Source organism: Capricornis sumatraensis, chromosome 5, assembly GCF_032405125.1.
Source record: "Capricornis sumatraensis isolate serow.1 chromosome 5, serow.2, whole genome shotgun sequence".
Classification (NCBI taxonomy): Eukaryota; Metazoa; Chordata; class Mammalia; order Artiodactyla; family Bovidae; genus Capricornis; species Capricornis sumatraensis.
In genome coordinates, this window is record NC_091073.1 from 57705268 (window position 1) to 57849446 (window position 144179).

A 144179-nucleotide genomic window follows, 5' to 3' on the forward strand; every position below is an offset into this window, starting at 1 on the left:
ATATGTATAGTAAACACAAAATGAGCAACAAACTGCCTCATTTTTTAAATGATGTAAAAATAATTTCAGTTTGAATGGTTCTTATGTATCAAGTCTCATATAAAGGCATACTATAAAAAGAAAGTGAAATTAAAACACCCATAAGAACCTTGGAAGTGTTATAATGATATTGTTTCCTGAAAAGGGGAGAAATAAGAACAAACCTAGTTTTTATGGTTGTGCATTTTCAAGTCAAGAAATGTATCATGAAATTTTTGATTAAAATATATATGTACTAGACTTAATTTTTAAAATGATATACAAACATGCTTATAATGTTATCATGTATCTCCTGTGATATAGTTATAACATTATGCTCCATTATGAGATGACTACAGAAGAAAGATACAGAAAGGAGAAAAAGAATATAGTGGTATCTAAAAGGCCAAGAATGCTGCTGTCAGAGATAAAACTAAAAAGCAGTTCTTTAAAGGGTTTTTTCCCCTCAGGTCTAGTCGGATACAATTTGTGTAAAAGGATGCAATCATATCTAGTGAGCTGAAGAGCAAAGACCAGAGTGAATTTGATTTTGGTGCCCTGAACACCTGCTATTTAATTTCCTTCCTAAATCACATTAATCTATGTACTTACCTATGTAATTAAAAGAATCACAGTGTGCCAAATGAAATGCAGTTTTAAGTGATTAAATAAATAAAATAATTTATAATGTTAAATTTTGTAAACAAAATGATTTTTAAAAATGAGACATCTTGTATTATTGGTATTCAAATAACTGGAATTTTTTAGTAGCAAATAACTTAGTTTTTCTGAGTGTTTTTTGAAATAAATAAAAGTACAAAAGACCCTGATGCTGGGAAAGATTGAGGGCATGAGGAGAAAGGGGCGACAGAGGATGAGGATGATTGGATGGCATCACTGGCTCAGTGCAATGGGAGCAAATTCTGGGAGAAGTGAAGGACAGGGAAGCTTGGTGTGCTGCAGCTCATGGGGTCAGACATAACTTAACGACTGAACAACAGCTTGTCTGTTTGTTTTTTTTTTTTTAATCAGCTATGTCTAAATAAAAGCAGTGACTCATGTTGTTTTGGTCAAAATTATTTTGGGAACATACCATCATAATCATAAAAAAGTTCACAGATTTGAAGAATATTCTGCTCTGAAGAAAAGCCACAGAGAATACTTCTAAGTATTTAATGGGAAGAACATACTTACGTTTCAAAATATAATGATAAATATATGTTGACTTCATTATGAGTACAGTAGAATGTGCATAATACTCATATCTCTTCATCAGTTTTAGACACCAGCTAGTGGGGAAGCCAATGGAAAATACAGGGCCACAGCAGGGGAATAAAAAGTCCTGGCCTGAGCCGATTAATACTCACAGGAGTGGGTAAAAAACAGCCACGTTGTAAACCACAGGTAAAACTTCCTAGTATTACATTTCTTTCACTATTAAAACATATTCTTTTGCTGTCTATTGGTTTGTTTTAAGATTAAGACTTTTGGCCATTTTAATTTATACAAGGGACTTAACTTAAAGAAGGGACTTCCCAGCTGGCACTAGTGGCGAAGAACCCGCTTGCCAATACAAGAGACTTAAGAGACATGGTTCAATCCTTGGGTCGGGAAGATCCCTGGAGGAGGAAATGGCAACCCACTCCAGCATTCTTGACTGGAGAATCCCATTGTCAGAGGAGCCTGGCAGGCTACAGTCCATAGGGTTGCAAAGAGTTGGACACAACTGAAGTGACAGCAGTAGCTAACTCGAAAACTTAAAAAAAATCTATTGAGATACAGGTTACATATAACAAAGCATACCTATTTTAAGTATATCGTGATTTCATAGATTTTGATAAATGTATACACTCATATATACTCCACTACGATCAAAATATGGAATATTTCTCTCACCCCAGCAAAAGTTTCTTTGTGTTCTTTGGCAGTCAATCACCTTCCTCTAAATCTTAACTCTAAGCAACCACTGTTCTGCTTTAAGTCACTATGGTTCATTTTGTTTGTTCTAGAATATCTTGCAGTGAAATCACGTAACCATTATTTTATATCTGGCTTCCTTTGCTCAGTGTGATGGTTTTTGGATTCCGCCAGCTTGATGAGTTAATCAATAGTTATTAAAAAAAAAAAACCACTAAGTAGCAGTCCATTGCATGAATTGTATGAATATACCAAAATTTACTCGTTTATCTATTCAGCTTATGATGGATGTTTGGGTTGTTTTCCAGTGTGGTACAATTTTGAACAAATGTGCTATGAATACTTCAGTTCAGTTCAGTTCAGTTGCTTAGTCATGTCTAACTCTGCAACCCCACGAATCGCAGCACACCAGGACTCCCTGTCCATCACCAACTCCCAGAGTTCACCCAAACTCATGTCCATTGAGTCAGTGATACCATCCAGCCATCTCATCCTCGGTCGTCCCCTTCTCCTCCTGCCCCCAATCCCTCCCAGCATCAGGGTCTTGTCCAATGAGTCAACTCTTCACATGAGGTGGCCAAAGTACTGGAGTTTCAGCTTTTGCATCATTCCTTCCAAAGAAATCCTAGGGTTGATCTCCTTCAGAATAGACTGGTTGGATCTCCTTGCAGTCCAAGGGACTCTCAAGAGTCTTCTCCAACACCACACTTCAAACGCATCAATTCTTCGGCGCTCAGCCTTCTTCACAGTCCAACTCTCACATCCATACATGATCACAGGAAAAACCATAGCCTTGACTAGATGGACCTTAGTTGGTAAAGTGATGTCTTTGCTTTTGAATATACTATCTAGGTTGCTCATAACTTTTCTTCCAAGGAGTAAGCATCTTTTAATTTCATGGCCGCAGTCACCATCTGCAGTGATTTTGGAGCCCAAAAAAATCAAGTCTGACACTGTTTCAACTGTTTCCCCATCTATTTCCATGAAGTGATGGGACCAGATGCCATGATCTTTGTTTTCTGAATGTTGAGCTTTAAGCCAACTTTATCTCTCTCTTTCACTTTCATCAAGAGGCTTTTTAGTTCCTCTTCACTTTCTGCCATAAGGGGGGTGTCATCTGCATATTTGAGGTTATTGATATTTCTCCTGGCAATCTTGATTCCAGCTTGTGTTTCTTCCAGTCCAGCGTTTCTCATGATGTACTCTGCATAGAAGTTAAATAAGCAGGGTGACAATATACAGCCTTGACGTACTCCTTTTCCTATTTGGAACCAGCCTGTTGTTCCATGTCCAGTTCTAACTGTTTCTTCCTGACCTGCATACAGATTTCTCAAGAGGCAGGTTAGGTGGTCTGGTATTCCCATCTCTTTCAGAATTTTCCAGAGTTTATTGTGATCCACACAGTCAAAGGCTTTGGCATAGTCAATAAAGCAGAAATAGATGTTTTTCTGGAACTCTCTTGCTTTTTCCATGATCCAGCGGATGTTGTCAATTTGATCTCTGGTTCCTCTGCCTTTTTTAAAACCAGCTTGAACATCAGGAAATTCACGGTTCACGTATTGCTGAAGCCTGGCTTGGAGAATTTTGAGCATTACTTTACTAGCCTGTGAGATGAGTGCAACTGTGCGGTAGTTTGAGCATTCTTTGGCATTGCCTTTCTTTGGAATTGGAATGAAAACTGACCTTTTCCAGTCCTGTGGCCACTGCTGAGTTTTCCAAACTTACTGGCATATTGAGTGCAGCACTTTCACAGCATAATCTTTCATGATTTGAAACAGCTCAACTGGAATTCCATCACCTACACTAGCTTTGTTTGTAGTGATGCTTTCTAAGGCCCACTTGACTTCACATTCCAAGATGTCTGGCTCTAGATGAGTGATCACATCATCATGATTATCTGGGTCGTGAAGATCTTTTTTGTACATTTCTGAGTATTCTTGCCACCTCTTCTTAATATCTTCTACTTCTGTTAGGTCCAGACCATTTCTGTCCTTTATCGAGCCCATCTTTGCATGAAATGTTCCCTTGGTATCTCTAATTTTCTTGAAGAGATCTCTAGTCTTTCCCATTTTGTTGTTTTCCTCTATTTCTTTGCATTGATCGCTGAAGAAGGCTTTCTTATCTCTTCTTGGTATTCTTTGGAACTCTGCATTCAGATGCTTATATCTTTCCTTTTCTCCTTTGCTTTTCGCCTCTCTTCTTTTCACAGCTATTTGTAAGGCCTCCCCAGACAGCCATTTTGCTTTTTTGCATTTCTTTTCCATGGGGATGGTCTTGATCCCTGTCTCCTGTACAATGTCACGAACCTCCATCCATAGTTCATCAGGCACTCTATCTATCAGATCTAGGCCCTTAAATCTATTTCTCACCTCCACTGCATAATCATAAGGGATTTGATTTAGGTCATACCTGAATGGTCTAGCGGTTTTCCCTACTTTCTTCAATTTATTTCTGAATTTGGCAATAAGGAGTTCATGATCTGAGCCACAGTCATCTCCTGGTCTTGTTTTTGTTGACTGTATAGAGCTTCTCCATCTTTGGCTGCAAAGAATATAATCAATCTGATTTCGGTGTTGACCATCTGATGATGCCCATGTGTAGAGTCTTCTCTCGTGTTGTTGGAAGAGGGTGTTTGCTATGACCAGTGCATTTTCTTGACAAAACTCTATTAGTCTTTGCCCTGCTTCATTCTGCATTCCAAGGCCAAATTTGCCTGTTACTCCAGGTGTTTCTTGAATTTCTACTTTTGCATTGTAGTCCCCTATAATGAAAAGTACCACGTTGACGGTCAGGAATGGTGGTGGTAAGGAGATAACCCTCGTCCAAGGTAAGGAGCAGCAGCTGTGCTTTGCTGGAACAGCCGTGAAGAGATTCCACACGCCAATGTGAGAGAAACCCAAGTAAGATGGTAAGTGGTGCAAGAGGGCATCAGAGGGCAGACACACTGAAACCATACTCACAGAAAATTAGTCAGTCTAATCACACTAGGACCACAGCCTTGTCTAACTCAATGAAACCAAGCCATGCCTGCGGGGCAACCCAAGACAGGCGGGTCATGGTGGAGAGGCCTGACAGAATGTGGTCCACTGGAGAAGGGAATGGCAAGCCACTTCAGCATTCTTGCCTTGAGAACCCCATGAACAGTATGAAAAGGCAAAATGATAGGATACCAAAAGAGGAACTCCCCAGGTCAGTAGGTGCCCAGTATGCTACTGGAGAACAGTGGAGAAATAACTCCAGAAAGAATGAAGGGATGGAGCCAAAGCAAAAACAATACCTAGTTGTGCATGTGACTGGTGATAGAAGCAAGATATGATGCTGTAAAGAGCAATATTTCATAGGAACCTGGAATGTTAGGTCCATGAATCAAGGCAAATTGGAAGTGGTCAAACAAGAGATGGCAAGGGTGAACGTCGACATTCTAGGAATCAGCGAACTAAAATGGACTGGAATGGGTGAATTTAACTCAGATGACCATTACATCTACTACTGCAGGCAAGAATCCCTCAGAAGAAATGGAGTAGCCATCATGGTCAATGAAAGAGTCCAAACTGCAGTACTTGGATGCAATCTCAAAAATGACAGAATGATCTCTGTTCATCTCCAAGGCAAACCTTTCAATATCACAGTTTAGATCTATATTTTATATCAAATGAATGTTTTATTTAGTATAAGGATTGAGATATGTATAGTTCTATATAGATATTCATTTGCTTTATGAAGTTTTGTAGAAAATACCCTTTGAATAAATTTGACAACTTTTTCAACCATCAGTTTCCCAGATTGGAGAGCCACTGGCTCTAAACTATTCTTTTGAATTGAACAACAAGTTTATTCTTACTGTTAACACATTGTTTCAATTACAGTAGCTCCACTTTAAAAACAACTCTTACTATTTAAGAGTTTTTTGTTTCTTTTTTACTTTTCCTAATAAATTTGAAATGAGCTTGCCAAATACTATGAAGAATCCTACCAAGATTATGGTTAAAATTATACTGAATTCATATTATAGTTTAGGGAGAATTTTGCCATTCTAATTTTATTGAGTCTTCCAGTTCATATACATAATATAGCTATTAAGATCTTTATCTCAATAATCTTTTGTAACAGTTCATACATATTTTGAAAAATTTATGACTAGTATTTTATGTTTTAGTGTTATTGAAAATGGTATTTTTGAGACTCATTTTTCAGGTGTTTACTCTTAGTATATAGAATACAATTGACTTTTACATACAGATTTTGTATTCCAACAAATAACTAAAAAGCCTTTATAAATTTTTTCTTTTAATTATTATTATTTTTCTCCCTAGATTATTTGATTTTAGAAAGCAAATTACAATGAAATCTGTGAATAAAGACAGCTTGCTTCTTTTTTCAGGCAATCAGTCCTGGATGTTCATTGGAAGGACTGATGCTGAAGCTGAAACTCCAATACTTTAGTCACCTGATGCGAAGAACTGACTCATTTGAAAAGATCCTGATGCTGGGAAAGATTGAGGGCAGGAGGAGAAGGGAACGACAAGATAAGATAGTTGGATGGCATCACCGACTCGATAGGCATGGCTTTGGGTAGACTCTGGGAGTTGGTGATGGACAGGGAGGTCTGGCGTGCTGCAGTTCATGGGGTCACAAAAAGTTGGACACAACTGAGTGACTGAACTGAACTGAACTGAGTCCTTGTGTCTTTTTCACACCTTAATTCACTGGAAGACATCCCTCCCACCAAGTTGAGGTAAGAACAGATATTTTTACTTTGTTCTTAATCTTAAGAACATATTATGTGTTTTATAATTAATTGTGACAGTAATTTGTAGGTTTTTAGTAGATATTTTATCAATTTTGAAGAGTTACTTTCTATTCCTAGTAATTTTTTAGTCAATGATATTCCATATTATCAAATGAAGTTTTCTGCAACAATTTTGATTATGACTTTTCTCCTTCATTCTGTTAATTTCCTTCAAATACCTGGAATAAACTCCAGTTGGTCATGATGCATATTTCTTTCACCATAATGCTGGATTCAATTGGCTAATATTTTGTTAAGGATTTTGGCATGAATGTTTAGGAGCTGCAGGTCTCTAATTTTTCCTTTTTTGCTTTATTTTTGGTCTGATACTACTATCAGAGTCATAGGGTAAAATGTCTAATACAATGTACCAACAAACCCTTGTGTGCATGCTGTCTTTTGAGTGACATTTTAAATCTTGAATTCAGTTTATTTTGTAAATATAAAACTATTCTGTTTTTCTTAATGCTTTTTGTCTCCATTTGTGTCTTGGGAAGAATTTGCTCTTTTGGTTATAATTTGCCAAAGTTTTGGTATAAATTTGCTCATAATATTACTCATTATCCTTATAAATTATATAGTATTGGTAGTGATATCTTCTATCACATTTCTAATGTGAACCATTGTGTTATCCAGCTTTTGTCCTTTATGGGTCCATCTATATGTACATAAATATTGTAGACTGTGAATAACCTAGCTTTAGTTTAATTGATAAAGCTATACTGTTTCTCTGTTTTATGCTTCCTTAGTTTCTTCTCATTTTTATTTTTACTTCTTTGTATTTACCTTCTGTTTAATTTACTCTTTATTCCTCCTAACTTCTTAATATGGACACTTAACATCTTTTGATTCTTAAGCATCCACATTTCCTCTGGAATATTTAGAGATGTGTTATTTAATTTTGTAGAATTTGGGAATTTTTCAGAAGTATTTTTAACCTAATATCAGAATCAACATCATGTCTATCCTGGTTTTGGTTACACATTCCATCTCTAGTACAGTATTGGGGTGGACTATGAAAAAACATGAATTTCAGGAAGTAAAGTTCGTTGGGGACTGTCTTTGAGGCTAGCTACTGCAGGAGCGTTCATACTCCACACTATGTTTAAAAATGAATTGACCCTTTGTCCTTATATAAGATCTCTATGTCTGAAAATATTTCTTGTTCTGAATCGCACTTTGTCTTATATTAACACAGACACTCTAGCTTTCTTATGATTGGTGTTTTCATATTATATGTTTTTTACATACTTTCCATTGGGAAAATATGTATATCTTCATATTTTAATTAAGTTTTGTATGGGCATTATATAGTTGGATTGATTCTCAATTCAGTTGTTGACCACTTACAATTAATGTAGTTATTAGTATGATTGAATTTAATTTTACAACATGGTTATTTGTTTTCTTTAGTTCCTACTGCAATTTTCTTATTTTTATCCTTTCTTGCCTTCTAATGATTGACTGTTTTTAGTGTTCAGTTTTATCTCTATTATTGTCTTTCACTTAAAAGTTATCTTCCAATATATTAAACCACTTAACATAAAATATAGAATTTTTTTCTGTTTCCTCCTCTTCCCTTTTATCGCTGTCATGTTTTCTCTGTATGTTATTAATTTCAGATACAATGATCCTCTTTTTTTGTCTTTTGCTATAAACAGGCAATTATCTTTTAAAGTAATTTTAAATGAGAGAAAGCTGCATTTTTATTTTCCAAGTATATTTACCATTTCCGGTACTCTTTGTTTCCTTAATGTGGATCCAGATTTCTATTTAGGTCATTTATAGATTCAAGTGTCCAATTGGATAAATTCCTTTAATTTAAAGAATATCATTTTTCTTTCTTTGTAGTGCATATCCTTGTCTACTGATCTCATCATCTATGTGGATTCTAGGTCTGTTTTTAAAAAATATATCTTTCATCCTTAATATTGTTCATATTTTCTTACTTCACATATCTAGTAATTTTTTATTGGATGCTAGACATTATAATTATTATATTGTTGAGTTCTTAATCTTTTTTTGCTGTCTTTAAAGAGTATTTAATATTAGTTTGAAAAATAGTTAAGTTTTCCTGTTGCTTAGCTTGGTTATTTGGTTTATTTTTAAGTTTTCTTGTGACAGCTACACCACTGTTTTACCTCTATTCCAGGGCTGCTTTGGCCTTGCTCATGTGAGGTATCTGTCAAAGTCCTGAACGTTAACTGAAGTCTTTCCACTATGACTGGTTAAAATTTAAACATTTCTCAGCCTTGTGTGAGCTCTTAGAATTTTTAGTTCACAATTCCCCATATTAGTTCTTTTTCTAATACTTCTATGCCCAGCTGCAAGTCATTTCACAGTAGCACATGTGCATGTGAGAATGCAGGGGTGGGGAAAAATTCTAGGGAACTTTATAGAACCATTTATTTGCATATTTCCCTCCTCCCTAATATTGTGCCCCAGAAATTCTGGCCAATTTAGCTTTGCTGAATTCTGAACTTCATCTTTTTAACTTTGCAAAGCCACTATGTTTGCTTGGGTTCCCCTTTCAGGTTGTGCCTTTAAACAGAAAGTCAGGAAAATTCTAGAATGTATCCCATTTTTCTTGTTTCAGTGATCACAGCCCTGGGCTACCAATAGTCTTGTGTCTGAGAACAGCTATTTCATGTTTTTGTTCTGTTTTTTAGTTGTTTACAGCATAAGTCATATCTGCTCTATGTACTTCGACATGGCCAGACTAGAAGTTCACTTTTAAATGTTTACAAAGTTTTAAGTTCAGTGAACCTAAATTTATGCAGACTATTAACTGATAATTGTATTTTTCAATATTCACTTTTGGGAAAACCTAAACAATTATAGTTGAAAGGGACTATAGCAAATGGTGAATGAGATAAAATTTATTAGCTAGTCTGTATCATTAAGCTGCAGTGTTGTCCCCTGCTAAGAGGTAATACTCTAGGTAAATATAATTCATTGAATTTTAAAATAGTCTCTTGAGATTTCCATATTATCAACCAACCAAGAAATGGAGATGGAATATTCCACTGGAGTTTAAATTAAAAAAAAAAAAATGTAAGGAAAACCATTAATAGATTATTTATAATATGGCAACTCAAGTCCTTTACATTATGACAAATTTATTAAAGAAAATAACCAAAAGGAAGAGTGAAGAAAATAGAAAGGACATCACAGTTTCTGATTAAGATTACAGAAATAATAAAATATATGATGAATATGAGACAATGAAAGGAGGAGCAGAATTTTTTAAAGCAAAAGAAAAAATTAGGGGACACTTTAACCAAGATATTCAGAAGTGAATTACTTAACTACAAAATTCTATCCATTCCATTTGTGAAACATTCACATGGTGTGACTTGAAGCTCCCTGTAGAGAGAGGTGAGAGAAGACAGCAGGTTCATAGGAAGGAAGGCAGGTCAGACTTAGCAGAAAGAACATGAGTGAAGCATGAAAGTAAGAAAGTGCAAGGTAAGTTCTGGGAATGATAATAAAACCAGTTGGGCTACAATGACGGGGAGTACTATAACATAGGACTGGAAAAGATGAGATAAATTGGGGCCAGATTATATAGGCCTTTGAATACCAGGCTGAGAATTTGCTGTTCTTTTTGGTTGAAATGGGGAGTCACTGAAGGTTTTTGAGTAGGGGAGTGAACTGACCTTTGGGTCAATTACTCTGGCTGAAACGTGTAAAGTAGATTGGAAGAGAGAGCGAATAAAAGTGGAGAGACACCCTGGGAGGCTATTGAAATAGATCAGGTGACAAGTAATGAGAACCTGAACTATGGGAGTAGCAGTAGGACTGGAAAGAAAAGGATGAATTCAAGATATCTTTCATGGGTCAAATCTATGGGGCATAGGAACTAATGAGATCTGAGGGAACTGTTACAAAAGATTCTGAGATTTTTTAAGCCTGAGTTACTGAGTAAGTAGGGAAATAAGGAGAGAAAGCATATTTGAGTGGTTTTAGATATATGTGTCGGGGATATTGGTGGTGGTGATTTTTATGATGGGTGGTTTGTGCAGAGGAGATGATGAGTTGGATTTTGATATGCTGTCCTTATGAGTGGTGGTGGGTAGCAACTTTCAGAGAAATAAATAGAAAAAACTAATTCTAATGTTAAAAGGATGACACCTAGCCTATAGTTGACGCTCAATAAATATTGACTGAACCAATCTTTATTAATCTCAATGGACATTTTTTACTCATTCACTCAACAGATATTTATTGAACAACTACTATATTCTAAGCACTGGTCTAGATAATGAGAGATATCATGGTTTTCAATAGAAATGATATTTCCCCTTTATGGAATACATAGTCTTCTGGAAAAGAGACAATTAAATGAGCATTTAAAATAAACAACTTGTGTATTGCTTTAGCTAAAGTATCACTTTATAGGCAAGAACCTTTCCAAGTATATGATGTACAAGCAATGTTTCTCAAATGAATATTTGAATCAACTGAAAGATTGAGCAGGGATTACCCAGGAGTAAAGGGGCAGGATGGAGTCCAGGCAGAGGAAATCTCAGTTGCACAAGGCCAGAGTAATAAAGTTCAGGTTTTCTGAGGAACTGAAAAAGATTCATTATGGTTGAGTAATAGAGTAGGAATAAAGAAAGAGAATTAGGTATGGGCCAGTTCATGAAGGGTCTTAACTACCTTTTAAAGACTTTGTATTAAGAAAATTAAGGATTCACTGAAGGGTTTTGGGAGAGAAACAGCATGACCACATTTTCATGTTCTAAAGATTGATTAACTGTACACTCAGAGGGAAACTATTTACTGTGCCCTCAGGAGTTCACATATAAACAGATAGAAACAATGGAATAAGATAAGGCCTACTAAGTTAAAAATGCTATTTACACTAGCCTATATTCATTAGACAAGTATAAAATTCTATAGGAACGCAGCTAAGAGGGCAATTTATATTATCTATAGAAAAGCAAAAGCAAAAGTCACTCAGTCATGTCTGACTCTTTGCAACCCCACAGACTGTAGCCTGCCAGGCTCCTGTTCATATAATTCTCCAGGCCAGAATACTGTAGTGGATAATCATTCCCTTCTCCAGGGGATCTTCCCAACACAGAGATCCAACCCAGGTCTCCCACATTGCAGGTGGATTCTTTACTGTCTGAGCCACCAGGGAAGCCCTTAACTGTAGAAAGGGAAGTGTTAAAAAAAGACTTAAGAAAAGGCTATTTTGAGCCAGTACATGGAAACAACCTAGATGTCCATCAGCAGATGAATGGATAAGAAAGCTGTGGTACATATACACAATGGAGTATTACTCAGCCATTAAAAAGAATACATTTGAATCAGTTCTAATGAGGTGGATGAAACTGGAACCTATTATACAGAGTGAAGTAAGCCAGAAAGAAAAACACCAATACAGTATACTAGTACATATATATGCAATTTAGAAAGATGGTAATGATAACCCTGTATGCGAGACAGCAAAAGAGACACAGATGTATAGAACGGACTTTTAGACTCTGTGGGAGAGGGAGAGGGTGGGATAATTTGGGAGAATGGCATTGAAATATGTATACTATCAGGTAAGAAACGAATCGCCAGTCTATGTTCGATACAGGATACAGGATGTTTGGGGCTGGTGCACGGGGATGATCCGGAGAGATGATATGGGGTGGGAGGTGGGAGGGGAGTTCAGGATTGGAAACTCATGTACACCCGTGGCTGATTCATGTCAATGTATGGCAAAACCAATACAGTATTGTAAAGCAAAATAAAGTAAAAATAAAAATTAAAAAAGAAAAGAAAAGGCTATTTTGAACTGGGCCTGGAAAGTTAAATAGTTGAAATAAATAAATACCCAAGTACATTTTCATTTATAACGTTTAAGATCTCTCATTTGTGTCTAAATACTCCTTTTTATGTCACCAATTTTCTGTCATAGTGTTCATTTTTTAACTTGTATTTCATGTTGTAAGTTTGAAATATAAAGGTATTTGAATATGTGTAAGAGAAGCTACCTATCCAATTACCAGCATAGTCAAGTCACAACTATTTACCAAGTAGTAAAAAAAGTATTTCAATATGTTAACAATTGGTCCACCGTTTTCAAGAAGTATGTATTTTCCTATTGTTAGTGCCAGAGGTAAACTCAGTTCCCTGTCTTGTCTTGTACCCAGGGATTTGGCTCACTCCTCTGCCTTTCCCAGATCCCTTGCAATTAAGCTATGTTTCTTGAGTTCAGTAGATTTCCTCAATGGAATATCCTTTACTTCCAGACTTGACCTGGTAAAGGTCCCACAAGAACGGTCACCTTTTTCTATCTCCACTCATTGGTTTAGTAAATGCAGATGGTCCAACAGAGGACTCCATAGAGGTCCCAGGATATGATGGGCCTGTAAAATGGAAGGAGCTTGGGTGATTGAGTCACAGCTTGGATGACTGAGTTACAGCTTGGATGACAGTTGTCTGGCTGTGAGCATCACTCAGCCATTAATAGTCTATGAATTTAGAGAGAAATTATTGTATTAGATTCAAGCCCCTTAAAATTGGGCATGGTTTGGGAGTTGAAAATTGGGTTCAAGTCACTGAAATTTGGGAGTTACCACAGTTAGTGTTAATTTCCTTGATTAATACAGTCCAATATCACTTCTTTAGTGCTTGTAAGACTTTGAGCGCTGCTCCAGGTATTAAGTCACTGATACGAGACTTTACTACTAGAACTCCTTGAAATTTTCTCCCCTTATCTCCAAGGATATAATATACATTCTTTACAGTCGGCGAGTATCGCATCAGTGCTGATTCTTGGAAACTTTGGCTACGTCTTTGTAACATCATTTACTAACTAGCCTCTGTCGTGTGCTTTGTAATACCATTTACTAACTAGCCTCTGTCGTGTGCTCAGTCCCTCAGTCACGTCCAGCTCTTTGTGAGCCCGTGGACTGTACTCTGCCAGGCTCCACTGTCCATGGAATTTTCCAGGCCAGCATACTGGAGTGTGTTGCTATTCCTTACTCCTGGGAATCTTCCCGATCCAGGGATTAAACCCATGCCTCTTGCTTTTCTTCCTTTGGCAGGCAGGTGCTTTACCACTGGGAAGCCCCTAGTTGGCACCTAGTCCTCATGCTTTAAAGATTCATCTTCGCTCAAAGTCCAATAACTTGACAGTTATTCTTGTTCTTGAATTTACTTCAGTTATAAATTCCTTTACATTTTCCAAAGGAAACTACACTACTGTATTTAAGGCCTTTCACATTTTTAACTCTTCCAAATATATTCTTAGATTTTAAGTTACTTCAGTTCTTTAGGTAGCTTTTTGCTGAGATTTTTAACTGACTTCCTTCTAGCTTCTGGATTTTCTTCTAAGTTGGTCTTGGTCTACAGTAGTTTAAAAATGCCCATCTTCTCAGATCTAAGTTCTGCACCACCAGAGTTAAGTTGATATGCTTTTACAATAAATTATTACTAGCTATGAATTAATTTCCTTAGTTTTGTTCTTGTACTGTATCAAATTGTTTGAACTTTTCTATTTCTGTTTTGGAGGTCTGTCTTGTACACTTGCATCCAAAAGCTTGTTTTTCATTTTCTATCTGAAATACTTGACCATGTTGTCAGCTTTGTTTGTCTCATAATTTTATCTACTTTTTCTTCTGCCTCCTACCTCCTAGGCTTAGATTTTCTGTCTTCTAAAGCATGTATTTTTATCTTCTAGTTTTTGTATCTTCTCTAGTCTTTTCTTCACTTTCCTTTACTTCTGTCTTCACAGTTTTCTTCTTCAGATTTCTAATCTTTTTTCTCCAAATCCTGATCCTACTATTCCTAATTAATAAATTCCATCAACTTTAGCAAATAAAGTCTTAAAATCAAGTAGTCTTCAAATGATGCAATTTTTACTGTGCTATGAATTTGAAGACATATTTCTTAAATTAATTAATCTAGTTAATATTTATTGAGCAGACATTAAATCAAATGATGCATATTTTCTGCCTTGGTGTGCCAGACATTAGGTTGTGTGGTAGATAATTTTGACCTTGGTTTTTCTTAGAAGATAATAATACTGCTGCTGCTGCTGCTGCTAAGTTGCTTCAGTCGTGTCCAACTCTGTGCGACCCCATAGATGGCAGCCCATCAGGCTCCACTGTCCCTGGGATTCTCCAGGCAAGAACACTGGAGTGGGCTGCCATTTCCTTCTCCAATGCATGAAAGTGAAAAGTGAAAGTGAAGTTGTTCGATCGTGTCCCACTCTTAGCGACCCCATGGACTACAGCCTACCAGGCTCCTCCGTCCCTGGGATTTTCCAGGCAAGAGTACTAATAATACTAGGGAATCACAAAAGGATTATCTCTCACAACAAAAATAGGCTTAAATTGACATAAAACACAGCAAACATAAGCTTTTTGTAGTTACAAACATTATCTGGTGAACAATGCTTATTAAAGAGAGAGGTTCAGTATGACTTTGTTACACATAGATGTGGGATCAGAATTAGTATTAGCTTTCATAGATCTTTCTCAAATAACCAGGCACATTGTTAAGAAAACTAAAACTTGAAGTGTACAAGGAAAAAACCACTTTTTTCTAGCCAAAACTTTTCAGCAAATATCACACTTTGCATTTAGATGGGATAGGAAGACCTAAAAGCCTACCCAGGGTCTTCATCATTCTCCCATTCAGTGTCGTGTATGGTTAACTCATGCAGGCCTGAATTGGAAACCCTGTTTGATGCCTACTGACTCTTTGACAGACACTGCACAATTTACATAACCTCTCTTAACCTCATGAAATAATAGTACCGTATGCGTCTGCCCTTGCTCCCCTGCAGTTCTTTTTCAATACAGCAGCCAAACTGATCCTATTAAGACACTTAAGTCAAATCACTTTATGACTTTGCTCAAAACTCACTAATGGCCTTTCATCTCACTAAGAACAAATGTTGGTCTTTATAAAGATCTGCAAGGCTGTATGTGATTGGCTAAATGCTTGACCTCATTTTCTATCCCTCTCCGTGTTCACTCTGTTCCAGTTCACCAGCCTATTTGCTAATTTTAAAAACTGCCCAGTGGAAAACAGGGTATAAAAACATGCTTGGTTTCTGTCTCCTCAGCACCGTTATTATTTGTAATAATATTCTGAGAGCTTCCATAATCTTCAGAATAAACTTTCCCCAGATGGCGCTAGTGGTAAAGAATCTGCCTGCTAATGCAGGAGATGCAAGAGATGTGGGTTCAGTCCCTGGGTTGGGAAAATCCCCTGCAGAAGGAAATGGCAATGCTCTCCAGTATTCTTGCCTGAAAAATTCTGTAGGCAGAGAAGCCTGGCAGGCTGCAGTCCTTGGGTCGCAAAGAGTCGAACATGACTGAGCACACACACACACAAATGCTTTTCATGTACCAACATGATGTCATTCAATCTTCATGACACCCTAAGGGGTGGTAATAATACCTAGTAGTTTTGAAGTGCAAAAATCACTGGAATCACACTGAGTGATTCATACTTTCCTTCCACCAGCTATTAACTGTGACTTTGGACAAGGTACTTAATCTGTTTTATCTCAGTGTCCTAATCTGGAAATGAGATTAAAATAGCAGTTTTGATTAAATTGAGAGATAGTTATTAATTAATACTTGTAAAGTAGCTAGAAGAAAGTTGAGCACATAGCATAAGTTTTTGCTAAACATTGAAATAAAAATGAATTCTTATTTTTTTCTTATTTTTTGTGCGTTAGTTTTATTGCCTGTATAATAGGGATAGCAATGTGGAATTTACTTCATAGGATTTTTGTGAGAATTAAATAAGATAGCCTGTACTGATTATAAAACAGTGTCTGGTACATGGTAAACTTTCAATAAATGTTAGCTATTAATATTTTATCATCAAAAAAACATGGAGTTTTAGACAGATTAACTGCAATATGCAAGGTTACATGACCTATAAACTGATGAATTGTGTCTTTGTCCAAGACCACTTCATTGAGAGTAGCATTTTAACCACAACCTTAAAGGCTTATCAGCATATTTTGGGGGGTAAATATCCATTATTCAGTGAAGATTAAAAGCTTTCAATTTCTTTACACATGATGATAGATGTTTTTTGTTTTATAGAAAGTTTTAAAAATTCATCTATGTTGTTCTTGTTTCCTGTTCTCAATTTGCTGATATAGCCTGATTTTCATTCTTGATTGTCACTATATAGAAAAAAGGCAAGGCAAGAACTCACTGGAAGTTGGTGCAGATTGGAGAGTACAAAACCAAATTTCTCCTTGCATGGAATGTTTTCCTCTCCCTTACCATGACTTCATTCTCAGTTGCCAAACTGTATCACACAGTATGAGTTCTTGCTGAAATGGACAAGGTGGGGGTCATGAGACAGTCTTACAGACATCTGTGAATACGGATCCAAGAGGATGTAGCTAACGTAGTCACACTGATTTCAAAACTACAGAGACCTCCCACCCCTCCTTTGTGTGTATTTATTTCTTTTGAATTTGTGATGTTCATTTGTGACAGACATGTAATATCAGTAAGCTAGGGTATTTCCAGATCATAAATTCGGTGCTTCTCATCCTTCGTTTGCTCAACCACAAAACTCAGTAATAAGCTACATCCCAAAAGAAATAGTTATTGCCAAACAACTCTAGGTAACCAAAGACAGCCAAGTGTATGCTGTAGAATGTTTTCATAGCGAAGCATCTGTAAAATGTTTGTGCACTGGGAATAACACAAGGGTTTACATAATAATTGTGCTGCTTATTTTCTTTTTTGGCAGTGAGGAAACACCCAAGCAGCATATTTAAAAACATTTGTGTATTTCAGCTACATTTTTGTTGGCAGGAGACACACAATCACAGTAACCGGGGTCAATCAACATTCTATTTTCCATCTGTTTCGTAAAATGTGTAATCAAGTCACAGAAGTATATCTGGATCCATGTATATGCATTCTTAACTTTTCCCTTTGTCTCATGAAACATTCTACTGGAAAAACAGGACACATTTTAGATATCCAAATTAGGAACAATTTAAATGAAATGGCATCTCTATTTTATAAAATAAGTCTCATAAAAAGGAAAAGCACTATTTAATTCAGAAAAAGGAGGCTGTCCTAAGGAATACAAATTTAAAGAAAGCATATGATTGATATGCCTTTTATTTATACAGTAGTATAATGCAGTAAAGAATAATGTGTAATTCTGGAAGTTTTTAAATTCATAAAGTCCTTGTTAGAGAAAGAAAATGAATCAGTCTTTAGTTCAACTCTAAATTGAGGCTAATTTAAGGTCCTTAACAAGTAGGAACTCTGTGCATATAATGGTTAATCATGAGAAAAGAAGATGGAAACTTGGCTAATTCACATTATTTTTTAAACATATATAAAAATAAGCATACATATATAGGGGGGCATGGAGTTTAAAGGTAAATGATAAGCAGTCACAACTACTGAGAAGCTTATCTAACCACATTTTCACAGGTAAAGTCTCTGTGGTCACATGAATGCTGTGATGAGTGAGATTTGGGGGATAGTCCAGCAGAAAACACTGTTCAGGGTTCCAGTCTCAAATATTACTCGAGCAAATTGATGTGTTCACCATTTAATTCAGATTTTTTATATCTCATTTATTGTATGGATATCAAAATATAACTTGGTCCTTCTGCCACCAAGCAGACAGGACCTGTGAGTAGAAATATGAAGCCCCTGTTCATCAGCCTTTGCTTATCTCTATGGTGATAAATACATGCTTGTTGGCAGACAATGGCCGGGCTACCAAACCAGACATTGGGCAGCTAGAACTCACCTAACAGTCACCATAGCACAGAGAAATATTGAAGCCCAAAGATGAATAGTCGAGTGGTATTCACCAACAAAGACTGATTACTTAAATGATCTACTTGATTAATTAATTAATTGAATCTTTATCCCCAAAAGTTGTAGGCAATCTCAGAAAAATAAAGAAAATCAAAGAGAAGGTATGAGTTACTGAAAAGTAGAAATCATTTTAGGAGAAGGCAATGGCACCCCACTCCAGTACTCTTGCCTGGAAAATCCTATGGACGGAGGAGCCTGCTAGGCTGCCGTCTATGGGGTCACACAGAGTCGGACACGACTGAAGTGACTTAGCAACAGCAGCAGCAGAAATCATTTTGCAAATATACAACTAGGGAAAATGCAGATTTAAACACATTTTGAATGAGATTTTGTTATTAGATCATTGAACGTTCCCTCTATTCTAAGTGATTTGGTGCAACTGATGTTCCCTACCAATTTCAAATCAGTTAAGTTTTGTTATATTCTGTGTATGTAATGAATTGTTTTCAACAGGATAATATTATTAATATAAATTAAATTCCCCACTCCCCTCTTTTTTCTACTTACCCTTCTTCTTCAGTAATTTGTTGAACAGATTTAAAGAGATTGCAACCTTGAGTGCCTATGGGGACCAGTCAGGTGATGTAAGGAGTTAACCATGCTTGACAGAGGCTTTGTTCTTCTGGACACCACATATGTAGTCAGAGTGGGCTAGGCTGATTTAGCCTAATCACTTGTTGCTTTGCAGATATTTGGGCACCTAATAAAACTTCTGAGTTTATTTTTATTAAAAGCTAGAAATTTGGATATTTTTTATTTGAACATGCATTTTAAATGTTATCAACTTACAAAAACACTTTATAAACTACTATATAGGTAGAATAGTACATGTTTTCTGGCTGATTTAGCAACTTGTAACAGTATATTTTGATCATGATCAACTCATAAGGTCTTCTGTATTTATCCTATGAAACCACACACACACACACATACACACACATCCCTAATCTAACCTGGTGGTTGTTGGTAGGTATATCAATTATGATAAGCAGAGTTATAGGCTGTGGTAGCAAAGAGCCACAAACTTAGCAGGCTTGCAGAAACAAAGGTTTATTTCTCCCTTGTGCTCTCTGTTCATAATAGGTGAATAAGGAGGTTTTGGTTGTCTTAGAGCCTGAGGCTGATGAAACAGGCCCTGTCTGAAACACTGTGCTGTGCTTAGTCCCTCAGTCTTGTCAACTCTTTGCAGCCCCATGGACTGTAGCCTGCCAGGCTCCTCTGTCCACGGGGATTCTCCAGATAAGAATACCAGAGTTGGTTGCCGTGCCCTCCTCCAGGGATCTGTAACATTGGGTAGAGAGAAAAAAGACAAGGAAAACCCCACAGTGACTTTTCAAATGACACGCATCTTTTCAGCATGTATGTCATTGGCCAGAGCTAGTCACATAGAATTTGGTGAAGAGTTTGGCCTTGCTCAAAGAGAGGTTTGGCCTTTCCTTCAGCTTCTGACAGGAAAGTCTTTGTTTAGGGTGAGCCCTGGCTATTTCTGACAATTTTAGCTGGGGTATGGCCATGTCAGAAATATCAACCATGTGATTTGTGTGAACATTGGGCCATGCAGTTATTAGTTGTCCTGGGGACTGAATTCAACCATTTGGCCATTCAACCTATCATGCCTGTGTAATGAAATTCTAATAAAAACTTTGTGTGTTGTGTGTTGCCACACATTGATACTGAAAGGATCATGGATCCAAGGACAATGGAAGCCTTGCATTGGAACCCTCTCAGCCTTTGCTCTATAACTTTCTTCTTTCAATTTATTTTCATCTGTATCCTTTCTCTGTAATAACCCCTAAATGTGAGTACAGTAATATTCAGTGAATTCTGTCAAACTTTAGGGAAGTATCAGATCTCACAGTGGCTTTGGAAATTCCCTGAATTTGTTTTTGATATCAGAAGTAAGGGAGCCTGTGCCCTAAAATGTCACAGTTCAATTAAATCTGGGTTTCTGATCTAGCCTCAGTTCTGTGGGTGGAATGTATAAAGTCTCCTCAAGGGAGAGAAGCACAGGTAGGAAAACTGGGATATTTGTAAGCTTTAATACAATATACCACAGTGGACTTAAGGAGGGAAAAGTTACTTGTATTCAGCCATAAAGGATATATATGCATCAGCCTAGTATAGAAAGTTGCGAAGTTTATGCCAGGCATAGGGGCAGAGTACACATAACCACGAAGTGCTGGCACAGCATGACATGAGCAGAGAACTTACATATAGTCTTTAGTTCCATAACCATTGGGGAGTGACAGGTCTGGGACAGGTAATGAGGGATTTTACATCATTAGCAAGATAAAGGTGCTTAAGACAATAGTCAGCACTGACTGGGAAGACAAATCGTGGACGAGGTCAGCACTGTGAGGTCAACAGTGAAAGTGGGCATTATGGGAGCCTCATCAAGGGGTCAGTGTGCAAAAGAATACTCAGAGCAGAGTCTTGCACAGAGAACCTCCAGGGAGGTTCTCTCTGTCCTGAGTGCTCACTGTTAATCAGTCAGATGGAACCTTATAGACTTAAGAATTTGAAAGTGCTGAGCAAAATTAGTCATTCTTTTCTCACCAAGATCTTTAAAATGTGAACAGGTTTGGTCCCATTCCTCTGGGTAATTTAGACCTGTTTTGGGATGCCTGGTTCTCTGGGTATATGGGTTTTGAAGATGCGCCTTGAAGTCCAAGTGGTAATAACCTTTTTCTTTATGACCCAATAGCCCTGGAAAATAGAACCAGAAATGAACTGACATGCTACTGTTTGAGATGAATAAAGTGAAGTCTTCATAAAGCTATACTTTGGAAAGTGTATTCCAATAACAGAGTGACCCTTGTCTCTGTCCATCTGGGCCGCTGTAACAAACATTGTACAGCAGATATTTATTTATTACAGTCCTAAAGACTGAGAGACAGATTCTATGTCTCGTAAGAGCTCATTTCTGGTTTATACTTGGCTGTCTTCTCATTATGTCTTCACATGATGGAAGGTGCAAAGTTGTTCTCTGGGGTCTCTTTTAAAGGGCATTAATCCCAGTCATAACTGTCTTTGTGTCCTCATCACTTTCCAAAGGCCCCACCTTCAAATCCCATTACATTGCAGGCAGACACCTTACCATCTGAGCCACCAGGGAAGCCCACATTGGGGATTAGATTTCACCATAGGATTTGGGAGAGACACAGACATGCAGGTTATGGCTGTGCTGTTCTTAAGAAGAGGGCTTGAATAACAATTTGAGATAGTAGCCAGTTAATTTTTTCTTCTTCAATTACTATCTCCATTTGAGCTTCCCAGGGGGATTTATTAGGGAAAAGGAAGAAAAAAAGATAAAAATGACAAATTCTTAGTTTCAAAGTTCAAAAAACACGTTCTAGCTATAAGAGAGAAACAGTTAATAGGTAACAAGTGGAAAATTCCACGGAAGGAGGAGCCTGGCAGGCTATAGTTCATGGGGTCACAGAGTCGGATGTGACTGAACACAGCACATACAGCACAAGTAATCTGGCAGAGTTTTTTTTTTTTTTTTAAATCCAGACCATAAACTGCAAAAGGTCATAGAAACTCAAAGCTTAATCAGGAGAGTAGATTTGACAGTGTGAGTTTGGGGGATAGTAGATGAAGTGCTTAATTTTTCAGCCCCATCCTTTGTGGCTAGAAATTTATAGTAACAAGAAGGAACCCTTCCTTACACTGAAGAGCACAGAGTAGACAAGACTAGTGCTTGGCGCTTACTACCAAGATCTCTAGCTGAAGTTTTTTATACCAGAGTTGGTTAAGGCCAATAGTGATATTGCTGCTGCTGCTGCTGCTGCTGCTGCTAAGTCGCTTCAGTCGTGTCCAACTCTGTGTGACCCTATAGACGGCAGCCCACCAGGCTCCACAGTCCCTGGGATTCTCCAGGCAAGAACACTGGAGTGGGTTGCCATTTCCTTCTCCAATGCATGAAAGTGAAAAGTGAAAGTAAAGTCGCTCAGGAGTGTCGGACTCTTAGCGACCCCATGGACTGCAGCCCACCAGGCTCCTCCGTCCATGGGATTTTCCAGGCAAGAGTACTCGAGTGGGGTGCCATTGCCTTCTCTGAATAGTGATCTTAAGTCAGAGTGATTCCCTGCTCCTGGCTTTCAACCTTCCTCAGGCTCATATAGGCTTGAAAGATCAGCCAAATCTTCTAGGAGAGCCCAGAAGAGCCCAGTTAGGGTGAGTGTATCCAGAGGGATCCTGATTTGCTTATGTTAATGATCTTTTATGCAGCAGTAAATTCAGAGTGGACAGGTTCTGTTAGCAAAGTCTCTGTTGAGAAATTTGTTAACTCCAGTATGTTCTGGAATGAAAAGGAGTTTCACTTAAAAGATCAGTTTTCATACTTCATGGTATGACAGATCAATGCCCCCAAATAGAGCTCTGCCTCACAGGTGCTAATGCCTTGTGGAATTTAGCCTCTCTTCAATGGGCAGGTGGATAAGCAGAGCTTGTGAAAGACTTAAAATACCAGCTATACCCGGATGACTTCCTCATTCTTGATTCCATCTTTGACTTTCTCCTGATCTCCAGACTTGTGTATCCAGCTGCCTGCTCAACATCTTTAAGTAGGTGCCTAATTGGAACCTCAAACTTGACATTTCCAAAACAGGAATATTTTTCATCTCTAGAACTGACTACATAATTTGCAGGGCCCAGTGCAAAATGAAAATACAAAGCGTCTTGTGCAAAAAGTAGGAAAAGTGCCATTAAAATATTAAAACAGAAAGCTTTTTCCTTTTTTCCTAGGCCCTCTCTCAACTTGTCATAGTGTTTTTTCATTTGTTATTAATGTCATAGTTCCTCAAACATGAGGAATAATCATCCACGAGTACAGACCATCACAGGTCCACGAGAGATGACAGCAACAGGAGTTACAGACAGTCCATGGGTCAGGACAGGATGGTCAAGCCAGGCATCTCTTATTCTTGTGGGTCACTACCTTTTCAAAGGGTACTGAAGCCTCCATACAGGGTGATGCTAGGTATCCAGAAGTAGGATGGCCTGGGGAAGTGTGGGATCAACATACATCGTGGAGTAGAAGGTCTCAGAGGTCACGGGCGATGAAGGCAAGACTGAGCAGGACTCAGGGCATCTGCTAAGATCCCATCCTAGGGAAGAAAGGTGTCAGCAGAAGTCATAATCACATGTGATTTGCGGCCCCATTGTTCCATTGGACTTCATTTATAAAACACAAAATCAAAGATCCCTAAAATGTTCTCCTCCACAATTTTCTTCTCAAATGCTACCTCCTTGAAGAGAGGTTCTGACTATCCTATTTGAGGTGTTTTTTTCTCTGACAAAAACTGGTGTGTCTTTTCTCACACCAATAGGCAATTCTCCAGTTCTCTGAAACCAGCTGGTATGAGTCCAACAATTCATTTTAATTATGACACAAACTATCCAGAGTCAGCACAGAACCCACAGGTAGAAAGCTTGATTCCACAAGACAGCCTTTCACTCCAGATCCTGGTTGCAATCCCAGGCCACCTGCAAGTCTGACTGATCAGCTATAAATTGGGGATTCTCATGACACAAAGCTAGTGGAGGTGATGGAATTTCAGTTGAGCTGTTTCAATTCCTAAAAGATGATGCTGTGACAGTGCTGCACTCAATATGCCAGCAAATTTGGAAAACTCAGCAGTGGCCACAGGACTGGAAAAGGTCAGTTTTCATTCCATCCTAAACAAAGGCAATGCCAAAGATTGTTCAAACTAATGCACAATTGCATTCATCTCACAAGCTAGCAAAGCAATGCTCAAAATTCTCCAAGCCAGGCTTCAACAGTACATGAACCATGAACTTCCAGTTGTTCAAGCTGGATTTAGACAAGGAAGAGGAACCAGAAATCAAATTGCCAACATCTGTTGGATCATCAAAATAGCAAGCGAGTTCCAGAAAAACATCTATTTCTGCTTTATTGACTATACCAAAGCCTTTGTGTGGATCACAACAAACTGTGGAAAATTCTTAAAGAGATAGGAATACCAGACCTGTCTCCTGAGAAATCTGTATGCAGATCAAGATACAACAGTTAGAACTGGACATGGTACAACAGATTGGTTCCAAATTGGGAAAGTAGTACATTGATGCTGTATGTTGTCACCTGCTTATTTTTCTTATATGCAGAGCACATCATGAGAAATGCTGAGCTGGATGAAGTACAAGCTGGAAACAAGATTGCTGGGAGAAATATCAATAACCCCAGATATGCAGATGATACCACCCTTATGGCAGAAAGCAAAGAAGAAATAGAGCCTTTTGAAAGTGAAAGAGGAGAGTGAAAAAGTTGACTTAAAACTCAACATTCAGAAAACTAAGATCATGTATCAGGTCCCATCAACAATGGAAACAGTGAGAGAGTTTATTTTTTTTAAGCTCCAACATCACTGAAGATGGTGACTGCAGCCATGAAATTAAAAGATGCTCGCTCCTTGAAAGAAAAGCTATGACCAACCTAGAGAACATATTAAAAAGCAGAGACATTACTTTGCTGACAAAGGTCTGTCTAGTCAAATCTATAGTTTTTCCAGTGGTTATGTTTGATTGTGAGAGTTGGACTATAAAGAAAGCTGAGCACCAAAGAATTGATGCTTTTGAACTGTGGTGTTAGAGAAGACTCTTGAGAGTCCCTTGGACTGCAAGGAGATCAAACAAGTCAATCCTAAAGGAAATCAGTCCTGAATATTCATTGGAATGATTGATGCTGAAGCTGAAGCTCCAATACTTTGGCCACCTGATGCAAAGAACTGACTCATTGGAAAAGACCCTGTTGCTGGGAAAGATTGAAGACAAGGAGAAGGGAATAACCGAGGACATGGTTGCATGGCATCACTGACTTGATGGACATGAGTTTGAGCGAGCTCTGGGAATTGGTGAAGGATAGGGAAGCCTGGCATGCTGCAGTTCATGGGGTCGCAAAGAGTTGGACATGACTGAACAACTGAACTGAACTAATGACTCTCCTCCTTCAATTCATAACTGCTAGAAGAGTTCACAGAACTCAGGAAGACACTTATGTTTACTACTTTGTTATAAAGCTGCAAATGAATAGCCAGTTGAAGATGTAAACAGAACAAGATCCAGAAGGATCCCAAGCACAGGAGCTTCTTTTCCCATGGAGTTGGGGTGTGTTATCCTCCTGGTATGTGTATTTGTTCCCCAGCCTGGAAGCTCTCTGCACTTCTTTATTCAAGAGTTTTTATAGAGCCCAGTCTCCAGCTCCTCTTCCCCTTCCCGAAGGTAGGAAGTGGGTGGTTTCCAGTCACTTGGTCTTTCCAGTGACCAACCCAACCTGAGGCTACCTAAGGGTCCCATCCTCAGTTTTCTCATTGATATGAGCTCAAGTGTGTCTGAAAGTTGCTCATGGTATATAATAAAATATACTCCTATCACTTAGGAAATTCCAAGGGTTTTATGAGCTCTGTGCCAGAAACCAGAGGTAAAGACTAAAGCTATTTTTAATTATACATAGGAACACATTATTCTCTTACCCATTCTCAGCTTTTTCTTCCTCATATTTAGCACAACTTTTAAATTAATAATTTGTCTGTTTATTTATCAACCAGTTTCTTTTTTGTGTGTTATGACATTATTTGTAGTTAATTCATACCCAGTTACATGGAAAGAATATGTATTGCTGAACAGATATTTTATTAAAACAATTTTGTCTTTATTTACTCACTGAAGAATATTTAATAGATAACTGTTGAACAAGTCCATAGTTATGTGAGGGATTATGGGGAAATATGAAGGTAAATCAGACAGAGTCCCCATCTTCACAGTACCCGTCATTAAAGGGTCACAAGTTAAAATTTTAACAAAAATTATTGAACTTCAGTGGGGAAAAAAAGTTGCTTCTTTTGAGGAGATTGAGTCAAAAACAAAGTATACCTAAGTTGAGCTTCAAAGAATGGATACTAAATATTCCAGTCTTTTTCTCTTATGATTTTTTTTTTCTGTATATAAATTGAAAGTTGTCTTAAGGTGCTAGGCTTATATGGACCACATAATTATGTCTAGATAACTTAGAATGAATGCAATTTTAAAAGGGTGTACTAACAATGAAATATGAATAACTGATCAGAAAAATTAATCTTAACCCATATTTTTCTTATGAAGCTTTAGGAATGCCTAGATGGATGGAAAATATAGTGTATTGTCTTAGTATTTGAACCAAAAGTAAAAGAATAAGTGCTGGTGTAATGAGAAATGTTAAATGTGATGGACAAACCAGCTGAACAAACAGGCTAGGAATTTGTTTTATGAAACTCACCTTACAGAATTTCACCCAATAAAATACATGGGCATGCAGTATTAATTTTTTCTGTGTCTATGTATCATCACAAAAGGACCTTTCTAAATCATATTCTGGGTGCACACTTGGTCCCATTTGAACACAGTTTATGAACACTTACTTCCTTATTTGAATTCTCCCTTTTGACAAACGGGCAAGAGTCCAAGCATGGTTAACTGTTAGTCTAATACAAGTAGACCTGAATCTTAATGCAAAACAACTCAAATTCACCAGAACTCAACATACTATGAAATTGTAACTTTTTATTTTATTTGGTTGTCCTCAGTTTAAGTCCATATCCTTTTCAAACTTAAAAATAAATACCTTTGAATACAACTGGATGGAAATACAAGTTATGCCAGCAACTACAATAAAAATCTCACTTCATTTTAATAAAAAAACAAAACAATAAAACAGAAGTTAGAAAAGCCATGTTTCTCTTAACCCGTTGATTCCTCATTATGTAAGATTATCCCCAGAAGCCTGCACTCTACCACTTTTCCCAGTTCTGACAGACTTGGCCAGAAATGAAGGAATTCAGGGCAAAATGAATTAACTCTTTGCTGCTTTGCCAAATAAACATTTAAACTTTTTTTTTTTGTCCTCCTTCCTTCCTATACCTTCCAAGACATCTGTGAATGGAGTTAGACACAAATCCTTTGTAGTCATAGTCTATAAATTTTGTCTATTGAGAGCAACACAACTAAGTTAAAATGCCCTTTGTGCAATTTAGTGTGTATCACTACCATTAATTTTTCCAAGGGATAGTTTTCCTCTAAAATGTTTTTGGATATCCTGCATCAAGTCCTGAGTGGACAGTGTTCGCTCTATTTCCTACTTCCAGTTTAGTTTGCATTTTGTTACAGTTATTCCTGAACTTTCTGTCCTTTAAATGTGTTGTTCTGGTAATCTTGTTAGAACTGTCTGTATTTTTAAGCTGTTAAGAATTCAAATAAAAACATTCTTATCTTGCCTTTAATAATAAGTCATACTTTCGAAGTAAATGAATACTCATGTGTGACTTGTTCCTGCATTTACTGTTTTCAAAAAATAATGACAGCTGTTTGATTGGTGTTCATCAGCCTCATCTGCTTCGTTAAAGCTAATGAGAGCTATCTGCAGATCACAGTCCTTGAGTAGATACTGCAGAGGCAGGATTTAGCCAATTTACCAAACCGGAGTTTGCAGATTCTGCTGTTGCTTGCTAGTGTGGACAATCTCTTTGAAGTTGGAATCCCTAAGGACAAGTTTGAGAGGGTGCTGAGTTGCTTCAAATGGTATCATATTTAACACCAGAAAAAATCCATTGTGAAGGAGCTGGCAGCACTGTACTGCTGTGCTGAGATGCTTTTTCTGAGAGAGTAGAATTTCGATAAAAGGACAGAATAACAATGTACTGTATTGATTTAATGTGGAAGACAACAGTGATTCTTGCTTTTTTTTTCTTTCTTTCTTTTTTTGGTATTGTTTTCTTGTCGATCCTTTTCACTTGAGCACTGTTTCCACATTTTTCCACTGTGAGCCCAGACTTGGATTAAATCACATGGGAAGCGAAGGTCCTGTATTAATTTCAGCTTGCTTTTGAAAGCATCAACTCACATGATAGAAGCTCATCAAACTTCAGCTTGTAAATGCTCTGGCAGGCTTGGCTAGTAAACTTTCAACATTTCAGAGCTGCATACCTCACTGCTTGTTGGTAGACACAGGAGACACAGTTCATGGATATCAGGTTTCAATGGGGAAAAAAAAGTATTAAGAAATGTTCTAATGCAGCAACACAAACACACAGATTTTTGTAAAGTGTAAGTATATCATAAGTTGAGGCCTCAGAGAACTCAGTAATCTATTTAATATAAAATGACATACAATTTATTTCTATCAATTTGCCTTGTTTGCTTTTTTTTTTAAATTTCTTTCCATCTTTTGTTTTAAAGAGCTTTTCGAGGAGGTGCTTGTTAAAGGAGTCTTTTGGCAGGCTGTTCCCCCAAACTATGGGAAGAAGTGGAAAGTAAAATGGAGATGGCAGAAGCTGAATGATGCCTTTAAATTGACTGACAACATCATTCCCTATTATTACTACCTTGTAGACTGCCAAAGAACTAATGTACTTCAGATAGCTAATGTAATTAATTCAGGACCACAAGTCTGAATCACAAATCTACATGTGGATTCAGTAGGAAAAAGAAAAATATGGTCCGGAGGAGAAAAAATATCTTTTTGCACAGCTACCTCTAATTTTAAACAGGGTATAAATTAAACATTCTTTGATAATAATATGCAATGACAGCATAATCATATGCTAACATTTAATCACCTTTTATATACAATATTACCCTGATTCTTCTTTAAAATTTTATGTTGTATATTGCTGTACATTTTTCTTGCTGATTGATTCTCTTTATTACTACTGATTTTATTTATGCTGCTAATTTTTTTTCCTAAGCATATATTTTAATGAGTAGTTTTGTTCCGCTAACGTCTACAGAATAAGAGAATTCAGCACACCTGCCTAAATAAGATGCTTGAGATCACTGAGGAAAGAAATTGACATTTTACTTTACCCTCAGCATGGAGCCGGGGGCAAAGTTTGATCTGAAAACTTGCAAATTAACCAAAACTGTCACTCAGGAGTTATGGGCCTGAATGCTGCAAAATATGTTCTTTGAAGTCCTCATTTCAGCAAAATTATTAAAAACTTTATATCTAATTAAAATTGTAACTGCATTCCCATTTTTCAAAATCTCTATATCCTCAGGGCCAATTGGGATGAGTGAATCTGCACCCTCCTCTCTGCGCAGGCTGAACTGCTCCTACAGCAATATCAGATCATTACCATCTCCCCAGCTGAGAGGGAGCAGCCATTATCATGCAGCATTATTAATCTTCTTGTCTTATCAACTTGCAAATCACAAGCCATTGAGCCTTATGGCATGGTTCTGGGTCCATAGTTATTCATTTTGTAGGTCTACCTAGCCTTTGAGTCTCCTTAATCACCTGAAGATTGTCAGTCTCTTACCTTGGCCTGCCCCTGTGGCCCTTCTCAGCTCCTGTGAAATGTCCATGATGTTCTTTCTCTCTCTCTCTTTCTCAAGAGAAAAAAAAGAAAAGACTTTTATTTAAAAGAGGGAGACAGAGAGTGCACAAGAGAGAAAGAGAGACAGTAAGGAGGATAAATTTCATTAATGGATGTGAATTAACATCCTACTGCCAAGAGCTGACCCTTTCTCCTGACATGTACGTCTAAGTCATTCTTGTCACTCTCTCCCCCATTAATATTCTGAAAAAGACAGTACATTGAAGAGAATAGAATGAGATAGTTCCCTTAAACAGGCACTGTTGACCTTAGGTTGGGGATTTTTCTTTAATTTGCTTTTCTTAAAAATAAAATATTAATCATATTGGAAAAGGCGAGCGGAGTTCCTCTACATTTTTTCAATATATTCCTTTTTAATATTGCACTCATTAAATTAAGTCATTGAACATTTGAACATTTTTAAGTGCCAAAAGAAGATAGAAATGTAATTTCCAAGAGAAAGTAGATGAGACAGGCTGAGGTACCCCTGTGACAACTCTTATTTCTGCCAACCTCAATGTACATGCCATAAACACTGGTCTTTGGGGATCTTAAATGCCTCCTGATCATTTTAATATTGTAAGTTTTTAATTTCATGAAAGTACAATATTCCAACATGATTTTCAGCTCTTAGCAAAATTTCAATCACAGGGTTTCTAGAACCAGTCAGATGTTATGACTGCTGTTATTAAAGATTTTAGTTTCTAATATTGGTTGATGACTGCATTTGGGTGAGACACAAAATAAATGAAAATGAATATTTGACCTAGATTTTTAGAATAATGCAGATATATTTAAGTTCACATTATGTGTAGGTATTCTATTAACTATCACTATCATATGTAATGAAAACTTTATGACTTTGTAATTAAAATCATTTTGCCCTGCAAAAATAATATTATATGCCTATAATCACCTGGAAAGAACCTTTGCCCTTTTATCATTTCTAAAAGAAGGTCATTTAGATGAGAAACTGTGATATGAATTTGCAAAGGACTGGAGTGTACAGTGGATTAATGTACTGGCTTTTTCATCTCTGGAGGCCCGTGTTGAAAATGTGACTTAGGACACTTGTGAAATGAATCTGATGGTAGTGATGAAACCCTTAACTGTGCCTTAGTATACATAATTCTCTTAAAACTTTAAGATGCAACTAATTAACAAACTGGCCTCAAAACAGCAAAAGTCTCTACTTTAGAATTAAGATGTATTTATAGCTCTTTCTGAGGATTCTGATATTTTCAGGAAGCATAAAGCCCTTACACATTATTTATGATTTGAGCTACATTTGAAATGGGTAAATTTGCAAGAAGGTAAATTTAGGTCCTTAAATAAGAGTTCTTTGGTTTCTTATTTTAATTGTCTTAGATTGCACAGAAACTATCAATATTAGCTTAGGTTTCAGTTAGATAAGTATAAAGTAGAATAACTTGCCAATACAGCCAATCAGGCAGATTCTTCTCTAATTCTATAATTTTCCTATGGATTAGGTAGTTTTATATATGCTGGAAAATAAACACTCATATTTCATTTTATCAGGTTAAACATGATCAGGGAAAATAGGGTAATCAGAATTTAGTGAAATACTTAACCCTATGGGTATTGGGTTGGAGCTAGCTACTTTCAGTCTATTATTTGTAAATTCCAGGACAAGTATTTCCTCATAACTGTAACTGGTTTTCTCACTCATACAACACTTAACATAAGCTTCTGGTATAATGAATGATATAACTTGCATTCTCAGTTGCTACTATTTGAGCTTAATTTCTTATGTAGAGGGCTTCCCTGGTAGCTCAGCCGGTAAAGAATCCACCTGCAATGCAGGAGACCCCAATTCAATCCCTGGGTTGGGAAGATCCCCTAGAGGAGAATATGTTCAAATCCTCAATGATACAGATTAATGTTGTGATGCTGTCTTCTGAAGGAATTATGTTAGCTTTTTTTTTTTTCTCCTTGAGGATCAGGGATTATTTATTCAACAAACATGTATTCAATGCATACCGTGTGCCAGACACTCTCCCCAGTACATAAGATACATCAAGAGAACAAAACAAAGACCTCCACCCTCAGGCAGCTAATGTTCCAGTGGGCAGAGACAAAAACTAAATAATAAACATACTGTGTAAATTATATTATATTTTACAAGGTGATAAGTGTTAAAGGAGAAGACAGAGCAAGGTTAAGGCAGCTGGGGACGCAAGAGTGTGGAATGGGGGTGGTAGGGAGCAAAGGAATGATTGTTGTATTAAAACAAGAAAAAATGAGGAAGTCACCCAAATGGCAATCTAGAGGAGAAACATTCCAGGAAAACAGAATAAAACCAGGGTTTTATTGCAGGGTTTATGCAGAGGAGTAGCATGATCTAAGTTATATTTTTAAAGGATTAGTCAGGTTACTGTGTTGAGAAAAGATTGTAGATACAAGAATAGTAACCAAGACAAGAAAGAGCTTGACTAAACTTTCAACAGATCTCTACCTATCAGCTCCTCGCCTCCCTTTTCTTAGAGCATTAACTTTAGAACACTTGCAGTTGTAATTCTTCCTCAGACCTTTTGAGATACAAATCTTTTCCTGGCCTCTTGCCAGTTTTACAACCCAGGAATGTCTTTCTCAAGGCTCTGGGAGCCATCTCTTTGAGACGTAATCACCAAGAAGAGGGTGTCCCTATCTCCCAGGCTCTGTGGGAGGGCAGCGGCCTAACTTGGATAAGCACCAATTAGCAAACACAGATGATCTAATCACTTAGACAGCCACCCCCCCGAGCTTCTGCTACACTTTTCCACTAGCTCATTCTAGTGCTTAGAAGTTCTTCTGCTTTTTGTTTCAGCAGAGTTAAAGTTGAATTCAATATGCTTCCGTATGGAAATGGTCTTGAATACAAGTCTTATTTGTCTTTTTCAATGAAAAGTTTCTTTTCTAATTCAAACAGAAAGACCTAGTAGGAGGCTCTTAGGTTTTCTAGGCAAGAGTTGATGGTGCTATAGATGTGGGTGATAGTAGTCAGAATACACTTTAAAGCTAGTCTTTACACATAGAATTGGCTAGAGGAAGGAATATGAAGTCAGGTACATCTCCAAGGTTTTTGACCTCAATGACTGGAAGGAAGGAATTGCTGTCTGTATGATGAGGTAGGTTATGGATTAAGCATATCAGCATGTTTGTCTGAACTCATCTTGAGTCCTTGTACAATTGAAAGAAAGCATTTAAATCTTCATTTTCAAAGCAACAGTTTCTCATTGGAGTCACTTGTTCACGCAAACCATTCTTACTATTTTTGTTCTAAAAGAAGAAATGTATTGCTTTGAATGATTCAAAATGCTCATTTTCATTAGTGCCAAGAATAATTTTATTTAGTTAATTTTTATTATGGATAAGCATCATGCATAAGGCTGGAGAACATCAGCCAGCTATGTTTCAAAGGTGAGTTTAAAGAACAACCTATTTACTAAAGCCATAAAGAATGTACTTGTCAGAGAACTATAATCAATATCCTATGATAAACCTTAATGGAAAGTTATGAATATATATAATATGAAAAACAATATTTATGCATGTAAAACTGAGTCATTTGCTTTATTATGGTAATTAACACAACATTGTAATTCAGCTTTACCTCAGTTAAAAAAAAAGAATGTGCTTGTGACAGGAGTAACAGAATTAAAACAGAGAGTTTTGATGAATGATCTCTGGAGGCAGGGCTGATGGTAGAGTTGATATTACAGAACTGGGCTTTCTGATAATAGTGGAGATGTTAGCATTTCATTATCAGAAGGAAAGGTAAAAGCTGGGAGCAATTGTTGTGAGGTATAGAAAGGCTGGAGTAACAACTAGAACCATATAACCTGCAAGGAGTCCAATGCTCTCAGGGACAAGGTTTATGAACAACCAACAAGAATGATGCTCAATTTATATAACTGAGAGAAATCAAGAATAGGTGATCAGGAGACTGAAAACCTATCTCCAAATACAGGAGTTAGGACTTCAAAATATGGATTTGAGGACACAATTCATCTCACAGTAGTACCCACGTATGGTCTTCCCCAGGGCTGTATTAATGCTTTCATCCTCTGTTGTAAAATATTCTGATGGGTTCTGAATGGTCTTCATATTTCTACAGAGAAAAATGCCAGTTCACTGTATCAAGTCTGTTCTATTAATTAGACCTGATTATCAAGAAATCTTGAGTACATTGGAGGCCCATGCATGATAAGTACATGCTCAAAAGGTTAGGAGATGAACTCAACAAAAGGATCTGCACCATCAGGGAGCTCTTTAGGGATCCATGGTATAGGGCATGGGACAATATACCTTTTTAATAAGGTTTAAAAATTTCTCTTGATAAAATTTACATTGAATACATGTTTTAATTAACCCAATTAGCCATATTTTTAAAGAATCCTAGAAAGAAATAATACTAATTTTTCTGTTAATAACTGATAATTTTGTGTAAATTTTAACGCAATATTGTTTTTAGTACATACTAAAGCAACAGTTAGAACTGGACATGGAACAACAGACTGGTTCCAAACAGGAAAAGGAGTACGTCAAGGCTGTATATTGTCACCCTGCTTATTTAACTTATATGCAGAGTACATGAGAAACGCTGGACTGGAAGAAACACAGGCTGGAATCAAGATTGCCGGGAGAAATATCAATCACCTCAGATATGCAGATGACACCACCCTTATGGCAGAAAGTGAAGAGGAACTAAAAAGCCTCTTGATGAAAGTGAAAGAGGAGAGTGAAAAAGTTGGCCTAAAGCTCAACATTCAGAAAACGAAGATCATGGCATCTAGTCCCATCACTTCATGGTAAATAGATGGGGAAACAGTGGAAACAGTGTCAGACTTTATTTTGGGGGGGGCTCCAAAATCACTGCAGATGGTGATTGCAGCCATGAAATTAAAAGATGCTGACTCCTTGGAAGAAAAGTTATGACCAACCTAGATAGTATATTCAAGAGCAGAGACATTACTGACTAAGGTCCGTCTAGTCAAGGCTATGGTTTTTCCTGTGGTCATGTATGGATGTGAGAGTTGGACTGTGAAGAAGGCTGAGCGCCGAAGAATTGATGCTTTTGAACTGTGGTGTTGGAGAAGACTCTTGAGAGTCCCTTGGACTGCAAGGAGATCCAACCAGTCCATTCTGAAGGAGATCAGCCCTGGGATTTCTTTTGAAGGACTGATGAAGCTGAAACTCCAGTACTTTGGCCACCTCATGCGAAGAGTTGACTCATTGGAAAAGACTCTGATGCTGGAGGGGATTGGGGGCAGGAGGAGAAGGGGACAACACAGAATGAGATGGTTGGATGGCATCACTGACTCAATGGACGTGAGTCTGAGTGAACTCCAGGAGTTGGTGATGGACAGGGAGGCCTGGCATGCTGTGATTTGTGGGGTCACAAAGAGTCGGACATGACTGAGCAACTGAACTGAGCTGAATACACTCCTAGGAGAAGGCAATGGCAACCCACTCCAGTACTGTTGCCTGGAAAATCCCATGGGCAGAGGAGCCTGGTAGCGTCTGTGGGGTCGCACAGAGTCGGACACGACTGAAGTGACTTAGCAGCAGCAGCAGCATACACTCCTAACACTTGGAATACAAGAAAATAAAGCTAGAAAGTTTGAGAACAATGTTGGCAGATGCCAACTGATGCCTACTAGTAGAAAAAAGAACAGACTTTTGCCAAATTCCAGAGACTTTCGTAATAAACACACTTTTTAGGCACACAACTACAACCAAATGTATGGAAGAAGTTGCATGTCTCCCACAGTTTTATAAAGAGCTATTCATATCTCTTTCTTCTCATACTGGCCACAGGCAAATTTCTCTGAGCCCAAACTAATTGGAGTCTCAGAAGGTATGTATTCTGAGATCCAAATAAGATTTAGAAAATTCCTCCTGGTTTATTCTGCAAACATCAATTATTTGTAGTAAACCAATTTTATTTTTATTCTCAGTGGAAAAAAAGCAAATAAAACACTTTACATTTAACCAAAGAAATGTTTGTGTCATATACTGCTAACAGCAGAGGAAATAATAAATGGAAACTACTTACAAATCATATGCTTCTGCTTTCTTACATGCCCTTTAAAACAGTTGGTTTATTGGTTAACAAAAATAGTTCACTCTCACCCTATATAAGTTCACTCATTATCCCTATATAAGAATGGTATGTAATGAAGTTATGAAAAAGACTGGATATATTAGATATCATATTTCCTAGGTTTCTAGAAGACAGCAAACTCAATGCCTATTAGCACTGGTTCTTACATTTTAAATGCATTTTCTAGGAGAAATGGTTTTAGAAATCTTTATTGGGTAAATTACTGAATGATTTAGTCAGATATTATGACTAGTGAAATTGTAGCATGAAGGGACTGATAAAATCTCTATCTGTACATACATGAAAGAGAGTAATCTTTCATGTTTCCATTAAAGTACTTTGCAAGGGATATTTGGCAACTCGGATCAGTTTTTTTTTTTTTTTTCAGTGACTGTCCAATGTTTATTCTAAAATTTTCCTTTTTGTATATTAATTTCATAAAAGTCATTTCTAGTCTCCTGACTTACCTACCAATAATGTGGCAAAGTCCAGTTTTGTATCTATTGTCAACATTCGCTATTTGCATTATGAAGTATGGAGGAGTGATCAGAGTATGGGCAGTGAGAGTATGGGAGAGGATAAGGACCATAGTGTGTAGTGAATCAGTAGTGAAAAGTGTCATGTGTAGAAAGACATTGTTAACGAGATCCTGTTCATTCATTTGACTTATTTAGTGCACTTCTGGTAGAAGCCATGTGTTGTTCTAGGTCTGGGGTTATTGTGATGAACTGAAGGAGGCATAACTTGGCTGTCATGTAGCTTACAGCCTAACAGAGGATCATTGCTTGAATGACCATACAGCATTCAGAAGCAGGATACTATTAAACTTATGATGAAAGAATGTGACCTAGACTGTGGATTCAGGGACCACTTTCATGAGAACATTAAACTTGAGTTAAGATTTGAATGATATATACGGATGCACAAGGGGAAATTTGTGGGATGAAAGAGAGAACTTCTAAGAAAAGGAAAAAACATATGGAAAGAGCCTAGGGCATGCAGGGCACTGATGGAAGGTTTTAATTTAAGGCTAGAACAGGGTGGGCAAAAAGGAGAGTGTATTAAGATAAGGCTTGAGAAACAGGCAGGAACTATACCACACAGGGTCTTGTGTTCCAGGGAAACATTTTAGCCTTTATCCTAGGACCAGTAGTAAGTTGGTGAAGACTTTCACTACATCTTCATGTAATAATTTAGTGCATATTCCATGTTGCTGTAACAACAAAACCCTAATATATTGGTTCAAGTAAGATTGAAGTGTTTTGTTTTTTTTTTTCTTTTTCTTTTTGTCTTGTCTATAAGAGTCCAAGGCATACAGGCAGTTCTATTCCAAGGAGCCTTCCACTCACCCAAGCTGGTGAGCCACTCTTCCAGGCTTGTATTTATGCTTTCTTGGATCCTCCAGATTTCTATTTCTAGAAAGTAGGAAGGGAGAAGAGAAAGTTAAGGTAAAAAGTCTTTGTCTTTAATAAGCACATAATAATTCCATTATATTAGTTGACCTGAACCAAATCACATGGGTAAAATATTAATTTTCTGTAAAGATTATTTCCTTTCGATTGTTTAACAGCCAAGATATAGGCATTTACTTAAGGATGGCTAGGAGCAGGGGAGATATAGTAAACATTTTTCAAACATTCTGAAGCTCATTTTAAAAATGGGTGACATAAATGTGAGTTAATCAGAAAACATAGGAACAGTCAAGTGTTGACAAACTCCAATAATTTGCAGTGTCTTTTCTGAATAAAGCCTTCCTTGTCAAATGTGATTTGACTTAAGTTCAATTACCATCTTATACACACAACTTAGAAAAAGTGTGCATCTAAAGCTGACATATTGATGAAGACTTGACATACAGAGTTATCAACAAGACAGCTACTAAATAGGATTTGCGATGGGACTACAGGGAAGAGTTCAATTTTTCTTATCAGTTTGACTGAAAAATATCTTGGCTCCAGTGAAAGCAGATTTGGGAGAAAAGATAATGAGTTCAGTTCAGTTACCAAATTCAACAAACAATTCCTACGTCCTTTTTCTGAGTTACTAGAAGTACAATGATGAAAAACACACAATTTCTGGAAAGATAATTGTATAATTAATTGTCGTGGTAGGTAGTTATATGGAGAAGGCTATGGCACCCTACTCCAGTACTCTTACCTGGCAAATCCCATGGACAGAGCAGCCTGGTAGGCTGCAGTCCATGGGGTTGCTAGGAGTTGGACACGACTGAGCGACTTCTCTTTCACTTTTCACTTTCATGCATTGGAGAAGGAAATGGCAACCCAGCGTTCTTGCCTGTAGAGTCCCAGGAATGAGGGTGCCTGGTGGGCTGCCGTCTCTGGGGCCGCACAGAGTTGGACATGACTGAAGCGACTTAGCAGCATCAGGTAGTTATATTAAGCTATATTCATGATATGGTTGCTAAGTAAAACAGAATAATAAACTATATTAAAGAAGGAAATTTATATTGCAAGGAGGAGAATTTGAATGGTTAATTTGAATCATGAAATATGAATTACAACTGCTCCAACAGACAATGAGAAAGCATTTTATCAAAAGGGAATTACATGTGTTAAGTTGGGAAAAAAATCATATGAACTATCATTTGTTCATTTGCCAAATATCCAGGAACTCTTTTAGTTCTCTGGAGATATAAGTAATACAGTAAAAAAAAAAGAGAGAAAAAAATCCCTAACTTCATGGAGCTTATTGTCTAGTGGGGGAGATACAGAATAAGCAAATAAACTAGTTAAATATGAAAAGAAGTGCTATGGAGAAAAACAAAACATGAAAGGGAAACAGATTACTGTGTGCTGCTTGCATGAAAAGAAAATGATGGTGTTTTGAATTGGGGCATTTGAATTGAGTAAGTATAACTGATAAGATGATATTAGAGTAAGATACCTGAAGGAAGGGAGGAAGCAAGCCAGGCAGTTATGGAATATGTGTATGTGTGTGCACGTGTGCACATTCACAGCTGGTTGTGGGGTTCACAGGAAGAGGTAATAGTAAGTGCAAAGTCTATGACCTAGGAATGGCTTTGATGACATTTGATTCATTGGAATGGAATGAACAAGAATGAAAATGTAAATGTTGAGAAAGGTGGATCCGAAGGGGTAATAACATATAGGCCCTTGTAAGTTCAAACTTTGCCTTTTTCTGTGAAGAGTGACAAGTTTATTTTAGGATTGAAGGGTTCTCTATGGCTGCTATGATAAAAATATATGCAGAAAGTAAGGATGGAAGCAAATAATTCAGTTAGAAGGCTACAAGAACAATCCATTGTGGCTTGATTGATAAACTTCATGCTTTTTATGTTCTTCTTCATAAAAAGAACAGATGAGAGTTGAACTTAGAAGCATAGCTGAGGCCAAATAACAATGTCTCTTGCATACTAGGCATAAGAATTAGATCTGGTCTAGTACAGTGAGGAACTATTCAAGCATTCTAAAAAAGAAAAATCTGATCAGCTGGCACCAAATTAATCCAAGTTCTATACTATCACCCATGCTCTCAACATCTTGGTTTCTCTCTTTACATGAACCTCTTTTTCACATATTTGCATTCGCCAAGAAACATAGCTGCCAACAGACCCTGGCCTTGTTTATCTCACACTTTGAAAATTAGTGTAACTAATCTCTATCTCTTCCAAATTAAAAAGAAATAACGGAGGATGTATGCATTGATCTTTGACCATGGAGCAGAATCTATTAATGGGAAGGCTCTACTATAACCCTGTTAGGAGTTCTGTGTCTTCTTAGGATATAATAAGTAGGAAGGAATGTCACATCTACCCTACAGTGAGAAAAAGCTAGATATGCTACAAAGAATAACTTAAAATTCCTTAGAGATCTGAATGACAGGAAAACTGAGTAGTCTGAAATCTGAGGATGAATATACTCTTTTAAGAAGAGAGATGATGCACAGGTGATCTTACCTTTGCTGAAATATTAGAAGAAATATAATGACTGTCATACAAATCATTAAGAAATCAGCTAAATTATTAACAAATTTCTGAAGACAGAGTATGGCTAGAGTGACAATATAGAACTTTTGTGAACCCCAGACACAAGGGAGATTTTGTGCAAACTCACTGGCTCTCTTCTATGACCCCCACTAGATGTTGATGGGAAAGACTGGGAGCAGGCAAGACACTAGGGAAAGTTCCCTTCAGTATTATGGGCAATGAGAAAGGATTATCTATTTCTGCAGGAAAGGAACAAAACTTCACTCCTCACCTCAAAACTCCTCTTTAACAGAAACAAAAGAAAAGGTTCAAGATAGAGAGAGAAAGAAGAAGGAGGAGAAGAAAAAGATTAGAAGAAGAAAAAAAAAGTCCTTGAATAGACAGTGGCTAGAATTACCCCAAATAATGAAAGATATCAAACCACATTCTCAAAAAGTTTGAGCACCTCTAGCAGGATAAATATGATCACACAGACACACACAAACACATAAACACACACGTACACATATCTATCAAGGCACATCATATTCAAGCTAGTAAAACTAAGAGATACTGTAGAAAGGAAATAATGAAGGCTGACAGAGCAAAGATGACAGAGCATATGAAGAGAGAATTATGTCATATATCAGGGTTCTTGTCAGAAAATGAAAGCTGAAAGAATAGTAGAGTGGCTTTTCTTTAAAGTGTGGAAGGAATAAAGAGGGCTACCTGGAATCCTATACTAGGTAAAAATTTCTTTCAAAAAAAAAACTGCATAAAGAATCATATATCAAAGTTTGTCATACTGTATTCAAAGCAAGATCCAGCTGTTGGCTATATACAAAACAGTTTATTTTCAAACACAAATGGATTGAAATTGAAAATATGGAAAAAGACATATGATATAAATGATAATGATAGTGGTGGTGGCCATATTTATATTGGATAAAAGTAGACTTTAATATGAGAAATGTTACAGGAGAGAAAGATAAGTGTTTAGTAATGATAAAAAGGTCAATATATCAATGAGATATAACATTCACACACACATATACATACACCTTATAAAAATATATACTTTATATGTTTTATAAAAAGCATAAAATAAAAAAAGTAATTTAAGAGACAAACAATGATTATAGTTGGTGATTTTAATACTCACTTCTCAGTAATTGACAACATCACTAAATTGAAGACTAATAGGAATATAGAAGAATTAAACAACACTATCAACAACTTGATAGAACATTCCACCCCATGTTCCATAAAATAAAAATGATATATACACTGTGGGTGTCATCAAAGTTTAAATTCTTTCCTTCAAAGGTAGTCATTAATAAAAGGAACAGACAAGCCGCATACCAAGAAATTATTTGTAAATCATGTACCTGATAAGTACTGTATCCAGAATATACACAAATTTTGTGGCTTTATAAAAAGACAAACAATCCAATAAAAATTGGACAAAAGATGTGAATAAATACCAAAGATGATATATGCATGGACAATAAGACAAACAAAAAGATACTCCACATTGTCACTGAATAAGGAAATGCAAATTATGACACAAGATAATTCTACATACCCACTAGCTGCTCCAGGAGACAGGCATTATTGTTGTTGAAGATACAGAGAAAGTGGATCCTCAAATATTATTGTCAAGAAAGTTAAAGGAGACCTAACTTTGGAAAGAGCTTGATACTGTCATACAAAGTTAAGCATGCTCTTATTATAAGAGCTAACAATTCTATGTATTTATCCATGAGAAATGAAACCCTGTGTTCAAACACAGATTTGTATTTGTATATTCATAGCAGCTTTATTTTTATTAAGCATAAACTGGAAAAAATCTAAATGGCCATCAACTGGTGACTAGCTAAGCAAAATGTGATATATTTATACAATGACACACAAGTTAATAATGACACACAAGTTAAAAAAGAAACACCTACTGATAGAAAGCAGCAACATTATATCCTCAGTAATATTATGCTAAGTGAAAAAAGCCAAAATTAGATGACTCCATATTTGTATGATTACATTTTTATGAAATTTCTTAGAAAAGGTGAAGTTATAGACACAGAATACAAGTTAGTGGTTTGCTGGGAATAGTGGTAGAATGGGGAAATTGATTGCAGTTGGTCATGGGAAGGAATATTTTGGACAATGCAAGTGTTCTTAAGCCAGATTGTGCTCATGGTTGGTGACTGTATAAAGTTACCAACATTTATTGAACTGAACACTTCAGATGAACTTAACAGTACATTAGTTATACCTAATGGGAAAGTGAAGAGAAACAAGCGCCTCTATATGAAGGTGAAAGAGGAAAGTGAAAAAGCTGTGTTAAAACTCAACATTCAAAAAATTAATATCAAGACATCCAGTCCCATCACTTCATGGTGAATAAGGAAAAAATGGAAACAGTGACAGACTATGTTTCCTTGGGTTCCAAAATCACTGTGGACAGTGGCTGCAGCCATGAAAGTAAAAGATACTTGCTCCTTGGAAGGAAAGCTATGACAAACTTAGTGTGTTAAAAAGCAGAGACATCACTGTCAACAAAGGTCCATATAGTCAAAGCTATGGTTTTTCCAGTAGTTATGTACACATGAGAGGGTTGGACCATAAAGAAAGCTGAGAACCAAAGAACTGATGCTCTCAAACTCTGATGCTGGAGAAGAGTCTTGAGAGTCCCTTGGACAGCAAGGAGATCAAACCAGTCAATCCTAAAGGAAATCAACTGTGAATATTCATTGGAAGGACTGGATGTTGAAGCTGAATCTCCAATACTTTGGCCTGATGCAAAGAACTGACTCATTAGAAAAGATACTGATGCTGGGAAAGATTGAAGGCAGGGGAAGGGGACAACAGAGGACAAGACAATTGGAAGGCATCACCAACTCGATGGACATGAATTTGAGCAAACTCCGGGAGACAGTGAAGGACAAGGAAGCCTGCACTCCACAGGGTTGCAAAGAGTTGTTCATGACTGAGCAACTGAAGAACAACAGTTATACTTGAAGAAATCATTTTTTTTAAAAAAGAAAGGTTTTAGTGAGAGGGCTTCTTTGGTGGCTCAGACAGGTAAAGATTCCTCCTGCAATGTGGAGACCCAGGTTTGATCCCTGGATCAGGAAGATCCTCTGGAAAAGGGAATGACAACCCACTCGAGTATTCATGCCTGGAGAATCCCATGAACAGAGGAGCTTGGTGGGCTATAATCCATGGGGTCACAAAGAGTCAGATATGACTGAGTAACTAACACTCACTTCCACTATCTTATTCTACCCAATATCATTTTCTTGTCTTCTCTTTGGCTTGGATGAGGTATCCTCTTCAATGCATTTCTGTACTGGAGAGGTATAGAATCAGCCACTTTTCCCCTGCTACATCTCTCACTTATTTAATCTAAAGGGCAAATCAAAATAAAATAAGCTAAAACAAAGACTGATCCAGGTATTAAATTTACAAACTGTAGATATTAGCAAATATTTAGCCACCTTTCCATAGCCTCTATATCTTTCTTAAAACTGAACAAATAATGATGGCTTTGAGTAGTGAACTGTTGTCAGCCATCAGTGAGAAAATAATATGAATTTAAATGTGTGTTTGTCATGTACCCCAATGTTCATCACAGCACTGTTTATAATAGCCAGGACATGGAAGCAACCGAGATGTCCATCAGCAGATGAATGGATAAGAAAGCTGTGGTACATATACACAATGGAGTATTACTCAGCCATCAAAAAGAATACATTTGAATCAGTTCTAATGAGGTGGATGAAACTGGAGCCTATTATACAGAGTGAAGTAAGCCAGAAAGAAAAACACCAATCCAGTATACTAACACATATGTATGCAATTTAGAAAGATGGTAACGATAACTCTGTATGCGAGACAGCAAAAGAGACACAGATGTACAGAACAGACTTTTTGACTCTGTGGGAGGGGGAGAGGGTGGGATGAGTTGGGGGAATGGCATTGAAGCATGTATAATATCATATAAGAAACGAATCACCAGTCTAGGTTTGATGCAGGATACAGGATGCTTGGGGTTGGTGCACAGGGATAACCCAGAGGGATGGTATGGAGAGGGAGGTGGGAGGGGGATTCAGGAGTGGGAACTTATGTACACCCGTGGTGGATTCATGTTGATGTATGGCAAAATCAATACAGTATTGTAAAGTAAAAAAAATAAAATGAAAAAAAAATGTGTGTTTATGTGCTCACTTACTCAGTTGTATCTGACTCTTTGCGAACCCATGGATTGTAGCATGGGCTCCTATGCTCCATGGGATTTCCCAGGCAAGAATCCTGGAGTGGGTTGCCATGCCTTCCTCTAAGGATTCTTTTCAACCCAGGGATCAAACCTGTGTCTCATACATCTCCTGCATATCAGGTGGATTCTTTACCATTGTGCCACCTGGGAAGCAGTGAAGTTACATAGCTACTTTTAACAAAAATAGGGAAACATGGTTAAGTTTTCCAGAAATACATGCCTTGATAGGCATTTATATGCCTATAACATAATCAGTTCAGTTCAATTTAGTCGCTCAGTAGCCTGCAAATCTTTGTGACCCCATGGACTGCAGCACACCAGACTTCCCTGTCCATCACCAACTCCTGGAGCTTGCTCAAACTCATGTCCATCTAGTTAGTGATGACATCCAACCATCTCATTCTCTGGTGTCCCCTTTTCCTCCTGCCTTCAATCTTGCCCAGCATCAGGGCCTTTTCAAATGAATCCATTCTTTGCATCAGGTGGCCGAAGAACTGGAGTTTCAGCTTCAGAATCAGTCCTTCCAATGAACATTCAGGACTGATTTCCTTTAGGATGGACTGGTTTGATCTTCTTGCAGTCCAAGGGACCTCTCAAGAGTATTCTCTAGCATCACAGTTCAAAAGCATCAATTCTTAGCTCTCAGCTTTCTTTATGGTCCAACTCTCTCATCTGTACATGACTACTGGAGAAAACATAGCTTTGACTAGACAGACCTTTGTTGGCATAGTAATGTCTCTGTTTTTTAAAATGCTGTCTATGTTGGTCATAGCTTTCCTTCCAAGGAGCAAGCACCTTTTAATTTTGTTTCCATTCTTTCCCCATCTATTTGCCATGAAGTGACGGGACCAGATGCCACGATCTTAGATCTCTGAATGTTGAGTTTTGAGCCAAGTTTTTCACTCTCCTCTTTTACTTTCATCAAGAGGCTCTTTAATTCTTCTTTGCTTTCTACCAGAAAGGTGGTATCATCTGCATATCTGAGGTTATTGATATTTCTCCTGGCAATCTTGATTCCAGCTTGTGCTTCAATCCAGCCCAGCATTTCTCATGCTGTACTCTGTATATAGGTTAAATAAGCAGGGTGACAATATACAGCCTTGATGTACTCCGTTCCTGATTTGGAACCAGTCTGTTGTTCCATGTCCAGTTCTAACTGTTGCTTCTTGACCAGCATACAGATTTCTCGTGGGCCTATAACATGGGTAAAACTCAAATAGGGTTGTAAGTTAAGTCACAGTGACAAGTTAAATTAATTATGATAGTTCTTGTCTCCATTTGTCCAGCATTTGAGACAATAGTATGTGTGTTCAGGAAGAGTCCAAGAACAGGATAAACTTCTATCATGTAAAAGACATTTCTATCACATGATTAATGTATTATTTCTATACAAGTGGAAGGGCACACAGTGTGAAAATGTGAGATGAAATTGATAATCAAAAGTTGATCCAGTTAGGATACAGAACAGGTTACAGAGGGAAATGACAGAAGTTTGGCTATAAAATTTTTGGAGCCAAGTAATAGAAAGTTTTGAGTTCTGGAACTTTAAGAGCTTTAGTCTACTTTTAATGGGCTTCCTGGGTGGCTCAGTGGTAAAGGGTCTGCCTGCCAGTGCAGGAGATTCAGGTCAGATCTCTGGGTTGAGAAGATCCCTTGGAGGAGGAAATGGCAACCTACTCCAGTATACTTGTCTGGAAAATCCCATGGACGAGGAGCCCAGCAGTCTAGAGTCCATGAGGTCACAAAAGAGTCAGTCATGACTTAGCGACTAAACAGCAACAACAACTACTTTTAATAGAGAAGTAACAGGGACTTCCCTGGTGGCCCAGGGGTTAAGAATCTGCCTTATAATGTAGGGGACACAGGTTCAGTCCCTAGTGGGGGAACTAAGATCCCATATGCCTCGTGCCACAACTATAGAATCTGTACCACAATGAAAGGTCCTGTATGACACAGTAAAGATAAACTAAAAAGAAAAAAAAATAGGGAAGTAACAAAATGAAAGCAATATTTCATAAATAGCACTATTGTGTGAGAGAACTGAAGTGATTAGAAAATGAAGAATGAAACATTTAGATGTTTTTATTACAATAAACCAAGCATAGTGTAGTAACTAGGAGAGTGACATTGATGATGAAAAGAGCATTAAACCCAGTTGTCAGTTGTTGAAAATTTCCTGTGTAGCAAGCACTGTCTTAAAGTTTAACATTAACTATTTTAATATGTATTTACACAAATTTTAAAATGTTTACATTAAGCATTTTACTTGCATTAATTAAACATTTTACATTTTACATTAATTATTTTCTCCTAAGTCCCATTTGGATAGTAATAAGTCCAGGATGTTCAGTATTTTGGTTTGGAATCTGACTTAGGTAAGTGAAGAATTTTCTGTGTTCTTTAGTTGCAAAATGGTAGAATAAAGATACAAACTGAAGCCTTTCTTCCTAACCATATACTAAGAGCAAGGATTATTTAATAGTGTATGTTGGACTGAGGAAATCCGCTTTAGAAATTCTACTAAGGATTATTTGTTGGCTCAGGAGTTCAGCTTGCCATTTAGGAATCAGGAGAAACCACACTGAGAACAGCAGACGGATGTAGCAGGATAGGTACCGACATCCCTAATGTTCAGTGTAACTGTGCAACCCATCCGATATGAATTATGTATTTCCATTTACTTTTGTATATGATGTACAAAATTATACAAAGGTAAATTGAATGTCTAGAAATGATTTTCTAACGTAGGGATATGGCTAAAATTTTAGTTTCCATCGCATCAATAATAAAGGCTTTAATTATGGAGAATATTATGTTGAGATTAACCTTGCAAAGAGAGCTGAGATCCCAAAGCATTGAACCGTTTAGTTTCCTTTAAACTAAGTTAGAATCTTGAATTGACATTATATACACCTTAAACCTCAAAGGTATTTAAAGTTTTGTCAGTTTTTCACATAGCAGTATTTGCAGCAAAGCAAGCCAACCATAATTCTTTGTCAGTAATTCTCACAAACATCAAATATTAAACAAATTATTTTATAATTACACTAATGGGAAAGTCCATGTGATATCAGAATACTTTAAAACATAAGTTAAAATTATATCCATATATTTTACTTCTTAAAAGTGATTATTCTGTCAATAAAAAGTCTGTGGTTTTTAAGGCACCGCTGATTAATTCTCAGTTTAGTGGATTTAGAGGCGTACAGAAAAAGTACATCCCAGGAACTCATCAGTCAGCTCAGTCACATGATCAGAAGACTCATTTAATTAATAATACCACTTCATATTCATATAGCATTTTGTAAATCTGCTATCTTTAAATTTGGCAGACATGCTTTATCTGCAACAAAGAAAACAATCAGAATCAAGAATAAGATTTAATGTGTAGTGCTTTAATATATGAGATCAAAGACAGCCATCATTTTTTTTTCAGAAAAAGGGAAATTTGATTACCAAGCTTAAGTATGCTGTATATTAAATGAAATTCTGATCATAAAGAAAGGTACTATCGACTCAAAAGTATAATTTCTGTACTTTGAAAATCATCTCAGCAAGAATTATCTCCCTCTGTCAAATTGTAGCACTTGTCAAAATCAACTGTAAAGCATCTCAAGTGCTCTTCTGAATCAACAAAACAGATGTATAGCTATGTGAGGTTGCAAGGAGAAGGAAATAACAGTGAACTGGATGCCCATCAGTGTCCTTAATCTCTTGAACCCACACTTAACATGGTTGACACGGCAGGTCTTTAGGACTTTCCTCACACAAGGGAAATGCAAGGATGATTCTTAATAATATGTAAAAATATGTAAAAATAATTTTCTTTCTCCTCTGCTGCTAGACTTTCATTCTTTCTTTATATTCTTAAACAGGCATTAGACATGTAACATGGCATTATTTTTTCCTATGGTCTACTAGTAATTATAAGAAATTTTTTATGTTGCACTTGGAGAAACTAGAAGATCAAACTCTAGAAGTCAAAAAGGAAATAATTATTTTATCACAGGTACAATTTTTGCTTTAATCAAATTATTTTTCTCCCTTACTGATAAGCAGGTCTTTGTAGCATGTAAGACCAGAAGCTCTAGAGTGAGACTTGAGGCCAACTCTTTGTTTGAGCCCAGGCAGGTTAGTTAATTTCTTTGTGCCTTCAATGAAAAATGGATATGATAATGTACTGACCTTATGAGGTAGTTATGAAGATTACCTGAGATGCATCCTGGTAAGGCATTGAAAACACTGCCTGGTACTTAGCACTCAAATGTGATTCTTATATTTTTGTCTCTTATTCTTCATTTCATTAATATTCAAATGCTGTGTTTCTCTCTTTGTCAAATGATAGTGACCAAATAATAATGTACCCTAGTGTACTGTAAGAAACTACTACAAACCTGAGTCTTAGAGATTATGTTTATGATTTATGTGCATATTTTAACAGCTAACAATGGAAAAGATCTTATTAGGCTAGCTAAACATAGATACTTTGTGGTTTTTCAGAGAGTGTCATCCAAGTACAGGACAAACATTGCTGGTTGGTATAGACATAAACCACGTGGCTGATGCTATGATTTTGTGGTCCCATCATAGGAACATTTAACTTACATGTTGACTTCAGAACCTAACCGCTGTGTCAGGTCCATTATGGTGAGACAACCATCTAGTGGAATGAGACTGGAAGGTTTTCTTGGTGCCACTACAGATAAACACCAACTCTGAAACTCAGAACACTGGCTGGATTCCCCTAATCTTCTATACTGTTTCTCTGAGGATTTTAGTGAGGGGGTGATGAGAACAGAATGGGAAATACATCCATAGCTCCAGACTATGAAGACCCCACTTAGAAAGTAGGTTTTGAAATATCTGCCACTGAGAAGTGAGGAAGCAAAAACAAGACATCACCTAAGGAACCATATCCCATTGCAACTATGGATGACTTTTCTTCTCTACATTACACTGTCCTACTCAAAATTTAAGATTCAATCAGTGTATGAATAAATGAGCATCTTTCCTGTTTTTCTTACCATCCCTAGTATCTCTAAGAAATTATGTTATGGACTGAATGTTTGTGTCACCTCAAAATTCATATGTTGACATCTTAGCCCCCATTCCCTCAGTGTGGCTATATTTGGATTAAGGAAATAATAGAAGTTAAATGAAAATCATTAGGGTGAGGCCCTGATCTAACATAATTAGTGTTTTTATAAGAAGAGACATCAGAGTGCTCTCTTTCTGTTTCTGCAAAGTCACATAGGAAAAGCTGTATGAACGTATAGGGAGAAAGTGGCCATCTGCAGCCCAAGTGAAGAGGTTGCACCAGACACTAAGCCTGCTGACACTTTGATCTTGGACTTCTAGTCTCCAGAACCATAAGAAATTTCTCCTGTTTAAACCACTCAGTCTATAGTATTTTGTTATCTCAGCATAAACAGATTAATACAAAATATTACATGTAACCTTGATTGCTTTTATTATAATTATCAAAGTATTTTCTGTACTCTCTCTTATAAAGCATCTTGAGATTGGGTCCTTGTTTGTTTCAGGATTAGGGTTAGCCAATGACTTGCTTAAAAAAAAATAGATGAATGGATGAAGCTTCTTTATTAACTGAACATATGTAACTATTGTTATTGGGCTTCCCTGATGGCTCAGATGGTAAAGAGTCTGCCTGCAGTGCAGGAGACCCAGGTTTGATCCCTGGGTCAGTAAGATCCCCTGGAGAAGGGAATAGCTACCCATTCCAGTATTCTTGCCTGGAGAATTTCATGGACAGAGAATGCTGGCGGGCTACAGTTCATGGGGTCACAAAGAGTTGGACATGACTGAGCGACTAGCACTTTCATTTTTTTCTTTTAACTATTGCTAAAAACTCACTGAATATCTTTTGATAGAAGTGAGTTAACCACACTTAACAGAATATTATATATATATATCTTTAAGAATATTACATATATCAGAAACAGGTAAAAAAATAACACTAAAACCTAATAGCAAATAATGTAAACAGATATATCACAAAAATGTAAATACAAATGGATACTGAGAAAAATAAACTCTTTGACTTCAGTAAAACAAATAGATAAAAGTTGTAATAAGATACTCTTTTAAAAAATGAGATCAATTTCCAAAAGATCATTAACATTCAAATTTACAATTCTAGATTCCATCCTAAGAAAATAATCTTCAAAGCAGAAAAAGTTTTGTGCTAAAATATTTGATTTGTACTGAATTTATGTAATTCTAGGAAAGGGCATTGTGAAATTTGTGCTTAAATTGTGCATAACTGTCACTCATTTTAATTATAGAAATCAAATGCAGTTTATCTTCAGATCTTATTCTCTTAACTCAGTTGCACTTTGAGGTGCTCATTTCCCTCTCTTGGGTAATATATATTCTTAGAAGTCTGCTGCCTAGATAATGTGAGAAAAGCCCAGTCTATATACCCCATGCTCACTCTCAGGTGTCCATTGACCTATCCATGCAGTCTGTTCCAAAGCCATCACTCTGGGGATTCTTACACACCATGACCTTTAGAAATTTTCTACTATCTCCAAGGTCTCAATGAATCATACTTCAGTGTTCAACCAAACATGAACTTTCCCTATTTGTGGTCTTTCAACCTTTCAGGCATGCCTAAGGTAAAAAGAAACAGGGCACAGGTTTCTATTATTTCTATAATCTAACATTTCCTTTATTAGTTTCCCAACTCTCTCTGCAATTAGATCATTTTAGAATGCAAGGAGATCCAACCAGATCATTCTAAAGGAGATCGGTCCTGGCTGTTCTTTGGAAGGACTGATGCTAAAACTGAAACTCCAATACTTTGGCCACCTCATGTGAAGAGTTGACTCATTGGAAAAAGACTCTGATGCTAGGAGGGATTGGGGGTGGGAGGAGAAGGGGACGACAGAGGATGAGATGACTGGATGGCATCACCGACTCGATAGACATGAGTTTGGGTAAACTCCGGGAGTTGGTGGTGGACAGGGAGGCCTGGCGTGCTGCACTTCATGGGGTTGCAAAGAGTCAGACACAACTGAGCGACTGAACTGAACTGAACTGAGACTCTTTCCAAACCTGCGGTTCTCTCTCCAAAAATCAATCCAGTTCCCTTGTTCTCTGGAGGGAAAGAATCAATCAATTTGTCAACTTGCCAACCTATATACCTACTCATCTACCCATATCTATCTATCTGCCTTCTGTCTATCTGTCTGTCTATTTGTCTCCCTTCTACTTTCATGATAGTCTCATGGGAAAATAAGAGACTCGGTAAAGAGAGTCTCTTAAAGGTGAGCAAGTGGAAACAAGTTAACAGTGATGACTCCAGAATATGGATGTGGCTTATGAGTAATTTTCTTCTTCCGAAGTTTGGCAACAAGTGCAGTTTTACTTAGACTGCATATTTCTTTCATTTAGCTTGTATATTTTTATTTGGGAAAACTTGTGGGATTTAGGACTGATGGAGAATAGAAGAGTACCTTTCTCAATTAGCCCAATCCATTCTTCACCTCATCCACTGCTAGTATAATTACAGAACTTGAGAAATCTCGTTGGGTAAGGTATCCTGAGGTATGATGCCTACAGAGAGTAGGGCTCAAAGAACTTGCCAGTTGTACAGAGGGTGGAAATTTTAACAATCTTGTCTCCATCTCCCACTACTGTGGCCAGTACATTTTATGGGCAATACATTTTAAAATTTATATTAACTCCAATGTATTACATTTTCAAATAGTGTATTCATTTATCAATTATCTTTAGACAAAATGACTTACAAACACATGAAATATTTCAGTCTTCTTGTTTTTGTTGTTCAGTCTCTAAGTTGTGTCCAACTCTTTGCAATCTCATGGACTGCAGCACACCAGGCTCCTTTGTCCTCCACTATCTCCCAGAGTTTACTCAAACTCATGTCCATTGAGTTGGTGATCCTCTGCTGCTCCCTTTTCCTTTTGCCTTTAGTCTTTCCCAGCATCAGGATATTTTCCAGTGAGACAGCTCTTCACATCAGGCAGCCAAAATGTTGAAGCTTCCCCTTCAGCATCAGTCCTTCCAGTAAATATTCAGTGCTGATTTCCTTTAGAATTGACTGGCTTGATCTTGCAGTCCAAGGGACTCTCAAGAGTTTTCTCTAGCACCACAATTTGAAAGTATCTGTTCTTTGGCACTCAGTCTTCTTTATGGTCCAAATCTCACATCTGTATATGACTACTAGAAAAACCATAGCTCTGACCATACAGACCTTTATCGGCAAAGTGAGCTCTCTGCTTTTTAACATGCTGTCTAGGTTTAGTAACAGAGGTTAAAAATCATAAACCTTGTTGCAAGAACTAAATAAGAGCAATAAATCACATTTGGTGGGAGATGGTAACAAGTATCAATGTTCTATTCAAGTATATTGATGTCATACTTTTACCTATATTATAATTCTGCATCATTATCTCTCATAGTACTTTTAGTTAGGTTACTGAGAATTTATGCTCACTTTTAAGTAATTAAAAGTAACACAGGTATAACATAGGTATGATCAAATAAGAGAATGGGCTAAACTCAGTGGTGATTCAAACAAGAATTAAATTTAGTATTCTCCAGTAAATCCCTATGATCATGCTTTCTGTACTAACGACTCACACCTTGAACAGACATCATAGACTTCTCTTACCTATAAAGGAACAGTCTTAGCTTGGTAAATCAGCATTAGGGTCACCTCCCTAAATATGTTCAGTCCAGTCAAATGTAAAAAATGTTCAGTTTCACACAAAGCTCAAGTTTTTTCTCATTCTTAAGACTCAAGTCTGACGCGTTATCCCTGCCAAAAGAATAGTCTTTTACTCCATTGAGTGTCCTATCTCCCTCCACTATCTCTATCCATTCGTTTCCCTTTGTTTCTTCTGAGTTTTCCAGACTCAAGGAAGGAGGGCTTTTAGCCTTTAGTTTTTCTGAGTGTATCACATGATCAAATGCTGTTCTTTCCATGGAACACAGATGGATTCTCAGTTCCCATGGCACTGCTGTGCTGTGTGGCTCTCTAGATGACATCTCAACTCCTGCTCACATAAGTTCATCTTACTGCTTCTTAGTGCTGGTGCCCCCCTCCCATGACAAGGAGCCTTCCTACTCAGCAGCCTATCAGGATGGCTTGATCTGGCCACTGTCTTTAGTATATACTTGCCCTGTAGAAAGCAAGTACAGTTTTTCTATTCCATCCAAAGGGGGAGAGCTGATGCTTGCTGTACTCTCTGTAGTCAAATTCTTGCCTTGAGAAGACTCTGGAACAGATCCCAAACTTTAGAGGGCATAAGTTGAAGCTCTTAAGACTTTTCTTACTGTATTCCACTCATGTGTGGGTAGGCGTGTGAACAAATGCAGCTCAGTAAGCATAAAGCCAGGGTAATAATGCAAGTTTTCCTTCTTATTGTCATTATTAATTTCTATAAGCATTTCTTTTTGGAGCAGAAAAATCACTTAAAGGAATGCCATCTCCTGCCTTTTCTCCATATATGAAATTGAGTGGAAAATATTCCAGAATGCCACTTTTTCTGCCAACTTTCCTTTTCAACAAAATTATGATTTTTGTTTTGTAGGCTAAGTAGAATGATGGGAATGATGGGGAAAGACCAATTTGACTACCTCTTAGGAAACTCAAGAGTAGGGTATCTGACAGCTTTTTGGCTGTTCTTTTTGGAATATTAGAAATACTACTTGTTTCCCTCTGTATGGGGCTTTGGCCAGAATTCTAAGACAAAAGAAAAGTCTCATTCAATATATTATGACACATGGTCTTTGATTTTTTCAGAGAAGCCCAAAGAAGAAAATTAAAATCACCAGTCATTTCTACACTGCTAAAGTTTTTGTGTCAATGCCTACTATCCTTCTTAGCTAAATGTATGCAACTATATATGGTCAGAATAATATTTTATAAATCCTTTTGATTGTTGCTTTTCTTACATTTAAATATAATTCATTGTTCTCATAGACCATAATTTTCATTGGTACATAGTCTTGCATTATTTTATAAAATTTGTAATCACAAGAGGACTTGCATTTTTTCTGGTGGTCCCTTCTGTATGTAATGCTTTGATGAATATTTTTGCTCATAAATTTTTGGAATATATTTTGAGTGCCCCCATGTGCCTTTCTGATGTATGCCTGGAGTACATCAGGTGGCAAGATAAATATAGTATAAATCTTTGCAAACAAAGGGGTAAAAGGAAACTTTGGAGTATATATAATGTATGTTCACTGTCTTGATTATGGTGATGGTTTCACAGGTATGTTTGCATATCAAAATTGAACTAATTGTACACTTTTAGTATGTGTGATTTATTGTATTTTATTTATACCTCTGTGAAAGTCAAGAAGTGAAAATATTTGTTGCTTAGTCATGTGTGACTCTTTGTGACCCCATGGACTGTAGCCCACCAGAATCCTCTGATCATGAAATTTTCCAGGAAAGAATACTGCAGTGGATTGCCGTTCCCTTTTCCAGGGGATCTTCCCAACCCAGGGACCAAACTCAGGATTCCCACACTGCAGGCAGATTCTTTACCGTCTGAGGCAGCTTACCTCTATAAAGCTGTTAAATGGCAAAAGAAATCTTGAAGAGAGAAGATAATTTTCCAAAGTATATTTAAACATTATGGGAAATATCTGAGAAAAGTAGTATCTGAGACGACTCAGCCAAAGATCTACTAGAAATGAGTGGTGTCTAAGGAGACAAGAGGTTGCTACTGAAAGGTCAAGTGGAAGGAAGACTGAAAATACTCCAGTATTTGACCTTGTGCATAGGGCTATACATTCTTATTATTATTATCACAAAATTATTAAACATGGTGACTTAAAGCAACACAAATTTATTCTTTTTTAATTTTAGAGACTATAGCTTTGAAATAAATTTCACTGGATTAAAATGAAGGTGTCAGTGGGCCTGATTCTTTTTGAAGGTTTTGGAGGGAATGACTGTGTTTCCTTGCCTCTTCTGGAATCTAGAGAGGGGCTCCATTTCTTGCTCATGACAGTTTCTCAAATCACTCTAAATCTCCCATTGCTTACATCATCTTGTCTGCTGCCAATGACCTGTAGTAGTTTCTCCCTCTGCCTTGATCTTATAAGGATACTTCTGACACAGCATTTGCCCTCCCCCATTACCCCTGGATAATCCAGGTGATTCTCCAAATCTTAAATAGTTTCTGTAATAACAGTGGCCAAGTCTCTTTTGCATTTAAGGTGATATATTCACAGAATCCTAGAATTAGGACATGAACATCTTGTGGGCAAGTGAGTTCAGTTCAGTTCAGTTCAGTCGCTCATTTCTGTCCAACTCTTTGCGACCCCATGAATTGCAGCACACCAGGCCTTCCTGTCCATCACCAACTCCGGGAGTTCACTCAGACTCATGTCCATCGAGTCCGTGATGCCATCCAGCCATCTCATCCTCGGTCGTCCCCTTCTCCTCCTGCCCCCAATCCCTCCCAGCATCAGAGTCTTTTCCAATGAGTCAACTCTTCGCATGAGGTGGCCAAAACATCATTCCTTCCAAAGAAATCCCAGGGTTGATCTCCTTCAGAATGGACTGGTTGGATCTCCTTGCAGTCCAAGGGACTCTCAAGAGTCTTCTCCAACACCACACTTCAAACACATCAATTCTTCACCGCTCAGCCTTCTTCACAGTCCAACTCTCACATCCATACATGACCACAGGAAAAACCATAGATGGATGGACCTTAGTTGGCAAAGTAATGTCTCTGCTCTTGAATATACTGTCTAGGTTGGTCATAACTTTTCTTCCAAGGAGTAAGCGTCTTTTAATTTCATGGCTACAGTCACCATCTGCAGTGATTTTAGAGCCCAAAAAAATAAAGTCTGACACTGTTTCCACTGTTTCTCCATCTATTTCCCATGAAGTAATGGGACCAGATGCCATGATCTTTGTTTTCTGAATGTTGAGCTTTAGGCCAACTTTTTCACTCTCCTCTTGCACTTTCATCAAGAGGCTTTTTAGCTCCTCTTCACTTTCTGCCATAAGGGTTATGTCATCTGCATATCTGAGGATATTGATATTTCTCTCGGCAATCTTGATTCCAGCTTGTGTTTCTCCCTGTCCAGCGTTTCTCATGATGTACTCTGCATAGAAGTTAAATAAGCAGGGTGACAATATATAGCCTTGACGTACTCCTTTTCCTATTTGGAACCAGTCTCTTGTTCCATGTCCAGTTCTAACTGTTGCTTCCTGACCTGCATACAGATTTCTCAAGAGGCAGGTTAGGTGGTCTGGTTTTCCCATCTCTTTCATAATTTTCCATTGTTTATTGTGATCCACACAGTCAAAGGCTTTGGCATAGTCAATAAAGCAGAAATAGATGTTTTTCTGGAACTCTCTTGCTTTTTCCATGATCCAGTGGATGTTGGCAATTTTATCTCTGGTTCCTCTGCCTTTTCTAAAACCAGCTTGAACATCAGGGATTTCACAGTTCACATATTGCTGAAGCCTGGTTTGGAGAATTTTGAGCATTACTTTACTAGCATGTGAGATGAGTGCAGTTGTGCGGTAGTTTGAGCATTTTTTGGCATTGCCTTTCTTTGGGATTGGAATGAAAACTGACCTTATCCAGTCCTGTGGCCACTGCTGAGTTTTCCAAGTAAGGGGGGATATTATTTAGCCTACCATGGAGGTAGTGTTGAAGAAATATTAAATAATGTCTTACAAGTTAGAGTTGGGAAGTGAGTGCCGGGTGAGAACAAGGGAGACAGTGAGTATAAATTATTTTGTTGTAAATGCAGAAGAGAGAAATTGGAAGTGAAAGATAAATGGATCAGGAGAAGAATTTGATTATTGTAGGAAACATTGAATGTTTAAATGTTTACGGGGAAGTCTGAAGGGCAGTAGAGGGTGAAGATGGAAGAAAGAGGTAACAGATGTTCAAGTTTTCTGAGAACGCCAAGGGGCTGCTGTGAGGAGCCATGAAGGACGGGACATCTCCATTTACTCAAAAGCATTTGTGAAAAGATTTGGGGGTAGAATCCTAAAATCGTGGAAGACAGTTTCTTTTTTCCCAATTATGTATTAATTTTTAAAGGATATTGCATAACTCTTTCTTTATGATTAGTTTTAAAATTCAAGTTATTATACTCTTTCCATTCTAAGAAAATATTAAAACCCCAAAACTGTGTTTCCTAGAAACTTAAAAGGAACAACAAAATTGTTGCTGAAGAAAGCTGTAGCTTTGCAGATCTGCATGATTGCTTTCCTTCATATTTTGAATTTCAATTTTTTTCTAACTTTGCATTGGCTTGAATTTTTTTGTCAGACTTTACTAAACTGCACTATCAAGTGAACTGCACTGAATGTGTTATTGTTCCCCAAGGTTTACCCTTAACATTTCACATCACTATTTTTTCTCCCTCTCTTCCCATTGTCATTTCTGTACATCCCATATACAACAGATCATGGCTTCCACTGGGATCTCCAGGTAGAGCATTTCCAAGGTTTCCTATAATTGGTGTCTGCTGTGCCTGCTCACTGAACATTATGTAAATGATGGCAGGGACCAAGAACCCAAAGGTGTGTGTGTGTGATTCTGTATGAATGGGGTGTGTGAGTGAATGTGGCTGTGTGAATGATCTCTGTGTATGTTGATGCAAAGCGGATAACGGAAAGATTGTAGTAACAACTTTCAAATCAGTATACTCCTTACCCTGTCTAGTGTAGTGATAAAATTCTCAGTTTGTAATATAATTTTATACATTTATTGGGCATTTATTGTTTAAAAGATGTACAGTGCTAGCAGCTGTAAAGGAAAATAGTTCTGTTCCTGAAAAGTAGAAAATCTATTGGGAGAGTGATTGAAAAATGAAGGGGGAAGAGCTAAGTGCCTGGAAATAGAAGGAAATATGATCGTGGCCTAGGGCCTATTTTAGATTGCACAGTCAAAGATGGCCTCTCTGAGGAGGTTCCTGTTTAAGCTAAACCCTGAATATCAGTTATCCAACCAGGATGCTGAATCGAAGGTTATATGTCATTAAGGATATTAGTATTATGGCATTTTTAGAGTAGATAGCAATCTGATGTGGGATCCAGAAAGTTTTCAGTTAAGATGAGGAATTTCAGAAAGAGAGAGCAGAGGAATAAACGTAGCTGTGGGAACAAACTAAATGATGGCAAGCACAGAGAAACAGAGGGGAACAGAGGGGTGAGTTCATGAAATAGAAACCCTTCAACTTGGTGGCAGCTGAGGGTAGAGTTCTGTGAAAAGCAGTGGAAAAGGTGCTTGAGATCATATTGTGTAGGGTCTTAAATGGTTGTGTGGAGAATCTGTATTTAACAATTCCAACATAGCAGCCTTAGAAGTCCAAAAGAAGGACACAGTTGAAAGTATAATAATGAGAGCTGCTGTTTGTGAAGTTACTGTGTGCCAAGTACTTCACATATATTATCCCTTTTTATATACTCCTCATAAAGTTGTTGAAGTTTATTATTACAGATGAGTTAATCTGATGCTCAGTGATGGGAATTAATCAGCCTGTAAGTCACCATAAAAGAAAAGGTTTGAACTGAGGTAGAGAAACACCTCAAATCATGAGTCCTATTGAGTCTAGTATAATGGGTAAGGTGTAAGGGGACATGAATTGGGGTCATGGCCAACTGCCCAGAAAAGAGATGATGTAGTCTTCTCTATAGGCAAAGTCTAAAAGCTATAGGATCATATTTGCTGTAAAGAAAAAAGAAAGGAATACATATTTTAGATAATTCAAGAATGCTACCATGGTTGTTATTTCCAATTTTAATGCTTTTAATATTTTTTCTTAACTATTGTTTTGGCATTTTTTACCAAAATATATACTCAGTAGGTAAAATTTTAAAAATGCGTAGTAATAGGAAAGAGGGAAAACTTTCTTAATCTCCTAACGCCTATTGATGGTTAACTGCTAATGCTTTAGTACCATTCTGAACTTTTGAAAATATGTGCAGAGATATCTGAAGGATTCTTTTAGAAACACTTCACATGACTTATTTTACTAAAGGTGGAATTTTTCAACCTTTTATATTTAGCATCGAATTACCATTTCTTTTTTGTATTACTGTATAAGCTTCAAAAATATTTTACTATCTGTGTAATATTTCATTACCTGGCTTTCCATTACTTTATTTAAGCACTTACTGTTTTCATTTAGATTGTTTCTGATATATTTTTAAAGATAGCTGGTATATGTAATTTTTATTTTTTTACACTCAAGATTGTATACTTAGAATGGTATCTCAGAAATGGAATTATGAAATCAAAGAATCTGGTCATTAGAAATTACATGAAACATACTGCCAACATGTTTTTCAAAGATTTTTGCTAATTTAAATTCATGTTTGTAGTTTTTGAGAAGCACATGTCTCTACACTCTCAAAAGCAAAGACTATTATATTTATAACATTATATTAAAGAGAAAATTTAGGCCAGTGCTTTAAAATAATAAAAGCTAGTGAGATATAAGTCAGATCACCCTGCAGAAGTTGCAAAAAATATGTTGCCAAGACATGGTTAAATGACTCCTAAATCTTTTACCATACAGAAAAAAAGAAAGTGAAAATGATACATGGAGAGGAGATTATTAGGATTTTGATTTGGGAAGGAGCTGCTAGTTCGCTGTATAATGGACACATTTAGGTTACCTGCTCCTTCACTTTGAATTTTATAAAATAAGTTTTCACTTATATAATTGTTTTCACTTTTATAATTGATAAGTTTTCACTTATCAGTGGGAAATCCAGAATTGTCTCCTGTTCTGTTGGAGGACTTAATGGACTAGAGTCTGCTTCCTTCCTGAGAAACCTTAAGTTTGAGAAGTCAGCTGGGTATTGAAGTTGTGGCTCTGCTCTCTGTGGTTATTGTGCGAACTAGATGGGTGACATAAGAGAGAATGAGACAAGGCGGTTTTAGGCCAGAGCCTTTGGGCAGGTGTACACACTTCATCAGAGACAACTCAGAGGTGAGGCTGTCTTCTTGGGCTGGTAAGTGAAGAAGGCCCTCAAATGCTGAAAGATGTGTACCTTAGTTTTGCAGGAGAGAGAACCCTAGCCTGTGTGTAGGTCTTTAAAGCATTGGAAAGGGCTCCCAGAAGAAAGGTCAAGCTTTAAGGAAGATTCAGTCATTTGCTAGCACCAGAGAACCAGCCAAATAAAGAGAGTATTTCGGTTACTTCTTGCATTTTTCCCCTCCTACCAATGTTTTGGGGTCTTTTCATCTATGGGCAAAGCAGGAGCTCACTCTACTCAGCAAATTTATGGGATAATGAGAGATGGGAGTCTTGCAACTTTGTTTTCATTTGTATTTATTTGGTAATTTGTGGATTTTAAAATTTTGAATTTAATTAAGCAACCATATTTCTCTATTAAAGTATAAATAAGCATAAATAATTTTTTCAGTGGTAGTCTTATATAATTTTTTAAAAGAAAACATGACTATGGTTTCTCTGATGTGAGTTGGATTATGCAGGAATTCATGACCATCTGTTCTTGAACATCCTTCATGCAGTAAGAAAAACTTATGATAAAAATAATTATACATTTGAATGTCAAATCTTTGTATTCTATAAAGTACATAAAATATTATTTCCTACATGTTTATTTGATGACTGTGTTTCTGTATGTATATTAAAGCTACGTTTCATCTCAGTTGTAGCGAGAAAAAAGCAGATTGCTATTAGAAGAGTGGGTGCTGGTATAGGAGTAAAGGCAGTGTGGTGTAATGGAAAATGAACCAAAATTTAACTGCAGAAGAGCATCATTCAGTTTGGCCCCAATTTGTCTATTACTAATTATGTGACATTGGAAGAGTAATTTCATCTTAGGTTTCAAATATATGAAAACAGAGAGAGTTGTGGTATAGTATAAGACAAGACAGTGTGTGTGAGGCAAAAAGGAGTATTTCGTTTCTTGGCCTCCTACTCCCCTCTTCCCACCACACTCCCCTCTTCACATTTACTCCTGTTTGTAGGGAGAGTGTCTTTAGTAAGTCACAGACAGATAATTTGTCAGCATGAAAGCATCAAAGATATTTTAAAACAGACAGTCAATATGAGCAAGAGAAAAATCTGTTGATATTTCTTTCTGAAGCACCTTAGTATGATCAGCTGGGGAAATCTTTCAAATTTTCAGTCCCGGCAAACTTAATACATTACCAGCAAGAAAAATAAACAATGATTTCCTAAATGTGAACACTCTCTGCTCTCCTCCACCTACCACGTGGAAAGCAATGTGGAACTAATAATTATTTCTTCAGCAGTGCAAATTACCTTTGCCTTTTATTCCCATCCTACCTTAAACACAGGGTTCCCTTTCATGTTATAGCCAGAAGGGTTAGCTTGTTAAAAACTTGTCCCACCATTCTCCAAAGTGCCATTCCGGGATCCACTCGTGCGCCTCTCATTAATTACAAAGACCTGTGTCTAAAGGAGTGTGCAAAACCCCAGAGACTGTAAAGATTCAAAGTGTTATTGAGGCCAAACCATCTTATCTATAGGTGAGCCTTCCGGGTCATGGTAGATTCACCCTGATGAAATAAAATGTAGAATTTTCCAAGTGCCTGGGCCTCCTGTGCAATCACTGAATGCAAAGCTTAGATCACCTCCTCCATACTGAATACAAATTACCCATTAAAACAAATAAAAGCTCTCCAAGGCTGTATCATACATCATATAAATTGTTTAGCTTCAATCAAAAAACAAGTATTATGTGGATAAAGTAGCAAAGTTAAATATCTGCATTTATAAAATTTAGAAGTAATTGTTTAAAATCAAATTGCAAATTAATTCCTTCTCTCCTTTCAAAAGCTACTTCACCAAATTAAAAGTACACCTCAGAAAGCCAAATATGTGTCCATTTCCTGTATGTAACTTTCATGTGTATATAGCTTTTAGTAATGTAGTTATATAGGTATCAGGAAGCTAAAGAAAACATTTCTATTAACTTATGTATTGCAAAACTACAAGGGATGGCTTATTCAGACCCTTGATTAAAACAATGCTTCCAGGTTTGAGGATTTTTATCCTCTACTGGAGAACTGAAAAAAAACCCTGTAATTTAGTTATGCAACATTACTCAGTTTAACTGGCACTTTATGTTCTCCATGTTCAAACACAAATGGGGAAAGAACATTCCTCATCCATCGGAGGACACGGACTGTATTTTGTTAGGATAGTCATCTTGTTATGTCCCATTCAGCTCAGCCCCATTAAGTTTTTGGGCCTAGAATTGCTGCCTGCTGCCAGGATTAATATCTCAGTATTTTTCCCCCTTAGTTTATGGTTACTTTTCAAGAATTAAATGATCATTCAGAAAGTTGGCTTCAGTTTATGAGCTGTTAAACCTATGGTAGATATGATACAGCAAAAGGGAAAGCAGAAAAGTTATTAGGAACAACTTTGCAGTTATCTTCTGGTTCCCCTTTTTTTTTTCTTTAAGCCTGAAGATCCATATTCCTTCCTAAGCCTTCCTCCTCTGTGATTCCAGGTTTTATATCAATATGGATCAGTCTTCCCCAGGTAGTAAAAGGAAGCTTATCCAATAACCATAAAAAAAATGGTAGTTTCCCATATATATTAATTTTCTCTTTTCCCCACTCCAATCATATTTATTCTCCAAAAAAGGTAAAATACTATATGCCTTGGTAATAAATTCTAGATAAATGAACAAATGTAATGAATTATTTTTTTTTTTTGGTGCGTAAGATTCTCTATATGATTGTTGATATAATGTGTCAGACTGACAGCTCTGGAAGTTAAAATCTGTTGTCTACAGAGTGTATCAGCAATCAGTGGCAACAGGAATAATCATCATCAGTAACTGGTATTTGTTGAACTACACCTGATGTATCAGCTAGTTCAGACATAAAGCTCTTCATTGAGTTAACTCTCCACAATCAAAGTATGGTTTCATTAAATGGAAATTTATGAGTGAATATTTGAATCACCATAGATGACCAAAATGTGTAATTTATTTGCTTTCCTGCTGGTCATGTGCTATGCTAGTTTCTAATTTTTAGTGGACTTAGGAAACTATTGTTTTTTCTCAGTTCATTTCATTTCAGTTCAGTCACTCAGTCGTGTCTGACTCTTTACAACCACATGGATTGCAGCATGCCAGGCCTCCCTGTCTATCACCGACTCCCGGAGTTTACTTAAACTCATGTTCATTGAGTCAGTGATACCATCAGACCATCCCATCGTCTGTCATCCTCTTCTCCTCCCGCCTTCAATCTTTCCCAGCATCAGGGTCTTTTCAAATGAGTTATTCGCATCAGGTGGCCAAAGTATTGGAGTTTCAGCTTCAATATCAGTCCTTCCAATGAATATTCAGGACTGATTTCCTTTAGGATGGACTGGTTGGATCTCTTTGCAGTCCAAGGGAGTCTTCTCCAACACCACAGTTCAAAAGCATCAGTTCTTTGGCGTTCAGCTTTCTTTATAGTCCAACTGTCACATCCATACATGACTACTGGGAAAACTATAGCCTTGACTAGATGGACCTTTGTTGGCAAAATAATGTCTCTGCTTTTTAATATGCTGTCTAGGTTGGTCATAACTTTTCTTCCAAGGAGCAAGCGTTTTTTAATTTCATGGCTGCAGTCACCATCTGCTGTGATTTTTGAGCCCCCCAAAATAAAGTCTGCCACTGTTTCCACTGTTTCAGGGAACTACATACTCTGATGATACTTGCCTGCTGTGTCATTCACAAATACAAATAGATGCTTAAAAAACAAACGAAACACTCCAAACCTGCTCTGTTATACCTTCATCCTGAAACAGAATAAGTGTGAAGCACACAAAATTACTTCAAAGGATAAATTTACCATGTTTGCTGTGCGTAAATAAAGTACATAACTGAAGACTTTTTTCGCTTTTCTACACATGGTATATACTTGGTTTCCTTAAAGACTATCTCTTTACCTCTCTCTCTTTTTTAAAATTCAAATTGTTAAGGCCTGCAAATTGGGGAAGAGTTTAAGAAAAAAAAAAAAACAGTAAAAAATTAAGCATGTAATTACAAATCCTGTTAAAATCTAAGAGCCTCATTATCCATTGCCTTTTTAAAACTCACCCCTAGTTTCCAGCTAATTGATATTTCCAAACCTTCTGTCATACCCAATTCCCACACCACACTCCTGTCTCAGCACTTGTCTGCTCCTGAGCCAGTTGTCCTGCCTCCTTTTTTTTTTTTTTTTTTGGTACTACTCTAACATATTCATATATTCCACTGTAGGGAAATCAGTTGTTTGCATATGTTTCTCCCATTAGACTGAGAGTTTATTGAAGGAAGGGTCTCAGTTGGTGGCATCTTTGTAAACTCATCCTTGTCGCCTCACTCAGGACCTGGCACACTCTGGACCCTCAGTCAATATGCATAGAGTAAATATATGTCTTATGACAACATCTGTTCCTTCCAGTCATTACTGCCACTCATATTTCATCCTGTGCCTACTTGCTGGACAAACTAAAGCTTTGGATTGTTTTGAGGAATATTTTAGAAGTTTACTCAGAACTGATACTTTCAGGTCTTGGGTGCACTGGGCCTAAATCCCTTAAATAAGCAAATAGTTTTCAGGGAAGGAGGCGACCGTCCAGCCCTCACTGGCAGGATCTAAACTTCCCTACTGAGGACTGGATGCTATTCTGAGCCAAAAACCCTGTCTGTCTGTTTCTGTTTAGCAGCAAAGTCCTTAATCTTCATCGTTCTCAAACCTCCATTTGTTTTCCAATTTTTCTCAGATTCTTGACATAAGCCAAATAAAGTAGTTCCATTTCCTGTCCATTTTAATATCATATTTTTACAGGATCCTCATGAATATCAGATTTTTCTGCATCTTTTCCACTAGCTAAACCATTCTTTCTGCCTTCAATCTGTAGAGAAAAATCTTGCCCCACTGGCTTTTGATTCTGATTAAGAGTAGCTTTCTCTGTCACAGAGAATTGATAGTTTGGGTCAGTAGAAGGATGAGTACACAAATAATCATACTGCTGTTCTGATAAGTGCAGGATGCGAAATATGTCCAAGAACCGAGGAATATAGAGGAAAGAGAGATAATCTCTGCTTGGAGGTGACTGACTCTAGAGTGTACCAGACAAACCATAGGGCCAAGGGCATTTCAGAAAAGTCTGCAGCACATGGAAAGACCTAGAGGCAGGACAGAGCATGGCATGGGGGACTGCTAGAAGTCCTGTTTCTCTGAAGCATATAGTATAACTTTGGAAGTTGTGGGAGATATGGTTACAACATTGAAAGGGGTTCAAAATGAGAGAGATGTTACAATTAGATGCCCATTTTAGAAAGGTAATCCTAGCATCAAGGTAAAACCTAAATTAAAAGCGATGAGAATCATCAGTAAATCCAAGTGTTCTAAAGTGAACATTAAGGCATTTAAAGATAGAATAATAGGATCACAGGGTTAAGGGGTTAACCATTATCCTGGAAATGACCTGGAAGAAGGAAATTATTTTAAAGGGTTACTTATTGTGAGGATGGGTAAGAACTCTAAGGAATAACTGTGCATAGTAATGGAGATGTTGGAAATTTGAATATTGAGCACTGAGTTATATGTACATAATTGAGAATCCTCTGGTTGTATGTGTATAATAAAAGGCTTGCAGAATTGAATAATATACATGAGCATCTGTGACATGCTCTGAGCTGTGTTACATGTTGATACACATGAAGAGTAAAGAAGCAAAGCTCCCTGAGTTTCAGGGGTTGGGGTCTTAATATAAAACGAAAACAAGTTTCACGTAAGTTCTGAATTTCAGGTTTACTATTGTGGGACTTCAGAAATAAGTTAGCTCAATATCTTCATACCAAATGTATAGAGTTGGGAGGAAGTGAGTGTATAGCATTTAAATTCAGGGAATCATAGGCTTGAAAGTAGAGAGAAAGGATGGAGCCTAATTCACTTGTAGAATTGGAGGCTGGCTGGAACATAATTAGTTGAAAATCAACTGAATGTGTTAAGGAATAATCAGGAAAATTTTGCATAAATGCAGTGGAAACAGATTACAGAGACGAATGTCCTCAGCACTCAAACAAGGAGATTAAATGGTGGAGTTGCATGTTGGGGAGCCCTAAATCTTTTGCCCATCATGGCACAGGGGAGCGACTTAATGAAGGTGTTGCAGGAACACTGATCTGGGAGAGATATGCACGATGGAGTCAAGGAAGACCCAGGGTAGCTTCCAGAAAGAGTTCTACTGCTGCTAAGTCACTTAAGTAATTTGCAACCCTTTGCAACCCCATGGACTGTAACCCACCAGGCTCCTCCGTTCATGGGATTTTCCAGGCAAGAATACAGGAGTGGGTTGCCATTTCCTTCTCTAGGGGATCTTCCAGAAAGAATTACCAATCACCCAATTGTCTTGGCAACATTAGACCTCTATGTGCTTCCTTCTGTGCTCTTCTTGGGAGCATTAAACATACTTTCTGCATAATATAATACAAAAAGAAAAAGGAAAAAAAAAACCTCTTGAGAGAGAAACCTCCTCATTGTGGAGGCTGTAAGCCTTTTATTTGTTTGTTTTGTTTTGTTTTCTGGAAATGTGGCTAAATCTGCAGATAGACATAGTAAATCCTGCTATCCTTCTGTTCTAACCCATACTGTAACTACAAACAACTGAGACTGATTGCCACATTAGAAAAGTCAGGCCTGCCATTTAGTCTACCTTTGTAATACTTGGCTTTCATATAACAGTTTTTCAAGCTTCATTTAGTTGGTACTAAAGAGCCCACTGTTGCTATAATACATATGGAAAAATGATTCTAGTCAGGCACTCTAAATCCCTTGAGTAAATATGTATAGTGGAAAGACGAAACACATTAGGTCTGGTACTAGTTTGAGGCCTGGCAAACAAAAGGCTCTGAACTTCTAGTTTTAAAAAATGAATTGAATTCTGGAGATGCAAACTTTGTGGCGGCATCACCATAACTGGCTGCTGTTGGCGAGCCAACACACAGTTCCGATAACACTGTGTTCATGTGGACCAGGTCTGTGAATTAGGAAGGAAAAAGAAGGAGCAAAGTCAAGGAGGCAATTACTGTCAATTACACCCCAAAGGCCGTATGTGGAAAACATTAATAAATCATTGTAAAGAGCTGGGAAACTGCCATCTAAGTGGAAAACTTTTATATCAGAAGCAGCAAACCAGAAGCAGGTGGTCTGAATCTGGGTTGGGTGTGTGTTTTGTTTGGCCTTGGCATTTTAAAACCAACATAAACTTGTCTGCTTTATGTATGGCCTATGTTCCCTGCTTCTCCACTTTCCCATCACTCTCTACTGTCTTATACTCATCACCCTCAATTTTTTTTATACACCTGATGTTATTCAAGTTTGTTACACCTGGAATATTTTTTGTTTGTTTTTTCCTTATAGCAGTATTGTAGTAGAAAAACTTTGGCAGCAAAAGACTTGAGATGAAATTTAAATTAAATGATTTGTTAACTGTGCAAGGCACTTCTGTAAACATCATTGTTCTCATCTTTAAAAGAGGCTAAAAATTGCACTATCTGCTATGCTTATCCCATGGGCTAACCCAGACTAAATGTGAAATTACAAGTAAGATACAGTAGGAGGATACTTTTCACCTTCACTGTGGTATAGTTAGCTGTTATTCTGTACAAAATGAAGAACTTTGTTTCTTGAATCTTTTAATTCAGATACATTTCACAATAATTATAACTAACTTTGGGAATCATTAGTCTGGGCCCTTTCAAGTTTCTGCTCTATGTATACCATTAGATCTCAAACTTGACTACACAATGGAGTAAGTAGTGCTTTATAAATACTTATGACTGTCACTTCCCCAACAATTCTGACTTAAATGATCTGGGAGTGATCTGGACTCTGGAGTTGAGGCTGCTTTGTTTTGTTTTGTTTTGTTTTGTTTTTTTTCACATTCCTTAGATGATTATAATGAGCATTCAAAGCTTGAGAACCATGACTTACACTGATTCAGCAAAACATCACTTGGAAAAAGAAAACATCACTGAATTATAAAATTTTCCAAAACAGATTTTATCATGTTCAGACTATTTTGTAGCAAAACAAATTGCTAGTTATTCCATCTTTCAATTCAGTGATTCCCAAAGTGTGGGCAGTATTAGTACCACCTGATACGATCAACTAATTAAAGGTCCCCCAAAGATGTCCTAATCCTGAGAACTGTTAAATGTTATTTTACATGGCTTTGAAGGTGTAATTAAGTGACACCTTCAGATAAGGACAATAGCCTGGGTTATCCGAGTGAGTCCAATGTAATCAAAGGAGTCCCTTCTAAGAGAAGGCAGACAAGTTCAAGTCAGAGAAAGCATGTAAGGACTGAAGTGGGAGACAGAGAGAAGTGAAAAGGTCACTGCTAGAAGTGTTGCTGGCTTTGAAGATGGAGAAAGGAATTATAAGGCAAGGGATATATGAGGCTTTTACGAACTGAAAAAGGTAAGGAAATGGATCCACTCCCTCAAGCAAATCTGTCAACACAGATTTTAGGCCTTTAAGACCCAATTTCAAATTTCTGACCTCCCAAACAGGAAGATAAAATCAGTATTGTTTTTAGCCACTAAGTTTATGGTAATTTTTAAATAGAAGCAATAGGAAACTGATAACCTGGGAATTCATTAAAAATATAATCAAAGCCTCTCCTGGACCTACCACATCAGGATGTCTAGAGGATGTGTTCAGTAATTCAGGCTTTCATGAACCAAGTGATTCTGATGCACAGTAAAATTTGAAAATTGTTGCTTTAGATTATGGTGTTTAATTAAGTTTTTTTTTTTCTTTCTAAAATATGTGGTTTGAACAGCTTTGGAGTGGAAGAGTATGTACAAACACTCAATTTGTCTGATTATAGAAAGTTTTATATTAAGAAATATATTAAAAATAATCTTTAAAGAAGGCATTTAAAGTGAAGATAGTTTGGGGAAGACTCTCAGTGCCATGATTGCTGGGCTTATAAAAATGTGTGTTTTAAGAGAGTTCTGATCTTTAGTACAAAAATTACAGACTTCATCTTAACACATCCTTATTTGGTGAGCACACAATTGATAATATCAGTCAGCATCCCTTCTTGTTATAGGAGGCTTTGAGGAAGAGGCAAAGTCAACCTAGGAATCCCAAATCCTCTCTGCTTTTCAGTTTCAGAGCTATTCTCACAAGAAGTTTAATTTGAACCTGAAGTGGAACAGCCAGCATATATTCACATGCTTTAAATGTTCATGCATTGTCAGAGAAAGTGAAGGAGAGGGGAAGAATTTACATTTTAACAAAATGTTTGTAATTTCAAAATACCTTGATTGACTACCGCCCAGTGAGTGAAAACCATATGCAATCGGTAAACGTGGAAATACTCTGCTGCTTTGATTCTCATAATGAAAACTTCAAGCAGTCCCACATCTGTTCCCTTAGGTCTATCTAATCCCATTGTGTCTGTTTAAACTGTTGGCAAGTATGCACATGGTTTTGAAGACTAGGCGCCTCTCTCTGTGGGGAGCAGCACAGAGACTACTGATTTATATCCCTAAGGTTTCTGATGTATTGAAAGCCAAAAATTTCCACTTTGACATTGAATGGTGACTAGTTTAGCTACTATAATATTACCAGTCTGGCAGCTCTTGAAGCTGTCTGTGTGTGAACTTTTCATTTGACCCAACTGGGTACTCTACATTTGTCACTTGAACCTAAGAACAATCTACTAAAAACATCGAAGTCACTTCTGTTATTTATAGCACGGCCGGTAGTTTCTTCGTCAAACTACTTAACTGTATTTTATCATACTTTAAAAAATATGGTATGAGGATCTAAAGTTCAGGGAAGTATAACAGTCGGTTGAAAAATACTCACCAGACAAGTAATCATACAGTCTTGTGTCACCTGACATGTAGTGAACAAGCTGATGAATGAGTCAGGATTTAAATGGTAATTATCATTCATCATTATAATAGACTTATTAATTCATAAATTCTTGGTAAGCCAATTTTCTATAAAAAGGTTAATAATAAAAGTGGGAAAGAAAAAAATAGCCTCAATGTGATAAAAAATGTAAGAGCTAAAATATCTTTACTGCCACATATCCTTCCTAATTATCCAGTAGTTTTATATTAAAATGTTTCTTAATACAAGACTGTATTTTCTTAGTATTTTGAAAGAACAAAAATACAATTTCTTTTGTTACTCATTCCTTCATATCCCCTATAGGAACTGACATAAATATAATAACGAAACTGAGATAATATTTGAATACTCTAAATTAATCCCAAGTAAACGAAGATGGTTTTAAACAGTGATTCTTATTATTAGTAATGCCAAAGTATCATGTTTCAAGTTGTTTACCAGTCTAAATCTTATATTCTACACAACAGCAGTATACATGTATCTACTTCAGATGTATGTGTATAAAAATGACAAATTGAGCCAAACATAAGATGATTAAGTCTTCTTTAGTTTGAAAATACCAATCAGCCATCTTGAAATCAATCAACTGGTAAAAAAAAACATACTCTCTATCCCTTAATAGAGCCTCAAAAGGAAAAGAAACAACTCCAGGAAAAAAAGTCAGCTTAAAAGTTAACTCTAATAGGCCAAAGATAAAAGTTCTTGAAATTATTTCTTGAAACTCTTTCAACAGTCATTTAAAATTGTTAGTATTGATTATATTCAGGGAAATAAGACTGCTATTCTATTTGCATAACTTTTGTTCTCAGTTTGGAACATGAACAACCAAATGCCATGAATAATAATTTTTATTATAATCTTGTTTTCCTGGAGATAGATGGCATAAAAATGGGGTATCAACCATGTCAAATTGAAGTAAGAATAAGATAAATCAAAATCCTTAAGTCAACTAGAGAGTAAGATCCTTCAGTCAACTTGATAGTCAGAATATGATATTCTACTGGACAAATTTGTATCCAGTTTGTTTGGGAAGTTCTTGATCATCAAAATAGAGCATTTCCCTTTAAGCTGGCAACACAATTTGAGGAAGAAAGATCACATTGTTTACTGTAAAACTGATAGCATAAAGATTATATGAGGTCACATGTATAGGTACAGATATGTAAACTATAACAGGATTTCAGATAACAGAACAATTGTTCTAGGAATTTAAATTTTTCCTTTATATTCAATAAAAGTTACTAATATAGTACAGATCCAAATCGCTAGGCCATAGGCAGATAACCTGCTGCTAACATTAGTGATTGGAATTTTGTTTAAACAATAGCTGTATAATTAGGACCACATTGCCTGACATATGTTTGGCACATACAGCTTCCAAGGTTTCATACACCTTGGAAAGAAAGAAGGAAACATCTAACAAAAGTTCAGAATAGCCAAAAACAACATGGAATAATGAAACTGTCCGCCCGCCCTCCCTTCTCTTCCTCTGTTCTTTCATCTGTTTTTGTTTGTTTGTTTGATGTTGGAGAATACGTGTGTTAGGTAAGATCTCTGATGTCTTGCCTTGAGGCTTATTTTGTTTCTAAAACTGAATAATGGAATGGCACATCAGACTGTAGTTGAGAATCTTCCTTTGTAATTAGAGTTCTGACTAGATAGGTTACCCCATTGTATAGTATCATATTAGAAAAATTAAACAGATCATCCTTATCTGTCCTGACTCTTCTGTTCTTCTCCCTTAGGCGGCAAGAGTAGAATTTCCTGAAGAAGGATGCTGTCAAACAGAAAACCCAAAGCCCAACCAAAATAAGTGAATAAATAGATTAGTTAATTAATTAAAAATAAGGAAATAAGTCAAAGGCTTAACATTACTACTTTATCACAGACTGCCATCCAATCTTCAACATCAGGCTATGCCTGGGGAATCTCAAACCCCTTTTAGGTGGTTTCTGCAAGAGCTTCTTCAATAACACTCAGCCTGACTTTTAAGTATTATGTGGCTATTTAGAGACTGAAAAGCCATCAACCTATAAAAATTTGTGTTACTGCTGAGACTCTGGAGGACGAAGCTGTGTTTGATAATAAACTCAAGTTGTATGAGAACTGGAACATTATAGGCAGAGCAGTGTAATATGTAAGTCAATTTATTTGAATCAACACATATATGATTATTAACAACACAGCTTCCCTAGTGAGTGCTATCTTGTTCCTATAAACATGCTGTAGACCTCTGGAATCATTCTGATATAGAAAGTACATAGATGTGATGTACAAAGATTGTTTGTGCTTGTGTTGGGACTGTTTACCTATTACCTATTTTCATCACGTTTTCCACGTACATTTTTATAGACATAAATGTAAAGTTCATATACTGTCAAAATTGTCAAAATTTATATATTTTTTCTTCAGTTTCCAATTTCAGGTGTTTTCAATTTTTTAAACAGGAACTTTGTTATTTATTTGCTCAACTCAGACCCTGAGAAAGATCTGAAAGTTCTGAGTGCTGGGCATGTGTGTCTATGTGTGTAGAGTAACAGCAGTGCTGAGCAAGAGAGGGAAATGCATTTGCAGTGCAAGCCCAATGCCCAGGATTCTGCCTTCCGTCTAGAGGCCAAAGCAATCAATCATGACTGACATGATGAGACGCAAAGAATGAAGATGGCAAGACACGATCACCTACAGAAACTGTTATATTTATCCCATCTGTAACTCATTCACTGTTGCTCCAGTTCTCCTAACATTCTCCCACTCACCTTGGAGAAATTGGCAGAAGATTTGGATGGGTTTATTTTTATGACCTCGTGGTTTCATTCTATTCAATATTTTGGGGGAAATACCAACTCTCATGCTGACTTCTTTCATTAAATATATATTTTAAAAATATACATAGTCTGAAACTGAGAATTATATATTTATCTAACTAGTTGATTTAGTGCATAAGATACCTAGTCTCCTAGCATTTAACAGCTAGGCACTCCATCAGGTTCCTTGGAAAAGAGAGCTTGCTTATCATGGTAACAATGAAGCACTGTTTATAGGATAGATTTCCTCTCATCTGCCAGCATAGCACATGAAATCCCAAGCTAAACTGTTGGGACACCTCTCCTCCAAGTTCCCTCACTCTTAGTCACTGCTTTCTGGGCTGACATTTGGGGTCCTTAAGAAAGAGTAGAACCTGAATGCCTACTCTCCAACCTAGTTTTGCCTATCTTCCTGGAGGAAATAAAATTGATAATGAATTCTTCTGCTACCAAAGGAATTTCAGAGTCCTGGAAGAAAGTGGAGTCTCAAGATAGCGAGAAATGGACAAACATCCCTCAATTTTTGTTTTTTGCTCACAGTGATTTCCCTTTGCCTTAATACTTATATTAGGCAGTATGTGTTATGGAATATTGAAGCATTTATTTGAAATTTACAGCACTGCCTTTATACCTAACAGCATTTTATATATACTTTATGTTTTGGCAAACAATATTTAAGCATTTCCCTGTAAAAGGCCATTTCTTTTTTTTTTTTCTTCTCTTTTTGCCTTCACAGCACATAACGTTTCTATTTTTCTTTCTCTTTAAGACATACAAACTTACACACATATACACAATCATGCATGGCATACTCATTGAAACAGTTTTGACACATAAAAAAACTGGTACACTAAAGAACGCAGTATGTACAATTAAATGCATATTGCATGTGAATTATTTTATTATGCACAATTCTGACATTTAAAATTTTACATTAAAAACTCCTGGTTAGAATATTGGCTCCTTGCAGGCAAGAATTATCTGCGTATACACCACCATATTCCCAATTATTGGAACATAGTAGGGACACATTATTTGTTGAATAAATTAGAAATATGCCTTTAACCCTAAAACTTCAGCAAACAAGAAAAAGACAATTTATAATTAGATTTGGGATCAGTCATTCATGAAGAGTAAATAATGTTGATTCAAAGGAAATACAAGTTCTCATGTGGTTTCCTTGACAATTTTTAAACAGACATTTGGTTTAAAGTCGAGAAACCAGAATTCAATGCAGCATTTCCTTTTGCAGGTAAATGGTATTCTTGGAGATCAGATATGAAGCTGGCTCACAGGTGTATCTTTATCTGGTGTACAGATACTGAAATACTTCCATGCTGGCTGATAACGGCTCAGCCCTCAAGTACCTTCTGTAGCCCCATGTGTTTCATTCTCCTTAAGAATTCCCTAGACCTTCCTGCAATCCCACAGAGAAAAGATTAGTGGCCTGTGTTAGCAGGGGACCGCCTGCACTGTGGTCAGAGATCATTCAGATTGACCAGTGCCTCTGCTGTACAGCTTGCTAAGTATTTTGAATATCAGTTTTGTCTTCCTGTTAGAGTTCTGATAGGAAGCCAGTCCTTGCCCTTCTCTCAAATGTTTCATAAGAAGGGAAAAGCTGTCCTACCCACTCTACAGAAGGTCATTCAAAGGTTCATGGAAAAGGAAGAATATGTATAACTTTAATAGAAATCAGCAGCATAGAACAAAGAGCAATCAGATGGGTAGCACGTCTGAAAGAAACATGCAGATTTAGAGTAGAAGTCAGAACGGAAAAGAGCGATGCCTTGTCCTGGGCTCCACTGGCTCGGCACAAGGTGAGTGGAGAACAGAACAGACTGAATAATCATGGGAAGAAACTGGCGGAGGAAGGCCAGAGACTCTGTGGGCACCCAGGCAGACTAATGCTGGCATGGTGCACACATGTGTCAGACAAAGACATAGACCTGCAATCTATCAATCTAACGGCTAAGTGGGGTAGTAGAAATCCAGGCAATAACAAAAGTAAGGCAGTCCTGGTAACCCTATTGACTAAATAAGAAATAGAAGTTGATACTGGAACCTGAGAAATGAAGGAAGCTGGGGAAAAACGTTCTTGTGGCTTGTTTCTATGTGTTTCGTGACACATTAAGCTAGTCAGACTTAGTGAAGCATATCGTAGATTTCAACTTTCAAAGTTGTTATGTGAGGTAATCACTTGAAATTACTCCCTTTCTTAAAACCTATTTTTCCTTTGATTTCTTCCATCTATGATTTTTTAACTCCATAACTTTGTCTCTCATTTTCACATATACTTCCTTCAGGTTTGTTTTTGTTTATTCCTCCCAATGCATGGTTCTGGGCTTTACCAAGCTATAGTATATGCTCTTATCAAAAATATACTCTGGTTTTCTCCAGCCCCTCTATCACATGTCCACTAGCAGTACTCTTTGCCCTATAGTTCTGGTAAGTTTCAAATGGAGAGACCCCAGGAACCTCAGTCTTAACAATCAGTCTTTACCTTGGCCTCAAAACCAGCAACCCAGTTGAGCACTGGCCCTCCCCTTGGATAAAGATGTAGGAATTTTTATATGAACCAATAAAGCAGTGGAAGAGGACACAGAATTAGTCCAAGTGTAAAACTTAAGTAAAAGATAAACTGAGAGAAAAGCCCAAATTTTTATAGTCTAGACCAAGTTAGAAAGCATGCAACCAGTGCTGCCACTCAAAAGACCGCATTATCTGGTTTTGGAATTATGAGTGATAAGATAACTTGTATCATGTGTACTGTAATGCTGTGGGTTCTGGTCAGCTTCTCCAAGGTCAGCTGGGCCTGCAGATAGTGGCCCCTGTCTGCTGCATGCTGAAGAATGCAGAATCAGCTGACTGCTCAGGAGAAGGAACCACACACACACACACACACACACACAAACACACACACACGAAAGCACCGTGAAAGAAGGGCGGAGATAGTGTAGCGGAAGGAAGAGTGACATGTAAAGCAAGAAGGAGAATTCTTCAATAAATACTGACCACTAGGCATAATGGTCAGAGCAATGAGATGGGTGGCACATCTGAAAGAAACATGCAGATTTCTACACACATAAGAGCAAGAAAGCCATTGCGAATGCAGGACTGAAATACTGGCTTAGTGGTTCCCGGCAAGAGAATTACTACCAACTCCTTACTGAGGAAGAGTTGGTAATAAATACTAAACTCATACACCTGTACTATAAGTTTAACTCATAATTCATACCTAACTTAATCTAGTTAATATTTTATACGTTTATTCACACAATGATCAAATTATTAAAGAAATTTCTGGGTTTAAATGCCCAATTAAAACTCCACATCCAGGTGCTGAGAGAAGCTTTCAGTTATTTTATCAATAGACCAATGCCTTTAAAAATCTGACTTACTTGTTAATTGAGCTTTTTACATTTATTCTTTCTTGAGGGGAGAAAATAGTGGAGACAGTGAGAAGAGGACTGCATGATTGGTACCCCAGAATGTTTTAATAACAAATAAAAATATGTGGAGGTCAATTTTTAGAAGTGGTGATTAACAGTTAATTCCCAATTTGACATGTGAACACCAAGAACAGGTTTTCATAGATCTACTCATAAGAATTTTTAAATTTATTTTTTAGATAGCAAGGAATGTTTTTGGTAGCAATATTATATATTTATGAAACAAATGTGGATTCAATTAATAAGCTATATTCATACTCAGTGTGTCAAATTCCTATTTTTAAACAACTGGGTTCACTGAGCAAGCTAATTTAATGCCTTACTAAAAAGAAAAAAGAATGGTCATTCTCTCTAGTCAAAGATACATGTGGATAGAATTTAAGCAAGTAAGTCTTTTCTCTGTGGAATACAAAAATAAAACTGAGTATATATTTTAAACATATACACACAATGGAAGAAATCAAACTAAATGTGTGTGTTTAACCTCTTCAACTTTCTGAATATTGGATTTGGTGATATTGGGTATAATAATCAAGTAGCTAAGTTGAAAATTTTCTCTTTATATATGTATATATTTTTTAACCCTTCTCTGTTCAGAATCTAAATAGAAGTAGATGATTTCTTCAGCGGTGTTTAGCCATTTTTCTTCAAAAATTTGTGTCAATTTCACAAAGATTAATAAAATGGTGATTATGCCAATAATTAATCATTTAAAAGTGAGGTTGGAAAAATTAAACCCTGTTTGCTACTGAATGTTCAATTATATCTGCTTCTTACTCTTTTTTCACATATGATCATCATTTGGAATAATAATAACCATACACCCCAAGAAATGAGGGCAAAGAAGAGTACATTATCATATTTTCTACTGAATATTTAATACATTTAGTTTTTGTACAAGAATATAGCTTAAAGTTTATTCTAAGAACAGACTAGGAGAAATACTATAATTATCATCCTTTACACCAAATAGCCAAGGGAAATTAAATTTTATTCATGTTACCTTGATTCTTGAGATTTTGAGAACATGTTGTAGAAATTTGTACAATCTTATTGTACTTTTATCCCTACCAGGTAGGGTGGAAACAATAGACATATCATAGGCTCTACATAACTTTGAAATCTCACCTAGCACCTGAGCCTAATAATCACCAGCGGTGCTCAGAAATCGTTTTAGGCAAAATTAAGTAGATAGCTTTGGCCTTTCTGCCTCCCATGCCTATCCTTTTAGCATTTTTTCTTTCTTTTCATTTCTTCAGAACCCACTGTTCATAAATGGTTCCATCCTGAAGTCAGCTAAACATTAGAGGTTTAATAGGCTATCTTATTAAAAATTAATTGCATTCACACTTGTTTTGATGGGGAAAAAACTTATTTCATGGGATAAATTATGAAAATTCAGTCCCTCTGTATCATAGAAAGGGAAGAAAGGGAATGTTCTTGGTAAAGTGATCTCCTTAGAATCACTGTAAAGAAAAAAAATTAGAACCTTTTTCTTCATCCTTAAGACATTGCTTAAAGGGGTGTCTGTGGGGGGAAGAAGGAGGAGAGGGGGAGAAAGACTATATTTTCCTAGCAATAAAAATAACCAAAATCCTGTAAAAACACTCATAAATCTCTAAAGGGATTTCTTATATATGCTATAATTTTGAGTGTTGCATGAATGAAATGATCATACCCAGATTAGCAAGAAATCACAACTAATGTGTAAGGGCTGACAATAAGGACTAGGCCATGGCTTTCAAGCCAGTGAGTAATCAGAATAGTTGACAGCCGTTCTTCAACACTCAAATTTCTGATGGGGCATGACACTTGGACAAACAATTGTTAGCAAACTATATTCCTATGAAAATCAATTTATAATTACTGAAATTTTAGAACATGCCAGTAGTTACCAGAATATGCTTTATGTGTTGTATAACTTTCATTAGAAAAAACCTGCAAAAAGATATCTGAAGCTATAACTGCATGATTAATTTTTGCCACAAGAAATATCAATCACTAAATACCAAACATTTTCCTCAGAGCTACTGGAGACATTAAATCAATATGTAAAATGCCAACAAGACATTGCAGAATACATTCCTTGCACTGTCAAAGAGCACTATCCAGAATATTCACATTGTAGAATGTTACTGTCTACCAAGAATGCCACTATCCTAGCAATCAATGAGTTACCATCTATTAAAATTAAGAACTTGCTTAAATCTGGAAGTTTTGCAGTCATGACAAGGAAGTTACCAGACTAGAAAAATGCAGAGGACCTGAAGCATTCACGAAGTTGTCTCATTAGTTGTCCAGCGGTCCACATCATTAAATAAGTGTTGTGGGTTGGGCAGGAAAATCAGCAAACAGGAGATATCAAATAACCAAGACCAGTCCTTTAGAAATCCCCAAGTAAGCTAGTTTTTTTTTTTTTTTTTCTCATGTCTCATTGCCACTGTCATGCCACCCTCCTCACTGTGATACCCTTGTTCCTGATTTCCTGGAATTAAAAACTATATTTTGTCCCACAGTTTTCTCTACCCTTTGCTCTTGAATTAAAGCTAACTTCTTTCCTATCCTATATTCTATAAAACTATGCTTTAGAAGATAGTTTCTTTCACTGACTTTGCTGCTGCTAAGTCACTTCAGTTGTGTCCGACTCTGTGCGACCCCATAGATGGCAGCCCACCAGGCTCCCCCGTCCCTGGGATTCCCCAGGCAAGAACACTGAAGTGGGTTGCCATTTCCTTCTCCAATGCATGAAAGTGAAAAGTGAAAGGGAAGTCGCTCAGTCATGTCTGACTCTTCGCGACCCCATGGACTGCAGCCTACCAGGCTCCTCTGTCCATGGGATTTTCTAGGCAAGAGTACTGGAGTGGGGCACCATCGCCTTCTCCGTTCATTGACTTTAGTATTTTTAAATATCTCCCCCTACCAAATGATACTATAGGTGCTGGTGATACAAAGATGAAGGTGAAAATAGTTCCTCTCATCAAGGAGTTTCCCACCTAGATGAAAATACTCCTGCAAAAGGGCTAAAAATATATAATTTGTAAGGCCTGTGCAGGTTTTCATTTTAGTAAAGTGTTCCTATGTAGAACTAATAACCTTAAAAAGACAGTTTTAATGGAAAGAATTTTAGATTCTGCCTGGAGAGTGAGGAGGTAGTTAAGATGTGGATAAGAAGAAGAAAAAGACCTTTAGGTAATAGTCACGTTACATGTTGGCTCATTAAGCATTATTTTCATGAAAAAGCAACACCGTTACTAAGTAAATATAACACCTTTAAATGTTAAAATTATTTGATCAGTGTGGAATAGTAATGTGTGTTTATCCTGCAAGTCCTACACTGATAAAGTACAATTTTTGTTGAGAATTGAGTCTCACCTGTAAAGTGAGGTCATTCCCATTGTAAGTCACCTCTGTAAGGATCACGTGAAGGAACATCCAAAGGTAGAGGAGTACTTCTCACACAGGTGGCTTTGCTCTAGAGACATTTTTGGTTGTCAAAACTAGGAGAGGTGCTAATGGCATCCAGTGCATAGAGACCAGGGTTTGCTTCAAAACTTTCTGCAATGCACAGAACAGTCCCCCGCAACTGAGAACTATCCAGCCCCAAATATCAATAGCTAAGGTTGAGAAGCCCTCATATAGATGGTGTTGCATCTCTTTTCCTGAAGTTATCATCTCTTTTCCATTGCGTAATCCTTTCTTCCTACAACCACTGTGGGCTCTGGGCAAGCTCACCATGATAGGATTAAATATGTGATATTGTCACAACTTTATGTAAAAGTATTCAATGCCTTCCTCAAATTGAGTGAAGATTAAAATAAAATATTTGGGATACGTCTTTAAATACATGTTGCCGAATCTGTGTCTAGGAATTTTTAGTAGATTTAGGAGTCAGGCATCTTATTTTTTCAAGTGATTGTGATATGAACAATTGGAAGGCTATACAAAAGGAAACGCTGATCTGGTGGCTAAAACCCAGGTTCTTTAACTTTCAAACAAGCCTCCAGTATGAGCCAATCCATATTCTGATACATACATTGTCCTTCTCCTCTAATAATCTCTGTTCCAACAATATTGATCTATTTGACATTCACAAAAACCTTATAGTGTTTCATGAATTCCCCACCATTCGTATGTTTCTTCTACCTGGATCCTTTTTCCTTCTTAGTCCTATTGGTGCTAGGAAATGTTGAGTGGCTATTCAAAGAAAAATTCTCTGATTTGTAGTATTTGCCAACTTCTGTGGTATAAATACTCCCACAGTGGCAGATTTCAAGCTACCAATGTGACATTCCTGGAAACTGACCTGGAAAGAAACATGTACAATCAGCTCTTGAGAACTGGTGTGAGCTAACTCTGGCACAGTGTTGCAAATAATTGTTATCTCTCATCTTTCCTTGAAGCCCTTCACCATAACGTGACTGTTTCTTGCATGTTTAATATTATAATTACTCCATTCCTTCACTTGTATTTTTCAAAGCACACATTACTAAGTAGACTGTGAATTCTTTGAGATGAAGTTCTGTTTTGATAAAGATTGTGTTAGAGTACATTTTAGCTCAAAAATTTCTGTGTTTATGATTTTGGGGGCATGTTTTCCTTTGTATACCAACTTATTAAATAAAGTGTTAAAATCTTTCAAGTGTTTTAGAAGTTTCAACTTCAGTCATGTTAAAATATGTCAAGCCAAAGGATTTTTGTTCATGTTTAAGGCAGTGTGTTAAGGGGGAAAGTGTATATTCTGGGAGCCAGCCTGGGCACTAATAAAAGTGAGATATGTGACCTTGGAAAGTTAACTGTGGGCTACTTCTCACTAGTAGGTGATTCTCTTAAGAATCTAGGTTCTGAGTTGTTTCAGTCAGAGGAAGTTGCATTTACTTATAGAGAACCTTATCTATAGTCAACTTGGCTGGGTTGAGCTATTTCTCTTTTTAAATTATCAGGGACTTAGCCTGAACTACTTTTTTTTCAAAAAGGATCCCCTTGCTGTTTCATTCCTAAGTAAATACCTTCCTGAGATGGAACGTATTTCTGAGGGCAGAAATATTTTAAACTCTAGTACCCAAAGACAATAGAGGAAAACATTTTATTCTTCCATAAGAAAGAATCATCCTTAAATATGCAGGTACATTGTTTCATTTCTTCTGAGAAGATGCATAGTTATCTTCCCAAATCCTTAAAAAAATCACAGTATGTATGTATTATCCCAGTCATGCGCCTTCTTCATCTATGTATTAGATGGGATATTTGTTTTACTAAAGGACCAATTCTAAAATGTTTAACACAGGTCAGTGCTTTCTCTCTGTCTCATGTCCCACATGTGTGTAGTGATAGATTCAGATAGATTTAACAAATCATGATACAGTGTAAGCAGAGGAAATGATCTTTCTTTAAGTGCATAGGATAAATCAAACAAACTGTGGTATTCTACAGCATAGTATATGTTTTCAATATTTTATGGAATTCTAAGTTGAAACCTGAAGAATAATGTCTCTTCTGGGAGATAATGGTAACTATAAACAAAAGATATGAGGAAGTTCTTTTTAAATTTAATCCTTAGTTATAAAATTTATTTGCTTGGTGCCCATACCAATTTTTTGCTCATTTGCCTGTCAGTGGTTTATGGAAAGATGCAAGAAAACAAGAACTCTTATAGATCTGAATCATAAGAGTAGAAAAAAAAAAAAAAAAAAGATCATTGGGCCAGCTAAACTAGTTCCAACTCAAAAGCAAATCCAAATAGTGTTTAATTTTTCTGACTTAAATTACTCATTTGAAAAGCAGGTTTAAATTGGCAGTGAGAAAAATTCTATTAGCTATTAGGGAAGAAACTTCAGAACAATGATATTTAAACTTGGATTGTCAAATACTTGATAAGACTGAAAAATCACTGAAGAAGATAATTTTCTTTTTGGTAATTTGTCATCTGAGGTTTATTTATTTATTTTCCATTGAAAAACAACTTGCTTCCAAGCTTGTATCTCAAAGAGAGCAAGTAAAAAATGTGAAAGAGTAATATTATATTAGGCAGGCATCCCAAAAGTTGATAGGACACAACTGTGAAATAGAACTTGGTGATGTAAATGGCATATGTTTCTTAAGAAATGGACTTTATAACTTTCTTAAAACTTTACCCCCTTTGAATGATGGGCCTTTTTGCCTAGGAGTGAAATAATTATATAGGGTACTCTACTGCAGCACGCTCTTAAAAATATATTGCATCAGGGTCATGATGTTGTAATTTAGATTTTTAAAAGTAAGAGAGTGAGCTTTTAAATTTAATATCTCAGGGACTTTGGATCCTTTCCACCCAAAACTTGGCTTGCAATTTGTCTCCACAGATGATTTTAATGGTTTAAATTAGTTACGGCTTTTCAAACTGTGAAGTAGCCAATAATTTATCTTTGACCAAAGTTTAAACAATTAGTTCTAACCAGCACCAGTTATTTTAAAAATCAGATTTTAGAGGGGAAAAGAGTAAATGTGGTTAGTTAATTTCTTATTGCTCAGAGACTTATATATTTAAAAATAAACCTCCAGAGATTTTAGTTTGAGGGGGAACTCCCCATTTCTGTGGCTAGTTGCCCAACATATTGCTGTATGTCAGTGAAAATTTAAAAATGTAGAGCATTTCAAGACATAAACCCCTCTATTCTCTGTCATATACATATAAAGAATATTTCTGTGGCCTACATAGGACTTCCCAGGTGGTGCAGTGGTAAAGAATCTGCCTGCCAGTGCAGGAGACACAGGAGACTCAGATTTGATCCTTGAGTTGGGAAGATTCCCCTGGAGGAGGAAATAGCAACTCACTCCAGTGTTCTTGCCTAGAAAATTCCATGGACAGAGGAGACTGGCAGGTTACAAGCCTTTGCAACTTTGGCATAGCAAAGAGTTGGACACGACTGACCACTTATGCACACTTAGGTTTTAGAGTTTGTAGTTTACTTTTGGACATCAGCTGTCATTTGCAAATTGTAGAAAAGAAGGAAGTGTTCCCATGATGGCATAGGTTTCCTGACTTCACTCCGTGGCAAAGTTTAGAGTCTTTGGAATTGCCTTGATTCAGACTCTGAAAAAGCCTTCAGTGGCAGATTGCCAGTTTCAGTTAAACTTACACGGTCTTTGTCTTACTTGAGCATTTTTGGATCACTGTTAAATAACTCAGCAGACAGAGGGACATAATGTCTGTTTTGTATTGCCTGGATCAACAAGTGCACTTGAAGGCTGTTAACAGAGAGCTGAGGAAGGGACTGCACATGGAGGTGCAGACGCCTAAGTACCTTCTCATGGTAAACTGTATGGTTTGTACTTGTGTCCTTTTGTGGGCAATTATGATAATTGTGCTCTTCTATTATTTCTCTTTATTTATAAAATAACTCAGATTAACATTAATAGCAACATAGGCAAATAGGATGGCTTTGGAAGGGCAGTGGAAATTTAAAAAAAAAATCATTTCTTGACATACTCTGTTCTTGCTTAGATGTTCTCACCTTTGAATAAATGTAGCAAGAACCAAGAAAGATGATCTGAATTCTCTGGGATTAAACAGGAATATGAGTTTTAAGAAAAGGAACTGCAACCAATTCAAGGCCTCTCAGCTTATCTGTTTTTTGTTGTTGTTGTTTGTTTCTATGACAAAGCCTGGTTTATCTCTAGAACAAGAGTCCATCCATCTACAAATGTTTATGTTTAATAAAGATCAAAGTTGAATTTAGTCAATACTATATTTTTGTAGTAATTGTGGAAGGAAATGAGAACAGTGGACTGGTTGCTGAGTGCTTTACTACTGTCATTGTGATCTAAACTAGTCACACTATTTAACTTCGGTTTTTAGATCTGTCAGATGGGGAGAGGTTAGTTAGTCTTGTTCTAAACTCCCTTCTTGTCCCAAGACTGGAAGGGGAACAAAAAAAAAGAGGTACTGACTTTTGTCTCGAGACAATTAGATCAAGAGATTTCTGCAGCTAAATTTAGTAATGGAAGTGGAAAATAGAACAAAACAAATATAATGTTGATGTGCTTACATCATCAATTGATCCTCACCCTCCTGACTGCCACAGTCACCCCTCAAAATATCTAAGAATGATGGAGGAGAAACAGCTGTTGCATGCGTCAACTTATGAATTGTCAGAAATGCCGGTGCTTGTCAGTTAGTAGATTCCCAATGCAGACTCCTGGGAGGGAAGCTGGGTTTGGACCCTTGCAGATTTCCTACATTCCCTTCTCTTTTTCTTACAATTTTGGCAGCACCGGTAGGTCAACTCTAGGAGACAGAAATGGAGAGTAGTTACATCAGCATGACTTAAGAGACCAGACACAGCGAAAAAGAGGCTAGATTGAAGTGGGGTTGAGACAGTGACTGCTAATTCATATTGACTCTGTTCATATTTTGAAAACACCATCAGAATAAATGCCAGATAGTGTAAATGAAACTGTGACGTGAAATACTGTTAGAAATTTTGGATTGGATCTGGTGTAATCTTATTGATGTAGAAGCACTTAGTATTGAATTTTTAGGTAAGTGGAGAAAATAGACATGTGGTAGAGTACACTCTGAAAAACATGTAACTTTCCTTATTTTTAACCTAAAACCATTGTGTCAGTCAATTTAGTTTTTGTTCACAGTGTTTTAAAGATGCCCTGTTCATTTGTTAATTTATGCATTGAAATTGTGATTGAGCACAAGCTATGTGCCAAGCATCAAGCCTGCACAAAGACACGTGATGAATAAGACCCTTTCCCCATCCACCAGGAGCATGCTCTGTAGTCAAATAACAAGAATTGTAGTCCTTTGTACAGTTGCAAATGTCAGCAGTATATGACAGAATTATAACCTGACAGAAAAATGAAATATTCTATAATCAACTTCTTTCTGTGCATATCCACTCCATGGTGCTCTGTAACTATATAAAATTATACTCACAAATGTTCTTTAGTAACATTTTTAAAAGATGAAAAATGCCTATATGCTAAAAATTAATCCCAGTTCATTCTAGATGCTTATGTAGAATTAGGATATGAAGGTATTAGCCAAGAGACCAAGAAATTAGTATACCTGCATACAACTGTGTGTTCTGTTTTTCAGGCTTAACAGCTTAGCTCTAACATTTGTACATTAGCTAAATAACATCTCAAGGGGAGATGGAGATAGAACCTTGATGTCTACTGATTGTACATGTGTGAATTTGTGCTCTCAGAGGATGGTCCTTAGAAAACTCCCTGCTGGAAGCTATTGTGCATATTGTGAAAGGACCATTGCTAAGTGCCAATTGAGCTAGTACTCTATATTTGCCATTTAAAAAGAAGATTTCATGCCACTTGATTATGTTAAATAGAAATGTTTGAAATTTATACAGAATTACATCAAAATGGCACAGTAGTTATATGTCTAAAGGGCTGTGACTATTCTATCCCATAACTAATGTCAATCTTTCTGGTAGATGGCTTAATGTAAGACTGTCACAGAATGTATTACATGAGAAGTATAGACACTCTTAGAATACTGAAGCCATAAATATATATTGTAATAGAACCTAAACCCATGTTTGCATCGAAATAGACCTAGATATGTGTGTGTGTGTATATATATATATATATATATATATATATACATATATACATGCATACGTATATATTACCTTTAATATTTCAAGTAGCACAAATGGAACTCTGTATTTTTAAGTATACAGAGGTACAGATGAATCAAATAAGGTTGTTCCATGTGTATAATAAAATATCAGTCTTGGTGCTATACAGGTTCTCGTGGTATAGCAGTGTGTTGTGTGACTTTTAACAGTACCTTCTGTCGTTTCTTCAGACACTTAATTTCCCTCCCAAAAAACGGTGGAGGGATTCTTACCATCTTTTAAGTGAATCCTCTCCGTCAACCAAATTGTATTTTCAGTGGGTATGTGTTCTACGTCCCTTATTCGTAAATTATACATATCATAAATGCAGTAATAGGGCTTCCCTGGTGGTTCAGACAGTAAAGCATCTGCCTGCAATGCGGGAGACCCGGGTTCGATTCCTGGGTGGGGAAGATCCCCTGGAGCAGGAAATGGCAATCCACTCCAGCACTCTTGCCTAGAAAATCTCATGGACGGAGGAGCCTGATAGGGGGTCGCAAAGAGTTGGACACGACTGAGAGACTTTACTTTACTTACTTAAGTAAGTAATAAGCTATTTAGTGTATAAAAATATGAAACTAGGAAGGAAATAGACTACATCCTATGGTTTAACCCCCATGGAAATAACAAAAAAATGAGACATTTTAAAAGAATGAAACTCTTCATGAAAGAGGAAATGGAAAAAAAGTTCTATCACATCCCATAAGTATAACAAAACTAACTTTGATAATAGTGTTGACAAGAATATGGGAAGTAGGTAATCTCACAAACTATTTAGGGAGAAAATAATTGTTTAACTTCTTTGAGAAAAAATTAATTGACCTTTAACCCAGCATTTTACTTCTAATAATTTTTTCTTTTGAATAGTTTACCCATGTTAACAACATTTATTCAAGTATTCACTTAAGTATGGTTTTTAATAAGTAAAACCTGAAAAAATGTGTCTATAGTGATACATCTATCTAGTAAAAAAATATGAAAAAAAATTATGTGCTGATATGGAGAAATATCAGATATAAACAAAATTAAATGCCAGTCAGAAAAATTAAGGAAAACAATTTATGTTAAAAAGGATCATAGATATAGTTATAGTTTCTTCCATGGCCTTAGAGTTAGTTGCTTCATTGTGTCTGACTCTTGGCCACCCCATGGATGGTAGCCCACCAGGCTCCTCTGTTTATGAAATTCTCCAGGCAAGAATACTGTAGTGGGCTGCCATTCCCTACTCCAGGGGATCTTCCCAACCAAGGGATCAAATGCAGGTCTCCTGCATTGTAGGCAGATTCTCTACCACCTGAGACACTAGGGAAGCACTTCGTGGCCTTAAAATTTCTTTTAAAAATGTCTAATGTGTAGAATTCATGTTGTATTTTTGGTTCTAATTAGATAAGTTAATAAATCACAGTAGTACCAAATATATGAGAAAATGACTAAATCATAAAATTGTAACCTTAAAAAATCCTGGTTCATTTGATAAAAATAAAACATACTAATTTAATATATAAGTAATATTTAATAAAGATAGTGACTCTCAATAATAAAGCCTTAAAATCGATGAAAAGAGGAAATTCATACATTCTCTCCAGAACAGACAGTGCATATACCTGGCTTATTTATAACTCTTCATCAATTATATAGTGAATATATGAAATATTTCTATATATTTTCTGATTTCATCATGTGTAAATTGAGGAAGACTTACCTAAGAAAGCTGATTTAAACTCACTTAAGGAAAAAATACTTATATGAATACTAATGTCTCATATTCATCTAAAATAACAGATATTATGTTATGGACCATCCAAGCTATTAATCGCTTTCTCTTGGCTATTCAACTACCAGCTTTTGGTCACTTTATTCATAGTCATCAGAAAAAAATTGTATAGATCTGAAATTCAGACATCTACTTTTTCTATTTCTACTCAAGGAAAAAGATTGATAGAAGAGAATATTAGTCAGAAAAAAACATATGCACAGATATGTATTTAATAGAGGAATTAATTGAAATAACAATGACCTCATAGTGGAAGAATGGTAAAAAGATTAGAACTTAAGGACCATTAGACTGGTAGAATCATTAGTCTGAAATGTAATCCAGGATTTGGGGCATTTTATTAGTTTTCAAGCTGTGGACCATGAACTAGTATCCCCAAAATGGTAATGCATTTTACTACTGAAAATATTGGGGCTTCCAAGTTGTCTCAGTGGTAAAGAATCTGCTTGCCAATGTGGGAACTACAGGAGATGTGGGTTTGATCCCTGGGTTGGGAAGATCCCCTGGAGGAGGGCATGGGAACCCATTCCAGTATTATTACCTGGAGAATCCCATGGACAGAGGAGCCTCACAGGCTACATTCCATGGATTCACAAAGAGATGGACATGACTGAACAACGGAGCATGCACACATGCACCGAAAAGGTTTCTTTTCTATACTTCTTTTTCTGGCATTCTGTCTGATTAGATGTTCATATGGGTCCTGCAGCAATAAAACAACTATATTATGACAAAGTATACTTTGAGTTATTGCTAGTTTTGCAGATGTAGGGAGTGTCTTTAAAACAGAGGCATAAATTGACAGTGAACAGGAACCTTATCAGTGGAGTGGAGATGGGGCCAAAGAGATCAGAAGTCAGAATGCCACTAGCAGCATTGCTCTCTAGACACAGGCTCCTTTGGTAAGGTGGTGAAATTGCAACTGGGATTCCCTTGAGAAATCAAAAAAAGGACTGAATTTATTTCAGATTAGGCTTCCCATATGGCACAGTTGTAAAGAATCTGCCTGCCAGTGCAGTAGATGCAAGAGATGGGATTCCGTCCCTGGGTTTGGAAAATCCCCTGGAGTAGGAAATGGCCTTCTTGCCTAGATAATCCCATGAACAGTGGAGCCTGGTGGGCTACAGTCCTTAGGGTCACAAAGAGTCAGACATGACTGGAAAACTCCACCTTAGGTATTATGCACCAGGAAGCAAATATAAGAATATAGGAAAGTTTCTTAAAAGATCAAAAGGACTGAAAACAACTCCAGTGTATATCAATGGGATTCTGGATATACAAATAGAATGGATATATATGTGGTATTGAAAAGGAATGCTCAGCAGCTACAGGTTACATGCAGCCATATGGATGAATCTTAGGAATGGAATATTAGAAAATAAAATTTGAAAAACTACAAGTCCCAGAATGCTGCATGTTGTACTTTACTAAATGTCATGAGCAAGCAGGACTAGCCAATATATTACTGATTTATCTATCATATAATGAAATCTTTTTAAAGAAAAAGGAATGACAAATACAGAATTCAAGATGGGGGTTGGTTACTTTGTGGGGTGAGATAAGAAGTCCGTATAGATATATGCCAAGTTATTGGTGACTTTTTCATTCTTGGATTATGGTGAGTTCAGAGGCATTTTGATATATTATTGTGTTTATATGTATATACATGTATATATATATATACATAAAGCATGAATTTATATATGTCAAATATTATATTTAAAAAGGTAATGAAGAAAATAGGTTAAGCATTATTTAAGTGATTCTTTAGTAAACTATGTGAGGAGCAAATGATTACATAATAAATAGGTATATTTAAAGTCAGACTTAGAGATTTCAATGTAACATTAATCTCTGTGAATCTCTAAATGGAGTTATATTTCTTAATTGAAACCTTAAGGGAAATAAAATCTCATAAGTAAATGAGAGTGCCCCATCCCTTCAAATTCTCATACCGTTTATCTAACATTTTATCTAAAAGTACACTGTTTATTATCCCCTTGATGAATTAAGTATCATTAGCACACTGACAGAATTACAAATATCTTCGGGTAAAATAAGACGTTAGTCAACAACTTTTTAGCCCATAAAAGCTTATCTGGTAAGGATATGTCACTTTTGAAAGCAGAAAATATCTCAGGGAATAGGCAACAGAACATGTATGTTTCACAAGAGGTGGGAGGCCAGGCCTGCAGGATGGAGAAATGGGTAGGATTTGTGGGTTTCGGTAGGACTCGTGGGCAAGGTATGTGGAAATTTACTGTCAGGTTAGGGAATCTTCCAGAGAAGGCAATGGCAACCTACTCCAGTACTCTTGCCTGGAAAATCGCATGGATGGAGGAGCCTGGTAGGCTGCCATCTATGGAGTCGCACAGAGTCGGACACGACTGAAGCAACTTAGCAGCAGCAGCAGCAACAGCAGCAGCAGGGAATCTTCAGAAAGGAGAGAAGCAACAAGAGAAGGAGAGGTGGAGGGGAGGCATGTTATATGGCTTATTTAGTGAAGTGAGTGAAGTCGCTCAGTTGTGTCCGACTCTTTGTGACCCCATGGACTGTACCCCACCAGGCTCCTCCATCCATGGAATTTTCTAGGCAAGAGTACCGGAGTGGGTTGCCATTTCCTTCACTGCCATCATTTCCTTTGTGTGCTTGGTCCTTGATTTTTGATTCCTTCCAATCTTGAGCCACTACTGCTTGAACTAGGTGTGTTATGACAGACACTGCCAGTGCTTCATATCCTCTTGGCCCACTCAGGTTCACCTGCAGCTTTGATGCACAGTTATTATATATACCAATGGCTTCCTGTGTTAAGAATCAGTGTCTGTCTCTACTAGATATGATGTTCACCTAGAGTACAGGGCAAGTCCATTGTGTCTTGTTCATAAAATCACCAAGAGCCACCCTCAAACACTGATGGAAGAGACATGGCTAAGTACCCCAGTTATCTCCTACCTTAGAGGTGTGTTTACGTTGTCTTTGGATGATTCCAAGGGCATTGATTTCCAGTTGCTCACAGTGGTAATTTAGCCATTAATACTTCCTCTTTATGGCCCTCCTCTCTTCCCTTCTCCTCTTGTCATTCTCACACTGTGCTTCCTAGGATCATCCACAAAATAAACTAATTGACCTAAATCTTTATCTCAGGGTCAGCTTTCAGAGGATGGAAAATTGGCATGTGTGCACTCAGATTTTTAAACTCCTTCTCCTTCCTTTGTAATTTGTTCAAGAGCATTTCTTGTGGATACAGACAATGCCAGTGTAAATGTTAGATGCTGCAACATTTTAAATATGGTGTATTATTGTGGTATTCATGCTGAAGTGTATTTACATAAAATTCTTTTAATCAATACTGTTTCTCTTGCTCCTTCTACCATCAGGGCAAAGGCTTACCATACTGCACAAAATAAAGTTATTTCTGCTGTAGGCAGGTAACTTATCATTAAGCCTCAACTGTCAAACTCAATACAGAAAAATCTAGAAGCCAGTCCCTGAGTGACTGTTTTTGAAGCTGTTGTACATGGTGGGGAGGGTGGAAGTAGGAAAATGAGAAGGAGGAGGAGGCTCATGCCTTTCTAATCAAGAGCTGATGCTTCCCAGCATTGTCACTTTCCCCACATGTCAGTAGAGGAGGGTTTTTCTAATCACCAGTGATCTTTGAAGAGTTCAACAGGCAATTCTATCTTGTATTTTGAGAATCTGGAGCACTAATGCCTCACATCAGAACCAGATTTGTAGATAACCAGTTAGACCCTGCTAAGTCAGTCTGATCCATAGCTAAATATATGTCGAGGGCACTGGAAGTATAGTCTTTTGGATATTTCCTTTCAGTAAATGCAAATAGTACAATGGTACTTAGGATAATAACAGGCAAGCAACTTTTACCAGTGGTTCAAGCTGGGAATCCATGACTATTCAGATATCCATTTGTGTTTGTAAAGAAGCTGGGAGCTCTTGGCTTGCCATTTCTGAGGTAATTGCACTTGGCAATTTTACAAGACAAATCAGAAAATAATCAGATTTCTCTCAAGCTCTCTTGAACCAGGTAGTGAGTCCAAGTTGAATACACTGTGTTTTCACTGAGGTCATAGGGGAACCGGAGGAAAATGCCTCTGACCTCTCAGCAATGTCAGGCTACTCAGGCAGGCAAGGACCGAGAGTCCTGGAATGTAGAATAAGAAACATGGCCCTCTGAACAAGTATGGTGTCTACGTTTGATAAAGTCAGAGGAAGATCTATACAGATCGACAGTGAAGCCCTTGGTATCCTTCCTTGACCTCCCCTGAGGACAAGCAACACTAATGAATATGGTTTTCTTAATAACTTAGATCCAATAAGCATCTCAAAATACACAGTGCCTTCTTATATGTGCATTGAAAATGAGAAACTGGCAAGAACCTCTGTATAGTTCAGAGTAACACTGAAACCCAGAAAGAAAAAGATGTGACCTGGGAGATTTTTATATCTCAGCAGCTATTCTAATGTGAAGTGATTCTGAAGGCTTAGGTGAAGACAAAGTGGTCAGGTTAGCAACAATTCTGATACAGTCCATGCTAGAGGAATGTTTCAATGTTCATTTAAGCTCTGGGACCAAACATGGGCCAAGCTTTACACTGGTAATCATTTGTTGCTTTTGTGTTCCTTGGTATACTGGAACCAGCCAGTATTGGTTAGACAGAGCCACTGTGAGCATCTCTTCCAAACTTTATTCAGACACCACGTGGTAACTTGAAATTGTCCATCCAGAAACAGGAAGTGGCCACATAAATATAAGTCAGAGCTTCCTCCCACCCCCGCCTGTTGTTAAACATTTATAAAGGTCTGCCCATTTATATTGAAATAAGAAACGAAAACAAGCAGAGATCTTCAACTTCTTGCCTTTGGCCAGGGAATTCATCTCACTCAGATACTTTGGTCATGATGAGCCTGGGCCCTGGGGCAGCATTAGAATATTCATGAGTCAGTGTGTTTTTTATCTGGTAAATGTCTAATTTTCAAACTCTGGGCAAGTGACCCAGTCTCTGTGAGATTTTCACTTCTCATATGCAAAAACAGTTGTAATACCTGCTCTAGTTCACAGACATGTGGTATGATTGCAGATGAATAATGCATGTGAAAAAACTAATTACAATATATATAAAATTATCTGTTGTATGGTAAGATATTTAATATGCTAATACATAATATTATGGTGATAATAGTTAATAATTGACATTTATTTAGTGTTTGGCATGTACCCAACACTGTTCTAAGTGTTCTATCTATTTTAGTCATTTTATCCTTATCAAATACATGAGGTAGGTGTAATTATTAGTCCCATTTTACGCTTGTGAAAATTAAGGTGCATTGAAGTGAAATAACTTGTCGAAGATCACACCATTAGTAAGTGGCAGAGCTGAGGTGACAAACCCAGGCAGTCTAACTTCAGATCTTGAGCTCTTAACCACTACAGAGATTAAATGTCTAAGGTAAATCATAGATATTTTAATAGATGATTTATTTGCTTTAAGAGTATAAACCTTAATTTCTACATTGGCACCTTTTTAAATAAACCCCAAAATATGATAGTGAAAAGAGAAAAAAATTAAACCCAGTGGACAATTTCTGTTTGTTTAAGATTTTATATCATATCAAGGATAAAAATATTGATATTAGTATAATGTCAAGAAAACTCCAAGATTTAAACTTTCATGAATCTTTAAAAATAAGAAAAACTGCAGTAAGAGTACATTATCAAATAACTGGAGAGGGGAAAAACAAAAATATGCTTCACAAAATCAGTGTTATCAGTTTGGTTGTGTGTGTGTATATATATCTGTGTGTGTATTTATATTTGAAGCATAGATTTGATCATAGTTTATGTGCAATTTTATAATCTTTTTCAACATCAAATTCCAGCATAAATAGTTTCCATGTTGCTAAATATACACATAAAAGTTATTTAATGGATATTTAGAATAACTATACCATATATTATTTAAAAGAGTTTGTCTAATCTTCACGTTTACATGTGTTTGCTTATCCTCTTTTTTATTATAAATGATGGCATATTCACCTCTTGTACATATAGCTATTACACTATTTTGAATTATATTTTAATTTTTACAGAGTTTCATAACTGAAAAATCAATTCAAACGAGATGAAAAATACTGACTTTGGTGTCTGTGCTAGGTTGCTTCAATTGTGTCTGACTGTGTGCAACCCTATGGACTACAGCCTGCTCGGCTCCTCTGTCCATGGAATTCCCCAGGCAAGAATCCTGAAATGGATTCTCATCTCCTTCTCCAGGGGATCTTCCTGACCCAGGGAGAGAACCCAGGTATCTTACGTCTGTCTGCACTGGCAGTCAGTTTCTTTACCACTGACACCACCTGGGAAGACTTTTATTGTCAACGGTATCTCTCTCTATATATAATGGTATTTGTTTATGATGTCATTATCAGAGTAGCAGAGATTCCATGATAGAGGTGTGTAGTGGGACTTGTATGTCAAACTAAGATGCATTGTAGGTGATGAAGTTTTTAAGTTTTGCTTAAAATGGCAGCATGTGGCTTTTAGGATGATTGCTCTGAATACAAATGGAAAGTGATCAAAGGAAGTCTAGATTAGTGTCTGGGAGACCAAGCAAGAGGGTTTTAGATGAGTTCAGACAAGATATAACAGTTCTGAATTAGTTCATTAATGGTGGTGGTGGTGGTTTAGTCCCTAAGTTGTATCCAACTTCTGTGATCCCATGGACTATAGCCTGCCAGGCGCCTCTGTCCATGGGATTCTCCAGGTAAGAATACTGGAGTGGGTTGCCATTTCCTTCTCCAAGGTCATTATTAGTACAGAGTAAAAGAAGAAAATAGATTTGTAAAATAACTGGGTAATAAAATCAACAAGATTGATGACTGATTGAATGGGATATATGAAAAAACTCTTTTGAGGGGAGAAAGCTTCTCAACAAAGTTTGAATATGTTAAATTTGACAGGCCTGCTTTATACACAAGCAGGTACATCATGTACGCAGTTTGATATATGAATAGACATATATGCATTCAAAACTCTGGGAGGAAGTATTATAAAGATATTATTAAATCAGGAGAGTAGATGAGATGTCTTAAAGATAGTGTTAAAAAAAGCAGAGGTCAAAAAACAGGAATCAGAGGACTGAGAAGTCCAAAACGAACAAACAAAAACCCAACAACTAACCAAGAAAGACAGTCATTAAAGAGTTATCAGTAGAAATGGCAGGAAATAGCATACAGAGACAAACGGAAGGAAAAACTTCAATGAAAGGGAAAGTTGTTGGGAATGTCACCAGAAGTCAGAAAACATGATGCCTGAAAGGTGTCCTTTAGCATTTGAAAAACAGAGGCCACTAGAACAGGGTATAGGAAGGTCAAACTGCAGATGCCTTTGTATCAAGTTTGTATCAAAGTGAATCAGTTTTCATTCTTCATCTTTACTTGTAATATCTTCTATTAGACAAATTTGGTCTCATTTTTTCAACTTTTTTTTGGGTTTATTGGTGTTTCCTATTCATTTATGTATTGAAGTTAACAGTTCTTAATGAAAGATTCTGGGACCCCCAGGGATTTCCCAAGATCCTTTTAAGGGTTCACAAAGCCAAAAGTATTTTCATAATAATACTAAGACATCATCTACCTCATTCAGCTCTCATTTTCTAATGAGCATACAGTGGAGTTTTCAAAAACTCCAAAGTCTGCAAAAGCAACACCATCATCATTCAGGCAGGTAATGAAATGTGTCTTAGTTAATGAAATCTATTTTCCATAATTGTGTTTTAGAAGTTGTCCAGTTTTGATTTGTCACTGTAGTAAGTGTCAACATATGTAACCCATGAAACAAAAACTCTTCTAGGTCATCAGTAATTATTAAGAATATAAAAGAAGATTGATACCCCTAAAATTAAGAACTGTTGTTTGAAACTGTGCTTTCTTTGCTTTCTGTTATGATTTAGAATTTATATGCCTGATTTTATTTCTACGAATGTTTGCCTTTAAGAAAGAACAAATATGCATACTAGTTGTAAACACCAAGAATTGTCACACCTGTTGACACACTGGGCTTCCTTGGTGTTCAGAGGTAAAGAATCCTCCTGCCAATGCAGGAGACATGGGTTCAGTCTCTAGGTCAGGAAGATTGCCTGGAGAAGAGGATGGCAATCTACCCCAGTATTTTTGCCTGGAAAAATCCAATGGACAGAAGAGCCTGGCAGGGTACAGCTCAGGGGGTTGTAAAAATGTCAGACACACTTAGCAACTAAAACAACAACAACCACATTGATGGAACTAAAATAAAAGTGGAAATATTAAGTAGATAGTTTGTATTCTTCTTCAGTCCTTTGTCCACTTGTTTTGGAAATTCAAATTCAAGGTATAATCAATTTAATTTTCTTGTATTATCAATCTGATTTTCTCAAGTCATATTTTTGACATGGCTGCTATTTTGTATGCAGTTTTTCATGATCATGTTTCATAATTTTTGAGCTTTATATCTTGATTAGTAACAGTAAAGCTTTGGAGCCATCATATGGTTGAAAATTTCTTCAAATTGTCTTCATACAGGAATTAAAGCATGACTGGGTGTAGAGTTATCATATTATATACACTTATTCTTCCCACAAAATTCTGAATAAGTTGAACCATATCTTCTGGCTTTTAATATTGGATGAAACCCTGAGAAAAGCTTTATTTAAAAAAAAAAAGTTTTGGTAGTGTTATGTGCTGAATCATGCCACTCACCGAAAAGTTCATATATTTATTTAAGTCCTAACTTTTAACACAGAATATGACTGAATTTGGAAAGATCTTTTAAAAGTTACATAACTTAAAATTAGGTTATTGGGGTGAGCCTTAATCCAATATGGCTGGTATGCTTATAAGAAGTAAGGATTAGCACAAACACCCAGAGGGAAGACCATGTGAAAACACATAGAGAAGATAGCCACTGACAAGCTCAGGGGAAACAAACCCCGCCAAAACTTTGATCTTGAACTTCTAGCCTCCAGGACTATAAGGAATAGATTTCTGTTGTGTAAACCTTCTAGGTTGTGGTACTTTGTTATGGCAGCCCTAGTAAACTAATACGGGTAGGAAGCTTAACTATTTTTGTCTGCTAAATCGCTTTGGTCATGTCCGACTCTGTGCGACCCCACAAACGGCAGCCCACCAGGCTCCCCCGTCCCTGGGATTCTCCAGGCAAGAACACTGGAGTGGGTTGCCATTTCCTTCTCTAATGCATGAAAGTGAAAGTGAAAGTGAAGTCGCTCAGTTGTGGGCGACCCCATGGACTGCAGCCCACCAGGCTCCTCTGTCCGTGGGATTATCCAGGCAATAGTACTGGAGTGGGTTGCCATAACTCTACAAAGAAATTTGTGTGTGATATCGTTATTCCAGAAGTTCACCTGGTGCTTTTGAAACTGCAGTACAAAATACTGTAATATTTTTGCAGAATGTTATTGGTGTTTTTTTCTTAAAAAGGAAATTCACGGTAATGTCAGAAAGCACCAGATAATAGCACAATTTCTTATAGATGTTAATATGTAATTTTTCATCTTAAATCTCTCAGATGGATTTCTGATTTGTTACCATTTTCTGAAACCTGCCTCTTTTTAAATTGAAATGGCAATCCAATGAACAGTAAGAATACAAGAATTTTTTAAAATTGCTTTTAATATTTGTTGCAGAAGGAGATCTTTCCATCTGTAGACTTGTAGCTTTCTCCAGATACAAAAAGGATTTTTCTACCAATTAAGGTTGAGGGTTATTGTTCTTTTCCCATTTGATCTAATTCCTTTTTCTAAAATACCATTGGCCATGAATATAGTTTCATTTTTTCCTATTTCACACTCTAATCGTTTATCTTTTCATCTCTTGTCTTTATGCTTTATGCTCTGGGGGGCTTCTCAAGGTTTTCTTAATCACTGATTTGATTTTATGAAGTATTGATTTTGCTCCTTTTATTCCTAAAGCTGATGTATATTCAGATGTTTTATATTCAGTTTCCTTATAATCTGTTGCTGCGACTAAGTCACTTCAGTCATCCCCAACTCTTTGTGACCCCAAACCCCATGGACTATAACATACCAGGCTCCTCTGTCCATGGAATTCTCTAAGAAAAAATAATGGAGTAGGTTTCCATGCCCTCCTCCAGCAGATCTTCCCAACCCAGGGATCAAACCTATGTCTCTTGTGTCTCCTGCATTGGCAGGCAGGTTCTTTACCACCAGTACCATCTGGAAAGCCAAATTTCCTATATAGTTCCTTGTTTTGTCCCTGCCCTCTCTTACATATTTCGGCTATTTATTAAGCATTCCATTCAACTGAGATTATTTTGTCTTATTTAATATAGGTCACCATTTTCAGTGTTCATTTTCCTCCCTTTAATAATAAGTACAAGATCTGCTTTTCCCGAGACATTTCTGTTTGCTGTAGTAAATAGTTAAAATTTCCTTTTACTTTCATTCTTGAGAAAATTTGTTTTTCATCTTGGGTTATGGTATAGATTCTTTCTGTTGGCTTCATAGTGAGTGTGTGCAATGAATGCATAGGGTTTACTCGGGTGTTTGCAAATGCACAAACTCAGTAATAATAGGACTCTTCAGGTTAGTTGTTTGCCAGTATTTGGGGTAGGAGGACTTTTCATCATTGTCCTCATTGCTTACACAGATGCTATCAGCATCTACTTGAAGTTTTTAAGTCAGACAGAATGGTCTCCCCCACATGAATTTTTAATGTCCTGTTATTATCTAATAGTTAATAGTGGATACATTTATGATTACTATGTGCCAGCTATTATTCTAAGTGCTTTAGGTATTTCCTCTCATTTCAGCCTCACAAAAACCTTTGGGGAACCTGAGGCACAATTAAGTCAAGTAACTTCCCCAGTTCAGTCAGTCATGTCAAACTCTTTGTGACCCCTTGGACTGCAGCATGCCAGGCTTCCCTGTCCATCACCAACTTCCAGAGCTTACTCAAACTCATGTCTGTTGAGTCAATGAGGCCATCCAACCATCTCATCCTCTGTCGCCCCCTTCTCCTTGTCTTCAATCTTTCCCAGCAGCAGCATCTTTTCCAATGAGTCAGTTCTTTGCATCAAGTGGCCAAAGTATTGGAGCCTCAGCTTCAGCATCAGTGCTTCCAATGAATATTGAGGACTGATTTCCTTTAGGATGGACTGGTTGGATCTCCTTACAGTCTAAGGGACTCTCAAGAGTCTTCTCCAACACCACAGTTCAAAAGTATCAATTCTTCCATGCTCAGCTTTCTTTATAGTCCAATTCTCACATCTGTACATAACTAATAGAAAAATAGTAGCTTTGACTAGACAGACCTTTGTTAGTAAAGTAATGTATTTGCTTTTTAATATTCTGTCTAGGTTGGTCATAGCTTTAGTACAAGGAGCAAGTGTCTATTAATTTCATGGCTGCAGTCACCATCTGCAGTGATGTTGGAGCCCAAAAAAGTAAAGTTTGTCACTGTTTCTGTTGTTTCCCGATCTATATGCCATGAAGTGAAGGGACCAGATGCCATGATCTTAATTTTCTGAATGTTGAGTTTTGCCAAGTTTTTCATTTTCCTCTTTCACTTTCATCAAGAGGCTCTTTAGTTCCTCTTCACTTTCTTCCATAAGTGTGGTGTCATCTGCATTTGTGAGGTTATTGATATTTCTCCTGGCAATCTTGATTCCAGACTGTCCTTCATCCAGCCAATCATTTCACGTGATGTACTCTGCATAGGATGGAGAAGTGTTATACAGTCAGCAAAAACAAGACTGGGAGTTGGCTGTGGCACAGACCATGAATTCTTTATTGCCAAATTCAGACTTAAATTGAAGAAATTAGGGAAAACCACCAGACCATTCAGGCATGACCTAAATCAAACCCCTTAACAATTATACAGTGGAAGGGATAAATAGATTCAAGGGATTAGATCTGATAGAAAGAGTGCTTGAAGAACTATGGACAGAGATTCATGACATTGTACAGGAGGCAGGGATCAAGACCATCCCCAAGGAAAGAAATGCAAAAAGGCAAAATGGTTGTCTGAGGAGGCCTTACAAATAGCTGTGAATAGAAGAGAAGTGAAAAGCAAAGGAGAAAAGGAAACATATACCTATTTGAATGCAGAGTTTCATAGAATAGTAAGGAGAGATAATAAAGCCATCCTCAGTGATCAATGCAAAGAAATAGAGGAAAAAAAAGAATGAAAAAGACTAGAGATCTCTTCAAGGAAATTAGAGATACCAAGGGAACATTTCATGCTAAGATAGGCACAATAAAGGACACAAATGTTATGGACCTAACAGAAGCAGAAGATATTAAGAAGAGGTGGCAAGAACACACAAAAGAACCATACAAAAAAGATCTTCATGACCCAGATAATCACCATGGTGTGATCACTCACCTAGAGCCAGACATCCTGGAATGCAAAGTCCAGTGGGCCTTAGGAAGCATCACTATGAACAAAGCTAGTGGAGGCGATGGAATTCAAGTTGAGCTATTTCAAACCCTAAAAGATGATGCTGTGAAAGTGCTGCACTCAATATGCCAGCAAATTTGGAAAACTCAGCAGTGGCCACAACTGGAAAAGATCAGTTTGCACTCCAATCCCAAAGAAAGGCAATGCCAATGAATGCTCAAACTACCACACAGTTGCACTCATCTCACACACTAGTAAAGTAATGCTCAATCTTTTCCAAGCCAGGCTTTAACAATATATGAACCATGAACTTTCAGATATTCAAGCTGGATTTAGAAAAGGCAGAGGAATCAGAGATCAAATTGCCAACATCTATCAGATCATCAAAAAAGCAAGAGAGTTCTAGAAAAACATCTGCTTTATTGACTATGACAAAGCCTTTAACTGTGTGGATCACAACAAACTCTGGAAAATTCTGAAAGAGATGGGAATACCAGACAACCTGACCTGCCTCCTGAGAAATCTGTATACTGGTCAAGAAGCAACAGTTAGAACTGGACATGGAACAACAGACTGGATCCAAATAAGGAAAGGAGTAAATCAAGGCTGTATACTTTCACCCTGCTTATTTTTCTTATATGCAGAGTACATCATGTGAAATGCTGGGCTGGATGAAGCACAAGCTGGAATCAAGATTGCCAGGGAGAAATATCAATAACCTCAGATATGCTTGCAGATGACACCACCCTTGTGGCAGAAAGTGAAGAAGACCTAAAAAGCCTCTTGATGAAAGTGAAAGAGGAGAGTGAAAAACTTGACATAAAACTCAACATTCAGAAAATTAAGATAATTGCATCTGGTTCCATCACTTCATGGCAAATAGACGGGGTAACAGTGGAAACAGTGAGAGACTATTTTGGGGGGCTTCAAAATCACTGCAGATGGTGACTGCACCCATGAAATTAAAAGACGCTTGCTCCTTGAAAGAAAAGTTATAACCAAGCTAGACAGCTTATTAAAAGCAGAGACATTATTTTGCCAATAAAAGTTCATCTGGTGAGCTATGGTTTTTCTAGTAGTCATGTATGGATGTGAGAGTTGTACCATAAAGAAAGCTGAGCGCCAAAGCTTTGATGTTTTTGAATTGTGGTGTTGGAGGAGACTCTTGAGAATCCCTTGGACTACAAGGAAATCCAATCAGTACATCCTAAAGGAAATCAGTCCTGAATATTGTTTGTAAGGACTGATACTGAACTTTGGCCACCTGATGCAAAGAACTGACTCATTTGAAAAGACCCTGATGCTTGGAAAGATTGAAAGCCAGAGGAGAAGGGGACAACAGAGGATGAGATGGTTGGATGGCATCACGGACTCAATGGACATGAGTTTTAGTAAACTCCAGGATTAGTGATGCATAGGGAAGCCTGCTATGCTGCAGTTCATGGGGTCACAAAGAGTCAGACATGACTGAGCGACTGAACTGAAATGACTCTGCATATAAGTTAAATAAGAGTAACAATATACAGCCTTGATGTACTCCTTTCCCAATTTGGAACCAATCTGTTGTTCCATGTCCAGTTCTAACTGTTCTGTTTTGTCCTGCATACAGCTTTCTCAAGAGGCAGTTCAGGTGGTCTGGTATTCCCATCTCTTTAAGAATTTTCCACATTTTGTTGTGATTCACACAGTCAAAGGCTTTGGCGTAGTCAATAAAGCTGAAGCAGACATTTTTCTGGAACTCTTTTGCTTTTTCGATGATCCAATGGATACTGGCAATTTGATCTCTGATTCCTCTGCCTTTTCTAAATGCAGCTTGAATATCTGGATGTTCACAGTTCACATACTGTTGAAGCCTGGCTTGGAGGATTTTGAGCATTACTTTACTAGTGTGTAATATGAGTACAGTTGTGCGATAGTTTGAACATTTTTTGGCATTTCTTTTCTTTGGGATTGGAGTGCAAATTGTTTCCAGTTGTGGCCACTGCTGAGTTTTCCAAATTTGCTGCTTATTGAGTACAGCACTTTCACAGCATCATCTTTTAGGATTTGAAATAGCTCAACTTGAATTCCATCACCTTCCCTAGCTTTGTTCATAGTGATGCTTCCTAAGGCCCACAGGACTTCACATTCCAGGATGTCTGGTTCTAGGTGAGTGATCACACCACTGTCGTTATCTGGGTTGTGAATATCTTTTTTGTATAGTTCTTCTGTGTATTCTTGCCACCTCTTCTTAATATCTTCTGCTTCTGTTAGGTCCATAACATTTGTGTCTTTTATTGTGCCCATGTTTGCATGAAAAATTCCCTTGGTTATCTCTGATTTTCTTGAAGAGATCTCTAGACTTTCCCATTCTATTGTTTTCCTCTATTTCTTTGCATTGATCACTGAGGAAGGCTTTCTTATCTCTCCTTGCTATTCTTTGGAACTCTGCATTCAAACAGGTATATCTTTCTTTCCTTTTCTCCTTTGCCTTTAGCTACTTCTCTCAGTCATTTGTTAGCACTCCTCAGACAACCATTTTGTCTTTTTGCATTTCTTTTTCTTGAGGACCGTGTTGATCACTGCCTCCCATACAATGTCATGCCCAAGCCATGGAATATTAAGGAGCGAAGCCTAGGTACCTGACCACTGTGCAGTAGCATCTCTTGTATGGACTGAGATAAGATGTCCTTCTCCCATTGCCTCATCATCTGAACATACAAAATTATTTCATATGTTGTTGTTCAATTGCTCAGTCATATCTGATTCTTGTTTGCCTCATGAACTGCAGCACTCCAGAGTTCCCTGTCCTTCACTATCTCCTGGAGCTTTCTCAAGCTCATGTCCATTGAGTCGGCAATGCCATCCAACCATCTCATCCTCTGTCATCCCTTTCTCCTCCTGCCTTCATTCTTTCCCAGCATTAGGGTCTTTTCCAACGGGTCAACTCTTTGCATCAGGTGGCCAAAGTATTGGAGCCTCAGCTTCAGCATCAGTCCTTCCAGTGAATATTCAGGGTTGATTTCCTTTAGGATTGACTACTTTGATCTCCTTGCAGTCCAAGGGATTCTCAGGAGTCTTCTCCAACACCATAGTTCAAAAGCATCAATTCTTCATTTCTCAGCCTTCTTTATGGTCCAAATTTCACATCTTTACCTGACTACTGTGAAAACCATAGCTTTTGGACCGGATGCCATGATCTTAGTTCTGTGAATGTTGAGTTTTAATTATGTCATATCTTCACCCATTATCTTAAAAAGTTCTATAATTCTTTTCTTACTTAAAAAGATTACTTCAGAATACAGTGCATACTAATTTGTTCCTACCTTGCTACCCTCCTGTTGCCTTGTAAAATTCCCATGACAAGAGAGAATGTTGCACTGGCCATGCCTTTCTATGATTGACTTGGTATTGTTCTTGGAAAACAGTCTTCAATTAGATACAGAAAGAGAGGTTCTGATGGAATAATGGTTTGTAATGGTCCTGTCTAGCTCAAACAGTATCTTTGACACAGTAGAGAGGTGCATGCAGAATTCTCTCTGTTAAGACATCAAGTTTTTGACACAAGCTCACAGTGGGATTCGATGGAAATGTCCTTCTTTGTTCCTGCCTAGCCCTGATAATCTGCCTTAGGGCTCCTCTACTTTGGTCCTGGAAATTCCTCCTGGGATCACACAGATTGTAAAGAACATTCCTAGTTACTAGCATTACTGAAACTGTGCTTGTCTTTGTTCATTTGCATGAATACATAAAAGGGAAAGCTTAACCTTATTATTTTCTACAAAGTGGCAAACCAGTCTGATGTTCTAACCAGGCAGTTTGGAGGATGGAGAATCAGGGTTAGGTGTGTGAGTGAGTTCACTGAGGGCAAATGTTGACAATGTAGATGAGACAATTTCCAAAAAAAAAAATAAATAATCTAAACATCAAGGCCAGAGCTGTGATGGAAAGGAAGAAATTAACTTAAAAAGGACCAAAGTAGTGGCAGTCAGGTAAATGAGCCGGTAGAACTTAGAGAAAATATCCACTATGGTTATGATCTACAATGAATATAATTCTTATGTAGATATCTTATGTAGATATCTTGGCTATTTCACAGCTAGAAGTAAGTTATCAAGGCCAACTAATTTAATTTATTAAAAGTGTAAGTGAAAGTTGTTCAGTGGTATCCGACTCTTTGTGACCCCATGGACTATACAGTCCATGTAATTCTCCAGACCAGAATACTAGGGTGGGTAGCCTTTCCCTTCTCCAGGGGATCTTCCCTACCTGAACCTAGGTCTCCGGCATTCCAGGTGGATTCTTTATCGGCTGAGCCACAAGGGAAGCCCATTTTTAAAAATTATTATATGTTAATCTATTAGGACAAAAATCATTTAAATCAATCCAAACCCCATCATCTAAGGTGCCAAAGACTGTAACTCTAAGGCATCCTAAGAAGAGGGAGATTCTTAACCAGATTTGTTTCTATGGATTGGTTGCATTGGTCTAGGTTTGTTGGGCTTTCACTGAAGTAAAAGATGGTATCTGTGGGAGTATATAACATCTTGTATGAAATATTCAAATTTTCTATTTTGAGTGAATAGGCAGATGAAGGAATAGACTATGGAAGCTTAGTGAATGGCAGTGAAGCTAATATAGATTCATCTGGACATGCACAACAGGAGACCCAAGGCTCAGACTTATGCCCTCAGTCACTCTAAGTAGTTGACTTCTGGCAAAGTGGTTACTTAGAGAGCCAAACAGGAGAGTATTTTCCTCCTGAATGGTTTTCCCTTTGGCCTCATGCTAATTGGGATAATCAGGTTGCTAGGTTACACTTTGATGTGAAAAATAAGGTCAGTGAATCACTAATGTAAGGTATGCATGGCACATGTCAGTGAGGGAATGAAATGCATCATCCTCACGTTGGGGATCAACCACCACTAAGATAGATTTAAGTTTATCAAAGCTCTTAGAAAAAGAATAAAATCCAGAGCAATTGTATTCTGAAAATATTGGAACATCAAGAAGATACAAAAAATTCTTCAGTTTTTTAACCTGGTCCTTGATATCAGCATATGTGTCATATATAGGTGGTAGCATACTACAACAGATGCTCCCCAAAATGAAGTCTGTGATATTCCCCATGGTCTGCATTTAATATCATGAATTTTGCTCAGCATTTTCTGTTCTTCCCAAATATTCGCACGTACTGACCTGTGTGTTAGGAACTCTTAAATTACTACTGCAACTAGATATCTACTTATGATTATTTTCAGGTTAAAATGAGTGGCTCAAAAGTCCCTAACAGAGCTTATCCTACAGTGAGACTGAGCACATCATCATCTTGTCCTGGCTTTGAGAAGCAACCTCTCTGTGATTTCAACTGTTTTCTTTCAAACCTGGGACTCAAAATGCCCTGAGCACCAGCACATATTAATACATCTGTTATACATTCTAGTACATGCATATATACATTCTAGAACATGCAGATTTTCAACCGCAGTGATCTCAGCCTGTTTAGAATCTTGACATTTACTTTATGGGAGAAACTACTAGTTCAACAAGACGCATTTCTATTCCTTCTTAGGCTACTGAACTGACTTTTTTTTTTTTTTCATTTTTTAGTTTATATTGAAGTATAGTTGATTACAAATGTTGTGTTAGTTTCAGATGTGCAGAAATGTGATTCAGTTATACAAGGTTCTATTAATTTTCAAGTTTTTGTTCTCATTTAGGCTTTTACAAAATATTGAGCAGAGTTCCCTGTGCTATACAATGGGTCCTTATTGGTTATCTGTTTTAAGTGTGTACATGTCAATCCCAAATTCCCAATCTATACTTCCCTCCCACCCTTTCTCCTTGGTAACCATAAGTTTATTTTGTAAGTCTGTGTATCTGTTTCTGTTTTGGAAATAAGTTCATTTATATAATTTTTCCTTAGTTTCTGCATGTAAGAAATATCATATGATATTTGTGTTTCTCTGTGACTTACTTCACTTAGTATGATAATTTCCAGGTCTATCGATGTTGCTGCAAATGGCATTATTTCATTCTTTATGGTGGCTGAGTAACATTCCATTGTGTATATACACACACACTCCACCTTCTTTATTGATTTATCTGTCAGTGGACGTTGAGGTGGTTTCTATGTCTTGACTCTTGTAAATAGAGTTGCTATGAACACTGGTGTGCATGTTTCTTTTCAAATTAGAGTTTTCTTTAGATATATGGCCAGAAGTGGGATTCCCACATAATATGGTAGCTCTATTTTTAGTTTTTTTAAGAAACTTCCATACTGTTCTCCATAGTGGCTATACCAATTTACATTCTCACTAGCAGCAAAAGAAGTTTCCCTTTTCTCCACAACCACTCCAGCATTTGCTGTTTGTTATTTGTAGTCTTTTTGATGATAGCCATTCTGACTGGTATGAGATGATATCTCATTGTAGTTTTGAGTTTCATTTCTCTAATAATTAACAATCTTGAGCATCCTTTCATGTGCCTCTTGACCATCTGTCTTCTTTGGAGAAAGTCTATGTAGGTCTTCTGCCCAGTTTTTGATTGGATTTGTTTATTTATTGTTTGTATTGAGCCACATGAGTTGTTTGTAAATTTTGGAGATTAATCTCTTGTTGTTTGCATCACTGCAAATATTTCCTCCTGTTCTGTGGATTGTCTTTTTGTTTTGCCAATGGTTCCCATTGCTGTACAAAAACTTTTGAATTTAATTAGGTTCCATTTGTTTCTTTTTGTTCAGTCTGTTATTTTGTTTATTTTTATTATTCTGTTTTGCTTATTTTTATTTCCATTACTCTAGGAGACAGATGAAAAAAAGATTGCTGCAATTTATCTCAAAGAATGTTCTGTCTAATTTTCCTCTATGAGATTCATTGTATCTGATCTCACATTTAGGTCTTTAACCCATTTTGAGTTTATTTTTGTGTGCTGTTAAAGAATACTCCAAGTTCACTTTTTAATATGTAGCTGTCTCATTTTCCCAGTACCATTTATTGAGGAGACTGTCTTCCCTCCATTCTGCATTCTTGCCTCTTTTGTTCTAGATTAATTGACCATAGGTGCATGGGCTTATTTCTTAGCTTTCTATCCTGTTCCAGTCATCTACATTTCTGGTTTTTTTTGTACCAGTACTATACTATTTTGATGACCATAGCTTTGTAGTGTAGTCTGAAGTCAGGAAGCCTGGTTCACTCAGCTTGGTTTTCTTTCTCAAGTTTGCTTTGGCTATTTGGGATCTTTTGTGTTTCCATATAAATTCTTAAATTATTTGTTCTAGTTCTGTGGAAAATGCCATTTTGGTAGTTAGATAGACATAGCATTGAATTTGTAAATTGCATTGAATAGTATAGTCATTTTCATGATATTCATTTTTTACAATCCAAGAACATGATATATGTTCCCATCTGTTTGTGTAATCTTCAATTTCATTCATCAAAGTCTTGTAGTTTTTGGCATACAGGCCTTTTGCTTCCTTAGATACATTTATTCCTGTGTATTTTATTTCTTTTGATGCAATGGTAAATGAGACTGTTTCTTTAATTTTTCTTTCTTATCTTTTGTTGTTAGTATATAGAAATGCAACAGATGTCTATGTATCAATTTTGTATCCTGCAACTTTGCTGCATTCATTAATGAGCTCTCCTAGTTTTCTGGTAGCATCTTTAGAATTTTCTGTGTGTACAATCATGTCATCTGCAAACAGTGACTGTTTTTCTTCTTCTTTTCCCATTTGGTTCTTTTTTTTTTTCTCTGATTGCCATGGTTAGAACTTCCAAAACTATGTTGAATTAAAGTGATGAGAGTAGGTACCCTTGTCTTGTTCCTGATATTAGAGGAAATGCTTTCAGCTTTTCATCATTGAATATGATGTGACCTGTAAGTTTGTCATGAAGAAGGCAATGGTACCCTACTCCAGTACTCTTGCCTGGAAAATCCCATGGATGCAGGAGCCTGGTAGCCTTCTTTATACATGTAGTTGAAAGTTTTTATTCCTGTTTTCTCAAATAAGACTTAGACAGATGACACCACCCTTATGGCAGAAAGTGAAGAAGAACTAAAGAGCCTTTTGATGAAAGTGAAAGAGGAGAGTGAAAAAGTTGGCTTAAAGCTCAACATTCAGAAAACTAAGATCATGGCATCTGGTCCCATCACTTCATGGCCAATAGATGGGGAAACAGTAGCTGACTTTATTTTTCTGGGCTCCAAAATCACTGCAGATGGTGACTGTAGCCATGAAATTAAAAAGACGCTTACTCCTTGGAAGGAAAGTTATGACCAACATAGACAGCATATTAAAAAGCAGAGACATTACTTTGCCAACAAAGGTCCGTCAAGTCAAGGTTATGGTTTTTTCAATAGTCATGTAAGGATGTGAGATTTGGACCATAAAGAAGGCTGAGAAATGAAGAACTGATGCTTTTGAACTGTGGTGTTGGAGAAGACTCTTGAGAGTCCCTTGGACTGCAAGGAGATCTAACCAGTCCATCCTAAAGGAGATCAGTTCTGGGTGATCATTGGAGGGACTGATGTTGAAGCTGAAACTCCAATACTTTGGCCACCTGATGCAAAGAGGTGACTCATTTGAAAAGACCATGATGCTGGGAAAGATTGAGGGCAGGAGGAGAAGGGGATGACAGAGGATGAGATGGTTGGATGGCATCACCGACACAATGGACTTAGGTTTCTGTACACTCTAGGAGTTAGTGATGGACAGGGAGGACTGGCATGCTGTAGTTCATGGGGTCTCAAAGTCGGACACGACAGAGTGACTGAACTGAACTGAACTGAATGGTGGCAGAGTTCTAATTTGTCCTTTAATGACCTCAGTTACTTGATTTCCTATCCATGGGTAATTACCTTCTCCTTGAGTGTGGGCTGCATATAGTGCCTTGCTTCTAACCAGTAGAATACAGCAGAAGTAATGGGATGTCACTTCCATGATCAGATTACAAAATTTATGACTTCTATCTTGCTAGCACACTTATTCTCTTATTTGACTTTCAAATTCCGAAGAAGCAAGATGACATGTCAGAGAATCCCATACCTCAAGGGATTAATTGAGAATATGCTCTAACCAAAATCAGCAGGGTACTGCGGCCCTAAGTCCAATATGTCTGAGAAATCGAATTTTGTAAAAAAGGCCAAGTGTATGTAGTAGGTCCTTCCCCAGTCAAGGCTTCACGTGAAACTGGAGACTCTGGACTGACCCATTAGTTGTGAGAGAATGTAAGTCAGAGGATCCATTTAAGCTCTACCTAGATTCCTGGTCCCTGAAACAGAGATAATAAATGTGTATTGAAGTTGCTCAATTTGGAAGTAATTTCTCATGCAAACAACAGGTAATTAGTATGCATGGAAAATTAACAGACCTCTGGACCAAATTTCATTAATCAGTCAAAATAGCTTGTCCCTCAGATAACTTTCTTCAACATTCGCAGTTGAAATGATCATCTCTCCGGTTTTATTTTTTCCAGAGAAAGTGTATGGGTATTCATATATGACATTTTAATGTGTATTATAATATTTTCATGCCAGTTTTATATTAGAATATAGGCCTCTTGAAGGGAATCTTACCTATGGTCTTTGCGTCTTCTGTGATTTAGGTCCAATATGTAAATGTGTGTGTTTGTCATTCAGTCGTGTCCCACTCTTTGTGACCCTGTGGGCTGTAGCTCACCAGGCTCCTTTGTCCATGAGGATGCTCCAGGCAAGAATATTGAAGTAGGTTGCCATGCCCTCCTCCAGAGTATCTTCCCAACCCAGAAATTGAACCTGGGTCTCCTGTGTTGCAGGCAGATTCTCTACTAGCTGAGCTACCAGGGAAGCCCAATATGTAACTGGTATTCAGTAAATGCTGAGTACCAATGCTAAGTAATAATAAATAAATACCAATAAATTCTGAAATAATTGAACTGTCTACCACTTTGGAAATCTGCCTTTACAACTGATGTAGATACTACACATTTCCTCTTCTAATACAAAGTACTTCATTTCTGTCAAATTATGGACAGTTTATTTTTCTTTTGCAGTTAAATTTATTTTCAAATATATTCTAGAAGCATCAGTTGTATATTTTTACAATTTTACTAAATTTATGTTTAGCATAATTTTCTAGGAAAATATTCATGGAGATTTTTCTTACTTAGATTCAACAGAGGATTAATTAAAAAAACATGATTCAGATTTACTAACTAAATGCAATTTCTTTTTTCCCCAAAGTAGCAATATAAAAAGCTTTATGATACATATAATATATATATATAAACATTTTATTAAAATGTATAGAAATATTTAAGGATCTAGGAATCAGTTTCAAGGTAAACTAAAAGTGGAATCTTTACAAAATTATGGTGTATATATATAAATAATCAAATGTAGTTCATAATAGAATTATGTATATGTGTTTGTACATGGCATATATTTTTATAAATATATATAAAATGCAAAGGATGAGTTAGAAAAATTAAAATCTCACTTCTAAATAATAAAGGAATTCTTTTTTTATATTTGCTTTGCATTTCATGCTGCTGCTGCTGCTGCTGCTGCTAAGTCGCTTCAGTCATGTCCAACTCTGTGTGACCCCATAGACAGCAGCTCATCAAGCTCCTCCGTCCCTGGGATTCTCCAGGCAAGAACACTGGAGTGGGTTGCCGTTTCCTTCTCCAATGCATGAAAGTTTAAAGCGAAAGTGAAGTCACTCAGTCGTGTCCGACTCTTAGCGTCCCCATGGTCTGCAGCCTACCAGGCTCCTCCGTCCATGGGAGTTTCCAGGCAAGAGTACGGGAGTGGGGTGCCAGTGCCTTCTCTGCATTTCATGCTAAATTTTATTAAAACATATTTTAATATCTTTCATTTTAGTATCTGTTTTTGTCTAACTATAATCTTTTATCACTTAATAATAGAGGATAAGAAGCCTTTTAAGCACATAAAAATAATGACATTTTGATGAAATTCAGTTGAGCAATAATTTTACCAAATAATATATTTCTTTTAAAAAATACTAGTAAGGAAAATACATAAATTGGATAGCATAGAAAGAAAAATGTCATCTTAAATAATTTGTCCTACCTTTCAGGTAACTATGAGCAATTCTACACTTACACAGGTGTTGATATAAGCTTGAAATACATACAATATGGGAAGAATAAACTTATCAATACCTTATGGCAGTTATTTTATGACAGATATTCATACTATTTCTGTAGATATAAAAAATGTGTATAAATGATGTATAGATGCTAAAACAGGGAAATTATAAAAGAAAAGGTTAGAAATCATGCTTCCAAATGAATGATATTCTTTTTGTATTAATTCCCTTGGGAAAGCTCATTCATAGGAATCTTACCATAGTCCAAATTAGATGAATGTATGAGTTGCAAAAATGTTGCAAAATTGCAATAATGTCACTGTTGTAAAAATGTCATTGTTCAAAACAATTTTGAAATACCTGTTTTGATAGTATATAAGAATCACTCAGTAAGTGCCATAAGACAGTAGATCCTCCTTTGTGAATAACCAAACCTACTCGGCATTGATCAAATTTTGCCAAGATTAAAGAACGCATTAATATAAAAGTGCCATACCTTCTTAAGGCAATTTCAGAAGATAAGTTAAAAAACTTTATTGAACAGTAGTATAATTATTGAAATAAAGTCTAATAGCCTTCCATGACAATTGCTCCATGGAAGACAGAATTGCTTTTTTGATTATATACATATCAGTATTTTTGCTTAAAACATGCTGACAATATTTTTCCATCTCTACTTGCTTGTATAGAACTATATAATGGATACATGTAGGCATAAATTTGTTTATTTGGTTGCTTCACAGATCAATTCTATCATACTCTCTCCAAAAGTTGTTTGAATACTAAATTTAAATATTAATAGTAAAAATCATTAGCAGATATTTGAATATATAACTTTCAAAAATAACGTAATTTAAACTATCCCTACTACTATCTCTTTATTTAAAGAGAATCTTTAAATAAATTGTCATTGAAAGGCAATAAAGAAGAGAGAAAATTTAATAATATCTTATCTATTCCATTTTAGAGATGAGAATATTAAGACTTAGAGGAGTCAAAAGATTTTCACAGAGAAAATAAAATCTTCCAGATGTAAAAGATATCAAAGTGACATGATCTTTTGGACCAGAGAAATAGTAACTAAATTCCTTAGGTTTCTATTAGACGACATAAGAAGGGTAAAAATCAATGCTAATGTTTTGGGACTTACATATATCAAGTTATCCTACGATATTAACTTTGTCATTGTTTCAATGTTTAGAATATTTTACTGCATTTAGCAACTAGCACAAAATGAAAAGTGCTAAATATGTACCCTTCACATTTTAACTGCTACAACCCTTATTTTTCCAAGCAGTCAGTCATTGTATACCTGGGCAATCTGAGCTGACAGCCTTATCACTAGGCTTTCTTTCTGCTGTACATGCTAAAGAAAACAGTAAGATGTCCTTTCTTTTAATGAAAAATTCCAAGAATCTAACTTTTCCATTTTCTGATGACATTTGGTAACTCCTCTCTGAACAAATAAATTTGAAGAGGTATTATTTATATAACAGGAATTCCAAACATATTTTAATTACCTTTTGAATTACACAAAAGGTAATCACACACTCTTTCCTTTTCCTGTAAACCACTTTTAATTGACTGGGTACAGAACCAATAACTCAGAGCTTATTAGCAAATATAAACAAGCAATAGCACTAAATGGGGAAGCACGAGATGGCATCTAGTGAGGGAAATAATTGCAATATTGGCTTATGTTCATTTGGGTCCTGGCACAAAGGGTTACCAATAATGCATGATACAGGGAGCAGGAAGGAATGTGTGTTGTTCTAGATGGAATTCCTTCCTTTCATTTCCTTTTCTGATGCTTCTCTTCCATTTTTTCTTCTGTACATGCAACATATATTTTCTGGCCCAAGTCAGCTGGAATTGCAATCAAAAGGCACAGTTCAAATAATAAGAAAATTATCTTGCTATATGTATTTTTTCAGCAGAATTCTGGGAATGCCAGCTCACTTCTGGGTAGGAAGCTCTATCAGTAATGCTTTCAACAATATGACAGGTGACTAAAGGTACAAACCCTACAACTGGCTGCCTGAGTTAGTTTAGTTTCAGTCCTTAGCAAATGTGCATATTCGAAACCTCTCTCTGTCACAGTCTCCTTATGTATACAATGATACAGACTTAATAATGATAAAACAATCTTACATCATAGAATTCCTGTGAGGATGAGTTAATGCACATAAAACACTTAGATTGATGCTTATGACAGAGTAAGAACCAGAAAATGCTAGCAGTCGTTATTGTTGTTGACATTTTTTCTATATACTTACCCATTCTGAGTGTGTTTCATGTCTGCTTCTGTTAGCTGTGCATCTCTTTATTTTGGACTGTATCTATTTAGGGACTTCCTTGATAGCTCAGTTGGTAAAGAATCCGCCTGCAATGCAGGAGATCCTGGTTTGATTTCTGGGTTGGAGAGATCTGCTGGAGAAGGGATAGGCTACCCACTCCAGTATTCTTGGGCTTCCCTTGTGGCTCAGCTGGTAAAGAATCTGCCTGCAACGTGGGAGACCTGGGTTCTGTTAGGTAGGTAGAACAGGGAAAAGGAGTCCAAAATGGTGGTGGCCACAGACAAGGAAGGGAAAAGCCTGCGAAAATGAAACAAAAGAAGGTCCGGGGACTGGAGTGAGGACCTCAGGTAAAACAAACAACACTCCTGGCTGGCCCAATTTACACAGGACAGGCCCAGAGAGAGATAAACATATAAATAGAGGAGCCAGAGCCAGCTCTCTCTCTCACTCTCCTGCGCGCTGGGGCGCTCTTCTCCTCGTCTCTTTAGATCCACGTGCCCTCACGCCTGAAAGGTGGATTTTCCTGATATCTTTTAAACAAAATAGAGCTGTAACACTGAGCTGTAACACTGATTTGTCTAAGAGCTATAACACGGTCCATTTGAGACCTGAGAGCTGTGACACACCGAGGGGGCTTTAATGTCCGTCACTCCAAAGCTTTGTTGTGACGAGACAAAGAATCGAGGAACATACACTCGCGGAACAGTTCGATCCCTCGGTTGGGAAGATCTCCTGGAGAAGGGAAAGGCTATCTGCTCCAGTATTCTGGCCTGGAGAATTTCATGAACTGTACAGTCCATGGGGTCACAAAGAGTAGGACACAACTGAGTGACTTTCACTTTGACTTTCATATCTCTTTTATACCATTAGTTTAACTTAATATTTCAGCTTCTTGAACTCCCCATACAGTATGATCCCTGCTACTGTGTCACATTCAGATTCCCCTCTGACATCTCATCAACTAGGATTCAGCTAATAAACCTCACCTTGTTTCTTCTCTCAAAGTAGTTTCTTCTTCTGTTTGGGGCACTGTCAGGACTGAGCTGTGACTCTAGTATACTTAGCTATTATCTTTATTGTGAGATGCTAAGATGTTCACAGAGAGAGCTTAGTGGGACAGGTGTACAAATCCCTGATTTCCTATTTTGACTAAACTGAGTCTGATTACTATTAAAGCTTTTAAAAGAAAAAACAAATAGAAGGTCATATGTATGCATAATCCAGATCTGCTGACAACTCCTTCTATAAGTCAGCTTTGTCCTATATTTCTACTTGTAAATACATTATATATGATTATCAGATCATTTCTTTTCACATGGAAAGTGTCTATGTGCTTAGTTTTAGTGCAGAGAACAGCTGGTCCTTCCTCATAGAAGTGTTGTGAGACTTAAACAAGTTAGGGTATATAAAAGCCTCTATTATATTGCTACTAGAACTCCTCAAGATGTCAGTTCAGAAGTTTAAGATCTCAATATGGCAAAAAATATTTTGGAATGAAGGTTTGAAAATTCACATTCACAAGATTTTTTTTATTGAAGTATGGTTGAATCACATCCATAAGGTTTTAAACAGTTCAACCTATTAAGTTTGTAGTGAAATGCCCTAATTATAATTTGGAATGGTCAGATTATGAAATATATACCCAAATAATAGCATTTACATGCAAGCTATATTTTTAAAAAATACTTAACTTTCTTCAGTTTTGCTTTCAGTTTGGAGCTTTGACTCTTGAAAAATATTTTTCAAAGACACGTGACAATGAGTTGTTTTTGTGACCTTTATAAATGTATTTTATTATTACAATCTCTAGCTTATCTCCCATCCATACATATACAAAGATGAACAAACATTCTAACATAGAGCTGTGCTGTTCTTCTGTATTCTTATTAGCTACAATCACAATTTTGTAACTGCAGCATTTGTAGAATTGTTTTCCTGTCTTTGTCCAACATAAATAATTCTCTTACTGATAGTCTCAGAGTACAATACAAGTTTTAACTAATCCTAGTTCTACTTCCTATATCCATGATTCTGTGGCATAACAATTGTATTTTATTTTAAAAAAATCACCTTTCTGAGAAACTAAAAACACTTATGAATGATAATACACTTTTCTATTTGTAAAACAAACCTTGAAAGTCTCTAAAGCCTGGAGTTCTAGCAATTATTAGATCACAGTTACACTTTGTCAAGACTAAATGTCTTACATCCTTGCTGGAAGAGAGGAAAACCCTGGGATTACAATGTATTTGAACAAGAAGGTGCTAACTTTGCATTATTTTCCATTCTTCTTCCTGTCTTTGTCAGGAGGATGGATCCATGCTGTGCTATTCTCTATTCTGGTTGCCACCTTTGTCATGAGAATGAGACACCAGAATCAGAGTGTTTCCTGTGAGATATAATAGCATGCTTTCCTGCTCACACCTCTCAGGATGTTGTATTTCATTAGGTTAGAGCCTCTGAATCCCTTAGAGCACCTGCTCAACATTCATCATTCATGCAAGGTGTCCTTTTTGCTTGCATTCCTTGTAAAAATATTTGATAATCTTGGTCAGTTGTATAGCCCTCTCTTTCTCAAATAGAACTCTTAAAAAACTGTTATAATTTTTTTTTCATTATCAGGTCAAACAAATGTATGTTTCAATTTGTGGTATATATTAATAGAAACATACACATGATTTAATTTTTTTTAAGAATACCTATTACTTAAAAATATTTCAGTGCTCCAGTTACACATAGGAGTATGCAGCAAGCAGCTGCTGTTTTGGGGAGAAGAGATGGTAAAATGAGCACTTAAAAAGTGCTTATTCCCTTGAAGATATATTTAATTTGTATTTAGAAAATTTCAACTTTAAAATTTTCACTTTGTTTGGGCACCTATTTTTATATTACTCTTAAATTTGTCTCTTGTCCAGGCTAATTTGTAAATACTGCATTGTATTTTAAAACCATACTTTGGGCACACATGTGAAAAGAAATTGCAGATATACATCCAAGCAAATACTTTTTTTTTTTTTTTACTAATGTTGAAAACGATTGAGTCGATCTTGTCAGGGGAGTGTGTAATTTCCTCGATTCTGTCTCATCACAAGAAAAATTTGAAGGTACGGACCAGTGTTACAACCCTTGGATGGACCAGTGTTACAGCTCTCGGATGAACCAGTGTTACAGCTCTGTGTTACAGCTCAGTTTTATTTAGAAAATTAAGGAAAATACATCCACGAGGTGTGAGGGCATGCCGACCCAAAAGACCTAAAGATGCGAAGAGAAGAGAGAGACGTCCCTGGCCCTTTGGCTCCTCTTTTTGTATGTTTTTTCCTCCTCCCCCTGAGTCTGCCCTATGTGAACTGTGCTAGCTAGGAGTGCTGTTTCTTTTACCTGAGGTCCTCACTCCGGTCCTGGGACATTTCTTTGTTCCATTTTCATGGGCCTTTCCTTTCCTTGTCTGTTAGCCACTGCCATTCTGGACTCCCTTTGCCTATTCTAACTACCTAACAGTATGATAAAGCTCTCTGTGAAGTTACATTTCTCAGTACAGACAGGATTTCAGACCCATACAGGGAGAGGGAAGGGAACAGGATAAGCAGTGCAAGAAGATGATATGTTTAGTCTCACTGTAAGATAAGCCCTATTAGGAACTTTTCAGTCATTCATTTTAACCTGGAAAAAACTACAAATAAATACCTAGTTGCAGTAGTAATTTAAAAGTTCCTGACACACAGGTCAGTTATATGTGAATGTTTGGGAGCCTAACATAAAAATGCTTTCGACTCAATTATTCACTTCCATTGGGTGCCAGGTTAGCCTAAAGAAGTGGGAATAGCCAAATTCTGATTTTATTACCTCACAAAACTGAAGTGATTGAGATTTGAGATACAATGTGCCTGTGCCTCAAGACTCAGGAATGAATATCTTTAGCAGAACTTGCAGGATGGTGAGTTGTGAAATCATTCTCATACCAACAGTTCTTTTTGAAGGGTGGTTGTATACCTCAGTGGAGGCAACTGATCCTTTACTCTAGCTCACATCAGAAGGTTAGAGCCCTTTCAAAGCTGTTATGAGCCCTTTCAAAACTTCTGGCTTTCAAAGACCCCTTGCAAAGTTTCTAGCTCAAAGTTTTGCCAATAGCCAGATTTTAGTTGAGAGAGCTTCATACCCAGGGGGTCTGAGGATCCAGTCTTAATCTCATGGCCACCAGGTCATTCATTCACTTCAAGATCAGAGCTTCCCCAAAAGTGGGGCAGCCATCCTTCCCTGGGGTATATATGGTTGGGACTAGTTCTAGAGACTGGGGTCAAGAAAAACTGTCCAGCTTCTTTGCAGAGCCACCAACAGTGGTGTCTTAAAGCTACTCAGAGCATAACTCCATCGATACGTTGTTTCCCTAGGATACTGGAGCTTGCTACCCAGATAATTACCGGAGGACACGACTCCAGTTATTCTTCTAAGAACAGGAAGGATCATCTAAAGGTAATTTATTTTTATATTTATGTAGCTAGAAGAGACCATCAGATTGCTTTTTGTCAGAGGTATAAAGAAAAAAAAAGGTAGCCTTTCTTCCTAAAAGCTGTTTATTTGAAATGTATGCATATGTCTGTGTGGTTACTGGATTACGGTCTGTTCTGTACTAGCTGTAAATTCCACTAGCGCACCTCCCTTGTTTCTCTGCTTCCCACTGTGGCTCCCGTGTCTTACACAGAACCTGACACAGAGATGGACTAGCAAATATCTGTGGAATTAACAAATGAATGAATTTATTTAAGGTGATGTTTCTCCCTTGCTATGTTGTGAAGTATTTGGTACCATCTCTAACTAGAGAGGAAACAAATATCCAGCTAATTTCTATTCTGGTACTCTTCCTGGTATTACTTCCTAGAAGCAGAAAGCTATTCAAGACTCAGATTTATTCAACCTGTGAATAAATACTTTAGGAGATAATGTGACTTAAGTCTATTTTTAAATCAAATAGACCCATCAGTATCTATTACAGCACATCCAATTGTGTTCCCCAAAATACCAGTTCTCTAGGATTTGCTAGATAACATGTGGAAAAAAAATGAAAGTTAAGTGAATTTAGAACCACTGAGACAAACAAGTTTCTTTATGGAAGTACTTTTCATAGCCATTGGCAGAGTATTATACTCTGGAATATAGTATGCTGGTATCTCAAACTTATTTGACCAGGAAGTTTTATTTTTATAGCAATTTTCCTAATGCTTATTATACTCCATGTTGTAATATTAGATTTGAAAACATTTAAACATTTCATTTTTTTTCATCCTTTTTTCTTTATTCTGCTCCTTGGCAGTTACTTGCTACTTTATTCTATCTTCCCGCTCACTTATCCATTCTTCTGCTTAAATTCCAGAAAATTAGTATAAAGCAATTGATTATGATATGATAGAAATTTTTGCATTTTAAAGGTTTCCAGAATATGAAGTCTTATTTTCAATCAGATTGTGAGCCAGAGAGTGATTAAATCTTCCTCATCCTTGTTGCATACATCCTAGCATTTTCTACTACTTGGCACATAGCAAATGTTCACCAAGTATTTGTTTAATAAATGAGGCAATGAGAGCTATATTATACTAAATGTTTGCTATATTGAATGTAATAATTATTCTGAATTAGCAATACCTTTTGACAGTCTGAGACTATTAATATATGCCAATGGAAATATGTGTTGTTAAAAGTTTTAAAAAATTGTCAAGTCAGGAAGAAAAATGTGTATGCACATTTTTTTTTCTACAGAAAAGGAAAGAGTAGAATAAATTTATTATACCAAACTGTACTGACAAGTATCAGTTTTTTAAAAAAATCTATAAAGAATAATAATACAGAATTTTGGCAAAGAAGTAGGATAGGCCTCTCTGGAGATTCTATACTGTCTTAATTTACATAAACCAGATTCTTAATAGTATTAATATATTTTCCTATGGAAAATATAATTTAGTGAATTTGGCTTATTAGTTTTTGTTCAGTTCTGTGGAGTTTACCATGCTGATATAGCTCTGTTTAACGACTGGCAAAATTTCAGAGATTAGGTTGTTACATTCTTCAGATTAGACCCAAGAGCTACCTATCACTGGTTGGGAAAATATACCTACACAGTGTTGAACCAGATCACAGTAATGACTATCACTTCCCAATAATGAGTATCAAATGTGGAGTCAGGAAATGATTATGGCAAGAAGTTACTAATTATGTTTATAAAGTTTGTCCTCCAAAATTTTCGAATGCATCTAAACATCCCTAATTTTACTTAATATACAGCAACAGAGTCCTAAATATAGGTGTTGAAAGATTAAGTAGGAAGGCCATTCATAAGCTGCTGATTTTTCATTTTGGAGATTGTTTTAAACAAAGAAGATCCCAAGTATCCTATGTTGCCTCAATGAGTTGTTGAGGACAAATGTAGTTATATTTAAATACTTTGCATAATGTGCTATACAGATTAAGTTTTTTAGAATGAATTCATATAGATGATTCCTGGATGCTTTATGTTTATAAGCAATGTATTATATTCTGTGGGAGAAGGGTAATTTATCTATCTATTGCTTTTCTTTTTTCCCAATGGACATCTAAGGCTTTGACTTTTGCTTTAATCCTCTTTGAAACATAAACATGGGGAATATTGTAGTGTGTGCCATATGCAAGATAAATCTGATTCCTACTGAGGTGATATATAATGAATGAATTATGCACCTATATTTGGGGTATCTAAACTGTTCACTGAATAACCTGTAAATGATGAGTAATCAGCTACATCACAGATGGAATTTAGTTCCATACCTCTGAGAGGGTTATGAAACTAGCAAGATAGAAAAGCTGATGGGACCCTGATGCTGATGGCTTCTGTGAGCCAAAGTGGTCCATATCCATTAGACTTCATCCTCTGTGATCACATACATCCCAACTTGGAGAAACTGGGTTATTGAGCAGCTATTTCTGGGAGTCAGGAGCCTCTGCTCTGTGTTTCCTGTGCATGCTGGGTTGTCTGTCTTGTGTGCTTTCTTAGAATCTGTGCAAAGACAAGTCACTGAATAAAGCCTATTTTGTCTCAATTTTAATGAAGAGTTCAAGCTCAAGACCACTGTTGTTGGTCAAGCAAAGTGAATATTGTCCTGTGAAAAGATCTAAAACATGGTTGTGTTAAAATGTTCCCTTTAAAGTTTCAGCTGAACTTCTGGTATTCTAGGATTTAATAAAGAAGAGTGTAATATTCATGCATTCGTTTCCTAGGGCTCTTGTAACAAATTGGGTACCTTATAACAACAAAACATCCCGGTAGTCTGCCTCTTCTACAGGCCAGAAATCTAAAATAAAGGTATTTGCAGGGCCATGCTCCCCCTTAAGACTTTAGAGAAGGATTCTTCCTTGTTTTGTTCCCATCTTCTGATGGTTATGGGCAACAGAATGGGAAGCATTAGCACTAGAATTAGAATCCTTAGCATGCTTTGGCTTCTGTCAGCATCCCTGGCTTCCGTTTTCTTCTTCACATGACAGTCTTCTGTAAGTCTGCTGCCTGTGTTCAAATTTCCATTTTCTTATAAGGACACACATCATTGTGTTCAGTTCAGTTCAGTCACTCAGTCATGTCTGACTCTTTGTGACCCCATGAATCACAGCACACCAGGCCTCCCTGTCTATCACCAACTCCCAGAGTTCACTCAGACTCATGTCCATCGAGTCAGTGATGCCATCCAGCCATCTCATCCTCGATCGTCCCCTTCTCCTCCTGCCCCCAATCCCTCCCAGCATCAGAGTCTTTTCCAATGAGTCAACTCTTCTCATGAGGTGGCCAAAGTACTGGAGTTTCAGCTTTATCATCATTCCTTCCAAAGAAATCCCAGAGCTGATCTCCTTCAGAAAGGACTGGTTGGATCTCCTTGCAGTCCAAGGGACTCTCAAGAGTCTTCTCCAACACCACAGTTCAAAAGCATCAATTCTTCGGCGCTCAGCCTTCTTCACAGTCCAACTCTCACATCCATATATGACCACAGGAAAAACCATAGGGTGAGCCTAATCTTTGTATGATCTTATCTTAATTTGATTTCATCTGCAAAGACTCTCTTTGTAAATATGCTCCAATTCATAGGTTCCAGGGGTTAGGGCTTGAGCATATCTTTTTAGGAGTACACAATTCAATTCATAATGATTCATCATACAATGAATTTCAGTCACAACCCTTTTAGCATTGTTTTATCCTTAATTGCTTGAAGTATTTATTCATTTAAAAATATTTATTGAGCAGGATACTTTTTTAGGTACTTGTAACAAAGTAGCAAATAAAACAGGCATGTGCCCTTACCTTCATGGAGCTTGTATTCTAATAAGGGAGGACAGGAATTATATAAATAACTAGACAGTGAATTTGTTAGATAGTGATGTGTTAGAGAAAATATTAAAGCAAAGAAGAAAGACCAAGGCATGCCAGACAGAGCTTTCTATTTTATATAGAGTGATTGGAAAAAGTGCCACTAATAAGACACTCTTCGAATGAGGTAAGAGATCATAAGAGTTGTGAGCAGAGGAATGAGAAGATTTGAATTATATTTTAAACAGATCATGAGGCTTTTATAGGAATAGAGTACAGGAGGGCACAGAGACTATAGTTATTAGAAGACAAGTACCCTATCCCACCCTAGAGTGAAAGTGGGATGAGCAGGCAGAAATATATGGGAATTGAATATCTAAAAGATGATAAGTTTTTCCCCAGTGGCTCATTGGTAAAGAGTCTGCCTGCAATACAGAAGACCTGGGTTAGACCTCTGGGTCGAGAAGATGCCCTGGAGATGGGAATGGCAACCCACTCCAGGATTCTTGCCTAGAGAATTCCATAGATATAGGAGCCTGGCAGGCTAGAGTCTATGGGGTTGCAGAGAGTCAGACACGACTGAGCAACTAGCACACACACACACAATGGCTTTGAATAAACAATAGAAGTGGTGAAAAGTGGTGGGATTCTGATTATGCTCAAAGGATTGCGCCAAAAAGGATATCCTGATGGAGAGAATGGCTATAGGATTTTTGAGCCGATCAACTCAAAGTACAGAGCTGCCATTCGCTCCAGCTCTTCGTGATCCCATGGACTATACAGTCCATGGAATTCTCCAGGCCAGAATACTGGATTGGGGAGCCTTTCCCTTCTCCAGAGGATCTTCCCGACCCAGGGGTCAAACTCAGGTCTCCCGCATTGCAGGTGGACTCTTCACCAGCTGAGCCACCAGGGAAGCACTTTTCAAGATGACAAGACAGTAGGAGCCAACTATGCGTAAGTGTGTGTGTGTGTATGAAAGAGAAAGACCCTCCTCTCTGTAGAAGTTAGAGCTTCATTCTACTCCCATTGAATGTGGGCTGAATTTAATGATTCACTGCTAATAAGTAGAGCATAGAAAGGGAAAAGCTAGTAACTTTACAGTGGAGAAATCTGGCAGGTATTGCCTTAACTAAATGATCAAAGTTAACATCCCCAGTAATAAGACATGCTGACATAATTTCCTCTTTGTTAGGTTATTATGGATGAGGGTTCAGGAACTAAGGGGAAGTGAAAGAAGTAGAAGTATTTTCTAATTTAAAAGATTCTGTGATTTCTATGAAGACTGTATGCACAGACTTGTTTTTAGGGTTGAGAATCACAGCCATTGTTTTATCCAAAGTCAGTTTTAAGATATAGGCATTTGGGGATACCAGAGCTTAAAGAAGACAGGAATACAAATAATAAAACCTTTCCCTAGTTTACTCAACCTTCACTGAAACTCTTCTGGTTTTAGTGGTCATAATATCTAAGAGATTTCAGTGACCTTTAGTTTTAAGATTGTATGTTAATATAGGCATATATATGTTAACCTAGATGGAGGGTTTTTTGTGGTGGTTTTTTTTTTTTTTTTTTTTTTTTTAGTTTAGTGGAAACTGTTGATTCAAGATGATCATAAAGGTCATTTTCAAAGACCTTCAGTAACTAAAAAATAAGCTGCAGATCTACGATATATGACTTGGTTTATTTTACAAAAATTTTGCCTTGGTGTTTCCACTGTAGGAGCTTTCAGTTGCTCTGCTAGAAGAGAAGGCCTTGCTCAAAATCGAGCAAAGTGCACACTGATAAAAATAAGGCAACTACTCACAGATCTAAACAGGTCAGTTAATGGCCTGGATGTCATGTTGATTTTAAAGGCCAAAGAGTCTACTACGTCTTCTACATTTGACAATTCTTGTGTTTTATTTATTTTGGTTGGCATATGGATTATAGTGCCCTTTCAATATGTGTTACTTTGAAATGATGAAGTAACATAATGGGCTACATTGTACAGCCTTTCATTTTCAAGCCTATTTTACAGATTTAGAAACTAAGAGTTGCTGACAAAAGAGCCAATGGCGATTGCAATTGTGCAATCAGAAAGGGTTCACAGGACACTGTTCACCCAAATCTTAGGTGAATGAAGAAAGCAAAAGTTGTAAAGCAGGGAACAGACAGGGAGGAGAGACATGCCAGAGGTTTACTTAAAGTTTCTTTTTTTATCTCATGTGCTTGCTTATGAGAGAGCTTTGGTGTCCACCCCCTTTAACAATATGCATTATGACCTCTTATGTTGCTCCCCAATTTTCCCCTGTACAAATAATCTCATATCATGATAGATAATGAGAAAGAACATTCTGAGAGATCATCATGTATTAATCACTTTAGTTGTTTTAATGTAGGTAAAAAGGAAGTTAGTCTTTGTATTGCTAGAATCTGATTCCCCCTGACCCTGGATGGGTGGTGAGGCACCCTGAGTATTGCCAGCCCCTCATGGGCTGCGTGATCATTTTTGTCTTGCTTCATAAGAATGAAATCTGCTAAGTTCATTAGAGGAGAATTTTTGTATTTAACCAAAATGAACTTAGTTTACAATTAATGCTTGGTAATTAATCCATGCACATTTTCCTCTTTTACCCTAAAATATTTTCTACTAGATAATAAAAAGCTATTTTTTCTCCTTCAGGCATCACATCTCTATAACCTGCCTCTTAGCCTTAGAGAAGACACTGTAAATGGAAGAGGGAGTCTCCTCATTTAATTTGATACATCAGGTCATCATCAAAATATTTATTTCCTGATCTTCCCACATAGCAGGTGACTAAAGGTTAATAAGAACGCAAGTGGAAAATAATTAAGGATGAAAATATATACAATAAAATGCAGAAGAAATCAGAATAAATAAAGTTTAGTGTGACTGTTAGGTTAAAATGTCTTGATGCTCACTCCAACTATAAAATGTGGGTTTTATTTTTTTTTCTTTTCTCTTTTGAAGGACCGAAGAAACCTGATACATACAGTGAAATTATTCATTAGTGGCATATCTAGGAAATAATTTGAAGAAAAAAATAATGAAAACAAAACCAATTTTCTTAAAAACTAAGTTTCATTGTCCTCACCGATGGGCAATGCAATAGGCAGATAATATTTCGCTGCCATTTTCATTTTATTTCTCTTTTTAAATTATTTCTTAGGTTTATTATCATTTTTTAAAATTTAGAACTATGTCATCTGTAAGTTTAGGGAATCAAATGCAAAATGGCCAAAATAGAAACTTACTTCTTTTTTTTATATGAAATAAGTCTAGAGAGAGGGAATCCTGAATGTGTGGGGCAGCTTCAGGAAATACTTGGGGATCCAGACTCCTGTGTGCTTTTACCATAAACTTCAGCTTGCGGCTTCTGCTTTCTAGGTCTCAGTTTGGCTGGTGAAGTTCCAGCTTCCTGAAGTATGCTGCATTCCAGCAGGAAAGAGAAAGGCAGGCACGCAGAAAAGGGCAGATTCCTCACTTGAGAAAACTTCCTGGAAGTGAAAAACATTTTCAATGAGTTCTATATGTCAAAATATATTCATCTCTAAGAGGGGCCTGAGTGTTTTTATGTTTTAGCTGTGGTGCTGCTAAAAATCAGACATTGCTGTTATCAAGGAGGAAAGGGAGAAGATACTGAAGACAGTTTATGTTCTCTGACATGCTGAGGGTATTAGTGTGACTAAGAAGACATTCTATGATAAGAAAAATGTATTTATGTAGAGTTTGTAAATCATTGAAAGACAAAGTTTAGGTTACAGTATTAATGCTACAGTCTATGTATGCAAAATTTACAAGATAGTAGGTACCAGTACTGATATAGTACTGAAATCAAATCAGTATCTACCCATGTTCAGGTAAGCTAAAAATTCAAGAACCCTGACAAAAGTATCAGCTCCCTTAATTTTTCTGCGAATTATAATCTTCTGGAATAGTTTTTCCACATGTCAACCTTGGATGCTGAGAATCTTGAAAAATAATTAAATGTTAGGTGAAATTCAGATTGAAGGTGTATCTCACCTGAGAACAAAATCATTCTAATTTTAAACTCTTCTTAGAAGGGAACAATAAAGAAGTGTCATCCGTAAAAGAATGTGTCTTTTGTTTTTTTTTGTGAAGTTTCTTGGACACCAAACAAGCTTTTCTAAGCATTCTGAAAAATTGAGTGTAGACTAATAAAAACATATGAGTTAAATTGCCCTTAAAGTACAGAGCCTTAAAAAAGAAATAAAACTGAGCAAAAGAGATGTGACATTGGTCTTATGCCAAGTTGATTTTTACATGTTCCCTATGGGAAGTATGTTGCTTTGCTTCATCTACTCCCTCATGCTTGCACTCATATCAAACGTTTATGGAGCACCTTTGATTAGCTGGGCTCTTTTCTAGAAGCTGGGGACTGCAGCTAGGGAGACTTGGGATTTAATATAATCCAGCAGGAGGACAGAGCCTAAATAAGTAATTAACTGCAGTTGTAATTAATTACAAAAGAGACATGTAGGGTGTAAAGAGAGCATATGAAACTATATAACAATGTAAAAAATTTAGGAAAGGAAAAAAACTGATTAGGAACAGCATGAAGTTGATGAAATGAGTATATTTACAATCATAAGCTTATTGTAGACTTTATGGTTAAGCTGAAGAAACTATGTGAAAAATGAAAATAATAAACTAATGACATTTACAGGAGTGAAAAAACTTACATCTGGTTTCCCCAATCAGTTGCATTAATCAAGATATCTTTATGTCTAATTTATAGGGGGAATATTTGGAAAGTAGAAAGACCACAGAGGAATAATCTCCTAAAATCCTATCCCCCTTTCTTGATTGATAATGCTATAAACAGTTTGTTGTAACAAACTGTTTAACTTTGCAGCATAGTTCAAATCATATATATTTTTTTCCTCTTTGTAAGACTCAAATGTAAGTTTTCAAGGAAGATTACAGACAATATTTTACTTTGGTTATCAGAGCAATACTAATAAATTTCAACTTTGACAGTTGATCAGGCATCAATCAAAGCTATTATACATATTCAGTTTGTAGGTGGAATTATAGTGATGGCCATTAAGGAGACAGGGTATGGCGAAAGAAGGGCTTTATAGTGTTTCATGGCCTGCTAAGTTACCAGAGACAAAGGCTGAAATAATACTCACTTTATCATACAATATCTCATCAAAAATGTAACATCTTGTTGCACTTGATCTCAGACTATTTAAAAAATAAACAGGATTAAAAATCTGTTACAAAATGAATTTTCCTTCTTTTGCATTAAATACAATCTATTTTTCTTTGTTTCTCTCTCATTCTCCACATTCATCATTATTACTAGACCCTACTGTGGAAATACATCATGGTAATACATCAAGTGTTATGATAAGAGCGTATCTGGAAACACTTGCCAACGTTTGCTTTAGAGACTGGTGACATAGAAGTCAATTGTAATAATTGATGCTACCCCATTTGACACAAATAAAAGATTCATGTAATGACACAGTGGGAAAACAGAAAGGAGTTTGAACCATGGACATGAAACAAGAGCTGGAGAGGAAAGGAAAGACTCCTTAGAGTTGTGGAAGGAACTAAACAACTGACTTAAGGTCAGAGAAGAAGCAGTCTGTAAAGCTAATCTCAGCCTATGAAAGTCATGGGGACGGGGGTGGGAAGGAGAGTGTTATAGATACAAGAAGCATCCGTGTAGGTCTGTAGACATCAGCTACAAACTCCAAGAGGATATTCACATAAACCATGATGTGTGCAGATATGCCCTCCACAGTCTTTCCTGGTATTTTCAAACCCATCAGTTATTAATGTCAGAGGCAGCTCCCTGCTTTGAGATTTCCAGAGGTAGGAAGGGAATGCAACAAAACAAGTAGAGCAGATGTCAGAATTTCAAATACATCACATACCATTTTTCCAATGTAGATTCTAGTGACAAACCCAAGGTGGACTTTAGGTCATCCATCTGTCTTATATCTAAGACATAAACTCTCCTTCATCAGTGAAACTTGGTAATGGACAGTGGATTTTACTGGAGGATGCTAAAGAACATAAGTTAGAATCTTTATCAAAAGCCTAGTGATAAGAAGTACGGTTGTGAAAAATTGAAGAATTCAGTTTGGCTCATTGGTATTTTTCTAGTCAGAGGTCTGTGTGCTAGAACATCATTATTTGGCTCTTGAGTGCATGTGGCTTTTAAAATACCACAAGTCAACATTTAAGGACATGACTAACAGTCAAGAAGAATTTGTGGCTTATGCTGAAGGAGTAACTTTTGAAACTCTATGAAAAGAAAACTCCCATTTTCAAATGCTCAGAATGCTCCACTGCAAGTGAAATTGAGTGTATTTATTTTAAGGACAATGGGAAATTTAAAGCTCATTACATTCCTCTGTTTGCATTGACTTCTGGATTTGTCGTCCACCTCCAGCAGATGCTGAGGCCAGAAGTCCGTTTCTTCATACTAGTCTAGCCTATAGCTTTGCTGATATCGTATCATTATTTTCCCTTTGTTCCAGTTTCCTCTCCCATTTAAAAATAAAAAAAAAATCTTTTGTATTGTGTTTTTGTAGACTACTCCAATGTTATTATTGGTCCAAGTGAAATATAAACAAACACATGATTACAAAGATACAAAACTTCTCTATAAAGAGTAATTGAGTAAATCTCAAAGGTTAGTTTACATTTTAGGGTCCATTGGAAGGAAAAGATTATTGTCTATCTCATTTAATATGTTAAATATTTTCTTTTATTTATAAATGATGTAATAGGAAATTATACCTATGTGTACAGGTCCACAACATCTTATCCCAATTCTAAAATAAAACACACTTGGAAAACATTTTCTTTTCTATTTTTCAGTGAGTTTGTTATAAAACATGACCCAAATCAATTTAAAACTAAAGCTCCTAATTTATCCAGTGTGTATTTAGGCAGAGTGTATGCACATTCTTTAGTTTCTCTGAGTAATAGAGTGTGTTTGACTGCAGGACGCTGCTTTAGGCCTGTGCTATGGCATGTATGGGTGATGCACACTATTTCTTTTATAAAATCAGAAAAATTATAACTTGTAATATGCAAGTTATTTTGCATAAGGGATTGTGGGTTTGTACACAAATAGAATATTACCTGTGAAGTTTCTGAAGACTACTGTTGTCACATGCTGAGAGCAATTTGAGGGGGGAGTTACCCTCCTCCTTGTTTTTCTCCCCTTATTTTTAAGTCATGATAATTTTTAAGCAAAAGAAAGACCGGAAACTTTTTTCAACATTCAAGGGATATTGTTCTTGTCTAGTTCTATGGCTTCAAAGACCACTTACCTTTCAGTATCCATAAAAACACCATACTTAACTTCTCATTGGGAAGACATGCTCCATTGCATCTGTTTTGGTCATGAGATGCCTGGTCCATGCAGACCAATCAGTTCAGTCAAATGTAGACCAGAAAGAAATAGCAATACAATCATAAGCCATAAATCAGTTGTCCTGTAGTGATTAATTGCTAAACTTCTACCGGTGGTGCTAATTTTCTAAGAAATGCTGTTAACATATAAGGACACTTAAAGAGACATAATACTACAGCCATGCCATGCAATGCGTGCACTCAATCGTGTCTGACTCTTTGTGACCCCAAGAACTGTAGTCCAGCAGGCTGCTCTGTCCATGAGATTTCCCACGCAAGAATACTGGAGTGGGTTGCCATTCCTGTCTCCAGGGGATCTTCCTGATCCAGGGATCGAGCCCACATCTCTTGTGCCTCTTGCATTGGCAGGTGTATTCCTTTCCCACTGCACCACCTGAGAAGCCCATAATATTAATACAAGCTACTAAATTAGGAAAGGATCATTTTTAAGAAATGGGGAGGGGTGCCACATTCAAATTTCTACATGTTAGGTGGAGAGGGAGAACACTTGCTTTTCATAATGGAAATACAACTTTTATTTAAAGAAACTTTTAAAAGTTTAAGCAATTTAGGCATTGTGCACAACACTTTACCTTCATTATTTCATTTAATCCTTACAGCATGCTTGAGTTAGATACCATTATTTGTGTTCCAATAGACTTGGGAAGGTCATTCAGTTAATAAACTGAAGAGACTTTTGAGTTTGTCAGAGTGCCTCCCTCAGGATCATTATGCTCTGCTAGATTTATTTACCTTTGCTATCTTTTGAAGAAGAACTGGGAAGCACAGACAGGAGAAGGAAAAGATGGTGTAATTATGTCCATGCAACTGGCCGTTGTTCAGTCTTTGATAAAAGTGTCCCAGAAATGACATAGGTTCCTGACTCCTTAATGAAATATTTTGCTGTTGTCTACCTAAAATGATGGTGGAGTATAGAGTATGTTATGGAGGAGGAGAAATTTTATTTTGAAAGAAGAGAAACTAATAGTTAACTGTTTGTTAACAAATGTATTGGATCAGTGAGTAGCACATGGGATACACTGGGAAAAAGTGTAGCTCATATGATTTTGCATATGTGCCACAAGCTTTAGCCCATTATAGATAGAGTACCCTACTACATGTGCTGAAAATCCCTGTTCCTACATCCTCTTTACTGTGAGCCTGGAAAGTGAAGTGCTTGATTTCAAGTCTTTCTTGCAGCTAGAGGTATATGTGGGACCCAGTTCTGGCTAATGAGTGTTAAGTGGAAGTTTGTTGGAGAAGACTTCTCTAAGTAAAAGGACAAGCTTCCTAAGGAGAGGTCCTTCACCTTCCTGACTTCTGTCTCACCTGAACTTGGATGTAGTTTCTGAATGTGTAGTAATTTGTCGTAATCGAAAGAATCACAGAAATGCTCACCAGCCACCCCCTTTCTTCACAAACTCCTCATGGTTTAAGCTTTTGTTCAGTTATTCAGTTTCTTCCAACTCAGTCTACTCCTAATTGGTGCAGGTGCCATGTATCTTTCCTGTTTTCCGCAAACCATCAGTATATTATGCCTGGGTTTAGTTTCAGAAGTGCATGATCATAAAGGTTATATGGCAATTCCCAGCCCCCCATGGACTCTGGATAGCTCCCATGTTTCTGATTAAGGCACAATAGGTGATTCCTCTTTCCCGAGACATGCCGGGGCCATCCCCTCCCGTGTGCCTTTGGGTAATGCCGTTGCTTCTGCTGGAAACCTTCAGGGTCACTCTGAATTGTTGTCCCCATTGTGAAGTCTTTTCTGATTCTCTCAGGCTCAGTACTCTGTGCATATCCTCCCATATATCCCCTTAACAATCTGTTCTTATCTTTACTATGATGCTGATTCTTTCTTTGGTAATCACATATTTACTTTCATCTTTTTACCATTAATCTGTGAGCTATTAGAGGTCAGGATTCATGTCATACATGTCAGACACACAACAGGTGATCAGTAAATATTTTGTTGTTGATTAATTTTTTCCACCTTTGATTCCCCCTGAAACTTTTTTCTTACTTCTTTTTGGCACATGTCATTAACTTTTCTTAGTTTTTAACTCAGTGAGTGGGCTACTTGGAAGCAAGGATTCTGCCTTACTTATCTTTGCATCTTGAACGTATTTTTAAACTAAATTTATATTTGATGAATTGAATTGGGCTGTTAATAGTTAATACATTAAGCATATCTCAATTATCATGTTAATTGCTACTTCCCCTGGGGGTGGGGAGAGAAATGAGGGATGAACTGTAAGTATCCAGTTCACTGAAGGGGTTTTTAAAAATCTCTCATACTTAAGTTAAAAGTGAGAAATTAATTTGCTATAGAAAGAAACCCATTCCCACATTCCCTGATTCAGAAGTGTCTGAAGGATATAAAAGAAGAATCTGTTTTCAAGAACTTTCCAGTTTCCCCTCTCTAGTAGTCAATCCAGTTCAAGTGCAATTTAATAAGTTAATTGCAATATGTGATTGACAGAGGCAGGGGACAATGTCTGATGTGAGGACTCCTCTATAAAAAAAATTAGGATAATAACTAAGGATCCTATTATTTCATTAAGAACTCTATGTCTTGGCTGATGCACAGCAAGACTTTCTCAAAAATCTACCTTAGAAGTGATTGATATCAAGCCTGTATTTGTCCATTATGTCACCAAACCAGAAATGGGGAAAATGTTGCTCAAGATCAGTTTGAGCCTTAACTCTTGTGAGCCCAAAGGTCTAAAATGGGAAAGAGTATCACGTGGTAATTTGGTTGAAGCTGTCTTTTATCTTGCCAGGTTTACTTAGGAACTGAAGCATAAGAAGGTAATAAACAACCATGAAATTACCTAGATTAAAAAAAAATACAAAAACTTGTAAAACAAAAAAAAAAGTTTCCACGATAAATAAGCAGGAAAGGGGGCAGGGGAGTAGAGGAAATGTTTCATTATGTAACAAAAATGAATTTAGAATAATAAAAATTAAAAAAAACTCATAATATGATTTTTTTTTTAAGTTGTCTTTCTGGAAACCAAGATGTTTTAGTTTTAAGTATTTTGTTTCTGAATCAGAAATTGCAATGAAGCTGTGCATGAGGAATGCACTTATGTCTATTTTTTCAAATTTCAGATAAGAATTTGATATTTACACCATTAAATGTTATTTTTAAAAATTGAATTTATATTATTTCAATATTTGGTCACCTTAAAGCAATATTCCTAAAGTGATTTTTCATGTATACTAATTTTCAATAAAATGTTAAATGGTGCAATACTTCTTAAATTTTAATATTTTATATAAAGGTTAGGAAAGCATTTTATTGAATGTGAAGCAATGGAGGAATATAAAAAGATTTTCAATGTAGTAAAGTATTTTTTATTAAAAATAAAGGGAAAAATTATATTGAATGGTACTTAAATGCAAAAATGAAGTTACATCAAGAAACTTTTCCTCCCTCCCAAGTAGGTATATCTCATGCTTCATTTTGCAGCAGGATAGTTGTTCATCTAACCTAAACATTTACAGTAACTGATTTATTCACCATTGAAAAATCAAATCCATTGCAGCTCAGATAATTTCTCTGCATTAGGAAAATGAATAAATTAAAAAGTCGGCTTCAGCAATTTAGTCCTCAGCAATTTAGAGATTCTGCAAGCTCAGTAGATGTCAAAACCTGCTGATACCTAACAGAGTCAACTCCAAGTTTGTGTATCCTGGTCCACTCTACCTTTCCATCAGGCAGTACATGTGGAAATAGAAAAGCAGCTCTCTAATTAATCAAAGTCAGATGTGCCTGAACGCCTGGAGTTGCTGCTGATCCTTGTCCCAGCTTCTCCCATGTTCTCTCTCTATGTTTTTACCTTGAAAACTTCTGCTCTGAGCTGGGAATGCCTGAAGGGCTTGCACGGTAAGTCAATGTGAAATTATCTCAGCAGGAAGAAGTTGCTTTTCAGCTTAAATGATTTAAGGCAGCAATTTTTCACACTCTCAAACTCTGACAAACGCCCAGATTGCCTCTCATGTCTGACTTCAAAATATTCAAAGAAAAGCTATTTTTATTAAAAACACTCTAGAGAAAATTGTATGTCACTTGTTCTCTGATATAACTTCATTTCTCCTGACAGTGACAATTTTCACCTCAGTACAATTTCTTTATTTTTTCCAGAGCTAATTCTGCTTAATATTAGTATTTATACAAACTCTTATCAACTTGTCTCTGTGAAATATTCAAGGGTGTCAGGTAAATGTTGCTCACTGTCATTCATCTTCTTTGGGTGTTCAAAGTGATCAATCGATTTATAACTACACTTAGTTACTTTGGATATTATTGTTTTATTTGTACAGTTGTTAAAACCCCTTGTTTGATAAACCTGTTCCTGCGACAGCAAGGATTTCCAAACTTGATGACACGTGTCTGTTGCCAAAGATCATAAAAGTTTACATTAATAAATCTGTTTGTTCTCTGCCTTTAAATAAAGCAGGTAATACAGTGCATGTTTTGTCTTATGCAGCTTACATGTTAATAAGATTACGGTAGATGTCATATTGCACTGAAACATCACATTTGCTTTATTATGAATGCTGGCAGTGCAGAAACATCACATTATAATCACTTCAAAAAAGAAATATATTCTGCATATTTTCATATGTGTTTATAATTCCACTAAACCTCAATAGAATCAAACTCAGTAGGGACAAGAATGACAGAAGGTTTAATGTTCCAGAGTCTGCTGAAATCTTGGTGCACTGATATATAGCAGGATGGTTAATATGTATAAGGTTACTTGTGACCTGTGACCTCAAAGCATATCTTCTGGCCTTATCACATTTCCATGAGAAAAAGTAACCACCGGCTTGTGAATTTCCCACAAATATTTTGGAGCGTTTTTAAAGGGTTAATTCTGTTTCTCACTGTGAAAGCCTGAAGTAAAGTGTTTATGAAGGTAATATGAGCAGTAACCATTATCCAGGTATTGCAGCGATGGAACAAACTCCTTTTTTAAATAGATGTACCAATTTCCTACAAGTATGCCTTTTATATTGCACTAAATGTTTCATTTCTAAATAAAACTGGATCATTTTTTATTTCATTTCTATTCATTATAAAGAAAAGGAAAGAATTACCTGGCAGCCTTCTTCACACACAGTGCTGGGGTGGCATCAGTGGAAGTACATCAAATACAGCAGGGAAGTGTGTTTCATAAATTTCAGTGTTACAACAATGTAATACACAGCTCCAACAGGAACACCCCTGCTCGAGAAGTTGTCATCTTTCCAGTCTGTGACTTGTAACATGTTTTCTGTTTGGAAGCCACAGCTACTATGATTTTGCTTAACTTCTTTAAGTTTTATCTAACAGTTATCAGCTCACCAAAGGGAAAAATGATTTATGTTTTAAGACATACTTAAACATAATCTGTATGTTCCTCGATATTGAAACATTTTTAAGATAATTTTTGGATATGTGATGAAATCTGTGAGTAGTTGATAGTTAACCTAAGTAATTGTTGAAAAGTCAAAACTTTACTGGTAAAGCAACTTTGTGTGTACACACACACACAAGCACATGAACATGCTTCTCAAAAGGTTTTAAACAGCTATGTGTTAAAATTTACTTGACATTTAAAAAATGAGTATTCAATAAAAATTTCCATGATAAGTATATTATTTCTTCTGCATATTCAAAAGAAGCTGTGCTACAATATTGTTTAGGATTCTTATTTCTTATTGATAAATTAAAAATATGTTGTAATCATGAATTGGTTAAATGCTTTGTTTCTATTTTACAGTACATGCATACAGGTGGGAAGAAATCATAGGATTTGTTTCCTAACTAAAATATTTGCAACTTTATCTTATTGTATATTTTAGCTGTGTTATGGGAAAATAGAAATTGCTATTTGAAGTATGACTATCTTATATATGCCAATGAAATTATTATTGAGCCAAAGCTTATTATCTTACATTAAGCTTTAGATTTTAATTTAAAAATGAGTCATTCTATATTCTTATTTATAAAATTATGCTATTTATAAAAGTACCTAATTTGATCATTTAAGATCTTAAGAAATTCTCTATTGAACATTAAAATAAATATTTTAATATCTATAAAGGAATATATAAATGACAATACACAAATATATGAACTGAATTTGTGTGTATTATCCATTTATATATAATTTAGCCTTATATTGGTTGGCCCACCAAAACCATTCAGTGAAATATATTTAGTATTTTATGTTTCAATTTTTTAAAAAATACAATAAGGGCTTATTATTTAAATTTATGTTTTAATTTTATCCTTAGTGCTTAAGTGTATTGTATTTGAATAATTGCTTATGGAATATTTAAAATATGAAATGTAGCAAAAATTGAAAACTTGGTAGAACACACACATACATGCTCAGCCCTTATGTTTAGGTTAAGAAATAATTCAGCAACATCACTTTAAGCAGTCCACAGCGTCCACCTCTGTCCCTGAATCCAGTCTAAACATTTTTGTAACACAAAAAAGAAATTATCTGGACTTTTTCAATGTGATCTCTGCCAAGAAATCAAGGAGAGTGATAAAAGCTGAAAGAGAGAGTATGCATTAGTGAATATTTATATTGGCAAGATCTGAAAATTTTATAAAAGTAAAACAAACACAGAGGTTGCTTATTTCTGAAAGGAAATTGGCCTCACTGAATTTCTTTCAGGAAAACATTATTGCTCAAAATGATATAAATCTCTATTGCTATCTCTAGCAAATTAACTTGAAATGCTGGCAGTGCCAAGAAGGTGCATTAAGTTTTCTCTTGTTTACCTTTTCCTAATCACCATAAAAATCCTTAGTGAAACAATTATTCTTTAAACAATCAGGACAATATATCTCTATAAAGGAGAAAATCGATTTAACAACAAAACTAGATTTATCTCTATTGATCATGAGGCGTTCAGTGTAATTTTAGTGAATTATGCCTGGCTTTCATTTCCTAGCAGAATTTTTTCAGTGATGCTCGAAAGGCAAATTGCAAAACTACTGCCATAATCTTTTGCACGCTATTTACCTGTCCTAATCACTTCTTTAAAAAAAAAAGACATATACAGGAGACTGAACCAAATATTTATTTTCTGTTACATGAAACAGTATAACTATTGTGTGTGCCTTATTCAATAGACTTACCTAGGAACTTGATATCATTTCTTTCAATTTATTGGTAAAGAAATCAGGTCTTTATAAAAGGATTCAGTGTTAACAAAACAAATCCAAGTTCATCTTATCAGAACAGAATTAGAAAGATTAAGAAGCAACATGATTTTTTCTTCTTAAATATGAGTTTATTTTTAAAGGTATTATTAACACTTTCATTTTAGCAACTTCTTGTCAAGCAAGAAGGAAACACAAAAGAACTGGAGGCAGATCAAGAAAAATTTAGTATTTGTACCGCTTGAAGAGAAATATAAAAAGATGAATGTTCCAAAAATATCTTAGAGATGTTATTTGTTGTTGTTCACTTAAATACATGGATGAGTGAGTCATATTGGCTTATTTCTCTTTCAACAGAAATGAAAATACTCGAGCTAAATGTATTTGGTCAATGTAATCATAGAATATTTCTTTCTGTGAAATATTGTGCATTGTCCCCTTTTGCTGCAAGAATTAGAAAATTTTATAAATAAGTCAGCCCTTATTAAGAAAAGGGTAATTAAGAAATTCACGTTCATGCAAGAAGTTTAAGCAAGGAATATACCTAACCATAAAATTAAAGAAATTTCCTGTGTAAACCTTAAATCACATTTTGATAAACAAAATAATGCTATTATTCAGTCAGTAGATAATAATTTTCTTACTTTATAAATTGTAACTTTTGCTTTTATTATAAATAATGCAAATGATGTGCTTGCTAAATCAAATAAATGGAGGATAATACACTAAATCAACCCATGTGAAAGACTAACTGATTTTACTTTTGCTAAAATTTGAATTCACTAATTCAGGTCAGTTCAGTTGTTGCTATGTATTCTTAATAAAGTCCATGCTCCATAGCTGTTCAAAAATACAAAGTAATTTTTATTTATTTTGTTACATTAATGATACCTGAAGCTATTTTCCATCAAACTTAAAGACACTGGTGGCGTTTTGTGTATTCATGCAAATTAGTGTCAATATTGGAAATTGCTGTATTCAATTCTAACTAAATTTATAAAAAACAGTTTATTAACATGAATAACATTCCAAAAAGTATCTAAAACCAAAGGAGAACAGTTTATGACAGGACACATAAGAAAGGAAAAATTTTAATTTGAAACATTGAAGATATTCAAATATAAAATAATCATCCTTTTTAAACCATTGACCATTAATTCAAGCAAAATTGACAGAATTAATTGAGTTTAAAATATTAAATGTGATATATAAAAGCATATCTGTTGAAAATACTTTAAAATTGATCCTGTAGATCTAGGCATATTGTAATCATATTTATAACATGTAACCCTTTGTTTAAAATTGATAATAGTAATATGAATGTATCATTATGATATTGAATTGCAGCTTTCAAATTAGACTAGTAAAACTTTTAGAAATAATATTTTCAATTTGTTTTCCTATAATATGAATAGCTAATCTAGGATATCATATTTTAGTGACGATTTTCCTGTTATAGGTATACAATCTTATCCTCAAATGTAAGTAAACTGAACTAGTTGTATACATTGTTTCTTTTAGTGAAAAATGGAAAATACCTAGCAGTTTTCATAAAAGAGGTAGTTGCTAAACTGAATTTTAATAAACCAATAAAATAATGTTATTGTTCAATAGGTAATAATTGCCTTTATATAACCTCAAAAATATTGTTTAGAGTGATTAATATACAATGCTCCATTATGCATCTGGGAGTGTTGATGCATAATTTTTAGTTCTAATGTTATTATGTAATTGAGAGAACATGTTCATTTGCTCTAATAACTACTAAGATGCACTTAATAAAATGAAATGTAATAATACTTGTAATTTAATCTATTCATGGAAGTAATTTTAAAAAGTCTCCCACTTTCCTTAATGTGGATAACATTCATAATTTATAAAGTGTTGTGATGCAGAATTGACAATGCCATTGTTTTTTACACTTTGAGATGATTCTGCAGGCTTCGTATCATCTGCATACCAACCTCAGGATTATCAAGGGCAAACAAAAGATAATTAATACCAGAAACAGGCAAATGCAGGAGCTACTGACTGAGGGTTCTCATTTAATGTACGACTTCTGAAAACCAGAAAATGAAATAACCGTAGAAAAGCTTGTCTCTGAAAAAAATATTTCAATAGTCTATTCTTTATATAAACCTTGCCCCAATATCCCAGTTTGTAGAGGTATCTTATCAAAGAGCATAGTTTCAAGGTGGTATAGTCATCATCTATAATGGAGTTAGAAAATGTTACTTTTAAAGAGTGAATTTCAAATTATGTATTTTATAATTTTAGTTTCCTTAATACAAATTATAATCATTAATTTATTTATAATGTGTGTAAAAGCTTATTTATACTGTGTGTAAAAGCATGGAAAACAAACTACTGCCATAATAACTTCTATCATGTTTTAACATTTACTAACAGGGTACAAGAAAAAGGAAACAATTAGACTATTTCATACTTAGCTGTAGTTTATATAACATTATACACAATATTATGTGTATAAATGTTGAATCTAAATCATTAAAATATTTATTCACACGAAATAATGCTAGTAGCAGAGAATATGCTATGTCAACCCTGACTATAGTACTCTCTTACTACTTAAGTGAAGTTATTTATATTTGCCAAACCAAATTCCCTTTAACTTTCTGTAAATTGCTATTCATGTGATTCATATATATTATGAGTATTTTCATTTTACACTACAATGCACGCTGCTGCTGCTGCTGCTAAGTCGCTTCAGTTGTGTCTGACTCTGTGCGACCCCATATATGGCAGCCTACCAGGCTCCCCTGTCCCTGGGATCCTCCAGACAAGAACACTGGAGTGGGTTGCCATTTCCTTCTCCAGTGCATGAAAGTGAAAAGTGAAAGTGAAGTCGCTTAGCCATGTCCAACTCAGCGAGCCCATGGACTGCAGCCTCCCAGGCTCCTCCGTCCCTGGGATTCTCCAGGCAGGAGTACTGGAGTGGGTTGCCATTTCCTTCTCCAATGCATGAAAGTGAAAAGTGAAAGTGAGTCGCTTAGCCATGTCTGACTCAGCAAGCCCATGGACTGCAGCCTACCAGGCTCCTCCATCCATGGGATTTTCCAGGCAAGAGTACTGGAGTGGGGTGCTATTGTCTTCTCCAACTACAATGCATAGCAATTGTCAAATGTTTTAAAAACTGAACTTCTAAAGTTCTGAAATAATAATTATAAAATTATGTTTGAAATAAAATGACAGTTCATAACAAATTCAAGTATTAAAGACTTTTTAAAATGTTTAGGCTTCTATGATAAAGTATCATGTTATTAACAATTTTAACTGAAGTGGGTAGGTTAGTGACAAGTCTCAGAGTTTACAATTATAAAAGAAAAGAGGATCTTATTGCAATATGGTGGGTTTTTTTTTTTCCCCCCATGGATATAATCACAGCGACCCCATGAACTGCAGCCTTCCAGGCTCCTCCGTCCATGGGATTTTCCAGGCAGGAGTACTGGAGTGGGGTGCCATGGCCTTCTCCGAGGGTCTCATTATGAGCTCCCAAATGACCGTGTGTAAAAATTTATGATTCACCTCTACCTCTACCACAGCTCCCCCGGTAGTTCATGTGGTAAAGAACCTGGCTGCAATGCAGGAGACCCTGGTTTGATTCCTGGGTTGGGAAGATCCCCTGGAGAAGGGGTAAGCTACCCACTCCAGTATTCTTGGGCTTCCCTGGTGGCTCAGACAATAAAGAATCCACCTGCAATGCGGGACCTGGTTTGGATCACTGGGTTGAGAAGATCCCCTGGAGGAGGGTATGGCAACCCACTCCAGTACTCTTGCCTGGAGAATCTCGTGGCAGGCTACAGTCCATGGTGTTATAAAGAATCAGACATGACTGAGTGACTAAGCACAGTACAACCAGTGATATAAGCCGAGAATCTAGGAGACATCCTGGATTTCTTTTCAGTCCTTATTAATCCAACCAAAAGTCCTACTACTTTACATCCTCAGGATATCTTCTCTTCATTCTCACTGCAGCTTCTAGAAGTTATCACTATTTCTTACTTCCTAATAGTTCTTTCCAACTTCAATTTTAAACCCTCCCAATCAACTTTCTAAATCAAAAGTCAGCAAACTTTTCTGTAAAGGGCCAAATAGTGAAAATTTCAGGACATACATCCATACAGTCTTATTGGCAACTATCCAATTCTGTAAGTTGTAGCAGGAAAACAGCCATCAACACTAGTAAAAAGATAGACGTGGCTGTGTTCCAAAAAAACTTTACAAAAAAAAGCAGATAGATTTGGCAGATAGGCTTTAGTTTTCTGACTCCTGATCTAAATTGCTCCCAGAGTAAAATTTCTAAATGGCAAATAAGATCCCATTGCTAGCTTATTTACTCATCAGTTTTTATCATCTGCAAAAAAATTCTAACCTCCTTGTGATGATATAAAGAATCTTTATGGTATCGTTTTTACTTTCCACTGCCACCCACACACTCTATATGTGTCCCTTTCCATCAATTTATCGTTGTCTAAATCATCAGTCTTTATCTGTTTGTCTTTGCACAGGTTAGTCTTATTGTGCAGGATAAAAGAATGTGCTTTACTTATTATTAATGTTCTTGCTGTTATTTTCTACCCATGAGGATGAAGACCATGTTTTACTTACCTTTGTAGCTGTTAGTTCAGGCAGATTGATTCTTATTGGTGGTGACTTAAATAGTTTAAGTTAAATAATCACTGATTTCATTGCTTGATTATATGTCCAACTATATCAAATAAGTTGAACTCTTCTTTTAATCATGTACTGATAAACATTAGTCTAAATCAAGGCACATGACTGGCTTAATGTTTCTACTAAAATGACCCAGAATTGTGCTAGTTTGACTGAATGGAAATATTTTACTATAACTAAAGCTACAGTCTTCTTGGTTTAACTGAAAAATACTTCAAGAATATTTTAGTTACATATGTATTTTAGTTACTTTCAGAAATGCCTTGTGGCAGTTAAAGATGGCCATATATTCTTGACACATGTCCTCTTGAGATATAGAGTCTGTTTTTCTCTCTCCTGGAATCTGGGCTGGTCTATGACTGCTTTGATCAAGAGTATATTGGAAGTGATGCCATGCCATTGCTGGTACCAGCCTTTGGAAAGACTGGCAGTTCTGTCCTGATTTCTTGGAGCCCCAAGCTTCATTTTGGAAAGTCCAGCTTTGTATAAGTTCACGCTGCAGCTGCAGAAACCATGTGTAGAGGCACTGGGGCCACATGGAAGGAAAGAGTGGTCCTGTTGTGCTCTACTCTCCAGGCATACTTGTCAAGATTATAGGGAGTAAATGAACCTAAGTGGGACCTTCCAGAGCAGATCAGCCACTAACAACATACTGCCAAGTGACCTCAGGTGATGCCTATGGAGCAGGAGAATTGTTCAGCCAAGACCTATCAAAATTTGAAGGAAAATAAAGAAAATTTAAAAAGTCACTCAGTCGTGTCCAACTCTTTGCAACTCCATAGACTATACAGTCCATGGAATTCTCCAGGCCAGAATACTGGAGTGGGTAGCCTTTCCCTTCTCCAGGTGATATTCCCAACTCCAAGGATCAAACCCAGGTTTCCCGCATTGCAGATGGATTATTTACCAGCTGAGCCACAAGGGAAGCCCAAGAATACTGGAGTGGATAGCCTATCCCTCCTCCATTGGATCTTCCTGATCCAGGAATCAAACCGGAGTCTCCCCCACTGCAGACAGATTCTTTACCAACTGAGCTATCAGGGAAGCAGGTAACAATTTTTGACCCACACAGTTATGAGATCGGATTAAATAGTATTTTGGAACACATGTTATATAGCAATAGATAACATAAAAAAGACATTTAAGCATGTAAAATACATGAACTATAATTTGTATGTAATGGCTGAAATTATAGGTTTTCATACTGTGAAATGACTTTTATCCATGCTCTTCATACAATCAATACATTATCTTAATCTAAAACAATTTCATTTCTCTATTTTATGTAATCAAACTTGGATAAATAATGTTATTTACATGATCTTTTTATTCAAAATGAGGCTGTTTACCAAAAAATGTTTAGTGCCTTTTATTTATTTAGAACTTTATGTTATTAAGCATTTGATGTAGAGTATGTTATTCAACTGGTTCATATATAAAGCTAAGTCGCTCAGTCGTGTCTGACTCTCTGCGATCCCGTGGACTGTAGCTCACCAGGCTCCTCCATCCATTGGATTCTCCAGGCAAGAATACTGGAGTGGGTTGCCATTTCCTTCTCCAGATTCATATATACCCCTAAATTAATCTCATTACAACAGATATATGGAAAGCAAAGACTTGAAGAGGAGATGGGTTGCTTCAGATTACCCAGTGAAGATAGCAAATCAATACTAGAATCTGGAGTTTTCAGAATCAGTGTTCATTTATCTTTTAACTTTATCCGTGTTGTTTCTGGGAATTCTCAGGTAGCGCTAATGGTAAAGAAGCAGCCTGCCAGTGCAGAAGACACAAGCGATGCAAGTTTGATCCTTGGGTTGGGAAGACTGCCTGGAATGGGAAATGGCAACCTGCTCTAGCATTCTCTCTCTTTTTAAAATTTATTTATCTTTAATTGAAGGGTAATTTCTTTACAGTATTGTGTTGGTTTCTGCCAAACATCAACATGAATCAGCCATAGGTCTACGTATGTCCCCTCCCTCTTGAACCTCTCTCCCACCTCTTCTGCCCATCCCACACTTCTAGGTTGTTACAGGGCCCCACTTTGAGTTCCCTTGTCATACAACAAATTCTCATTGGCTCTTTATTTTACATGTGGAAATGCATGTTTCAATATTACTCTCTCCGTACATCCCACCCTTTCCTTCCTCTCCACCTGGTGCCTGGAAAATCCTATATACAAAGGAACCTGCTGGGTTATAATCTATGAGACTGCCAAGAGTCAGACACAATAGCACACATGCACATTGTCTAGTATCAAGCTGTCAATATCTGAAACTTCTATGCCAACATTTTATGTAAAGTCTGATACATATCTCAGGAAACACACCAAAACGTTTCCTTGAATTAACTCATGTGATATCTAATGACAATAGGGATTGTCTGTCTATAGCTAGAGAACACTTTTGGTTTAATATTTGTTTTAATGCTAATGTATGAATGAGTAGGGCTGTTTGAAGACTGTAATTATTAGGGAATTTGAATCAGAAACTTAGTATGTATAAGCAGTATATTTGTATGTATAAGCATTTTATTTCCATGTTTGCTGAATATGAATTTCAGGATTCAGATGTTCAGCCCAATTTTCGCTACTATTTGTCTTTGAAACATACAAAACACTATACTCTCTGTACTATTTATATGCACAAGAATCAGCTGAGGTGAGTTAATCAACAATTGAAAGAAATTGTTTTAGTGTTACAGATCTAAACTATAAATCTGTATCACCATTCAGTTTTCTTCTTAGGTTCTTTCATTTTTGCCTTAAAAATTCTTCCTAATATCCCTAATTATTTCCACTGTACCAATATTTTTAGAAAATTATATTCATTTTCATTGTTCATACTCCTCAAATATCAGTAGATTATCATCTCTACCACTAAGCACTGTTAGACCGTGTTCTATCAAGTGAGATCCTGTAAGCTCTCTTCATTAATTACTGTCACCTTTTCTCTTAATTGTTTTGAATTTTTGAAACTTTCT